At 50.2% G+C, this 143,286-nt stretch overlaps 1 protein-coding gene across 2 annotated transcripts; it reads right to left on the reverse strand.

Moving 5' to 3' along the window:
• Positions 1-56,473: 56,473 nt before the first annotated feature.
• Vwa5b1 (von Willebrand factor A domain containing 5B1) lies at positions 56,474-121,492 on the reverse strand. Of its 2 annotated transcripts, XM_075945787.1 has the most exons (23): positions 121,325-121,492; positions 120,720-121,016; positions 100,681-100,843; positions 98,643-98,786; positions 96,884-97,154; positions 94,207-94,352; positions 93,266-93,397; positions 92,607-92,731; positions 87,964-88,140; positions 82,586-82,696; positions 80,404-80,606; positions 79,853-79,967; positions 79,335-79,520; positions 77,141-77,312; positions 75,416-75,606; positions 70,586-70,787; positions 69,887-70,201; positions 67,153-67,290; positions 63,091-63,225; positions 60,848-60,922; positions 59,778-59,832; positions 58,898-59,015; positions 56,487-57,389 (listed from the first exon to the last, which is right to left on the reverse strand). In XM_075945787.1, exons 3-23 carry the CDS (start codon positions 100,817-100,819, stop codon positions 56,880-56,882), a joined length of 3,660 nt encoding a protein of 1,219 aa, XP_075801902.1. In that variant the 5' UTR covers positions 100,820-100,843; positions 120,720-121,016; positions 121,325-121,492; the 3' UTR covers positions 56,487-56,879. The 2 variants fall into 2 exon arrangements, with proteins under 2 accessions (XP_075801903.1, XP_075801902.1); XM_075945788.1 differs by lacking the exon at positions 121,325-121,492 and having other exon boundaries at positions 56,474-57,389; positions 120,720-121,180.
• Between the last annotated feature and the right edge of the window lie 21,794 nt (positions 121,493-143,286).

Below are 143,286 nucleotides of genomic sequence, written 5' to 3' on the forward strand. Positions count from 1 at the left end.
AGTTTCTGTTGCTTGCTTTGTTGTTCATGAGTGGGTAGAACATGTTTGTTCCTATTAATGTCTCATCCTTTCTTCTGTTGGAAATTAGAGATTTTGAATAATCTGCGGTATAAATTCTGGCCTCGCCTGCTGCTCTAGTTTTTTTTTTTTTTTTTTTGAGATCGCTGTTAGATATTTGCCATGGCCCAGAAGACTCTTAGTGGTCTTAGTGGCCTCCTTCCCAGGTTCCCTCTGCACAGCTAATCAGCTTCTGTTGAGTTTGACTTGCCCGTGGAGCTGTGTCTTCACTGTTCTCCCTAGACACTCTGTTGCACTGAAGGCCTGAACTTCCCTGCATTCTGTTGCAAATGAAGTCAGTTATTTTGAGATAAGATTCCAACTCCGTGTTTCAAAGTTTGTCTCTATGAAATATGAGTCAGAGTTTCGGAGACGGAGCTGGGGACAGTGGCCTGTTATTTTCTTAGTGACACCTCCCCTTTGGGAGTTGGCATTTGACGAGGCAGGTTCTGGCTCTAGCTTCTGGTGCCCTCAGTTTGTTTCTCCTGGTGTGAAAACCCGCATTTTTATGACTGACTTATGGAGAGGAGGACAATTGGGGCCTCAGGATTTCTCAGATGCTATGCTTGGTTTGATCCTCCATCTTACTGGCAGAGGTCAGCCTGCCTCTCAGCTGTACCCCTCAGCATTTGGCCTCTGCATCAGCGAGAGCGGGAGTGGGCAGCAACTCAAAGCCGGGGGTGGGGGGGACCAAGAGAGGTGTTTCAGGCTACGCCTTCCTCGGTGGAGTTGCTGAAAAGCTGAGGTGGGCATAGGAGAGGATGCAGAGCGTGCACATCTGGCCATTCCAGGCTGTGGGAAATGCCTGAGAGGGCAGGATAAAGGGAAGACTAATTTAGTTTGGGTCATGGTTTCAAATCGTCATGGCAGGGAGGGTGTGGGGGATGGCCCATGTCGTGTGATGGTGACCAGGAAGTACAGAGAAAGAATGGGAGTGGATGGGGGGAGAGTAGAGGGAAGGGAAACTGTGGTCCAGATGTATTGTATGAGAGGGGAATAAGAGAAAAAGAAAAAAAGAAAAAGAATGCCTGTTCAAGCTGGCTTCCTACCCCTGTTCCATGTGTGTGTGCACATGCGTGCGTGCATGTGTGTGTGTGCATGTGTGTGTGTGTGTGGTGCTGTAATTAGACGTGTAGGCAGGCCATCATCTCTCCCACCATCGTATTTAATGTTGAATTCTGTGAATCGAACCCAGGCTCCTCTTCTCACACAGTGAGCCCTTACCAGCTGAGCTCTCTTCCCAGCCTCCCATGTCCCCCCTTTTATTCTACTTGATGGACCCCCCCCAACTAGGCGCACGGTGCAGCCCACACTCAGAGCCTCAGTTCACTCTCCCTGGGACCGCTCCCACTGTCTCAACGTGAGGCGTGCTTTAGGAATCTTCTAGATGCTGTTCAGTTCAATCAAGGTGACAGTTCATGATTAACCACCCCAAGGCACCTCGGGCTCTTGTTCTCGCAGAGTTGTGGTAGGTTTCCCTGAATAAACATTTCTTTATTTGCTGAAGTCCTAGGGCCATTTCTGGAGACTTTAAATGGTTGTTTTTAAGTAATTCTCAGCACTTTCCCTTGGGGAAAAGTTCTGTAGCGCTTCTTGTATTGTGAGCCGGAGGGGGAGCAGAAAGCTGGCTGCTCTTCCATCTTTTCCCATTCTTTGATTTCCCCCAGTATTGCTGTTTTTTTTCCTTTTTTCTCCATTTAAGGTTTTTATTTCCCTGGAGTTACTAGTTACCTTTTAAGAAAAAACGGTTTGAGTATATTGATGCGTAACCACTCTAAGTTCTTGCCCCAATAAACAATGTCCTTACCTGCAGCCACGTGGGGCTCACCACTGGGATCTCCTCAGCGTGGCCAGAGGGCATCAGAGGAAGCATGGGACCCAGAATGCTCATGAGACTGGGGCTACCGCAAGAGTTCAAGGGGCGATCGGGATGAGTGTACTGAAGAGGAGGGTCAGGCTCGATGGTTTGTCTGGGTGTGTTGTGTGTGTGCATGTGTGTGTGTATGTGTGCGCATGTGGAGGCGGAAGTCAACTTTGGATATCTTCCTAAGTTACTCTTCACTTTGTTTTTTTTCCTGGATCTCACTGCTTCAGCCAATCTGGGGAGCCAGTGAGCCCCAGGACGGATCTGTCCTAGCCTCTCAGCTGTGGGCTTGTAACTGTGCGTCATTTTGCTTGTCTTTTGTTTTTGTTCTTAGTTTGTTTTAGATATGGGTTATGGGGTAAACTCGGGTACTCATATTTATGTAGTGAATATCTAACTGACTCAGCCATCTCGCCAGGCCCTTAGTGTGTCAATTGCAAGTGCCAGTCTTCTATGTGAAGTTGCCAACTTTAGCTCATGTTTGGGTCCCTAAGCCTTTGAGGAAGGTACCCAACAATTCTTTTTTTTGAAGCATTGAAATTTGGGTCTGTGTTGCTTCTGAGGTGCAAGCGGCGACCTGATTGTGTGTGTCTCCTGTATTATACTGGATTGTACGATGGCTAGCTTATTCATTTTTAAACAAAGATTTCTTTATTTTATGTAAGTTTTGCTTGCACACGTGTATGTGTGTGCACTATGTGTGTGCAGTATCCATGGAAGCTGCATGAAGAGATCGGGCCCCCTGGAACTACAGTTACAGACAGCCGTAAGATGCCACAGAGAAGCCAGGAAGCAAACCTATGTCCTCTGCAAGAGCAGCAAGGTCTCTTACCCACTGCGCCATCTCTCCAGACTCATCATGCTCAATTTTAACTGGTACCTTGTCACACAATGCAAGATCACCCAGGAAGAGGTTTTAATGAGATTGCTTAGATCAGGCTGGCCTGGTAGGGTGGGGGGGGCGGCGGCAAGTGGATTGTTTTGTTTGCTTTGATTGACGTGGGATGATGTAGCCCACTGTGGAAGACCACTACTCACTGGTTGTGGTTACTGGACTGTGTAGGAGTGGAGAAAGCTAGCTGAATGATAAGTATGCATTCATTTCTCTCTGCTCTTGTAGATGCAATGTAGACCATCTCTTCAAACTCCTACCTCCCTGGCTTCTCCGCAGGGTTCACTGTTTGCTGGAATTCTAAGGTAAAATAAACCTTTCCTACCCAAAGTTGCCAAAATGCCCCAAATTGGGGTATTTTGATTACAGCAACACACAGTAGTCCTTTTTAGTGAGCACTCATACCAACGTTGAGGTTGTTATAATTTCTGTTTGGGGGTGAAAAAAAACAGGCTCAGGGGCCAGCTTTGACATGCAGCTAGAGGCGCCACACCCGAGATCCGGCCCTCTCAACACATCTGTGGGGAGCGGTGACGTCATACTTCATCTGTCATACTGAGTAAGAGTTTGTTGAATGACAGACAGTTAGCCGAGTGACTAACAGGGGTGACTGGAGGTGGTGAGGAGTGGTATCGACAGGACTTAAACTGATTCCTGTCAGCTCAGCCTTTGTCGGGGGCAGGAGAGGAGTGTATGCCCGGACCACTCTGGTCAGCGTTTGGAGTCAGACCTGAGGGTCAACTGGACAGTCAGATGCTCTGGTGGGGACAGGAATGCCCAGGGCCTTGGGCAGCATTTAAAAATTAAATTTATATTATTATCACATGTGAGAGGGGTTTCTGCAGGCCACAGCTTTTGTGAGGTCAGAGACAGCTTCGTGGAGCCCACTCCTGTAGTTGGCCTTCACTCTTTACGTGGATTCTGGGCACTGGACTCAGGTCAACAAGCTTGTCCATCAAGCGCTTCACTGGCTGAACTGTCTCCTTTTGGATGCTGGGAGCTGGTCTCAAGGCAGAGGTCTCGGTCTCTCTGGCCTATCTGAGTTCTTCCTGCAGAGAAGCATTTCCTGCAGGGACGCCCAGTTCTTATCACATTCCTTTTCTACCTACTGCCTTGCTGGTATCTGTAAATGGAGGGAGTGGCCTGGTAATCTTCTACATATTTGTTGAATGAACAATAATAGAGTTCATCTTGGCCCTTGGAGAGTGAAAGGCCGGCTAGTATCTCCTCCCACCTAGCTTCCTGTGGTGCTAACGTGTCTTAAAACACCCGCTTGCCACACCCAGAGACACACGCCTGCATCGGTCCTCCCAAGTCGTGGTTAGGAGGCACCGTGTGTTTGCACTCGGGCATCTTCGTGGCCCGACTGAAGGGAATGAGCAGAGAGATTAGTGATACTCTCCAAGGGATGCAGCGACAATATTACACCGTTTAATGTAATTGCACACGAAGAGTTTTCTCTGCCGAGAGTCTGGTGGTGTGGGTGGGACCTAGAAAACAAACTCCCTTCTTCAGGGAGGCCTCACAGAAACCCTCAGCTCCAGACAGAGATCACCAAAAGCAGCCTTTGGTGCCTGCTGTGCACCCAGAGATTTGAGCCCAAACAGCTCACTTTGTCTTTGCCATGGCCATTCTAGGAGGAGAAACTGAGGCCCGTGGAGGTGGATTGTCTGGTTTGCAGAGCTGAACTGGACTGGAAGCTGCTTGTCTGCCTCCTCCTTAGACTTTCTCATTTCTTTCTCTGTCTCCTGCTCCCCCATCTCCACAGAGCCTCTGGCTTGCCCGAGGCACAGTATGCTGTTACAGATGACTTTGAACTCCTGATCCTTCTGCCTGGACCTCTCAAGTGCAGGGTTACAGGTGTGCATCACCACATCCAGGTTCTATGATGCCGAGGGCTGACCCCAGGGTTCTGAGCATCCTAGGCAAAAGCACTTTGCCAACTGAGGCACAGTGCCTGCCCACCATTATTTTTCTCTAGCTTCGACCCAAGAACTCTCCTTCTCAGCTCGGGACTTACTCTTTTATATGGAAGAAACAATTTAATCTAGTACAGATTATATGTCTAGACAGTAGGGGAGGGGGCTGATGTGGCCTCTCAGGTGACTCCATTCCTGCATATATTACTCCTCAGAATCTCTTTGAGGTCCTCAATTTCTAGGGGAGGTGACTCAGCTCAGGATGTCTTCCCAGGAGGTGCCTTCCCACTGTGTGCCCCATGGTCCCTAGGTGGATGGGCAGCACCATAGACAGAGGCCAGATGTGGAAGCCAGATGGGTAAGAAGCCAGGCAGAGACACGCTCTCTATTTCTGCGTGTCGGTGTTGGCTCTGAAAATGAAATGCCTCTTAATTCCCTCCTCAGATCGTCTCTGTTCCCTCTGTGCTGCTGGTCAATGCCAGGAGGTCCTTGGCCACAGGATGATCATTTAACAAATCCAATAAAGCCTTTGATTGCCTGGCTCTGGCTTCCCAGGGCCTGGCTTGCCTGGGAGGCGTGATCTCACCTGTGTGCAGGACTGGGCGGGGCTGGGTGTGCTGCCAGCAGCTGGAGGGTACGGGTGTAAAGCAGAAGCCAGGCAGGCTGGTTGTGGGGACCTGCACATGGGTGAAGAATGGTGTCCGGGTGGCATCCTGAGACCTGGTCCCTGGTCCCAGCTCTGCCACCAGTCTTAGACCTTGGGTGATCTTAGGATAAGCTGGGCGCAGTTCTTCTATAAAGTGTCGGGAATAGGTTAGGTCAATGGATTGTCTACCTACCTGTCTGTCGGTCTTCTAGCTGTCTGACTGTCTCTATCTATCTATCTATCTATCTATCTATCTATCTATCTATCTATCTATCTATCTATCATCTATCTATCTATTACCTAACTTCTTTCACTAATCATCTATTATCTGTCTATCTCCATCCATCTTTTTTAGTAGCAAAGTCCCGTTTCCCCAAGTAGAATTGGCTATAGAAGTCTTACCGTGTATAGCTACTCTACTTCCCTCTTTTAAAAATTCATTCATTCATCCATCCATTCATCCATCCATCCATTCATCCATCCATCCATTCATTCATTCAGAGAGAGCTCTTGTCATATAATCCATGCTGATCTTCAGCTCCTAAACTTGAGTGATTCTCCTGCCCCAGTCTCCTGAGGAGCTTGGATTATAGATGTACCCCCCACATGCCTGGCTCTTCTCTGTGGTTTAAGTTAGTAGGCGTATTTTCTGCCTCAGGGCCTTTGCATGGCTCCTTCCTTTGCCTGGATAGCCTTTCCCTGGAGTGACCTGCGCTCTCATCCCTCAGCAGTGGTTCAGCCCTTTAATGCAAGTTCCTCCTGTGGTGACGCCCCAAGTCTCCCCTGGCCCCATTTTCTAATATCCTGTACCCTGACCCCAGACTCTCGATCCCATTCCTATGCTCTGCCCCAGTCTGTGCTGTCTTCTGCTGTGTGCACTGATGATGTCTCTGTGTCTTTATTCACTGAGGTGTTTCTTGCCTTGCAAGCTTCTGGGCGGGGCTGGGGAGTTTATTCTGCTGTTTGCCCGTCTGTTACGGCAGCAGATGCAGGGAAGGGGTTGCATATCTGCACATCTAATGGGTGACTTCGAACACGAACACATGGATGACTATGCACACTGCACCCCACCCCTGTGTGACTTCTTGGCTTGGCACAGATATGAAGGACTTGTGTACCCAGGGCTGGGCCACCACTCAGGGCTGTCCATCTACGTCTCCAAGTCCCCACTCCGACCATGAAGATATCCCAAAGTCCACTCTGAAAGCTACTTAAACTTGGGTCAGTTCTAGGGTTCTGTGAAATTCTGATGGCCCTGGTTATGTCAAAAAGCAGTGGGTCCGTGGCATTGCTCATCTTCAAGGAAGTGGTCCTTATAGTGGTGTGGAGATTTAGAGATGGTGTCCAGAGCTTTTGCGGAAGAAGATGAGGGGAGGAATTTGGGACTTTTCCAGATAGCTGGGAGCTAATACAGCTAGCCATGCTGGCAGAAGCCAGAGGCAGTCACATGAAGAGACAAGGATGGCTATTTGGGAGCCTTGGTTGTCAAGGGGAGAAGCCTGGGTTTGATTTGGGAGTGGGCAGTGATGTCACAGGGCCTGGCATCTAGGCAGTGAAGCGGAGAAGGTCGGCCTGAGCATGGAGAGCTGGGAGGGTATGGATGAGGCCACGTGGGCCAAGATGGTAGGGACAGAGTGTGGAAGGGGACCCAGGGGAGGCAGGAAGTGAGATGGAGCTGACATTAGTGTGGGGGAGGAGAGACAGAGTCTATACTGCTGCTGACCCAGCATAGGGATGATACTCAGGATTGTTCTAGACTACTGCTGGCTGGGATGAAGGGGGAGAGCTGGGCAATTCAGCTGCTCCTCCCACCCCACCCTCTGCCTGCAAGCAGCCTGGGCTGGTGCAATCCTTGGTGGCCACATCACACAGATTAACGTATTACTTGGCAGTCGTCCAAGGGCCTTGGCAGAGAGTAGGGATGGCTCCGTGTCAATACAATTCCCCCACCCCCATGCAGAGGTATGGCCCAGTATGGAATGCCCTGGGAGTGTCCTGGCCTGCATCTGAACCATGGGTGCTAATACAGGGCACACCTATTCCGGTCTGTATTTCTACAGTATGGCTGCCCCTGGGGTAGCTCTGCAGGTCTCTTCTGACCTCTTTTGTCAGCAAGGGCCAGACATCTCCATCATCCCTGCAGGTCAAAAATATTCTCTCTAGGAAGAATCCATTTGAGAAGAGGGTAAGGATTTAAGGGCTAAGGTGATATTTCAGAGGCTAGGGCTGGGTGCGTACCTAGGATGTATTCAGGAAACTGCCAGAAATGAAGACTATTCTTTGGGCTTTGGGCTAAATGTTCTGGAGTTTAAGGATAGATTTTAAAATTCCAGGCCTATCCCAGGACTCTTGGCTGTTTTAGAATTCTCAAGGATGCTTGGGAAGCCTTGGCTAGATTCTGGCATTCTAGGGGCATTGCTCAGAACTCAGGAAGCCTGCTGGAATCCTGGGATGATTCCCCATCATTTACCTCATGGGCTTGTTGGCTGTGATCTGCTGGTATGCATGGCAATTGGGAGGCAGTTGCTATGGCAACAGTAACTAGGAGGTGTATCAACTACCAGAATTTACTCTGAGCCCGTGACATTTTAGCTGGTGGAGAGTCACAGTTTGCCCCTGCGAGGGTGAAGAACAGGGATTCCTGCCAACTCTGTTTTTGTGCCTCCCTTCCCCCTAACCTTAAATAACCTCCCCCCAGGCCCATAGATCTAGCTGTCCAATTTTCTCCCCTGGGCACATGAATATTCAAAGACAGCCCCAAAGCATATTCCAATCTCATAAACTCCCTTTTGCCGCACTCCATTTAAATGCAGCTGCAGCGTCTGCTTTGCCCCATTTATCTGCCAGGAAAGTGAATTCCAGGAGCGAGAATAAGTGCTTTGCCCAAGTCTCTTCAGCTTCTCTAAGTGGGGTTAGGAATGGGTGAGGCGGGGCTGTTCTCTCCTCTCAAGTCAGGCCTTCAGGCAAGCCTTGCAGAATCCTAAAATGCTGGAAACTTGGTCCAGGGATGGGCAGGGACCTCTGAATAACAGCAGAGCTGGGTCTCAGCCCAGGTTCTGCAGGCTTAGGTGTGACTTTCCCCTATGTGGGCAGTTTTTAAACTGGCAAGGCACAGCCCTGTTGCTGGCTACTTGGTAGAACCCACTTCTGCCTACAAAACCCACAGGTTAGAAAGGCCTGAAGAACCGTGGAGAGTCTCCGGGGAGTTACAGGTGGGGAGGTGAGGCCCACAGGAAAACAGGTGCCTTTCAGCTCTCTCTTCTGCCTACATCCCCTGCTCACTTCCATTGACCTCTCCGACCCTGTGTTATCTATCCACACACATATCCATCTACTGCCTATCCATGCATGCATCCATGGGTCCATCCACCCACGTGAGCTTGCGTCTTCCATAGGTTCCAAGTTTTGAACTCCCACCCCCTCTTTCAAAAGATAGATCAACAGGAGAAAAACACAGACGATGTCCAAGGAATCAGCATTTTTGAAGTCCAGGTTATGTTGTGTTTTCCACAAGGAACAGCATATTTTGGGGGGACTGACAGGCAAAGGAGAAGGGCTTGAGTCTCTGGGGCTGTGGTCTGGGGAAGAGGATGTCTAGTTATTCCTGCATGTGTAGGTGTTTCTAGGTTAGAAGTGTCTAAAGCTGTCACCAAGAGTAGATGGGATCGGTGCATCTTCCTGTTTGTAAATCTGCAACCTACTGGTCTTAGCTAGGGTTTCTGTCGCTGTGAAGAAACACTGTAACCACAGTGACTCTTCTAAAGAAAAACCAGTTAATTTGTGCAGCTTACCTTTTCAGAGGTTTAGTCCATTATTGTCACGGTGGGACATGATGGCCTGCATGCAGACTTGGTGCTGGAGAGGTAACTGAGGGTCCTACATCTTGTCTCACAGGCAACAGGAAGTGGTCTGAGACACTGGGCATGGCTTGAGCATATGAAACCTCAAAGCCCACCTCCACAATGACACACTTCCTTCAACAAGGCCACACCTACTCCAACAGAGCCACACCTCCTAAAAGTGCCCCTCCCTTTGGGGAGCCATTTTGTTTCAAACCACTGCATGACTTTTATTTTCTTTTACTTTAAAATGTAATACTTGTTTTGATCCATGAATGAAACCCAGAACCTCACACATGCTACAGCCTCACCTCCAGCCCCATAAGCCACGTAGGAGATAGAAGGAAGGTAGAGAGCCTTCAGGCACTGGGCAGAAGACTCCTCTTCCTCCTGCTTGTCATCCTCTTCTACCTCCTCTTTCTCTTCCTCTTCCCACATCTCCTTGTGTAGTATGCATGTTTATAACCATGTAACTGCGTATATGGTTCCACATGCACATACATGTGTGCACACAGAGGTCCGAGGCTATGGCGGCAGCCTTTCCCCATCACTCCCCATATACCGAGGTGGGATCTCTCAGTTGAACCCAGAGCTCGTCCACAGTTAGTCTTGCTAGCCAGCTTGCTCCACCAGCCATGCCCCATCTTCACCCTCTGAGTGCGGCCATGGCAGGAAGGGTGTCACACCCACCTGGCGTGTGCACGTTCTGCAGATCTGAATCCTGGTCCTCAAGCTTATTAAGCAGCAAGCACTTTATCCGTGGAGTTGGCTCCCAGCTCCCCGACCAGCTTCTTCATTGCTCTCAGCTCAACGACCTTTTGTATTTTGAAGTGGTATATACTGGTCTGTTTGGGTGGGGCTATGATATAAAGCTAATAACATCGACAAGGGAGAACTGGGTGGGGTACAGTGTGGGGGTGTGTCAGGCTTTAGGGGTGAGGCATGGGCCTCACCTGACTGAACTGTCACTGCAGAGGTGGGTGTGCCCTGTGCTGGCTGTGCCTCTGGAAGCTCAGTGGTGCTAGGTGAGCAGGGGCCTGTTCCAGTAGGAGGACCTGCTCCATCAGGAGGGGCTGCTCCATCAGGAGGGGCTGCTTCATCAGGAGGGGCTTCTCCATCAGGAGGGGCTGCTCCACCAGGAGGACCTGCTCCACCAGGAGGACCTGCTCCACCAGGAGGACCTGCTCCATCAGGAGGACCTGCTCCATCAGGAGGGAGGACCTGCTCCATCAGGAGGACCTGCTCCATCAGGAGGGAGGGGCTGCTCCATCAGGAGGGAGGGGCTGCTCCATCAGGAGGACCTGCTCCATCAGGAGGGAGGACCTGCTCCATCAGGAGGACCTGCTCCATCAGGAGGGAGGGGCTGCTCCATCAGGAGGGAGGGGCTGCTCCACCAGGAGGGGCATTTCCCTAGTTGTTTCCTTGCTGTGTTTGTAGTAGCGGCTACTGGGCCACTGTGATGGCTGGTCACATCTATGGTACTCCAGTGTCGCCTCCTCCCTGCTGCTTCTCCCCTCACCTTGAGTAGGGGACGGTTTGCTTCAGGGCATAATTCCAAGATACCCTTGAAATCTTCTAGTCTCTACCCTTCGGAGAGAGCCCAGGTGCTTGTGAAGACAGGGCAGGGCCTGTTTTTCTCTGAGGAGATTCACTTCCTCAGTAAGTGGGGGCAGCTGGGACCCCATGGGTTTTAAAGTCTTTCTGAGGGCAAATGTCTGTCCCAAGACAGCCTCTTTTCAGTGGAACCAGAGAAGCCCTTGCCCACCCGTCCGACACCCCCTTCTGGACCTCCTGACTTTCATCTTTCATGAGGTTTCTCTTTCCTAAAGGTAGCGTTGTGGCTCCCCACGGGCACATGGTGGGAGCTAGAAGCTTTTTAAGCACTATTTTTTTTCCCCTGCCAATTGATCTTTGTTTTCCAGAGCTGAGATTCTTTCCATCGCAAGGAGAAACATTTCTTCACATCAGTCAGAGTGAAAAACGCATGTCCCGTGTGCGATCCGCAAACCATACTTCCACATGTGCCCGCTCCTGGTGCCTGCTTGCAAAGGCCCCACTTACATGGAGATGGGCGCCTGGAGGGTGGCTCCCTGGGGCTTCAGTCCCTTGGAGCCTCACCCTGTCACTTCTCACAGTTGTAGTGTTCGCTGGAGCCCCCTGGAGGAGGTTAGTTTTACCTATACAACGGCAGGAGAGGAGATGCTCGCTGTGGGCATAGTACTGAGGGTCTGTGTGTACAGTCAGTGTGGAGGTGTTGGTCTGGGCATGCCCATGTGCCATGGAGATCCCAAGCACAGCTGTGAACCATGGACAGTACATATAACCTTCGGGACACTGGGCAGTACACAGTGCTGTAGTATTTTTCCTCTTTTAAGGATGTGGAAACGAGAGCTGGGGAAATAGCTCAGCTGGTAAAGTGCTTGCTTTGCAAACGTGAGGGCCCAAGTTCAATCCCCAGAACCTATGTTAAAAGAAGAAAAAGTAGCATGAAGCATGATGTGTAATTATAATCTCAGCGCTGGGAGGGTGGACACGGGTGGATCTGGGGTTTGCTGGCTAGCCAGCCTAGGCTACTCAGGGAGTTTCCAGCTAATAAAAGACTCTTAATAAACAAGGTGGATGGCATCTGGGGAATGACAGCTGTTGGCCCCAGTTTCTGTGTGCATGTGTATCTTCCCATGAACCTGCGCACATACATGAACATGAACATAAGCATGCATGTGCGTGTACGTAAACACACACAGACACACACACACGAAAAACAGGGCCCAGGGATATGACATAATGCTATAATTTGCAATGTGAATGTCTCCCAAAGGTTCATGGGTTGGTCACATGCCTAAGGGGCTATTTGAAAGTTATGAACTTTTAAGAGGTAGTGGGAAAAAATTGGGCCTTTGGGCACATGTCCTTGAAGGGGTCTCCTCTCTCTTAATTTTCCAGCTACCACAAGTGGAAATTTCCTCCCACAATACACCCCTGCCATGACATATAACTGTCACAGGCCCAAAGCAACCGGTGTAATGTCTTGGCTGAATCTCCTCCAGCTGCCTGATGGGCCTTTTTTCTTGTTGGCTATCTCGGGAATTTTGTCGCAGCAGCGTTGAAAGCTGACAAGTTCCCATAGCTTGTCCAATGTTTTGCCATGAGGAAGTTGGCGCCCTGGGGTTTTGAACTCAGGCAGTGGCTCCATTGTTCACATCCCCAAGCCCTAAGGTATCTGGGAAACAAATGCCTTTCAGTGTCGGCACTTCAAGGGTTAAGTGGATGATTGATCTGCCCACAGGTATGAGACAGGCAGGTGGCCGAGAGAGGAGTAGTGCACTCTTGCCCCAAGCTGTCCCCTCGGGGGCCACCTGGAGTGCTTCAGTTTCCTCTGAGGCTGCACCATCCTATCCAGCATTGACCACTAGGGCCACATGTCCCAGCTGAGTCCCTGAACTACTTGCCTTCTTCCTCTGCCTGGCAGAGACTGTCACGTTGGGACAAAGGCCTCCACCAGGGACTCAGGAACCAACCGGGTGGAGTCAGTCCCTCTTTACCAAGTCCCCACAGTGTGGCTTAGAGCTCTTTGTGTCCAGCTTCCCACTTCTCAGCTGGTCATCTTAGGCAAGTTTCTCTCCTCCCCTTCCCTCCTCCTCCTCCTCCTTCTCCTCCTCCTTCTTCCTCTTTCCCCTTCTTCTCTTCTCTCCCCCTCCCTTCCCCTTCTCTCTCCTTTCTCCTCTTCTATCTTTGCTTAGGTTTATTGTTATTATTATTACTACTACTATATTCTTGAGACAGTGGCTTGGACCTCACCAGCTAGGCAGGCTGACTGGCCAGCAAAAACCCCTGGGCCTTGCCTGTCCCCACCAGCCCACCTCTGGAATTGTGAGTGCATGCCACCACACCCCACATTTTCTTGTGAGTTCTGGGGCTTGGACTCAGGTCCTCAGTCTTACAAAGGAGGTCTTCACTGACAGAACCAGCTCCTCAGTCCTTGGGCAAGTTTCTTATTGTCTCTGTGAGGGGACAATCCTGGAACCTCCCTAAGACTAACCAGAGGCTTCTGGGAAAGAGCTGAGAGAGGGACCTGCCACTTAGACTCTCTCCCCACTGCCCATGCTGGGAGAGTCCTGGCAGGTAAGTTGGATTATTTGTCCATTTCTCTTACAAGGGTTTGGACCAGCTCTTTCTCTTTCACTAGGACCTGGCTCTGTCCTGGCCTGTTGCTGATGTTGCTCAAGGTTGACCGACATCTGAATGAGGGGGTTTTAATTTTCTCCGGGAGGGGGTGCTGTTCTTGCAGGGAGTGGACTCTATCCCATTCCTTGGTCTCAGGGGTGGGCTCAGGCTGACTGCCCTATGCCAGGGATGCAAAGTAGGGCAGGCCTCCCCAGGGGGGTTGCCATGGCAACAAGGAAGTTCTAATCAGCAGAGCACCCAGGGTTGGCTGGGAAGCATGGCGTGATGCCGGCTTAGATGGGGACACAGCCTGGTGAGATGGCTTTGGGAACCTCAATGGCCTCTCTGTAAAACCAGCTTCCTGACCTAGGTAAAGGCCTCATGGGTGAAACTGCTGCTGGAGTGGCAGAGGGGTCATGTGATGTGTCTGTTTTATGTCTATCTTCCCAACACAGGGCAAGGCATGGCCGTGCCCGCAGCCCCAGAAGCTGTGCCTGATGTCCAGTATGTGTTGGCTACTAGCTGCCAAATGTAGAATCAGCCTAAAGGGTGGAGGGGCGTTTGGAGGTCTCCCTCTAACACAACATCCAGTTCCACAGACTGACAGAGCTGTATCAAAGTCCCCTGGACACCACCTCTGATCCATCCCAGGATGGTTAAACCCAAGGTACCACCACCCCTACGTGGCACTGTGAGCTCTGAGAAGGTGGGCAATGGACCATATTATTTAGGTTATGTGCTGGGTTAGATATCTTGGACGGGGCTGAACAGTCCAGGTTCTGTCTGAGAGTTGTAGAGGATAAAATGCACACAGATTTCTAAGCCCCTCCCTGTCTACCTATCACATTAGACTCCCCCAGGGGTGTGGTCAGGCATCTAAGGTTTTAGGAAGGACTTCAGGATCGGCCAGGTGATTGGCCAGGCTTGGAGACTTAAGATTACTGGAAATAGAGGGGTCTTGGTTGGTTTCCCAAGCAGAGCCAGGGTGGGGCACTTCTTGCACTCCTAGGGAGCCTGAGTCTCGAAGATGGCTCCATTCTAATGGCCCTCTTGGTGCTAGGACTTGAGCAGTTTCCTGCCTGTTCTGGCTTCAGCTTTTCCGCGTTGATTCATGGTGTCCCCAGTCCAGCTCCTCCTGAGGGCTGAAGGTCTTAACCCTCACTTACGGTCTCAGCCAAGATTCTGTACTGTAAGTGATGTACAAGGGGTATGCCCTGGACATCAACCCAGGTCAGTTGGGTGCGATGACCTTTAGTCTCAGTCCTCCGGAGGCCAAGGAGGGCAGATCTCTGAGTTTGAGGTCAGCCTAGTCTACAGAGTGAGTTTCCTGGTTCCTTTCTTCCCTCCTTCTCTTTCTTTGTGTATGTGCCATGACATCCATGCAGAGATCAGAGAGCAACTGTGGGAGTTCCCTGCTTGTTCTCTACTTTCACCGTGTGGGGTCCTAGGCTCGAACTCAGGTCCTAAGGCTTGGTGGCAGCTGCCTTTCTGTACCGAGCCATCTGGCCAGCTCTGCCTTTATATCTTTGAGCACCAACCTCCGTCCCTGTAGAAAGGGTCCAAGGCCCGTTTCCTGGAGGAGTGGGTTCATAAGACCATGGAGCAACAGACACAGCTTGAATTCTGGTTCTGCTCAGTCGAGCTGTGTAACTCCAGGCTAGAGATGTAACCTCTCTGAATTTTAGCTCCCTCGTCTGCAAACTGAGGGAGATGGAGCTTAGTGGCCTGGGGGTAACTGTGAAGACCGAGAGTGATGATGGTCACAAACCACAGAGTAGGGGCTTTCCCAAACACCTGCTGTGATGACGGAAGATGGGGTGAGGGCTGTGAAGTGGGCACGCATCTGCAGCCGGGACCTCAGCATTGGCGAGAATGATGAATGGGAACTTTGCCTTCATAACCGGAGCCTCACACAGTCAAAAGAGCTGAGGGGCCCCTGGTGTCTGTTTGCCCAGTTCTTGTCGAGTTGGAGGGAGCTGGAGGCTGGGGAAGTGATGATCTGTGGCAGCCACGGGACACATGGGATGCATTCTTTGCTGAACAGCAGTTTCCATCTTGTTATCTTAATGCTTCCTCACAACAGCTCTGGGGATTGTTGGCTCCCTGTTCGGAGGGGGAGATGAGAGCCCAGAGATGTCAGCTGACTCCAGGTCACTCAGCACAGCAGCTGCTAGGGGGACGCCAGGCAGAGGGTGTCTATTTCTAACGGATGGTGACAAGCCTTCCCAGAACCTGCCCATCTCTGCCTTAACTCCCTCTTACTGCAATCTCGATCTATTGGTCCCGAAGACCTCAGACCATGAGCCAGATACGTAGTTTCAAATCCTGGCCTTGCCACTTCTCAAGTCTGTGTGCTTAACTTTCTGGGGTCTGGGTTCTTTGTGGGTCAAATGGAAGTGATGCTTGAGTCTGTTCTCAGGTGCTGTTTTGGGGAGTTGTACAATCAGTCCATCAGTGTGTGCCCCTACCTGAGCCTCCGTTTTTCCATATGCCAAATGGATGCTGTTGACTGATCACTGATTTGGACTGGATACTTGGTGGTAAGAATTTTGTTTAGTATCTATAGCAACCAATGAGTTTGGACTTTTTAGCTCCATTCTCTAGATGCTGAAACTAAGGCTAAGTGAATTGACGTACTGGAAGTGACCTAGTTACTGGGTCCAGCTCACACTCATCCCTGAGGGTCTGCAATCCACAACTTCCAATCTTCTCACCTCCCCTGCCTTTGCAGGGACCCTGTTAGGGGCATTCCACTAGCCTCGGCCTTTGGAGTGCCCGCCCTCTGCTGAAGAGGTAAACTCACTCTCACGTGTGGGGTTCCAGTCCTTCTCATGCTCAGTCTGTGGCAGGCCCTTTACTGGTCCCAGACCCTGAGTGCTAGGGACTGAGTCTGTTTCCTATGTGAGGCCTCTGCCCAGCCCTGCTCTGCTTCTGGAACCTCCATGTCAGGCGGCAACAACCGTGGGTTACATAACAAGCAGCCGGTTATGTAAGAGTGAAGTAGGCCCTGGGGGGGCTGGGAATAGAGTGGTCCTTAGCTTCCAGCTGAGGCCCAGCAGAGTGCCTGGCTCCCACACCCACGGTGCTCAGCTGTCCACCCAGGCCTGGAACTGGGAGTGCGCCTGGTGAGAATAGGAAGCCCAAGCTGCTTGGTGTCGGGTGGCCTGGTCAGGAGCCTAGAGCTCTAGTTTGGGCCTTGCTCTTCATGACTTTCCTTTCTGGGTCTCTGTTGGGTGGCCTGGAGCGTTCCACTACCCCTCCCCGTTTTAGGGGTACAGCACTTTTATCTTGGAGAAGAGGCTTGAATCCATAGATTCTGGCTCCCTCTCTGGGCGTTGTCTTCTCCGGGCCCACTTACCCAGAAAAGAATTCAATGTTAGCTTCTCTGAAACTGGGGTGCCTGGATTTGGGGGTTCTGGAGGTTGGCAAGAGAGCGGATGGGGCACCTCATCTCCTCACCTCCAGTCACACTTGGATAAGTTCTAGCAACAAAGACTACCAATGGCTGAGCACTTCTCCCAGCCAGGTGCTGCAGGCACTAGCCCAACTCTTCCGAAAACCCTACAAATCTGTATGGTCACTGTCCCTATTTTACAAGTAAGGACTGATGCTCAGAGCAGGAAAGTGGCCAACCCAAACTCACACAGTTCATGGCCTTGGCGCGGTGTGTTTTTGGACTTGTTAGGCTCCGGGACCCATGACAGAATAAGAGCAGACTCTGCCTGGTTCTGTCTAGGGACAGAAGTGGGGATGGCCAGATGGCCTAAGCACACTGTTCTGTGGTCTGAGCTCTGAGGAGTGTCCATCCCCCTCACTAGCCACCCCCGGGTCCTCTCTGGACTCACCCTCCCCTGTGTTCCCTTTGTGCCGCCCACAGTGGCCCGAGAGCATCTGTGGAGTGGGCAGCACAGCCTGTGGGCTGAGTGGGCAGCTGGCAAGAGGGTCCTTAGACACTTGTATTTTAAACCCGTCTCTTCCAACCCCTGCAGTTGGCTCAGGCAGGTGGAGGCTTCTCCTTTGAGCCTCTCTGAGAAAAGGCTGGGCTACCTCTGATGCTGGAGTCCCCCAGCATGCATCCATTTGTGTGGGAGGTTTGGGGGAATGGACTGTTCAGTACTGGACTGGAAGGGGTACCTGGGGTTTCTGGGGGTCCTAACAGTCTAAGCTAAACTCATACAAGCTGTGGGCAGGTCTGGGGCTATAACTCAGGAGGTGGAAACCTGGGTGTAATTAGCATCGGGTGGCAGAGGAGCGTGGGAGGGAGGGCTGGGCAGAGGCAGAGGCAGAGGCAGAGGTGCCCTGGACTGGTGGTGGGAGGCCCTTAGGGAGCAGAGAAGCCATTCTTAGATCAGGGAGAGGAAGTGAGTTAGTGGAAGAATGAGCACTCAAACCCTGAGCTCCTCGTTCCGGGGAGCCATTGCGGACCAGCTTTCTTTCCAGCCTGGCCCCAGGGCAGTGTTGTTCGTGGGGGCTCTACTCTTGGATAGGGGCTTTACCTGTCCTACAGGAAGGATGAGGAGGAGGGAGGAGGAAGCAGCAGAAGAGGAGCAGGGAGGGGAGGAGAGAGAGGAAGAGGGAGGGGAAGCAAAGGGAGGTGGAGATAGGGAGAGGTAGGGCCCTGTGTTCTGTGCCACCACAGGAGACTCCAAGAAGGAACTGGATCAGGTTTCATTGTCAAGGCCACCTAAGGGTGGAGGGGAGAGTGGAGTCTTGGGGTAACAGTGGGAGTGCTCCCTTCTAAACTGGGCACATTCGCCAATTACCCTGCTCAGTCTCCAGCTCTGGGAGATGTATGCCGGAGAAACACCCTGAAATGAAAGACAGGGGAGACTGTCAGGAGAACTTTCGGGCCTTGTTTTCTTTACTTATTACTCTGGGGAAGTCATTAGCTGAAGCACCATTAATAAAAACTCAGAGGTTGATATTGGGGTTCAACCTGAAGACCAGAAAAGCAAAGCAGCCAGCCACTTTACCAAGCCAACTCTTATCTTGACCTCAGTCTGAAAATGGCGATCCTGCCTCCAGGAACCTCACAATGAGACTGAGATTGAGAGCTGTCTCCTCCCGTTTTATAGTCCTCTCTAGTTCTGGGATTAAGGGCATGCACCACTACCACCTGGTTTGTATGGCAAGCTAGTGTGGCTACTGGGATTAAAGGTGTGTGCCATTTCTGTCTGGTCTGTACGGCTGGCCAGTGTGACTGTTTTACTTTTCTGATCCTCAGGCAAGCTTTATTTACTAAAATACAAATGGAATGCCACTACATCATCACTTACAACTCCTCTCACTTCATGCTGGGAACAGGGAGCAAACACACCCTTTCAATGTTATTTTGTTACCTTCACAATGGGCCATTTTCTTAAGGACTTACGTTTAATCATATATAAATGTGCATCTGTGTGTGGGTATGTCCATGTGCGTGCAGATACCCTGGGAGTCCAGCAGTGGTCACCTGATGCCCCGGATCTGGAACCACAGGTGGTTGTGAGCCTCCTGATGTGGGAATGCAACTCGGGTCTTCCGCTAGAGGTGCACACCCTTAGCCTGGCCACTGAGCCGTTTCTCCCAGCCTCACGTTGACCCATTTTTCTGATGAGGATGTGGAGACTCAGGGAGATGAAATGTGATTCAGCTGATAAGCGGCAGAACCTGGGTGTCTTCAGAGCCCTGCACTTAGCCTGGTCCTGGTGCCTCCTCCCAGGGTGCCAGGGCTTCGATGAACCTTAAATAATAGGAAGAGAAGATGACTGAGTCTGTGCACAAGCAAAGTTGTCAGTGTCCTTCCGTGTTCTCCTCCCAGGACCTCCCTGAGGGAGCTCCAGAAACTTCCAAGCACCCCACTTCCACTTGTCCTAGCCTTCACAGACAGAGACAATCACCCTGCTCCCAACTTGAAATTCTTCCATTTCCCCTTCTGCCTTTGGGTCAAGCCCAAGCTTCATATCTTAGACTGAGGGTCTCTCTCTCTCCCTCCCTCCCTCCCTTCCTCTCTCTCTCCCTCCCTCCCTTCCTCTCTCTCTCCATCTTTCCTTCCTTCCTTCCTTTCCTCCCCATGGTTTTTTATTCTAGGAACAGCACTTCCCAAAAAAAAGGAGAGAGGAGAAGAGAGAGGAGAGAGGAGAGAGAGAAAGAAAGAGAGAGTTGGAAGGGGTCCAAAAATGACTTGATAACAGAAAAAGGAGATTTAAAAACAGATGCATGGATGTAATGATATTTAGACTTTTTGCTTGGATAAATATTTAGTTCCATTTTATTACTGAGTAGCATTCCATAGGATATTAGTGTCCTTCTGTGTTCTTCTCCCAGGACCTCCCAGAGGGAGCATCCAGAAATAGGATGGATATACAATTTACTTAACCAACTGCCTATCAGAAAATATTTTACTTTTAGTTTGGTTTCCACCCCCAAAAACCTCCTATATTACTTTTACTTAACCATTCATACTTTTTTTTTTTAACTATATGTAGTGATAAGAGCGGCGGGGCTGCGTCCCCAGCACCCCAGCTGCCTGGCTAGCTTATGCCCGAAACAACAACACACAAACTGTATTCTTTTAAACACTGCTTGGCCCATTTCTATCTAGCCTCTTCTAGGCTAATTCTCACCTATTAATTTAGCCCATTTCTAATCATCTGTGTTGCACCCCAAGGTGCGCTTACTGGGAAGATTCTAGCCTACGTCCATCCTGGGTTGGAGCTGAATCACGTCTGCCTCAGAGAGCAGAGCTATCGCCCTGTCCGCCCAGGAGCCGGTAGCATGGCATCTCTCTGAGGCATCTGCTCCCCAGAGGAGAGCTGTCGAGTCTGAGCTCACTTCCTCTTCCTCCCAGCATTCTGTTCTGCTTACTCCACCCACCTATGTTCTAACCTATGAGGGCCAGCCAAGCAGATTCTTTATTTTTTTAACCAATGACCTTCCTCCATCAACTATAGACATATATTTTTCTTCATTGTTTTCTCTCATCATGCCTTTATTATTAATCACTATTTTGATTTATATTTTATTTCACAGTACTGGAGATTAAACTCAAGGCTGGAAACATGCTAGATCAGGGCTCTACTGTGGGGCCACATACCCTTCCTTACTATTTTAGTTAAAGTGAATTTCTTGTATTCAGTATATAGTTGGATCATTTTTATTAATAAACTACTTTGCAAATCCCTGTCTTTTAGTGAATGCATTTGGACCATTTACATTTAATGTAATTGGTTTGATTGGGCTTACCTGCCATTTTAATTTTTTTCTTTCTGTTTATTCTCTGTATTTAATTACTGTTCTCTCCTTTTTGCTTTCTTGTGGGTTATTTGAGAATTTCCTAGAATTCTCTATTGGTGTCTCTATAGTGTATTTGAGTACATCTCTTTGTATACTTTCCTAGGTATTACTTTTTGTGTGCATAACTTATTGTCTGCTGTGGTTGCCATGTTACCAGTATGAGTGAGATGTAGAAGCTCCTTCCTTTGAAGTCTCTTTCCTTCCTAATTGAAAATTATAATTATCCTCAGTATTTCATTGCATCTATTGAGACAATGTTACACTGTTTGCTTTAGTTACCAACTATAACTGAGAAAACCCATGAGGAAAAGGTATCCATAATGCCTACCTCTATTTCTACTTTTTAGGTTCTTCCTTCATGATATCTCAAGATTGTTTTCTCTCCCTATTAATCTAAGAATGCTCTTCTCATTCTCTTATTTTTCTTTTGCCTGATAATGTCTTTTGTTTAAAAAAACATACTAAATATTGAAGCCAGGGCCTTGTTCATATTAGATAAATACTCTACCAGTGAGCTATACCCCAAGCCTAGTCTGATAATGTCTTGACTTTTCCTTGATTCATGAAGGGTAATTTTACCAGACATAGAATTTAGGGTTGAAAGACTGTCTCCCCTCCCAAACCAGCAATTGAAAATGCTGTACCATGTTCATCTGGGCTCTGTGGTTCCTAAAAAGCCTTGATCATCCACACCACAGCACCCAATGCCACTAGGATAAATAAGAGGTGTTGGAAAGATGAGGAACAAGGTGGGTTTTTTTGCTTTGTTTTTAATTGATTTTGGGGGAGGGGTATTTAGGGTGATGGTACAGGAATGAGGGGAGGATATAGAGGGACGGGGAGGTGAGTGGGATTGGGGGTACATGATGTGAAATTCACAAAGAATCAATAAAGAATTGTGTTATGAAAATCCATGGCAATCTGGACTATCTTTTCCTAGTTATTTCATCTTTTTTTGCTTTCAGTATCTTCCCTCTTTTCCTCTTTTCTCTCTCCCTCATTCTCTCCCTCCATCTTTGCAGTGCTAGGAATCAAACATGGGATTCACTAGAAGGGTACTCTACATTCAGAACTCAGCATCTTCTCCATTGTCTCTCATTTACTGAAGTTGGATTTGTGGTTTGTCTTAATATGGTTTCCTTAAGCTTTTGATATCCTAGCTTTTAAAACTATAGGTTTTATTTTTGACCAAACTTGGGAAATTTTCAATCTTTTGTTTCTGTCACTGTCTTTCTCCGTCGCTGGCTCTGTGCAGGTCTGCTGTAGCTCGACAGACCCACGAAGCTCTCAAAATATTTCTGAATTTGGATGTTTTTTGCCTGCGCGTGTCTGTGCTCCGCATGAATACCTGGTGCTTGTGGAGGCCAGAAGAGGGCATCAGATCTCCCAGGACTGAAGTTACAAACAGTTGCGGGTGCTGGACATTGAACCTGGGTCCTCTGGAAGAACATCTGTCTCTACAGTCCCGATCTTATTTGCTCAGATTGGGCCAACTCCATTGTTGTGTTCGAATTCATTGATTATTTCACTTCTTTGTCCATTTTTCTATAGAGCTTATCGTGTGTGTGTGTGTGTGTGTGTGTGTGTGTGTAGGAAGTTGGGATACATATGGCCAAGATACAATGTGTACATGTGTAAGATTATCAAAGGATAAAGAAAAGATATTTTAAATATTTTCTTATTTTTTTCTGAGACTCTCAGTCCCCCCCCCATCTGTCTCAGGTGTGTTTGACAAAGCTTTGTTAAAGGATGTTTTTAAAAGAATAACATAATTCTTTATTAATTCTTTGGGAATTTCACATCATGCACCCTAATCCCACTCATCTCCCAGCCCCTCCATATTAGCCCCTCACTCCTGTAGCATCCCCCCCATAGGAACCCCCTCCCAAAATAATTAAAAATCCAACTTGCTCCCCCATCTCTCGTATGTCTTTGACCCTGTGTCTCTATGTTCATCACGAGGGATTCCTGCTTGCATTTGCAGTGTTTGGTGCTCGGTGGTGCCTAGCAAACTCATGAGCGGGCAAATTCCATTTGTCAGTAAGCACTCATTGAGGGCCTGCTTTATGCCAGGGACTATTCTGGCAGCTTTGTGTACTCCAGTAGATGAGACGCATTCTCCATCACAGGAGCCTGACTCAGTATTTCGTGTGTTTAGAAGCATGACAGCGAGCCAGGATTCCCACTGTACACACTGAGGGCCTGGTAGGTGGTAGGGGCTGGAGTCTCTGGGTGATGACAGCGATCCAGGAATCCCACTGTACACACACTGGGGGCCTGGTAGGTGGTAGGGTCTGGAGTCTCTGGGTGATGCCAGCGATCCAGGAATCCCACTGTACACACACTGAGGGCCTGGTAGGTGGTAGGGGCTGGAGTCTCTGGGTGATGCCAGCGGCTGGGACTCTGGATGATGGTGTCTTGGGAATAGGGCCGAAGAGAGAACAGTACTTAAGAGAGGTACCAACTACAGTGGAGATCCTAACTGCCAGTCACCAAGTCCTTGTCACAGCCAGGGCATCCATGGTCTGATCCCCTCACCCACAGGTCTTATGTCTAAGGATTCATAGGAAAAATATTTGGAAAAGTTGGTGCCAGTATTGAACGTCATGTGAACTTTGAGCCTTTCATGATTCTCTAGATGATGCAGTTTGACACCTGCTTGCATAGCTTTCCCAGTGCAACAGGCATTATAAGTAACTGAGATAATTTAAAGCACACAGGGAGATGTGCGTGGGTCATAAGCAAATACTGCACCATTTTGTATACCTGCCATCTGCAGATTTGGAGGTCTTTCGGGACTCCAAAACCATCAGCAGATATTCAAGGCTGAATATGTTTTCCACTGACACTGTGTACCCCAAGCATCCTACGATGTAGTTTTATTTCTTAAATATTTTATTTCTAATTGTGTGTGTATGTATGTCTGTGTTTGGCACGTATACACGTGAATGCAGTACCGAAGGAAGCCAGAAGAGGGAGTCAGATTCCCCCGGGGCTGGAAAGTTAATTCCCAGTCACCTCCCATGATGCTGAGCAAGGGAACTTGTATCCTCTACAAGAGCAGCGTGTATTCTGAACTGCTGACCCATGTCTCCAGCCTCCAACACAGGCTTTTTATTGGCTCAGTTTCACAGAAGAGAAAAGATACTGAGGCCCCAGGAACTGAGGAGACTCATGGAGTCTCCCAGAGGAGATGATGAACACATGATTTGACCTTGAGCGCTTGGCTCCACTGCTGGGGGAGGGGAGAGAGGATGGCACGAGGGTCTGCAGGAGCTAGTCCTCTTTGGAGGGCCCTGGAGCTGTCCTGGTGGCCGTCTCGTCTCTAACACCCCGTGGTCCCCGAATGTGGGGCTGTCGTCCCTGCCTTTAGAGAGGCATGCCACGCCAGGCCTCTGGTGCCCTTTCCCCCAGAAGGAGACTGAGCAGCGTGAATTAGAGCTGCCCACACCCAGTATGGATCCTATGAGTTTACACAACCCCCTAAATGAAAATTACATATCACTGCAATTTATAATCAGCAGACGGCCATTTGTAGCTGCAGGGGGGAGGCTCTGAGTGCTCTGGGAAGCTCTCAACAGTGCTGGGCCTGCTGGGCTCGGGAAGGGAGGCAGTCACTCAGCACTGACACTGTCACAGCTACAGGGCAGGAGGGGGACCTGGCTACACGGAGCCTTGATTTCGTCCCGCAAGCGTGCCCATCTGGAGGCCCCTCCAGAACCATACCCCAGGGGTGCTGACTGGCAGAAAGCCACTGTCACAGCTGTCTCCAACATAGCTTCCTCTTCAGTCAGAAGCCAGGCGCCAGGGCTCGGCTCCTCGTTTGCACAGCCACCCTGAGACAGCTACCTTCTCGCCCTCAATTTAGGACGAAAACAGGCTCAGTGAAGTGAAGCGACTCACTCAAGGTCCTCCCGCTGGGAATCAGTAAACACCAGGCTGGAGAGCCACAGTGCTGCCCTGCCTGGACCTGCTTCCTCTCTCCCAGACTCTCAAAAGGAAGCTTCTGAGGAGACACCATTAGCAGACTCCTGCAGAATCCCCGAGAACACCCTCAGGAAACAAAGATGTGAGAAAAGCCCCGAGAACACATAGCCGATGGTGGGCTCACTTTCATGTCCGTACATACATATACCATGTGTTCTGAAGCTTGCATCCTTACCCATATGTGTGCAAGTGAGCGGCCGAAGGCTTTTGTATTATTGTTGCTATTCATCACAGGCACGCGTGTGCTCATGTTAAGTGTCTGTCAAGTTTTTGTTGGGTTCCTCCCGTGTTCTGAGAACAGTCCTGTGTGCTTTGCAAAGGCCAGCTGATTTTATCAGCAGGGTACATTCATCTCCCCACACCAAGGGTAGGGGGATAGAGGCAAAAGGAAGGCATCAGGTTACTCAGCATCTCTTCTTGGGATAACAAAGCTGTCATCTCCAATTATAACCATTCTCCCTTCCTTTTTGGTCCACACGGTTAAAGGGTTAGTTCTACGGCTTTGTCACACCCGGGTTAGCAGTAGGGCAAAGGTGTGGCAAGTCAGAGTCACTGGGTTGGTTGCAGCAGTTGAGGGTTAACCCAGTGCCACCACTGTCATTCAAAGTTCTGTGGAGTCCCGTCACTGGCTCCACCCCAGATCTCAGACGCAGGGTCTCTGATGCTGAGATCCAGGAATCTGACCTTCCACATCTTCTAGGTCCTGAAGCCACGTTGTCTGGGAGAGGGCCAGAAATCCAGCTCTTCCATTCAGTAGCTGTGGGTACTTCCGTCTGTGGTATGCCTCAATTTCCATGCCCCCAAAGTGGGACAATGGCAGTCTTGGGTTAGTCCCTATTAAATGCCTAGAGCAGCCTGGGGCTCCACCACTGTCGTAATGCGGGACAGACATGTGACCCACTCCTACTTAATGACTATAAGCCCTGGGACTTGGTTGGTAAAAAGAGTGTCTCTCTTTCTTGGAACAGGATGTGTGCCCCAGCTGCTGCTGACCAAATGCCACTTGGAGGGGAGGCAGTGAGTTTGCCTGAGTATAAAGCTATAGGAAAGAAGCCACCGGGAGACTTGTTTGTTTCGTTTTGAACCAAGGTTACACACATCCCAAACTGGTCTGGAACTTGCTCTGGGGTTATAGGTGTGCTCCACCACAGCTGGCTTTTATTCGGTGATGGGGGATGGGGCTCATGGCTTGGTGCATGACAGGCAAGCACTCGGCAAACTGAAGCACACACACCCCCAGCTCCACCATAGACCCCTTCGGAGCACTTGAATCCAAGCCTGAAGCCAGCAGACTTGCTCAAACACAGGCAAGGGCATCTCACCCGAGTGGGCTCCTGCAGCCAGGAGTGAGGCGTTCTGCTGACTGCCAGGGACCCCAAGACTGGTCATTGACTCTGGACAGTGTTCCAACTCCTCAATGCCAGACTGGCACCTTTTCCTGCTGTCCTGTCCTGACGAGGTGACGTGGGACCTCGATGCCACCGCCGGTGCTGGTCCTTCTATAGGTGTCTGGAGATGGCCCTGCTCCACTGCCATGGCTGTAAAGTGGTAATGATACGCACCCTGTAGTCTCATCATTGCTTGTGGTCCTGAACCGTGTGGGGACTTTTTGAAGCCTCTGGTCACTGATCAGAACAAGACCCTCAGCTGCCCCCTGGCGATGGGTTGAGATCAGACACTGAGGGCCTCAGGGGCAGCGACTGTCCTCTTTCTTATTAGATTAAGTTGTTTACTAGCATGGGGTAGAGCCACTTTCTGCCTCACTTTCTCCAGCTTGCAATCTCTGGCTAACCAGGTACCCCCTACCTGTCCTTAGGACTTGCCCAGTATCTGCTCTTATTCCTCACCACTCCCCACACCCTCCCTCCTTGCCTGGCCTCGCCATTTCCAAGTCCCTGCTTCCTATAACCCTCATCTGCACCCCATCTGACTCCCTCTCAGGCTCACAGCCCACCCCTATCCCTGTGCCTCTCTCTCCCTAGGTCTCCTGCCTCTGGCAGCAACCTCACACCTGTCTCTGTTTCTCCCTCCCTCTCCTGCAGGTGGCCTATGCCTGTCGGGTACCAGCCGGGTTGCCATAGGAACCAGTGAGCTGCTTAGGAAGCTGCCATAGATCTAATCACAGGCTGTGAGGCTTCAAGGAACAGCTCCCTCTCTGTAAGGAGGAGCACCACCAAGAGCCAATTAGGTGGGGACTGAGGGCGGGGTGGGGGGATGTGTGGAGGCTGGGAGGGGGAAGGAGCCATAGAAGATGCCAACCAAGGAAGAGCCAGGCCTCCTGGTCGCCTGGGGCCAGATGACCCAGCCCACACTGTCAGTGCTTCCTTGTCATCCTCAAGTCCCCTGAGAAGGTATCAGTGACGTCTTCTGGTACCCCTGTCATTCCACTGAGTCACCGATTTTCTCCTTTAGCCACTCATAAGCCAGGCATTCCTATGGGTCATGGTCCCCAGAGACCTGCCAGATGGATGGGGAAGACAGATGCTTATGTGGAAAGCTGCTCTGAGTAGCCCCAGCATCACCGGTTGGAGGCACACAGGCTTGGGGGTGACCTGAGGTAGGCAGGAGACCCTGCTGGCTGGAGAGAACAAGGGACCTGGGATAGTTAAACAGGGGGTCCATGAATTGTCTCTAGGAGAAATAGGAGCTTGTTAGTCAAGTCCCAAGGGCCCTAGACTCCATTCTGCAGGTGGGCATGGCATCTGTCTTTGAGGGTGCATCCCAGGGGATTTGAACAAAACAGGATGAGGCCTAAAGAAGCCACTGTGGGTAGAGACTCTTTATGGCACCCATGTTCCCTGGAGTCAGGAGAGCAAGAGTGGGGGATAGGATATGGGCTTCCACCTGTGAACACTTCCCCCACTGCAAGGACATAGACAGCTTCCTAGGTCAGAAGGGGCTACAGCTTGGGCCCTTCCCAGAGGGCTCTCCCTGAGACCAGGCTTTTAGTTTCTCCCATCCCAACCAGAGAATGTGTTTACATATAATTTGCATACATTTGCATGCGGCATCACAGGCCCCAGCAGAAAAGTGGAAAGCACATTCTTCTCACCAGGGTGCTTTCATTCTGAATCAGAGTCCAGGTGCAAAGAGACCAAGGCCTTCCCTGACCTGGCCCCCTGCTCCTGAATTCCTCCCCTCACCTCAGAGGCCCCTGCTCCCACCCAGCAGTCAGCAAGGAAGCCAGGATCCCTCTGCTCCTGGAACTTCGTGTCTCAGCGTGACTTGGGCAGGTTGCTTTTCCTCTGTGCCTGCACCCATCCTCAGTGAGTCTCGTGTTTATCACAGGAGCAGGATGGAGGGGTGTGTATCATCCGAATCTATTCAGCCTATGAGTACGGCATCCCAGGCCCTAGCATTTCAAGGAGACCGGCTTTTATCAAATGATCACGCGAGCTGAAGTGCAACTGCAACCTGGTCAGTGCCCCAGAGCGCATCTGTGCCACGGGGGAGCTCAGAATGAGCCTAGGAAGGTCATGGGGGACTCCCTGGAGAAAGTGTCATTTGGTTAGATATCATCTAAGTGAAGAGGGGCTAGAAAGGCCCTGGGGTGGGCAAAGCAGGTGGCTGCAGAAGGGAGAGGAAGGCAGCGTGGCTGGATGGACAGGGTGTGAGGGCAGAGCAAATGGGAAGGGCTGCCAAATCCCCAGGGCCTTTCTGGATGGTTGTAGGTTTTCTTTTCTTTTCCTCCCCTTCCTTCTCCCCCACATTTCCGTTCCAGAGATGGGGGGGGTCTTTCTCCATAGCCCAATCAAGCTATGGACTTGTGATCCTCCTGCTTCAGCCTCCCAAGTGCTGGGACTGTAGGCATGGATCACGGTATCTTGTCCTTGGAAGATGCTCTTTAACCCAGACACCTTTGTTCTGGGAGCAGTGGGGCTATGAAGCAATGACGTGATGAAGAGCTTGTGGAGAGTGGGTGATGACCAGGGGCTGAGGGGCTGTGGGGTCACAAGGAGGGAGGAGCAAAGGCTTGACAGGCCACATCATGGAGCCAGAGGGATGGAAAGCGGTGAATCAAGTGGTGACCTACTTAGACAGCTCATGACAGGCCACTAAGAATAGTGTGCGTGCGTGTGTGTGTGTGTGTGTGTGTGTGTGTGAATAAGCCTGGATCTTGAATAGGAAGGTGGGTCTCCAAATGGAGTGGCAGATAATGGGCCAGGGAAGCCCAGATTGGGGCAGAAGAACTGAGATTTAATTATGATTCTGTTGGGTTGGCACAGCCTTAGAGCAGCCTTGCAGCGGCTGGGCAAGAGTTTGGATGACAAGAAAGGGCAGATATGGGTGTTGGGTCCTATTTACTTATTACAACTACCACCATCACCACCACCATCACTACTAACATCATCACCACCACCGCCATCTCTACCACCACCACTACCACCACCTCCACTGCCAACACTATCATCACTGATACCACCACCATGGCCTCTGCCATTATCACCATCATCATCATCAAGTCACCACAAATACCATTACCAACCAACCATTGCCATCATTACTGGGACAGCCCCCACCACCGCTGCTGCCATCACCCTGTTTAACACCGTTACCACCACCTGCCATAGAAACCGCTCTTATTCCATACTCTCTAGAAGCGCCTGGCCTTGCTTGTCTGTAGTTAAGACCTGAGGCTGATTTCCAATTCCAGGGCAGGCAAGATGTTGGTCAATGTCACCATCATTCTTGGGGTGTTTAAATGTCTCCCTCCCCCCAGGCTGTAAGCACCTGGATGACTGTCCTCTCTCGGTGCTCTTACTGCTGACCCCAGGCCTAAGACACTAGCTGGAGTCTTGAGCGAGTGGCCGGGTGTCAGCATTTTGGGTTAAATATACCCTACACTGTATTTGGCTTGGGTTTCCCACGCACCGGGGCCCTTCACAGAGTCTGGCCTGCACACAGTAGGTACTTAATACACACCGCGGTTTACTCCTGTATACAGCCCCGGCACCCACAAGAAGAATCCAGGCTTGCATTCCCGTGCGGGGCTGCCGGCCTGTCTGGAGTAATGGATACGTATTGCTCACTGCCCACGTGTCTCACCTTCCCTGCTGAGCACCGTATTACATGGCTGTTTGGCAGCTTGAGTGCACACATATCCCTTTCAAAATTATTACGTTCACCTTTTGTTGGCAGAACATGCCACACGAAACATCCCAGCCTCTTATTGAGTGTGGGTGTCTGCTTCCTGCTGTTGCCTCAACCACCGTGCTGAGGCCCAGAAGCCTTGTCAGGTTCCAAGTGCCTACTAGGCCAAGGATGGAAGGGACCCAACGGCTGTGAGGGAGTCGTCTGGATTAACTGGCACTGACCCAGGCAGAGAAGTCATCGCTGTCGGCATCGCGGTCTCCACCACAAACACCAGCATCACCACCATAACCACCACGGTCATACCACGGTTATCACTAACTCCGTTACCTCTGCCATCAACACCAGTACCATCATCATCACCGCTGTGACCACCATCACTGTTGGCTAGCAGTTTCACTCCAGAAGAAAACCTTCCATCTTAGAGGAAAGCTCCTTAAGACACAGGATATCCAGCAGGGTGGTGGTGGCGCATGCCTTTAATCCCAACACTTGGGAGGCAGAGGCAGGTGGATCTCTGTGAGTTCGAGGCCAGTCAGGTTTACATGAGCTAGTTCCAGGACAGGCTCCAAAACCACTGAGAGGTGAAACCTTTCACCCTGTAAGGAAGTTCCTTAAGCTCAGGAAGGAAACAACTCAATGACTTCAGGGAGTTCCTGAAACTGACCAGATGCACCAGGTAGTAAGAACTGTGGTTGTGGAGAGACTCTCAGACAAACTGAGCGACGTGAAAAAGACATGCTCCAAACTATTGAGCTGCCTGCAGGCTGTGCAGTGAGCTATAAAGGTTTCCAGTTTCAGGGTCTGTTACCCCTGCCCAGGGTGGGCTTCGATGATGTAGCCCTTGAGTCATTTCTGTCCCTGGGAGTAACCCCTTACCCGTACTTCTCTAAGTAACTCCAGTAAAATTCACCAGTTCACCAAACTTGACTTTTCTGGTGTCCATACTTTGGTGTGCTGTCAGTTCCTTACCTGGGGCAAGTTGGCATTTTGTTCATGTCTCCTCAGGAAGAGCATCACTCAGCCCCACCATTGTCACCACCACCAACTTGGCTGTACTGATATCACTGCTACCTGCCAAGATCACTACCACCACCATTGCTAACTGTCATCATCGTCGTCATCATCATTATTGTCATCATCATCGTTGTACCACCCACCACAGCCGCAGAGTGCTGCCAGCAATTATTAGTGTCGCCGCCGCCATCTTTATCTGTGGTAGGCGTGATGTCGAGTGCCTTCTGTGCACACTTTGATGGAATCTTCAAATGACCACAGAAGCAGATCACTCTCTAGCAGCGTTGACTTTTGCTTTGCTTTCTTCTGTTTGGGGCAGCCTCGCTGCTGCATAGCTCAGACTGGACGTGCTACCCTCCCAAATGCTGAGGTTACGGGATGCTGGGCTTACAGGTGTGTACTGCGGTGCCCAGCCTTTTGTTCTTGTTTTCCGGGAGAACAAACTCATAGAAGTTACAAAGTTTGGGCATCATGGTACTTTTGAGCACTGGCTGAGGTTAGTCTGAAAATGAAACAAAGTAAAAACAAATAAACAAACAACCTTTCCCGTCCCCCAAGAAATACCACCACCGCCAAGTCTCAAGCCTGCAGCCGTCTAGAGAGAGCTTACTAAGAGGTGCAGTGCCTCCTGATACCAGAAACACAGAAATGAGAGTCTCTCTCAGCTATGGGTATCTTGACAGTTCTCTGAGGGAAATCAGGCAATGCAATCAACACAGAACAGCCTAGAGGAATAGTCCTATAAGAGATATAAAGTGAGGTACCCCCAGGGCTGGGAGAAAGACATCATTTGTGGAGAAGGAGGAGACTCTCTACACATCATTTTGGAAAAAAACACTGTTCCAACTTTTGATTATCTAATAACTGTTTTGCCTTCCACTGTCCGAGTCCAGTCAGCTCAAGGGAAGCCAGGCAGCAGTTCTAACTTTGCACACCCTGGCCCAGGTTGTCTTTTGCATGTATTTCCCAGTCCAGCATCTTGGTTTCCTCTGGGAAAGGGAAACAAGATGGTGGGATCCCGTGAGGGGAAAATCAGTTGTGGGCAGAGCTGAGAGTTTCTCTCGGTTCCTGACAAGCTCTCCATTATCAAGAGCGGGAGGAGGCTTTTGTCTCTCTCCTCGCTAGCCGGATGGTGTAGTAGACCGTGGCAGTTGTGGAGGCCTGACTCCATGCTGTCTCTTCTCCCCTGATGCCTCTCAAGGCAACTTCAGGGTAGATGCGTGGACCACAGAAGGAAGAGGCCTAGACTCTTGGCTCACCAGTCCATTGGGAGTGCACATGCCTCGTGGCTGACTAGGTGATCCTCCCCTTAGTGGGTGAGGGTCCCAAGCACACATCTGGGCACCCAGGTCAGAAACACGGGCCAGCAGTTTCAGCCCAGCCTTCTGCCCAGAGCTGGCCTGCTTCCCAAGAGCCCGCGGCAGGCAAGAGGGAGAGCTGCTGGGCTGGAAGCGCAACTCCCACCTTTTGGCGTTCTCTCAAGGGACCACAGCACAGCAGTTAATGTGCCTTTTGAAGGTTTCTCTCCGAGACTGAGGTTCCTCTGCTGTGAGTCATGCCCAGGTTGTCTTCAAGGAGGAGGCGAGATGGCCTAGCTCCAAGCTCTTACGCTTGACTCGTTCCTTTGCTCATTTGACAAATGCTTTCTGACCTCCTCTGGAAGGACCAGGGCCTGTGCTGGGAAGGGACCCTTGGGAGAGGACAAAACAGGCAGATTGTGTCATCACGATAGTGAGGGGCGGTCCCTTGGATGCTGGAAGGGAAAGACAATTATGGACAATTTGGGGCCCTCCTCCATAGAAGCAGGGGCTGCTAGGAGAACATAAAAGTGACTTGGGGGGTCACCATGGCGGTGCTTAGGGACAGCTACCTGGTGCTGGATGGGCTGAGCTTTGCCCTGAGAATGACTTGCCGGTTTGATGACTGGTACCCATGTTCTCTCAGTTATTCCTCTTGGATCACCTCCAAGTCCATACCCCCTTCTAAGTGCTGTCTTTGTGCTTATGGACTCATCCATTTCACCCTTACCCCGAAGAGATAAGAACCACCATTATCTCATGGACCGGGAAACTTAGGCCCAGAAAGACCCAGTGAATTCATCTGATGATATACAGTTGGTGAATAGTGGGGGTGAGGGCTGGAACCTAAGCATGTCGGGAAGGGGGTGAGTTCCCAGTGGACGGAACAGGGGTGCATGGACCCTGCCTGCTGACTAGAAGGAGGCTGAGCATTCACAGAACCAGATGAGGCATACAGCCTAGCACAGGCTCTAGGAACAGCAGGGCTAAGGCAAGCCATAAGCAGGGCATGTAGAATATGTGTTGAGATTTTCCTTGGGTTAGGAATCTTGTAGGGGCAAATTCTGGGTCCATTTTTCCTCCTGTGTATACCCAGCCCTGGGTACTTGGCCTGGCACAGGATAGGGGGTATCCATCTGTCATCACCTGACGACTTCCTCAGTCCCCACTGGGAAACCAGTGGTAATAGCAGCATGGGGTTGGGGTTCTGGCCCCCAGGCCCTTCCGGGAACCACCGCTTCTGGTCTGTCTCAATGTGGCCAGCATTGGAAGACAGTATCCTGGGCTTGTTCATTGCACCCTCTCCTGACTTGAGGCTGTTGGCATCCGTTCCTGGACTGTATCTGGCCACCCCTAAACACAGGATGGATCATAGCTGATCTTGAGTTTTGCATGTTCTATAGACTGCCTAGAAATCTGTTGAAAATCAATCAACCAATCAATTAATCGTTACTTTACCAGTTAGCTAACCGAGAAAAGGGAGGGGGAAGTGGTGGGGGATGATGGGAGGAGGAGAATCAAGAGAAGAGATGGAGGGATACTGGTGGTATGGCTGGGGTGTAGTGTGGGGGCGGGGCAAGGGGATAGAGCAGAGCACCAGACAGAGAGGCTAAGGGGGAGGATGAGGCCCACAGAAGGAATGCGATGGTCCTCAGTCCTGAGAAGTAACAGCGCTGGGTATCTGACAGGAAGACGAGGCAGGCACCACACACCTGCTATCCCAGTACTTGGGAGGATTCAGGCTTGGGTGCAGCCTGGGGTGAGACTCTGTTTTAATAAAAGAGAAGGAAGGACGGAAAGTAGGAAGGAAGGAGGGAGGAAGGAGGGAGGGAGGGAGGAGGGGAGAGAATGGACTGGCTCTATGCCAGCCATTCTTGATGAGTTATAGGAGAATGATATAGCTTGCAGGTGCGGAGGGAGGGGGCAGCAAGCCTTCCTCTCGCTCCTTCAGGGTTCAGGGTTCAGTTGCTCTGAGAACCCCTGAGCTGTTTCTCACAGTCAAGGGGCATGAGGATGGCTACAAGAGGCATTTGCATCTAGATGTAAGTCCTACTTCCGCCATGTCCTGGCAGGGTACCGTTAGGTAAGGGACATACCTCCTAAAGCCTTAGTTTCCCCCAGGCTTAAAGTGGAAGTTACCAATGTGCCTGAAAGCAGCGCCAACAGCAAGTAATCCTGACAGGATAGGGGCATCCATACCTTTTACCCCAGGCATTCCAGGCCAGTGCCTGCTCACACGCTTGTCTTCTGCCTGGATGCCTCTCCCAGCAGTGCCCGCTGCCCAGAGCTCTCAATTTTTACCCGACAGGTTTCTCCTTCAGGAGGGAAGCCTACTCTCTCAGAGGGAGGCCGAACCTGGATCTGCTCCTCTCTGCATGGCTAGAGGGAGGAGAGGAGCTTTGTCATGGCCAGAATGTAGACCAAGCTCCTCGTGCAGCGTGGGACTCAGCATGGAACAAGAACCAAGAGGAAATCATTTAAAACAGTAGATGAAAAAAAGGAATGGATAATGGGAATAAGCCAGTGAGGGGGGATAAAGAGAGAAGGGAGAGGATAGGAGGGAGGAAGAAAAAAATGAAAGAAAAAGAGGGAAAAAAGGAGGGAGGGAGAAATTCAAAGAGTTGAGTGGGGCAAAAGGGTAGAGGGAGGCTAGCCTTGACTCATGCTTTCATGGTGCTCCCTACTTCACAGTACTGCTATCCCTCAAGCCTGCTTCCTCTCCCTTCTCTTCTTTCTCCCCCTTCAACATCACTCTGCCAGGTGGCTCTTAACAAAAAATATTCATTGTTCTCTTGCCTACTCTGCTCTTCTCTGCGTCTTAGGTGCCAAGAACAGTGGAATTATCAAGGGAAAGCATGTCTGACGCCAGGCCTGGCGGGGCTGACTCATTCGAGGATGCTCTTCGCCCTCAGGCTGGGGTGCAGAGCCTGCTGAACGGGCTGAGTGTGCCCAGATGTTCCTGGCTTCTGGCAGAGGTAGCAACCTGACCCAGAAGGCAGCGTAGGTTACACTGGTTTGTAAAATGCAGTGACAGGGGTCAGAGAAGTCTCAGCCAGGGTGGAGGGGACAGAACTCCTGGACGTTGAGGGAAGTGAGAGTTGGTTAGCCAGCAGAACACTGACTCAACTGGGAATTCTGGATCCCCTTGTGGGCAGTTCCTTGGGCAATATCAGGGGATCTGGGATGTGGAGAATGGGCACAGGTGGCAGAGGAAGGAGGGGCAGACATCTCAGATGGAGTGGAGGCTGACCAGGAAAGAGGGACAGAGACAGACACACAGAAACAGATATGCACATAGAAATGGACATACAGGAAGCTACGGACCCACAGAAACAGACAAACCAATGCACACAGACACACAGACACACAGACACACACACACACACACACACACAGAGAGAGAGAGAGAGAGAGAGAGAGAGAGAGAGAGAGAGAGAGACCCTTTGTAGACTGAGAGGCAGAACGCCAAGGTCTAGGAGAGCTATGAGGTCTTGACCAGCCCTAATCTCACATGATGGCCAAAAGAATCAGCTAACAGCTGCCTTTTCACTACTATGTGTCAGGGCCCATGCTGAGTACCTACTGTGTGTCAGGGCTCATGCTGAGTACCTACTGTGTGTCAGGGCCCATGCTGAGTACCTACTGTGTATCAGGGTCCATACTGAGTACCTACTGTGTGTCAGGGCCCATGCTGAGTACCTACTGTGTATCAGGGTCCATACTGAGTACCTACTGTGTGTCAGGGCCCATGCTGAGTACCTACTGTGTGTCAGGGCCCATGCTGAGTACCTACTGTGTGTCAGGCCCATGCTGAGTACCTACTGTGTATCAGGGTCCATACTGAGTACCTACTGTGTGTCAGGGCCCATGCTGAGTACCTACTGTGTGTCAGGGCCCATGCTGAGTACCTACTGTGTATCAGGGTCCATACTGAGTACCTACTGTGTATCAGGGTCCATACTGAGTACCTACTGTATGTCAGGGTCCATACTAAGTACTCTAAGACCTTGACTCATTCCATTCTCACCCCAGCCTTCTGCTGTAGACATTGATACAATGCAGGATGGGAAGGTCCAGGAGATCCTCAAGTCCATGACTGAGGATGAAAGTCAAGATTCGAATGTGGAAGTCAGATTCTCTCTCTCTGTGGCCCATGGGGGCCTTCTGTCCTTCTGTGTAGGCCTTACGAACTTTTGTAAAATATAATAATACTTAAAATGTTAAGTGGGAGCAGTAGAGACGGCTCAGTGTTTAAGGGCACTGGCTGCTCTTCCAGAGGACCCAGGTTTGGGTCCCAGCACCCACTTGGTGACTCACACACATCTGTAATTCCAGTTCTGAGGAGATCCAATGCCCTCTTCTGGCCTGTACAGTTACTAGGCACACATGTGATGCACAGACATACGTAACAAAACTCCCAAACACACAAAATATAAAAAAAACCTAAATGTTGGAAAGTAGAGTTCAAGGAGGAAGAACTGTTTAAATCATGCGTTTTTTTCCCCAGACAAACTTTTGCTTCAGATTTGATTTTTCTATGCTTTTGTGATTCCTGGACATAGATAGAGGCAGGGTCAAACCAGGGCTGAATTGAGCAGTGGGCAGATGGCAAGATGGCTTGGGGTCCTGCCAGTCCACTCTGCAGAGGGTGACATCCTTCATAGGAGGCTAGCTGATGTTCCTAGCTTCTGGCAAAGGGTCATGATCTAAGCCAGAGTTGCTGAGATGCCCTGTTGACTCCATCCCCTGCTTAGAAAAGAGGTATTTCTTGAAGAGCTTTTCATGCCTTCAGCTTGCTTCTATTCTTCTGGAAGCATCGCCGACTCTAACATCCTGCCTGGCACTCAGGTCTCCCCTACCTCAACTTGCTAGGCCCAGCAAAGGTGTGTGCGTGCGCATGTGTCTTTCTGAGTCCCCTCTGTTTTGAGAGCAACTTTGCTCTTTCCATAATGTCAGTTGCTTTGCGTGTTTTAGATTCCAGGTCATATAATTCCGTCCCCTGAGCATAACGAACAGCAATGTCTGATATCACGGTTGTCATGGCAACACCATCCCCAAATTTCCTCCTAGAGGGGCTAGAGAGGCCTGTGGCGAGGGTGGGGGCTGGTTTAGATGGGTCTGGAGTCCACTGGGTTTAGGACATTGGGATTTTATTATCTAGATGCCCTCAAGGAAGCCCCAAGGCCCAGCCCAGAGCTTGAACTGTCACCAGGGACACTCAGTTCTGTCCCTGTGCCCATGCTCCCATATGAAGAGAGGCAGAATCCAGCGTTCATTTTTTTTTTAACTCAAAGATAGAGGCAGAGCTGAATCCTGTGCAGACGGAGCCATCTGACAGGCGAGGGATGGCTGCAGAGAAATTGTGTCAGGCTCCTTTGAAGTTCCAGGCAGGGGACAGCCGAGTGGAGGCTGCAAGTGGTGGCTGACAGGAGCAGTTTGGTTCCCAGCCGACAGCACCGAGAAGAACCTGACAAGGAGCGGGGCCAGAATGGGGGACCAAAGGAGGGAAGGGCCGTGCTCACAGGTAGGGCCAGTCTCGGAACCGTCCCCAGGCACCCCAGAAGAGCCCTGCACTAACGGTCTCACCTGTTGCCATGAAGGACACTCTTCAGCTGCTCTTGGCTGAGAAAACAAAGCCGGGACAGGAAGCGTCCTGAGTCCAGGATCCTAGGGATCCCAGGATCCTGTCTTCATTTCTCCCTCTCCCTTGTTAGAGGGGGCTCTGTGAACCAGTTTCTTCTCTCTCTTTTTCCTTTTGCATTTTCTTTCTCTCTTGCCTCTTCATTCTCTCTTCATGCTTCTTCTTCCCTACCCACATCTCTCTCTTCTTCCTCCTCCACCCCTTTTTCTCCCCGTCTCCTCTTTCCACCCTTCTTGTGGCCTCTGTCTCTCTCCTTTCTCTGGCCCCCATCGATTGATCGGAAGCACAGCAGTTCCCCATGTCACGTGTCTCAAAGCCAATCTTAATTAAAATTAATTCATTAGTTCAAAAGCCCACAGGACTCCTTCTACCTCCCGGTCACCATCTGGTCCTACCTCCATTTGCCCATAATCTCAACATCAACCCAAAGGAAAATTACAGGAAAAGAAAAAAAATCTATTGCTCAAAATACCCATAACTAAGCAGACATGCATTTAGGCCAACACTTCCCACACTGGCTACTATTCTTCAAGTCCTGGACTTGAGAGAGGCAGTTGAACCAGGCTGCGCAAAATACAGACACTGGAGCCTGCCCACCTGGGTTCATGTCTCTGCTCTGTAGTTCATGGAATGTGTGATTCTGGGAAAATCCTTTGTGCTTTTTACCTCAGTTTTCCTCTCTGAAAAATGGGGACAGTGATAATACCCACTTCCTAGGAGAGTTACAGTGCTTGGCCCTTAAGGAAAATTCACTACACGTTATTTATTTCTATAGTTATTCCATGTGAGGGAGATTGGGAACACTGAATACTTCCCACTCATGTCTCAGAAATAATAAACACACAATGGCAGCACATCAGAGCATCTAGAAGTTCTACAGGCAGAAGGCCCCTCTGACTTCAGCTACCTCTATAATCCTGACTGATTTTGGCTACAGCTCCCTTTTTTTTTCTTTCTTTGCCTGCATGAAACACCTGTCTTGAGTCACTCCTGTCATGGAGGTCATAGTTTGAGAAGGGCAGGTTTGAGATGATTCATTTGTTCGAGATACTGATGAGTGAGGTAGGTGGAAAAAGTGGCTCTTAATCACTAGACAGCTCCGGGACTAAATATACGGTGTGCCAGCTTTCCCCTCACTGACCACAGGGCCCCCAGAAATGTCATGGGCAGGCCCTGAGAAGGGAAACGGGAACGGCGTTCCCAAGACTGCACTGTCACAGAATGCGAGAGTGTCCGGAGGATGTCCAGGCCAAGGCTAGTTCATCTTATCACTCTTTTCTCCTTTGTTATCAAATAAACACAACTTTCCCCTCTCCTTTGAGATGTGGACCCGAGCAATCATCAAGAATGTATCTTCTTTTCTGCCCACTAGAGAGGGATGTGAGAAGCTCCCACATCTCCCCCACTGTTGGTTTACTTTCTAAAGCATTTAATTAAATGTTTTTGAGAGAGGGTTTTATGTAGCCCAGGCTGGCCTCCAGTGTACTGTGTAGCTTAGGGTAACTTTGAACTGATTCTCCCATCTCTACCTCTCAAGTACTAGAATTACCTGTGTGTGCCCCCATGCCCAATTTATATGATTCTGGACACCAGATCCAGGACCTCTTGTCCGTGCTCGGCAAGCACTGTACCAACTGATCTATGCCCCCAGTCCTATTTTTATTTTCTTAAGAGCCTCCTATATTCCAGAGTGATGGTTTGCCCCTATAGCTAAGACCTCTCTGTCCATGGTGCTGAAACATCATGGCTCTCTGGGCAGCAGCCTCCAATTCCAGTGCTGACTTGAACAGCTGTAACTCTGGGGTTGGTGGGTCTTGGAGGGGGGCATCCAACTTAATGCTTTGCCTTCCAGACTTCACATCTCACCCCATGGATCTGAATCCTCAGGGTTCAGTGCCTGTCTCTGGATGCTGAAAATCTTTTATGGGTAGAGGTTTAGAAACCGGCTACCTTGACTGGTGTTTGTGCCTCCCAGATCTAAACCACATCTCCCATGGACACTGTTTGCAGGTGATATTTATTTCCTATGAATGGCTAAAGGCACAGATTTATGGGCTATCCCCTTAGTTTTACAGTAACAGCAACTTTTTCTGTGAGACTGGTCCTCCGAGGTCCCCAGGAGCTACGTGAAGCAATTCCTGCTCCACTTCTCTCCTTGGCCTCCAGACCTAGCAATTGGGAGCTGAAATGTTCTAGTTTTTCCTCAAGTGTTCCCTGTTCCCACAGTGCACCACCTCATAACTGCACAGGAAGGTGCTAGGTTGGTATTGACCGTAGACTCTTCTTTCCCAGGGGGCACTGAGGAAAATTCTCTTTTGTGGAGAAAGAGCTGTGCTGAGCTGTCTACCAAGAAGGATGCTATGGAATGGGGGAAGCAGGTTTCAAAAGCCTGGGAGGAATCTCTCATCTCTAATGCTGCAGAGAACAGTGAATTCCACTGTTGGGTCCTGTCTCATCTTGCTATCTGATATCCCAGAGCAAGGTACCTTTGAGGTTACAGGTACAAACTTGGAACCAGACCTGGGTTCAAATCCTGGGTCTGTCTTTTGCTGATCCTGTGTGGTGGGTTAAATGAGAATGGTCCCCATAGTTTGTCCCAGTATTTGAGTGCATTGTCTCTACCTGGTGGAACTGTTTGATGGAAAGGTTAGGAGGTGTGGCCTTTTTGGAAGAGGTGTGCCTCTGGGTGTGGGCTTTGAAGTTTTTAAAGCCCATATCAGGCACAGTCTTTCTCTTCCTGACTGCAACTTTTGGATCTCAGCATTATGCTGTCCATGCATCCACCATGATAGACATGGACCCACCTTCTGAAATTGTAAGCAAACTCCTGGATCAAATGCTTTCTTTTATAAGTTGCCCCAGCTGTGGTGTCTCTCCACAGCAATAGAAAAGTAACTAGGCTTCCCTGTGAGCCTGGAGAAGCTTGTTTCTGCTTCCTGCACCCCACTTGTCTAACGCACACAATAACGCACACAATAAAGACAGCACTGTTCATACCCTAAAAGGCTGATGCATAAGAAAAGAGATGGGGAGACAGGAGTGTCTAAGAAAGGGATAGCATGGCTTCAGGGCATAGAAGCTCAGTATTGGTCATAGCTTATTATGGGGTATTAACTCTGCTTCCCACTGCAGGTATGAACTTAGGTCCCCTAGAGCCTCAGACATCAAACAGGAAGAATGACACAAAGCGTTAACCTATGAACAATCATAGCTGACTATAATCCTATAAGTGAACGTTTACATGATATTCTTGGAGTCCCACAAACTTTCACAGTGTTTGATGAGAAGGAAAACCAAATTTTTAAGCATGAGCTGAAGCCAGGTGTCTGTTGTAGAGGTAAGGCAGGGCTGTGTGACCAGAAAAGAGTATTGCTCACTGCTCTATTTATGGCGCCTTCCCCGGAAACTGCTAAAGGGTAACTCAGTAATGAGGGGAGGAAACAAGGGGCTGGAGAAGGTGTCTGAGACTCTCTCTGGTACTTGAGACAGGGATCCTGGACCAGCATGGGCCTTGGAGTTGGCCTGAAGGAGTAGAAATGCCTCAGATAGGAAGATGGAAGCCCAAAGTGGTCCAAAGACTTTGTAAATCCAGGGTGTGCTTTTCATTGCACCATAGGGCTTGCTAGGCACTTTCTACCAGTCCAGCACTGCCATAAAAAAAAAGACAAGGGACTCAGGGAGCAGAGGAAATAACAATGGGTTTCCACGTTACTCCTTTATACTGTTATGAACTTAGGCCCCCTAGAGCCTCAGTTTCTCCATCATGCAGTGGGACTAAGTTCTGTGAGACAGTTGTGGTGATATCTGCAATGATATACTTCGGTGTGGTGTCCCTTCCCCTGCTAAGCTGTCCAAGTGAGGAAGTAGAGGGGTCACAGGGAGGCGGGCATAGGCAGATGGTGTGCAGAATTGGACTGTATGTCGACATCCATGCAGTGGTGGGAGGCGCTGTCTGTGTGCCAGTGAGCTCCCTGTCTCTGGAGGTGAGCGAGTCCCTGGTGAAGGTGCTTCTCAGAGGATGTGGGCATCAGCAGGAGAAATGGGCCAGCACCTGGATGTCCAACAATGCCCATTCTTTCCCCCTCTCAACGCCCTGGCACCAGCTCGCTGGGGGCCTCTGTTTTCCAAAGCAGCAGGCAGCCTGCCTGGTAATTACTTTTGGACTTATTAAGCCTAATTATCCCCTAATCGCACACAACCAGTAATTACTGTGGCTGTTACCAGGGGCCTACCCATGCAGTGCTGCCGGCAGCACCAGGGTCCAACTCCCAGCTGGGGCCTGAGGTGGAGTTGGGGCTCCATGCCCCAGGGTTGGGGGGGTGTCGGTAGAGATGTTCCATTTCAGATCACCAATCTAGCCCTCTGCAGCTTGGGTACCAGGTTGGTGACAGGATGGCTCACACACTTCAGTCTCGGAGCTATCTCTAACCCCATCCGGTGAGCATCCTTCCTAGCCCTGCTCACACTGGGCACGTGCCCAGGCCACCTGGCCTTTGCCCGGTGCTCTTCCCTCCCACCTGGAGTCTCTTATCATTCCCCCTCCCTCCAACCTCCATTCTTCCTCTCTTTCCTTCAAATTTGCAAAATGGGGCTTTACTTTGATGCCATCTGGGGAATGTTCCAGAGAGAGGGAACACCCAGTGCCGGCCGCGCTAGTGTGGGAACAGGTTTGGCATGGTTGAGGAACAGGGAGGAGGCTGGCGGGGGGGAGAGGGGGCTGGAGCAGGAGAGTGAGGTCAGGCCTGGTGGGTCATTTTAAGGACAATTGCTTTTCCATTGCACTAACCCGCGGAGTGGAGGTCTGGTCCCCGGGCTCCTTGTTTTCATAGCTCCACAGAGAACCAGAGGGAGGTCAAGGTGGGAGCAGGGAGCTCAAGGAAGGCCTGTCTTGACTGAAAGAGCTTCACTAATGCCAGGCAACAGAGAAGGAGTAGAGAAGATTCTGGAAACATATCCAAGGCAGAGATGGCTGGTTTATAAGACAGGCTACAAACCAGGTGAAAGGAGAGGCATCAAGAATGAATCTAAGGTTTTGGTGTCAAGGGTAGAAAGGGGAAGCCACCCATCTACTGAACCCAGAAAGGAAGGTGTTCTTCCTCAAGTCAGAGGAACCAGGTCTGGCTGGAGGTGTACATGGGAGCCTCTTAAGCCATGACATTTAAAGAAGGAAGCCTTTGATGGCTATCCATTGTGCACGACTTGAGAGTAGCCAAGAGCCTTTGGGGCTGGGGCTAAGCCTCCTTATGCGGAGTCTGGGCAGATGTCAATCTAGACCGAGGAGGAGGGAAGAGGGGGATGCTGGCCAATGAGAGTCGCTGATTCTTGTCCCCTCCAGGCCTTCCTTCCACTCTACTCTCCCTTGCACCAATTCATTCCATTTTTGTTTTGTTTTTGAAATAGGATCTCTCTATGTAGTTCTGGCTGTCCTGGAACTCATTATGTAAACCAGGTTGGCCTCAAACTCACAGAGATCTGCCTGCCTCTGCCTGCTAAGTGTTAAGATTAAAGGAGCGCGCTGTTATGCCTGGCTTATTTATATTCTTTTCTTCTTCTTCTTCTTCTTCTTCTTCTTCTTCTTCTTCTTCTTCTTCTTCTTCTTCTTCTTCTTCTTCTTCTTCTTCTTCTTCTTCTTCTTCTTCTTCTTCTTCTTCTTCTTCCTCCTCCTCCTCCTCCTCCTCCTCCTCCTCCTCCTCCTCCTCCTCCTCCTCCTCTTCATCTCTGCCTGCTTTATCTCCCTTGGCCTCATTCTCCATCTCTGCTCATGCCCTAGCCGTAGGTCTCAGGCTTTCAGGGTTCGGATATTCCTGGCAGTCGCAGGCCGGTGCCAGTCTCCAGAGGAGGGGAGGCGTCGCCACCGGCCTCTGGGTTCCCTTGCCTCGCCGCGCCTCCTGCCCGCATAATGCGCTCTAATATTTATTTACATGCCTTTCTGACTATTATTTATTAAGGTATCGCTGCCAACTGTGTGCAGGCTAATTGCTTTTAATGTGCCCCCTTCTGGTTCCCACGGCGACGTCTTCCGGGCTGCGAAGCCAGCATTGCTCCAAGCGGGGAAGCCAAGGACAGAGCATGGGGACTTCGAGGGACCAGAGTGCAGGGGTGCTCAGAATGCAAAGTCTGGGTGCAGAGGGTGTAGCCTATAGGGTGGGAACTAGGGCAGTGCTGGGTGGGAGTCTCGAAGCTAGTGCTCACGTCTGGGGCACGGTTTGCAGTCTTGAGGGAGGGATCTGGGGCAGGGTCTAGATCCCATGGGTAGATTTTGGGGTCAGGGGTGGCATGAGGTGTCAGGTTGCGGTTTAGGAAAGATGGAAAACCTGAGAATCAAGAAGTAAATCAAAGAATCAGATTGGTGTCCTGTGGGTTTGGGGGAATTAGCGAGTCAGGAGGAAGTGTGGGGGAACCAGGGCTGGGGACCTCAGGACATTAGGGGTGACACAGGGAGGTCTTGTGGGTATGAAGTGTCCCTCCTTCACCAGCGCAAAGCTGGAGGGAATAAGGTTCAGATCAGCTGTGCCTGGGTTTCAGCAGGCTCCGGTGTGGGCAGAGAGGGACAGCAAAGCATCCCTCATCCCCGCAGCATCCCGGGGAGCAGGCGGCTGCCTCTCCCCGCTCCACCCGCGTAGGCGGCCTCTGCGTTCGTTTTTCCCCACGTCAGCAACCGCCTCTGGAGCCGGAAGGAACTATTTAATTGGCAGGATTTTGGGTTAAAGACAGCTGTGGATTCTCTGGGTTCTGAAGGGAGTGCAGGCACTGGGGTGGGGACAGGAGGGGGAGAAATATTGAGAAAGAAAACCCTGGCTTGCAGAAACTCTAAATCAGGGGTTCACAACCTTCCTAATGTAGCCACCCTTTAATTCAGTTCTTAATATTGTGGTGACGACCCCACTTCTAGCCCTCATGTGCACGCGCATATCCTCCACAATTTCCAACAGTGTCACCACAGGGTACCTTTGGTTCTTGAACTCAGAGAGAACAGCTGTTTGGGGGAACCTGAGTAGCTTTGGTCCAGGCCCCATCCTTCCTGGGGCCGCAGTGTCTCCAGCTATAATGGTATGGGAACCTGGAGGTTTCTACCCATCATTTCCATTTCTGACAGCTTAAAGCTGCCCACAGTGGAGCAGCTAGGTTCAGAGTTCCCCAAGCCAGGGCCTGTCTGCTGCCTCCTTTGCTTGGGAAAGCAATGGGAGTGAGCACTGGGTTCCAGGGAGCAGTGTGTGATGACCAGGATGAAAAGGAAGATCATCGCTGATTCTCTTGGGTCCTGAACCTCCTGGTCCCAGATGCCTCCCCGTGCGGGAAGAGGATGGAATGGGTTCTGTTTGTCTTCCGGTGACGGTATAGGGAGTAGAACCCAGACCACTTGAGGCTGAGCCTTCTCTCCTAGTGGGCAACTTTCCTTTAATTAAACTTGAGAGAAGGCAAAAAGCCTATTCAAAAGGCCCCCTTCCTAAAAACCCAGCCACCTCAGCCCATTTAGCTGAGCCAAGGAGTGCTCACACATAGGTGGTGTGGAGCAAATGCTTTGGAGGACATGGTCCCCCAAGGATGGACAGACCTGGGTTTGAATCCTTCCCACATAGATTTCTAGCTGGACGACCGTGGATGGAGTATGCGATGTCTTTATATTTTTAAGCCCTTGAAAAACAAAATTGAAGAGGGTATCAGAAAATGGGAAGCTCTCCTGTGCCCTTAGGTAGGTAGAATTAACATAGTAAAAATGGCAATTTTAGCCAGGCAGTGGTGGCACACACCTTTAATTCCAGCACTCAGGAGGCAGAGGCAGGAGAATCTCTGTGAGTTCAAGGCCAGCCTGGTCTACAAGAGCTAGTTACAAGACAGACTCTAAAGCTGCAAAGAAACCTTGTCTCAAAAAACAAAACAAAAACAAAAAACCCAAAAAAGACAATCTTACCAAAAGCAATCTACAGATTCAATGCAATCCCCATCAAAATTCCAGCACTATTTTTCACAAACCTTGAAAGAACAATATTAAATTTCATATGGAAAAAACAAAAAACCAGGATAGCCAAACAATCCTGAACAATAAAGGAACTTCTGGAGGCATCACCATCCCTGACTCCAAGCTCTGTTATACAGTCACAGTAATAAAACCAGCTTGGTATTGGCATAAAAACAGACAGGTGGACCAATGGAATTGAATCAAAGGCCCTGATATTAACCCACACACCTACGAACACCTGATTTTTGACAAAGAAGCTAAAATTATATAATGGAAAAAAGAAAACATCTTCAACAAATGGTTCTGGCATAACTGGATGTCAGCATGGAGAAGAATGCAAATATATCCATATCTATCCCCGTGCACAAAACTCAAGTCCAAATGGATCAAAGACCTCAATATAAATCCAGTCACACTGAACCTCATAGAAGACAAAGTGGGAAGTAGCTTTGAACACATTGGCACAGAAGATCATTTCCTAAAGAAAATACCAGTAACAGACACCGAGAGCAACAATGAACAAATGGAATCTCCTGAAACGGAGAAGCTTCTGTAAAGCAAAGGACACAGTCAACAAAACAAAACATCTGCCTACAGAATGGGAAAAGATCTTCACCAACCCCACATCAGACAGAGGTCTGATCTCCAAAATATATAAAGAACTCAAGAAACTAGACATAAAACTACCAAATAATCCAATTAAAAAACGGGGTACTTAGCTAAACAGAATTCTCATCAGAAAAATCTCAAATGGCTGAAAGACACTTAAGGAATTGCTCAACATGCTTAGCCATCAGAAAAATGCAAATCAAAACAACTCTGAGATACCATCTCACACCTGTCAGAATGACTAAGATCACAAACACTGATGACAGCTTGTGATGGAGAGGATATGGAATAAGGTGAACACTCCTCCTTTGCTGGTGGAGTGCGAGCTTGTACAGTCACTATGGAAACCAGTATGGAGATCTCTCAGAAAATTAGGAATCAGTCTACCTCAAGACCCAGCAATACCACTTTTGGGCATATGTCTAAAGGAGGCACACTCATACCACAAGGACATTTGCTCAATTATGTTCATAGCAGCATTATTCATAATAACCAGAACCTGGAAACAGCCTAGATGCCCCTCAACCGAAGAATGGATAAAGAAAATGTGCTACATTTACACAGGGGAGTACTGCTCAGCAATAGAAAACAATGACATCTTGAAATTTGCAGGCAAAGGGACGGAACTAGAAAAAAATCATCCTGAGTGAGGTAACCCAGACCCAGAAAGACAAATATCATATGTACTCACTCATAAGTGGAAATCAGACATAAGGCAAAGGATAACCATCCTACGGTCTACAACCCCAGAGAAGTTAGAACCCTCTTCCAGAAACAGATGGAAGCAGATGCCGAGCTAACCAACCACTGGGCTGAGCTCCCGGAGTCCAATCGAAGAGAGGGAGGAGTGATAATATGAACAAAGGGATCAAGACCATGATGGGGAAACCCACAGCATCAGCTGACCCAAGCTAGTGGGAGTCCACTGATTTTGGACTGACAGCTGGGGACCCTGCATAGGACTGAACTAGCCCCCCCCCCCCCGAATGCAGGTGACAATGGTGTGGATTGGGTAGTATATGGAGTCACTGGCAGTGGGACCAGGATCTAACTCTAAGGCATGAGCTGACTTTGTGGAACCCATTCTCTATGGAGAGATACCTTGCTCAGCCTAGGCATGGCAGAGGGGTGCTTGGTCTTGCCTCAACGAGGTGATAGGATGGACTTAGTTGCTTTCCCAGGGGAGGCCTTACACACTCTGAGGAGTGAATGGGGAGTGGGGTGGGGGGAAAGTGGGGGTAGCTGAAGGAGAGGAGGGAGGGGAAACTGGGATTGGTATGTAAAAACACAAAACAAGTAAAAAAGAAACACTAGAAAACAGAGACTATATGATGTCTTTGAACTTCAATGTCCTTGTGTATAGCACCAGATGATACTCCTAGAGCCATGAGGAACAAAGGCGATGAGCTTGGGGCCACACCTGTCCTCCTGACGTTTAGCATCCCTCAAATGGTACCTTGGTTATTGGTTTTTACTGAGGAAAGACGAGTGGGTCGGCCTTGCACTTGGCCATCAAACAGGTCTGCCATAGCATTCTGCCACCCTGTTCCTCTCTAATGGTGCTTCCCTGAGCTGCCCCCTAGGCTTTGTCCTGAGCTCCAGGTTGCTTCCTGTGGCTGTGACAAGCATCACAACCGAAAGCAACTGGAGGAGGAAAGGGTTTCTTTGGCTTACAGGCTGTAATCCATTCCCAGGGGAAGTCAGGGCAGGAATTCAAGGCAGAGATCTCAAGTCAATCAAAACTGAAGCAGAGATCATGGGGGCGGGGGGGACTCTGCCGACTGTCTTGCTCCCTTGGTTTGCTTGGTTTGCTTTCTTGTCCTATCCAGGGTCATCGGCCTGGGGCGGTGTTTCCCAAGGTAGTCTGGGTCCTTCCATACAGCTATCATTAATCAAGAAAACTCCCTACAGGTTTGCCTACGGGCCAGTCTGATGGGGGCATTTCCTCTTCTCAAGTGACACATGCTGTGTCAAGTTGACAAAAACAAACAACACAAAAACCCAACAACAACAACAAAACCCAAAACCTCACTAGGATATGTCAGTATATATTTACTTGATTTTATGTTGGTTGTCTGTCTCTCTTTCCTGGAACATCAGCCCCCTGGAGACAGTGGACAGGTGCAATGTTGCTCTCAATTCTGACACTGAAATTCTAACTTCCAGAATGAGACCTGATATGGAGATAACACTCTTATGTTTTCCTTCCATTTTTTGGCGTATGTATGTATGTATGTATGTATGTATGTATGTATGTATGTATGTATATATGTGTGTGTGTCTGTTAGCTTGTGTATGGCTGCATGTATGTGCTCCAGACTGATACCAGGAATCATCCCCAATCATTCTCCCACCTTACTGAGTGAGTTTCTCTCAGTCAAACCAAGTCTGATCACTCTTGTTAATCTTGCCAGCCAACTGGCTCTGGGAACCCTCTTTCCCCATGCTTGGAGGTTGGAGGGCCACCACACATCTACTCAGCACTCATGTGGGTTCTGGGGATCAAAACTCTGGTTCTCCAGTTTGTGGAGCAAGCACTTAGCGACCGAGCCATCTCCTCAGCCCTGAGACAGGGTCTTTAGAGTGACAAGGTAGGACCAGCAAGAGAGCTCAGTGGGCAAAGGTGCTTGCTGTGCAAACCAGACAATCCAGATTTCATCCCTGGAGCCTGTGCGATGGCGTATGCATGTTCCTTTATCATGCACGCACACAAACATGTGCGCACACACATGCTACTGTAAAACAACAACAATACTAGTAAGTTGTAGAAAAGAGGTAATTTAGCTAAAGGGAGGTTGTCCGAGTGGGTCCTGACTTAGTGTCTTTATAAAAATGGAGTAGTGGAGATAGGAACTCCTGGGGGCATGCTGTGTGGAGAATGAATCTGTGATCTTGGACTTGGGGTGCTCCAGAGCTGTGTGACAGTAGTTGCCCGTGTTAAATGCCACTGTGTGGTGCTTCGCTGTGACACCCTAGCATGGCAGTGCAGGCGGGGATTTCATTTTGCTTCTATCTGTATCTCAAACTTTGTCATGGACCCTGTGGTTTAGAAGCCAGTGTGGCTTATAGATGAAGGGAATGGCACTTGGTATGACGACGTAAGAAGTGACAAAAAAGAGTGACACACCCCCCCTAGTCTTTGTGAGAGATCTCATATGTCAGTCAGTGGATTTACCCTCCAGAGGCAGTGGGAGCGGGCGAGGGTGTTTGAGGTTCCCCTGGTGGCACTGTGGAGGCTGCATGTAAAATGTCATTTGCAGGCAGGGAGAATAGGTGGCGTAGGAGTACAAGGGACATGAGCGGAGTGTGAGGTGACAGTGTGGACAGAGGGGGTCTGTCAAGGAAGAGAGAAAGGTGGCGCCTATAAGAGAAGCAAGGTCTCTATTCTTAAAATTCGATCCATCGCTTCCTTTTCTCCCCTGACATTGGTGGTATTGTATATGTCTAGATCCGTATACTCAGTGTGCAAAGCTCATGGGACTTGGGTCATTTCAGTTTGCTTCTTGAGTGAGTGACAGAGAGGCTGTCCCCAAACTGATCGTTGTGGACACAGGAGCGGTGGGAGTTACAGAGTCTCTGCCTTGAAGGAGGCACAGTTCGGTGGAGGAAACAGAGCTCTGTCTGATGGGAGACACAAAAGCCTTGCCCCTGGAAGGTCTCCAGTCTGAGGGGAGTGGGCTAGTACACAGAACTGGACAGGGACATCTGTCCCAAAGGTTTTCCCTGAACTGGGAACTCCCAGGCTCATGGAGGAGACAGGCCCTCCCAGTAAAATATGAGGTTGCTGTTGAGTGGAGACCTGGGAAGCTTGTCTGAAAGAAACAGGCATTGATTGCATGGCGTTTTGGGGAGCAGTGCAAACCTGATAGAGGAGAGAAGGAGGGGTGAGCCAAGCAGGCAAGGACCCCATGGCCACTTTGTCCTTTCCAGGCATAGGTGAGCCAGCCTGGGGTCTGAACACACAGCTGAGTAGGGAGACTGTTGGCAGGATCAGTTTGGGTTGCTGGCCTCCATCCCTGCGCTTGCTCCTCAGTTCCCACATCCAGGCCTTACACAGCCCTGGTCTGGGAAGGCAGTGCACACCCACAGCGCCCTCTGCTGGATATCAAGATGGCAATGCCAACTTGAATGTCACAGGGGCCTGGTTTCCTGCTGTGGAGCCCCAGGTTCAGCCCCAGGTGCTGGGTACACGGGGATGCGTCAGCCCATGGGAAGATGCATATCTGCTCTCTGGAAGGTCTGAGAATCTTTCTGAGACCAGTTTGTCTTAGGAAGGCTGAGAAAGCCATAGTAAACCACCTCCCTACTGTCCTCGGAGCTGAGTTTAACAGTGGGGACTGGCCAACATCCTAGATATCTGGGATAGGAAAGGACCCCTTTTCGCCACAGGTCACTAAGATGACTCAGGGTTCATTGGGCAATAGAGGGTGTGCGGCCCTATCTTCTTACAAGGCCCGAGATCTGGGCCAGCTGGACTTTGGGTGTGGGTGGGCTGGGTGCTCCCACCCAGGAGAGGGTCACAGTGGGGGAGCGAGTGCCACTGGGGATTCCAGCAGAATGATGAAGGTTGACAGAGCGGGACTGGAGTCCACTCAGCAGACCAGGGTGACGGTGAACTGAGAGCCCCGGGGGCAGCTCAGGCTGCGGAGTGACAGGGCCATAGTGCCCTGCGGGGACAGGCTGTCGCAGGAGAGGGGATACAGCAGGCCCAGAATCTGGGGTGTGGTCACTTCCTGTCTTACACTAAGTTCCTGGAGATAGCTCAGGGGTCCCTCTTCTCCATCAGCACATTCTTTCCAATGTGACGGACTAGGAGGTCCCTACTGCCCTCCTGGCCTTTGCAGGAGCGTCCCAAAGGCAGAGGGAGTGTCACAGGGGCCTCTAGGGGGAGCAGGACAGTGACAGGGTTTGTTGGTCACACTGACAGCTAGCTCTCGGCTGGCCAGCAGGGTGTTGGTGCCTGCTTTAGCTCAGCTTGCTGGCATCCCACACTATCTGCAGGGACTGGTAGTGTCTTATAGCGATGTTTTGGGGGCTGATGGGAATTCCTATTTTAGGCAACCATTTCCTCTGTAATCTGCAAAGGGCTCATATTGATCACGTTTCCTTGCAACCATGACCAAAATACCTGACAAGAAGCAATGTTAAGCGGGTGGGGGGAGGCATTCTTTTTGGCTTACAGTTACGGTTGATCATGGCAAGCTCAAGGTTTTTTATCACTCTGGCTCCCAGAATTCCTGGTCAGAATGAGGTTCATGGCCACGGTAGTAACCTGAGCAACATTCTCTTTATCAGGGGTCCTTCACATGTCTCTGTTGGGTGGCTGTTTCCTCTAGGTTGTATGTGGCCGGAGTCCTGAAACCATGGCAGCAGCGATCCCCCCAGGTGGCCCTCATGTGATCTGGTGGGTTAACACTCCCTCAGGAGGGAAGGGTAGGGAGGCGTGGGAGCTCTTCCCAAGGCCCCTCCCTGAGGTTATATAAAAGGGAAACAATTGCCTGGAGAATATTCAGAAGCTTAAATGTTTCGAGCTTTCCGGGTGCAGGTGGCACTCCTCAGTGGCATAGCTTCCCTGCGAATCACCCAGGGGACGTCCCCATTGTCATCCATGCATTTGTAAGTAACCCCAATAAACTCCTTGGTTCATTGAGGTGGACTTCGAATCTTTTCTCCTCCTCTTCCCTTTTCTGGGGTGAATAGACATTTCTGTACATTTCTCGAAAATATACCACAACATCCCATTTCACTTCTTACCTCTCCCAGGCTGTTTCCTGGGATGCCCCATTAAACTATGTATATGCACACAGTTTGTCCATATCTCCAGCTCTGCTTCTGGGGAAAGAACTTCTATTTCCCTACAACCGTCCAAGGTTTTCAGTCCTTTCAGTCCCAGGCAAACTTAAGCCATTTATTGGTCACCTTAAGAGGCACCCTCGCCAAGACATACACAGCTCACTAAGGAAGGTGAACCCATCCCTGTCCTGCTAGCTCGGGCTCTGAGAACAAAAACAGCAGACACAAGTATAATCTTGTCACATGGACAGTTTTTATGAGCCAAAAGCCTGGAGGAGGACAGGAGACACCATGGCAAAGCAGCCATTCCTTTGAAAATAGATACACACACATAATCCGAGGGTAGGCATGGCTAAGTGTGGTTGGAATCAGACAGCTGGTATCTAGGGCCTCTGCAAACATCAGTGTAACTGGCTACACCAGGCAAGCTGGCAATGTATTTTCCAAGAAGCAGGAAGTATCCCAGGCACTGTGGGGTTATTTGGGTGAGCAGAGAAAAATACAGGGCAGCATGTGATAGGCACTTGAGGCTCTGACAGGGACAAGCACCGGCCATGCCACTTGAGCCAAAGCCACCTGAGCAAACAGTTAAAATGATACCACATCACCACATGAACGCACGGAGACAGGCGCTTTGCCTTAGAAGCGGCTGTAAGCCCCGGACGACTGGACCAAGACTCTGGGTGAATTGCAGCGTCAACAGGAGACATCTCACAAAGGTAGTATCAGGTCATCTGGGGAGGCAGCGCTGGTGTGAGGCTAGAGTCACCAGGTCAGGGAAGAAGTGGACACAGGGGTCAGGGCACTCCCCACTAGGGAACTGTAGTACTGACTGGGCAAGGTCACTAAGTCCACAGCCTGGGGACAGATCTTCGTGGATCAGGTTACTCAGCTGCACAATGCCACGCATGGCCCTGTTATCTTGGGTGGCACTGTAGAGAGAGTTACAATGTTACAATGGAGGAGTGTGTCTTTGTTGCCTCTGCTGTCCTTAGTTCCTGCTATAAAAAAAAAAAAGCCTCCTCCCATTGCTGAGGCAATGGACACATACCTTCCCTCTCCTGTCTCGGGGTGCTAAGGATGCAGAGCACACTTCCTCCTGGGGTTACTCTGAGATGTTAGTGAGTCAGAGCGAGACAAGATTTAAAACCTCAAATGACAAGTACTGGGGTGTCATGCTTATTCCAGCCAGGCAGGGGGATGGGATAGCCAGTCTCCGGGGAGGAGGCCACTGTGGTCAGGTACGGCAGATTCTTTTCTATAGGCTCTCCTTTAAGAGTCCCTGCCAAGGTGGGGGCAGTGACCAGCAGAGGAATTTTGGCCCTCAAAGATGTTGGTGTGTGTGTGGTTTCTAGGAGCTTCCTCCAAATCCTGCCTGCAACCCCCCCCCCCCCATCAAACAGAGGCCTGACTGGACACCAAGACCACAAATTCACAAGTGCAGTGTGAGCCAAGTTACTCAGTGGGAGACTGAGCTTCCTTGGGCTCCAGAGTCAGACTCCCCGCCTGAGTAGCCTTAATGACACAGTCTGCCTAGGGCAGGCGGTAGACCCAAAGGACACTGGACGCTCCTTTCTGTGTTTACTGTGGCCAGTTGTCCTCACGCCAGCGAGAATGTCCAAGGGCCCAGAGATCTGCCAGTTAGGGTCAGCGGTGTTCAGACAGTGCAAGGCTGAAGCTACGCTCACACATGGCAAGATCATGGTGCTGGAGAATGGTCAGTCGAGACACACCCAGCCCTGGACCAAGGAGTGCCAGAGGGGTTGTGGGAGCTCTTCCAGTACTCCTTGCCAGACTCCCAAGGGACAGGGATGGCCCCTGGTGTGCCCACAGAGGCACTTCCTATGCATTCCATACAGCAAGCACTCTATAAAAGCGGTTTGGATGTCAGTACCAACCCAGGGAAATGCACCCCACCCCAACCAGCATTTTTTCAGCTGGGTACCTTTGAAAGAGCCGCCTTCTGGGTGACCTCCTTGGAAAGTGGTGGTGCCATTAACCCCTTAGCTTCCTTGCTTGCATATGACTGTTTTCTGAGGTGTCCCCTGTGTGTTTGACAGACAGAAGTTTCTCATAGATGAGTAACAACAAGCTTGGAAGTGGGCGCCTAGTAGAATCCTATCATTCTATAAAAAAAATAAAACAGGGCCTTGGAGGAAGACAGCAACTTGCCAGAAGTCACACAGCGCAGTGGCGGCTGGGTTGGGTCCAACCCACAGACTCCTCGGTTCTTGGCCCATGTTTTTACCACGAAAAGCAGTGTAGAGGTTGGCCGGACAGTCTCAGTGGGCATTTCTTCACACAGCGAGGGCATCAGTGTCCCTTTGACATGACCCGGAAAGCGAAGCTGGCCCAAAAAACTAAATGAAATGAGTTCAAGTTCACGTAGCTCGCAGGGACAACAGTGTGCCCCTCCATCTGTGTACCACTTTAGTTTCTATGCACGTGCTCACTACCTAGGGCTCTGATCTTTCCCTTAAGGTCCAACCCTTTGGCCATCTGCTTGCAAGCCAAGCAGTGGTTACTGAGGCTACAAGTTGTCGAAATACCACCGGAGCAGTTTTTACGAATGCCTCTTGTTTGGACACTCCCTCCCCCAGTCCTTGGGTTACTGGATACCAGGGGATCTGCTCCTTGGTTCTATGGTCCTGGGAGGGTGAGTTCAGGCTGCAGAAAACAGCGGTGGCTTCTGCATCAAACACACTGCTGGGCTCTGGAAGCTGATGCATGGATATAGTCTATCTCTCTAGGCAGCCCATAGAGCTAATTCCATGCTGGATGAGAACTGGACTGCTCCAAGCCACGGCCATTGTCTTCTCCAGGTTCTGAGGTTCTGGGATCAAGCTCACGGGCAGGTGCTGGTTAGGCAGTCCAGTTTGCTCATTGCTAGAGGAAGAGAGAAGTTCTAAAGTGCTCAGACATCATGTTCAAAGTTACTCAGAAGTAGAGCAAATCCAAGCTTACCAAGAGGGAGTCTGGGAACGTTAGCAGGAAGAAGTGCATGAACTCTAAAATGCCAAGAGAAGGGAGGGAAGTCTCTCACTGTCTGAGGGCGCATCGGGATCGAGATCCAACATTCTGACTCTCAGCCTGACCATTTTCCTCTCATGATGACCAGATAGGGGACACTACCTTTGCCATCCTGGAGAAACAAGGGTTGCTGGCCATGGAACTGAAGTAGCGGGGGTTTTGATGGAGCAAGGGAGTTGACAAGTCTCTCCCATATCTCCTTGGGACCTCAGGCAAGACAATCTAAATACCTGTCTCTCTTGGGGACACTGATGCTAAGCCAATGCCCAAGATTTCATTCTGCCCCATCTGAGGTCAGGAGCTGTTTCTCCCCAGAGGGTGAGCTGGAAGCGGAAGCATTCAGTGAAGTAGGGACTAGCCTCTTCAAAAGGGTGGCTCAGACAGAGAGGGACTCTCTGGGAAGCTGCAGCAGTGTAGCCGGGGGCAAAGCAGGACCTGAGGATAGGGAGCAGAGCACCCAGGTCCTGTTGGGCCAGTCTCTTGCCCCTTCACTCAGCGGGTGTTCTGTGGAAGCATCCCTGCCGCTGGCTCCCGATACAGACTAGAATCTTCATGGAGCTGTCCCCCAACCCACAGCCCATAACCCATGGGTTGGTTTAATCAAGATTTGTCTCACTGAAAAGGAAACATTGTAGGATTTCATATCAGGGACCGTTTTTTGGAGACAAATATGACATGTTAAGACCTTAGAAAGAGGGGATTTTATGGGGTCTCCAGATTCTGTCTAGGGTCCTGGGCTAGTGTCCTTCCTTGGTGAGATCTATGAAGGAGGAGGGGAGATACTAGATAGTTTGACACCAGTTCAGGGTTATCACATGGTGTTCCCGGATTGGCAGAGGGTGGCCCATAGCACACGCTTTAAAGTTTCAAGGCCTTTCTATCCCCTTTCGTGTCCAGACACATTGCAGCCAAACCTGTTCTGTTGCTGCTGTCAAGTTTTTTCTCTGCCTGAGAATGTGGTACGGCCACATCTCCACTATCCCAGAATGCAATGCACACAGAGGCGCTCTAGCCCCTCTGTACCAATGGATGGAGTCATTCTATCCAACAGCGGAAGGCATGGAAATAAGTCTGGCTTCTTCACTGACTCCTGTGAGCTTGCCTATTCTAGACTAGTTCTGCAGACTGCAATCTACTATTTTGGCTGGACAGGAACTATGCCTGCATCTTCTTAGACAGGAAGCCAAACTTAGTACCTACCATGCAGTACTCAACTACCAGTAAGAATTTCTTGCAAAGTCTTGAGAGGGATGGTTCTTTGGTTGGCTTCCTAGAGGAAGTTGGAGCCCCTGGACTGTTACCATGGAGACACAAGCCTATCTCACAATGCAATAAACAGAGGAGGTCTTTGGGTGTCTGGAGCAAGCTTATGGTTCTGGTTGTTTATCTTTGATGGATTTTCTTATCTACCTTTTATTGAAGAGGGCTTTGCTCTCTCTAGTGCACACCAACATGGTCTTTCTCCAGGGAAAACTCTCCCCCAACCCTGTGTGTGTGTGTTTCTCTTGCCATACCCCAGTAGTAGCAAGTTCTGGAGCTTGAAGGTCTGAATGGAAGGAATATTGGGGCCATTTAAAAATCTAGTTAAACAGCTTCTCTCACCCTCCTGTTTTGCAGATGGGCAACGAAGGCCCTGATGGGACAGTGACTTATCTAAAGTTAGTAGGTGGTAGGAAGGTTGGAATTGAATTCAGGCCCACCCACCGCCAGTGTGCAAGGCTTTTTCTAGTAACACTATTGGCTACACTTTCAAAAAGTTCCCCTACCAACCGAAATGGCCCGTCCCTCTCCCCCTCCCTACACATAATTGGGGTTGTAACAGAGCATATTGAACTCCAGGTTCTCATCCCAGTGTCTCAGGAGCACAAACAGCTGGCGGGCAGTGGCCTTGAGTGTGCTCGGTGTGCGTCCCTCGGGCACCTTCTGCTGCTCCAGCCACGAGCTGGCCTTAGCAGCGATCAGCTCCCACTCGATGAAGTAGGAAGCCGAGCTGTGTTCCAGCCACGCGAGTGCCACCACGGTGGCCCACAGCTTCCCCGTGTGCTCCAACAGCAGGCCTGGCTCCAGGTCTGAGCTGCCTTCAGCTTCGGCCTCCAGGGGGTTGTCGTCGTCGTAGGGTGAGGACGGAGAGGACAGACTGACGCTGTGCTGTGGACTCTGGCTCTTCGAATCGTGCCGGCGGGTGGCGAGGGACATTCGGAGGGCGATGAAGGGTGAGGTCCACTTGAGTTTCTCCATGGGGATTTGGATGGCATCGCATAAGGCTTGGTTGAGCAGAAAGGCTCCTGAGGCCAGTTGCAGAGACACCTGTGGGCAGAGAAGCGTCTCAGTGGGCTTCAAACCTCTCAGGCCATGGAGCTCCCCACCACATGAAGTCCAGATCCACATAGTCTGCTCGTTCATCTCCTCCTGCCCACTCTGCCTATTTTCGGGATACCCAAGTCAACAGGACATGGCTTCATTTTATCCTTCAGCATTGTGGGTCAATCACTCTCTAAGCTAAACTCACTATCCTGGCTCCAAATCTGCCTCTAACCCTGTGGAGGCTCTGCTTGGCCACTGGGATCGTTGAGGCCTGTCCAGCAGACTCCAGTCTGCTCACCCCTATTCCTGCATGCATGCTGGTCACTCTCTATGTCCTAACAGGCTGCAGCCCACTGCCTGCCTTCTCACACGTTCCCTGCCCCTCTCTCTTTCCTCCTCCACATCTGTCCATCTGTCCTGCACTTAGAGGGCCCTCCCTCCACAAAGCCTAGGAAACACATTCTCTGAAGGCCTGGACCAACTTCCCATTTACTCAGTTTTCTATTAGACTAAGTCCAGCGTGTGATTTATAAAGCCCTGCATCATCTGCCCCCCTCTTTTTTTTCTGCATTTCCACCCCTCAGCTCCATTCTCCAGATGCCAAGCTATCTCCTCTCAAGGCCTTTGGCCATGACTCCTCAAGAGTCAGGTCTTGGCTCAACCATTGCCTTCTCCAGGAGTTCGTTCTGTCAGCACCCCTGCCTCAGGCTCCAGGGCCTTACCTGTATTTCCCACCAAAGCAACCTCCCACTGCTCCCAAGGGGTCGGATTGCCCGGTTCTTAGTCTGCCTTCCACTGGAAGCTTCATCCCAGGAATTACATTTATCTCCCCAGTATCTGCACTGAGCAGGCTCAGTTAACCCCTGCACAGCAACCATACATGTAAGTGCTCAGCTGACCTGGACTTTTAGGGATGCCAAATGACGCCATGCACACACCTGGGTGTGGAGGGAGGGAGACCTGAAGTGATGTACCCAAACTCTGCCTCTCCTTCATGCGCCCCATGAACTCCAAGCTCAGGGACACGCAGAGGTGGTAGTACCCGCTCGCCTTGTTCCTTGACTCAGAGCTGCAGGCTGAAGAGCCAGGCTTTTCTTCCCACCGTGGCACCCTGGGCCACCTACAGAACCACTTTTGGAGATGGGCATGTCCTCAGGAAGTGACTTTTACTCACCTGTGTGCTATTTCAAGGCTTATTTTTATGTACTGAGGGCAGGCAAGTGGATGAGGTTGTAGGACACTGCCAAAGTCCTGCGAATTTTTCAGGCAAGGACAGCCACTTGTAGAAAAGCCTCCCGACACGGGCACTGGCTAATACACACACCCCAAGCGGGAACTCCTGGCTGCTTCCTATGCCTTGGTGTCTGCTTGCATGGGGAGTTCGAGGACGCTCAGGATTTCTTTGGATAGGTGTACTGGGAGGAGAGCCCCTTCCCTTTGAAGAGGGGAAGGCATAAGCAGGGGAGGGGGGGGTTGAGCTGGGTAGGAGGAGTCTGAGGTCTGGAGCTCACCAGGGGTATGTAGTCCAAGCTCTGGCTGCCCGGAGTTGACTCTGAGGTCTTGGCCATTGATTTGCTGAGAAAGCCTTTGGCGGCTCGGGTTAGCAGCCTGGGCTTGTTGAGATTCAATCTGTGTAGACAGAAACAGGTTCTCTGGTCATGCCAGCCCTCTGGTACCTGCCCAGACGCTGCTGAAAGGCAGAGCCAGAAGAACCTAACATATGGTGTTTCTCAATCTCCTCATTGACAGCCAGGGAAATGGAGGCCTGGAGAAAGGGGGCAGGTCCGTCCCTACCTCCTCTGTTAGCAACAGTGGGGCAATGAACGGGTTGGTGTTTTTCATGGCTGTCTATGGGTACCATGTCCATCTGCGTCCAGGAGTGGGAAGACTCCAAAGATAGTTGTGACAGTTAATGCTGTCAACCTGACAGGCTCTACAATCAATGAAGAGACGACTCACTCTCTGGGCTGACTGAAGAGGAAGGACCCACCCTAAATGTGGGCAGCACCATCCCATGTACTGGAGTCCTGGACTAAAGGAAAAGGAGAAAGCGAACTGAGTCCCAGAGTTCATCTCTCTTGGGGGTCCTTCCTGCAGACGTGATTGACCAGCCACCTCACGTTCCCGCCTCCATGGCTTCCCCACGGTGATGGACTACACCCTCCACCAGATAAGCCCAAGATGCACCCTCTGGAATCTGCTTTGTGTGGGTAAAATTTTCACAGCGAAGACACAAGTTACTATTTATTGGCCTTCCAAGGTTTAAAGAGACCTGGCCCATGGTGGTGGCTCTAGGTAATGGGGCTTTGCAGCACCCGTGGGGCGAGGCTGGCTCTGCCTTTGACGGGAAAAGGAAAGAAGCATCGTGTTCCCAGAGGAAATTCCACTTACTTGGATCCAAAGAGAGCCTCAGAGGCCTTCAGGGAGGACAGGTTGTGAGGAGGACCTGGGGAGTCACAGAATGACAGACTTAGTCTTGATGGGGGACCTGTCCACTTAGTCACCTCCCACCTGGGGAAACAGGCTATGAGCGGGGCAGGAGTTTGCTTATGAATAGATGGCACCAGGATGAGAACTGATTGCTGGGCAGCTGCACCCCTGGTGTACGGACAAGGGTGACACAGGTGAGGGGCAGGTGCATGGACAAGGGTGACACAGGTGAGGGGCAGGTGCACGGACAAGGGTGACACAGGTGAAAGGTGACAGACAAGGGTGACACAGGTGAGGGGCAGGTGCATGGACAAGGGTGACACAGGTGAGGGGCAGGTGCACGGACAAGGGTGGCACAGGTGAGGGGCAGGTGCACGGACAAGGGTGACACAGGTGAGGGGCAGGTGCACGGACAAGGGTGACACAGGTGAGGGGCAGGTGCACGGACAAGGGTGACACAGGTGAGGGGCAGGTGCACGGACAAGGGTGACACAGGTGAGGGGCAGGTGCACGGACAAGGGTGACACAGGTGAGGGGCAGGTGCACGGACAAGGGTGACACAGGTAAGGGGCAGGGCATGGACAAAGGTGACATAGGTGAGGGGCAGGTGCATGGACAAGGGTGACATAGACATGGGGCAGGTGAGCCTATAGGATTCCTGCAGGGAGACCCTGGCATCTTCTAGGAGGCGACAGTTTCAGACCAACGGCACCGTTTCTGGGTTGGACACTGAGCTGGCAATCCTGCTAGAGGATGTCATGCTGGGTGCAATGGGACAATGGCCTTCCAACTGGAACTCTAGGCCCAACTCTGTCACAAACTTGCTAGGTGACATCGGGCAAACTGCTTCCCCCAGTCAAGTCTCAGCTTCTTAGTTTTTAAATTGGGGCAGTCCTCTCCATCTCTTGTGGCTGTCCTGAGACATCAGTGACATTCTGGGCACTCTGCTGGTGCTGAGACACCTCCCTGCCCCTGGTACCTCTCCTATTCTGCCAACGCAGTAAGAGGTTCTGTCCCGGCTGCCTGCTTACCTTCTGCAGCTGTGTCCTTCTCATGGGCGGGGGACAGGATCTTATTGAAGGTCGAAGCAGGGCTTTCTTCTAGGGCTGCAACAGAGGATGTCAGGGGGCCTGAACACCCTTCACCCCCCCTTTCTTCCTACCCTGCTGGGCTCCAAGACCTAACACCCCCACTCACTAAGCAGTGGGCTCTTGGTAAGGTCACTTTGTCAGTTTACACTGTAAATCGGGGCTAAGGGGTCTTTCTGTCATTGGAAGGACTCAGTGAGACATGGCTCAGATAATGCTTACTGTATCATCAAGAACTCAGTGAAGCCTCAGACTACAGACCCCACAGAGAATTGGGGGCAAGCCTGGAGCGGGGACTTCAGGATGGGAGTCAGATTCTGGGTGCGGTGGTATCTCCCAGGTCTATGCCCACTGAGATGTTCCTTCTAGGTCCCCAGGAGGCACCAGGAACATAGTCCAGACTCACCAGAAGGCTTTGAGCCTCAGTTTCCCTGTCTGTAAAACAGACATGAGAATCATGGTCCATAATCATCCTTGCTGTGATTTAAATGAGAAGTCTCTCCCACGGGCCCATGGATTTGAACACTAGGCCCCCCAGTTTGTGGGGAAGTTTAGGGAAGATTATGGAGACTTTAGGAGTCAAGCCTAACTGGAGGATGCACGGCACCAGGTCGGGACTTGAGGTTTTGTATTCTCACCCCACTTCCTGTTCTCTTTCTCTTTTGCTGCCTGTGAGTGGACGAAAGCATCACCAGCTGACTTTCTGCCCCCCCTCGCCCCCACTCCCGGCCCCGCATCGTGTTTTCCTCTGCTCTTCTGACTCCACAACGGGCTCCTTCCCTCTGGAACCACCAACCACAGCGAACCCTTTCCTCCCCCAGTTGCTATTCTCGGGGTCTGTTATCACAGTGACAGGGGAGTCACCAATACCATGCTGAACCAAGGTGACGATTGTCAGGATTGTCACTTCTGGGCTCAGACTGAAGGGACAATCTGACAGAAGGGAGGGTCTAAGCTATAGAAAAGAGGTGCATGCACAAACACCTTCAGCAAAGCCTCAGTTTCCCTAGATGAAAAGGGGCTCTCATTGCCATAGCACTCAGTCCAAGGACAAGCTAGAGATGGAGTGGCTGACTGACTGAAGCAACCAGGAGGTGACCACAATGCCACTTAATGTCACAGTTCACCGCCAAACCCTGAATCCAAGCCTTGATTCCTGCACACACTGTCACCCTGAGTGAGTCACCTAACTTCTCGCGGACCCATTTTTCTCCTCTCTTGACGAAGGTGCCTGTGAGGGGTTCATAGTAGCGAGGAGAGAGCTGAGCACAAGGGGACCTCTCAGCAAGGCCGCTCATTGCTTTAGGTAGGGGCAGCGTAAGAGTTGAGGGGCTGGGGATGTGGGGCTTGAACAAAGGATGACCCGGAGGAAGAGGCTTGTGATGTCAATGGAAGCCTCTGCCTGCTGAGGGCTGAGATGTAGAGAAAGAACAGTTAGACAGGAAAGTTCCAGAAACTCAATGGCTGGGCTCATTGATTGTCCTTAATTCTGAAGAACGGCTCTGGGCATCCAGTACTCTAGTCTTTTTTTTTACTATCTCTTCCCTCTGATGAAACATTCTTACAGTGTGGGTGGCTGAGGAGGCTCAGGGCGTGGCCTCTGGTGTCCTCCTCATGTTCAATGGAGGGTTGCAAGGGAAGTGGTTATGATGAGCATAGGCTCTCTATAGAGAGCCAGAAAGCCAGGCATAGACACAGATGTAGAGTAGCCAGCCTGTCAATCAGCTCAAGGTCACTCAAAGGTCATGCCACAGTTCTCTGAGCACCAGGCAATCAGGTGAAGGCTGAAAGGGAGCTGCTAGGAATCCAGAAAACGGCAGATGGTGGGACCCGGGTAGATGGAACGGCCTCTTTGCTCATCACTTGCTCCTGTTCGTTAGGTTTCCCAGAACTTGGTGTCTGGGAGAAGCCACAGGCTGGAGGGCTGGCAGCTGAGGGCGAGAGGGGACGCTGCCCAGGAAGGCCTTGGGGAAAGCTGCCTGCCCTTTCCTGCTTCCCAGCTCTGTACAAAGCTGTGTACTGGAGTTATACCAAACCCCTGTGCCTACGCTAGTCCCCCAGAACCCGGGAGACTTGGCTTTGCCCTCTCCTTGCTTAAGGGTCCAAGACTGCAGACTCAAAGAGGGGCCCCTGAGGCCTTGGACATAGGGGTGCCTGCGCTTCTGGACACACAAAATGGCATTTACCTAGGGTCTGGAATTTGCTGTCTCCTGCAGCCGAGGCATCTTCTCTGAGCATGGTCTGAGACCTTCCAACACCAGAAGACAAGCCTTTCCACTGTCGGGTCAGGTTCCGGAAGCTGACCATTCGGAGCATGGCACCTTTGTGGAGGACAAGGAAGGTTAAGGCATCAGATGGGCATGAACCTGTTGGTTCCTGCCCTTTTCCCAAGGCTGACAGCAGCCAACAAATGGCTCTTTTGTCTTTCAGTTAACCTAAGGTAGGCAAGCGAGGCACAGCAGAAGACTAAGAGCCTTGGGGCCAGAAAGATCTGGGTTTGTACTCCAGCCCCATCCTGCACTAGCTGGATAGGATGTGACTCTGAGCCTCAGTTTCCTCATCTGGAAAATGGGGATAACAATCTCTATCACCAGGTGAATATAACTGCTGACATACTGTGAAATGTCCCATGTCCCAGCACCCTTCTCCTACACAGATCCTTGAAGCCCCAAGCACTGCCGAAGGAAGGCAGAAGGATGAAGCCAACTCCCTAAAGCATATTTAGGAGGCCACATTCTCAGAGGTCATTAGCCTATCTCCTGTTTCTTAAAACTAAGAGCTGTGTTTCTGGGAAGACGGCTCAGTCAGTAAAGCGTGTAAGGACTTGAGTTTGAGTCCCAGAACCCACGTGAAAAAGTTTGGTGTGGTAGAGCACACTTTTGATTCCAGTGTTGGGGAGGCAGAGGCAGGAGGATTCCTAGGACTCACCATCTGTCCGTCCATCCACCTAGCCTATTCACTGAGCTTCCAGCCAATGAGACTATCTCAAACAAACAGCACTTGAGGAACAACACTTGGGGTTGACCCCTGGCCTCTATATGTGGGCACACACATACACACATGCACGCATGCATGCACGAACATACACACACACACCTATATGGTCACACACCTACAAATACACAAATAAACAGAAAACAATAGTCTCATTGGGGAATACATTTGGAAAAGCTGTAGACCACAGTCTGTTCCCCGGCATCTTGATGTGAACCAACACTTTACGGACTCTGAGACCTCCAGCATCAGAGAAAGCCTCAGGCTTTATTTAACCCAGGGTCCTTGAATGCACTTCCTGACTTGATATTTTCTATTTTTTGCACTAGACAGCTATGTACAGGCTAAGAAATAGGGGCTTTGGTTTCTTAGCACACATATGGGGCTTTAGGGTTTGGAATAAGTATCCTGGGTCCTCCATCTCTCAGGCCGACCACAGAGTCAGAGCTGGGTGAGGGGAGAGAGGGGAGCTTCCCTAAAACAGGAGTGAGCATACAGCCTCTGGTCCAGCTTTGATGGACTGAGCTGGAAACAGGGAACTGGAAATGGGGGGTCATTTTGGAAACACACATAAGGAAAAGGGCAGGGGAGAAGAAAAAAGGGGGAGGAGAGCATGTTTGGTTTCTAAATATCTCCCTGGAGGTCTGGTCAAGGGAAAAAAGAACTGTAGGCCTGAAGATGTAGCTCAGGGGTACAGTGCTTGCCCAGTAAGCCAGGCCCTGGGTTCCATCCTCAGTAAGACTAGCAAACAAACAAACATAAAATAACCAAGGACAAGGCCCTGAAAATGCCAAGAAAGTAAAATTCAGAAAAGGAAAACCCCAGAGTTACTAAAACAAAAACAAACAAACCATGAAAAGTGTCCCCTACACCAGCTGTTCTCATCGGGGGGGGTGGTCAAGACCCCTTTGGGGGTCAGATGACCCTTTCATAGGAGTCGCTTATCAGATATCCACATTACGATTCATAATAGTAGCAAAATTACAGCTATGAAGTAGCAGTGTTAATAATTTTATGGTTTGTGGATCACCACATGAGGAACTGTATTAAAGGGTCACAGCATTAGGAGGGTTGAGAATCACTGGTCTACACAGACACACATAGACATCACATACATACACAGAAATGCCACAGATACACACAGACATTATAGATATACACATATTACAGATACAGAAACGACACAGATACACACAGACATCATAAATATACATAGACATCATAGATATACACAGATCACAGACACACAGAAACATCAGACACACACAGACATCACAGATACCTGCAGACATCACAGATACACACAGACATCACAGACACACACAGACATCACAGAAACACGCAGACATCACAGACACACACAGACATCACAGATACATGCAGACATCACAGATACACACAGACATCACAGACACACACAGACATCACAGAAACACGCAGACATCACAGACACACACAGACATCACAGACACATGCAGACATCACAGATACACACAGACATCATAGATACACGCAGACATCACAGATACACATATACATCACAGACATCACAGATATATGCAGACATCAGAGATACACATAGACATCACAGGCACACACAGACATCACAGGCACAAACAGACATATCAGGCACACACAGACATCACAGGCACACACAGACATCACAGGCACAAACAGACATATCAGGCACACACAGACATCACAGGCACACACAGACATCACAGGCACAAACAGACATATCAGGCACACACAGACATCACAGGCACACACAGACATCACAGGCACAAACAGACATATCAGGCACACACAGACATCACAGGCACACACAGACATCACAGGCACAAACAGACATATCAGGCACACACAGACATCACAGACACACACAGACATCACAGACACACATAGACATCACAGACACACAGACATCACAGACACACACAGACATCACAGACACACAGACATCACAGACACACACAGACACCACAGACACACATAGACATCACAGATACACAGACATCACAGACACACATAGACATCACAGATACACAGACATCACAGACACACACAGACATCACAGACACACATAGACATCACAGATACATGCAGACATCACAGATACACATAGACATCACAGGCACACACAGACATCACAGACACACATAGACATCACAGATACATACACACATCACACACACACACACACACACACACACACACACACACACACACACACACACACACGAGGATCAGAGTACAACTTTCTCTCCTTAAACCATGTGCGTTCCAAGGAATCATACTTAGCCTTAGCTCCTTGGGTTTGACAACAGACGCCTTTGCCTGCTGAGTCACCTTGCCAGTCCCTGGTTACAATACATTAAGAGACAGAATGAGGCAAGAACACAGACTGGACCAAGCTACTGGGATTCACAGCCTAGCTCTGCCTGTCCTGCTCAGTAACCTCAGGACATGTAATCTCCTCTGCCTCTGTGTCCCATCTGACAAATGGGGCATTAATGGAATCACTTTGCAGAACCTGTTATGGGGGTTAGATGATAAAAATATGCTTTAGAACATGGGTTGAGTGTACAAACAAAAGACATCAGTTCTAGGGACTGACCTTGGGGCCTCTCACACTAGGCAAGCACTCTGCCGTTGAGTTACAGCTCTGGCTCTCTTTTTTTACTTTTTATTTTGAGACAAAGTCTTGCTAAATTGCCCAGGCTAGCCTTTGAGTGTGTAGCCCAGATAGCCCTTGAATTGCATCCCTGGGCACCAATCTTCTGAGTAACTAGAATGATAGGCTTTTGTTATCAGGCTGGGCCCGATGGATGATGGGAGCTCCCTGCAATGGAATACACTATATTACAGATAAAGCATTTAAGTGTTCTTTCTGGGATAGACTGTTTCACACCCGTATTTTGGAAACAGTGTGTAACCTTATGTGTCGCTTGATTTCTCTCCATGTAGACACCTGCCAAGAGAAATCAGGACAGGAACAGCAGGGAGGCTGCCACTCTGACCCATCTGTACCTAAGTTGCATCATTCCAGACATTTTGGGACTCTCTGTCATTCATTGTCCCTCCTGAGATAAACCAAATACAGTAAAGGCCTTTGCTCCTCTCCCCTTCAGTGGCCCAGCCACCTGCTGGGAGCCTTTCTGCTTTCGCAGGGCCTTCCACCCCTGTCTGTAGGGCTGCCCTTTCCGGCCATCTCAGCCCCTCCTCAAGCCCATGGGCTAACATGCATGCCTTACCGGAGTTGGGGTACTTCACTACCGAGGGCAGGTACCGCCTCTTGTTTATGTCCACGGGCACGAAGGCCGTGTACTTGCTGATTATGTTGCAGGCCTTGCTGGTATGCACAGCGTTCACCTGGTACCGGCGATTGGACCCTAGGGGAGGAAGAGTGAGGTTCGTTGCTTGGGATCAGAAAGTATTGTTTGGAGACACTAGAAGGAGAGTTTGGCCATCAGACTCCATCTTTGGGATCAAATAGATCTTGAATGTACTAATTAAAGATATCCAGACCAAAAAAAAATCATCATTTCACAAAGATAAAGGATATTCTAATGTAAAAAAAATAATTCATTATCTTAGAATAAAAGATAGCCAGTTCCCTTAAGTAGCTTGTGTTATTTAAGAGGTATTCTATGTTGTCTGTATTTTGTATTTGAATCTTGCGGATGACTAATGGGGACCTTGTTACAGGGCTTTGCGGTTCCAGAACAGATGAAACCTATGACCTGGCGGAGAGGATTGAACAGCTGCGGCTGGGGAAAGACTCCACCTACCGGTAAGAGTGCTTGCTAAGAAAGCATGAAGACATGAGTTTATATCCCCAGTGGACAACTGCAAGGCTGGGTGTGGCCATGGCCACCTGTGACACCTGCTGGAGATGCGGGGAGAGGGAGACAGGAGGACCCAGAGGGCTCACTGGTCAGTCAGCTTGGCTCCAAAGCCCCAAGCTTCGGGTTTGGTGAGATACTCTTGTCTCAAGGGAACAAGGTAGAGAGTGGTAGAGGGACACACCCAGCATCCCCCTCGGACCTCGGGATATATCTATCCACCACTACCACTCCCACCTCCACCCGAACACGCACACACAGATGCACAGACACACAGATACACAGACACACACAGACACACAGACACACAGATACACAGACACAAACACACAGACACACACAGATACACACAGACACAAACACACACAGACACACACAGATACACATAGGCACAAACACACACACAGACACACACATAGGTACACAGACACACACACATACACAGACACACACAAACACACAGACACACACAGATACACATAGGCACAAACACACACACAGACACACACATAGGTACACAGAAACACACACATACACAGACACACACAAACACACAGACACACACACAGATCTCTCTCTCTCTCTCTCTCTCTCTCTCTCTCTCTCTCAGATTTAAAACCAGAGAAGGACTCCATGGAGGGTCATACAGCAAGTTAATAGGGACCCAAGGTTAGGATTTAGGATGACCTGCCCTGGAAGATGGGCAAGTAGTGAAGCCTCCTTCTGGGGACTCTCCAGAAGCCAGGGAAATGAGGGCTGGGGAATATTCATGGGAAGAAAAGAGTATCACGCATTACCCTGAAATACAAATGAAATATAAGTCACATAGTATGCAAATGAAGCATAAACTTAGAACAAAGGAATTGTGTAACTCTTCTTGGCCCTTGTCTCTGTTCTCCAAGCAAGTTTCGTCCAGATCTCAATAGTCATATTCTGGGGAAAGGCTGCCCCAGTTCCTGAACTAAATTAGCTCCTGAACCATCCTCTTGTACATGGCTTAGATTCATGTGTTTCTGAACAGCGCTTAATTAATTTTCTGTGTAATTGTTTTGATTAATGCTGGCCTCTGTTAGCCAGTGCCAGGTGCTCCTGGGAAAAGATGGGTTTGCTCTGTTCTATGCCAACCAACCTTCAGAAGCATCTACAGGACCAAGCACCTAGCCTGGTCCCCAGCCGGGTCCCCAGCTGATGGTCAGGAAGTCAATGGAGCTGATGAGAGAGTGCGGGATCTTGGCTAGGTCTAAGGGCCTTATAGGAAAGGCTCTGCCTCAGAGGAGTTCCTATCACTGTTGGGTCTCCAGAACCAGGCACGGGACGCTGAGTGTGAGGGAGCATGGGGGTGAAGGGTTGTAGGGACAGAGGTAGAAGAGAAGCAGGCAGGAAGAGAGGAGGATGGAGGAGGCCAGGGTTGAGGAAGGGGGTACCTCAGGTTGAGGATAGAGTCCCAAACGCCATTAAATATGTGGGGGAAAGGTGTGGTGGAGTGTAGGCTCCTGAAGACAGCTAATGGCAGGCAGAGAGCCTTGGCCACTGCAAGGGTGTTGGGAGGTGGTAAGTGATAGAGCAGGGGAGGAAGAATAATAGTGGAGCCTTGAGCAGAACGGGGTGAGGGCAGGGTATCGGGTGTGGGGTTTCCATGAGAGAATGGGTGGATCTAGGAGGCAAGCAGAGCGCTGTGCCCCCGTGGGCAGGCTTCGAGGCTGTGGGAGGGGTTTTTATGAAGGACAGGGATGAACTCTTTTTTGGGAGGTGTGGGTTTGGCATTAGGACGTGCCGTAAAGAGCAGTGGGCATATACATACACAGCACGGTGGGCAGGACACTAGATTAGAGGAAGTTCCATGTAGTATGGGCAAGGCTTTGGTAAGAGATGGGGTGGACATTCAGGCATGGGAGGGGACACTGGGTGGAGTTGCTCGGTTAGATGGTTAACCTAGGGAAATGGCTGAGTTACTGGGACCCCTCGAGCAAAGGCTTTGAGGGCTTTGGGGTGTAGGCAGATCTCTAAAGACTGAGGAGGGGGATCTTGGGCAGTTGATGGGATCCTAGCTGCAGGCCTTGGGCTGTGGGTGGGGTACCGTGCTTCTAAAGGGCTGGCTTCTGGTAGGGCATATATGGCCCCCTCCTCAATCCTGGGTGCTCACCGAGCTCGATCTCGTCCTCGCGCTCTGCCAGCTGCTCGAAGTCACGGATGATGGCGCGCGCTGCCAGGTGGTGGAAGGTCTCGCTCCACATGTCGGTATCCTGCTCGTCCTCCCTCTGCAGGGCTGGCGGTTCCAGCTCAAAGCTCACCTCCCACTGCAGACGCTTGTTGTTGCATAGGCCTTTGACTAAGGCCTTCCCCTGTACAGGGCCTGGGGTGGCAGGCCTGCAGGGACTGACTTGCTCCTCTGACTCAGCCATGGGCTCCCAGTCTGAGGACATCTCCATTTCAAAGGTGGAGGGGTGATGCAGTGGCTCTGTGGGTGGAGGGACAAGAGGGCTGAACCTGAGGCCAGAGACAGGGAGCCACCCCTGTGGCAGTCACTTCTAGAAAACACAAAGCTAGTCTCCCATCCCTTAAGACAGCTGAGGAGAGCTTTCTAGCGGACTAGTGCAGCACAGGTGGCCTGGGTTTGTCCCAGAGAGGGACAGACAGAGCCACCTTTCAGGAAGCTTGTCCCCGAGGGGCTGGATAGACGGGGTGGTACAGTCAGGTTGAGAGGAGAAGGTGGGACTAGAAAGCAAGAGTTTTCTCTCAGAGCAAGAGTTTCACAAAGACACAGGCAGCCACTGGTCCCCTGACTCTGACACCTGAAATTGGGCCTTTTTGTCCCCTCAAGTCTCAGACCTTGGGCACTTACCCAGATCCTCCGAGCTTCGGCTGTCAGGGGCAGACTTAGGGCTGGAACCAGGGTCCAGCTCCTTCATAGGGTTCCAGGCCCGGGGCTTCTGGCCAGAGAGCAGCAAGGGCTGGCAGCCTGGAGGCAGTAGGGAGGGCCTGCGGGCCCCTGGGCCGTGCAGTCTGGGGCCCTGGCTCAGGTCATGGCCACTGCTGAGTAAGGGCTAAGAAGGCAAGAGGAGTGGAGGGGAGGAGGGGTGATACAAATAGAGGAGGGGGAGTGGGAGGAGGGAGGCAAGAGGAGTAGGAAGGGCACAGACGGAAAGAAAGATGCAAAGATGCAGAGGTGCAAGAGACAGAATGGCAAGGAAGGGAATGGGGATGGAGATGAGAGGATGAAAAGGGGATGAGAAGGAGGAGAAAGAGAAGAAGATGGTGAGGAGGAGGAAGGGAGAATGAGGAGGAAGGGGAGGAGAAAAAGAGAAAGTGAGAGGAGGAGGGAGGGTTAGAAGAGGAAGAAGAGAAGGGAGGAAGACGAGAAGGAGTAAGGATGGAAGGAGGAAGAGGAAGGAGGAAAGAAGAGAAATGAAGGAAGAGGTGAAGCCCATGGTGGCTGGAGGCTTGAGCCCCCCCCCCCATTCCCTCTCTCTGTCCCCTCCCTCTTTCTCTGCCCCACAGCTCTTCCCAGGGCTGTCACCGCAGGACCCAGGGACTCATGGTTTAGTCTCCACCACCCATGAGAAACAGAAACCAGAAAATTCCCAGGAACAGGTCAACTTTGAGGCACAGAGAACCCTGCGCCATGGAGAATTCCAAACCCACTTTTCCTTTTGGCATAAAGCTTCAAACCTTTTTTGTGTGTAGTTAAAATTACCAGCCCTTCCCTTATGTCTCCCCATATGCTGTGCTTAAGAGGTCTTTCCCACCCCCCTTCAAAATCTTCTAAAAGTTTTGTTATTTTTGTTTGTGTGTGTTTAAATCTTTGATTCATATGCAATTTATTTTCCCATAAGGCGAGAGAAGCCAGCTTTTACTTTGATTTTCCAAATGCTGCAGATCTCAGCACTGTTTACGGAACACAGTGGGCTCTCCATGGCTTATCAATTCGCTACACTCGTCTTACAAAGCTTGCATGTGTGTTTGGCGTTGTTTACGGGCTTTTTGGTCTGTTTTGATTTTCATCTATCTGTTCTTGGGCTTGGTATAAACAAGTATCTGAAAGCCAAGGGGTAGATGGGAAATACCCTTGCAACACGTATGGTGAGTTCTTTTTCTTTTTTTTTTAAAGGAAGTGCTCTTGGTATTTCTTGGGTTTCCTGAGAATTCAGGATCCTCTAAGCTAGGTCCCACCCAACCACTGACTTCTGTAAATGCATGTGTTTGTTAAAAAAATGCATTTTCATTTCCTTACCATGTGTGTTTGTGTGTAAAGCCATGTCATTGAGCATGCGTGGCCAGAGGACACACACGACACTTCTCCACCATATGGGACTCAGGGATCATGACAGGACAGCATGTCAGGCTGACGTGACCCCAGGAACAGTACCCCAGCCAGCTGATGTTATCCTTGGACCAGGGCTACCCTGATTTGCATGGCAGAGACTGACTATATGCCTGGATGGTATCCATGGTGACTCATGCTAAGATCCTAGGATCATTCACCAGCCAATATGAACGGCCCTCCTCCTCATGACACAAACTATCTGCCCAGAAGCTACACACAAGGAGACTTCTTTCAAACACAGGAAGACACTCCATCCCCTTGCCTCGTGTATCACTGCCCTAAGGGGCAAGTGGCACTGTACTTACTGCCCAGCCCATTTGCCCTTTTCCGGTGTACTCAATAAACAATTATCCTTACCCGGGTCTTTAAAAGAAAAAAAATTCGCATGTAATTGGAGGGAAAAGACAAAATTAGAATAGTGAGGGCGTTCATCCACAGCGGTGTGAATCAAATACACCAATAAGTGAAGCGGGCACGTCCAAAGCCATGGCAGTTAAAAAAAGCCACCTTTGTTCATATTGGAGATTCACAAATACCTAAATGTTTGGTGGCAATGTATCAGCATCTCTTATGGATGGCGGGGGTACACACTGGGACAATGGGCTGCCTATCACCAACTGAAATCCACGGGCTACCTGAGACAGCGATTTTTACTTTTACAAATTCAACCCTGTGGGAACCATGGGAGTGCCAAGGTCTCTGGTCAAGCCTTGTGTATTTATTGGTTGCAGTGTTGATAATCTGAGTAGGGGCAGCAATGCTTTTAACCCTAGAACTTAGGAGGCAAGGGAAGCAGGCCTCTGTGAGTTTGAAGCCACCTTGGTCTACACAGTGAGTTCCAGGCCAGCCAGTGGCACCCTGACTTAAAAAAACAAACAAACAAACTTTCTGGAAACTACATCTCCATCAGTATGGAAGAGTGAGTTATAGTATACCTATGTAATGGAGGACCTCACAATACTGAATAGAAGGATTTCCTCATACTCCTGTGAGGAGGTAGTTGAGAAAAATTACCTTAAATGTTACATTATGACAGATCTGTATCTCAGTGATGACAAAGAGTAAAGTTGGTGATTATCAGCCTCAGAGAATTGTTCAACAGAAAGAGTGATTTTACTGTATACAAACATGAATCTGAAAGCCATTAAGAGAGCGAGTGAGATGTCTCGGTTGGTAAAGCCACTTGCCGCCAACCCTGACACCCGGAGTTTGACTCCTAGGAATTCTCCTCTAACCTCCACATGGGTGCAGATGCATGCACGCCCACTCGCCCACCCAAACGTATATACAGCGGAAACAAATGTGATAAAAATGTATTTTAAAAAAGCACGGAGGCACTATGTTGGGGGGCAGTTTGCATAAGCAGCTATTAAAATATGCCTGCGTTCTGCATATACGTGTATGCGCATGGTATTTCTAGAAAGACGTACTCGGAATCAAGTGCGTGTTGGTGTCGGGAGGGAGACTTTATTTGTACTTTATACCAAGCGGAACTGTTTGAAAGGTTTCATTCCGAATTCGGTGTAGTTCGGGTGACTATTGTGAGGGGAGAATTTTAAGCTAAAACGAATTTCCAGTTTCTTAGACCACATCCATGACCTGGCCGGAGAACAAGATGAGAAGACAAAACCCCTTAGCAGGCGTCGTGTAATTTGGGGGGATATCAGTAAACTTTGGGGGTCTCTTCACACTATTAAGTATCTATTCTTGTTGACATGTGCCTCCCACAAAAGGGCTGTCTTCCTGTCTCTATGGTTCGAAGCAGGGAAAGAAAGGAGAGTGGCCACTTTTAGGGTACCTCTGTGGGGGGCAGGTGCCCAGCTATGACTCCCTGACCCCTCCACTGAGATATTCTCTCCTGACCTTACCATCACCCATACTGGGTCAGAGAGAAATGGACTCTGCTACAGTTTCCATGGTAACAGAAGCATCTACCAGCTAGCTTTTCCCCCAGCCAGAGACTCTGGGGAATCTACATACACAGTGGAGTGCCGGGGAGGGGCATGATCTCCCCAGAATGTCAGACAGGAGAGGAGAAAGAGATGGAGCTAGCTAGGAGGAAGAAAGGAGTTAGCTTGCCTGGAACACTCAGTGAATAGAGCTGCCATTGAGAAACACAGGTTGCAGCCAGGCATTGGGCTGGGACTGGACCCTACATCCCCTAAAGCCTGGAAGCCTCCTCCGTCTGGGGTCTGCTTCCACTCTGTATCCGCTAGCGGATGGTGGCTCACCATCTACACTCGCCCCATCTTGTGGATTAGACAGTGGGGCTCAGAGGGGTTCAGAAATGTATGAGAGGAATGTCTAACTCCAAGACTATCGTGTACCATGTACATCGAGGGTCCTTGGAGAAGCCCAGAGAGTCCCCAGGGGCCAGGTGGTATGTGGCCTGTGCATATGTGGAGATTGGGAGAGAACGTGGCGGGGAAGTGGGAGGTGCACTGGAGATGGTGGGAAGCTGCTTGGGCCCTAAAAAAAATGCTTAAGTCATTATGTGGTTTGGCATAGTGGTCTCAACTAGATGGATTTATCCCCCTGGCTCCAGAGATATTCTATCATGTCCAGGACCAGCCCCTATGGCAGAGCCTTGACAGCAATGATGCTGAGGTTGTTGAGGGTTGACCTAACAGGACACTAGTGACCTTTCCTGTGGTGGCTCTGATTCCTATTTTTTTTAAATATTTATTTATTATGCATACAATATTCTGTCTGTGTGTATGTCTGCAGGCCAGAAGAGGGCACCAGACCTCATTACAAATGGTTGTGAGCCACCATGTGGTTGCCGGGAATTGAACTCAGGACCTTTGAAAGAGCAGGCAATGCTCTTAACCACTGAGCCATCTCTCCAGCCCCGACTCCTATTTTCTTTGCCTTGAATGACTGCCCAGTCATGGAAGGACCAGCAGTGTGAAGGAGGAAAGCAAGAACCCTGAGGGCCAGGATACCCTGGTCAAATCCATTGTGTGGTTCTGGGCAAGTCGGCTTACTTCTCTGACCTTCAGTTGCCACATCTGTACCAAGTGAGGGTAGATGGTCTCCAAACTCCCTCCTCTCCCAGGTACCATAAAACTTAATGACAAGAATCTATACAGTGTCCTGTGCCTATGGGGAAGTGCTGTGTACAGGGCTCGGGCAAGCTCACCAAGCCAGAGATGACCAGTCTGAGGTCATCAATGTATATGAAAACTAACATCAACAGGAAACTTGGCCTTAGCATGATCTGGATTCTGCATTCTACCCGATACTCTGTGTTCTTGTGTTGATAAACGCTCCATCTTTGTTGTTTTGTGTGAGCCATAGCCAAACCAAACTCCTCTCAGCCCCTCCCACCTAGCCCTGCTTAGGTACCTGCAGATCAATCTGCCACCGCTGGCTCCCTGAGCTGCTCTGATTGGTAAGGTCCTGCACCTTGGCTTTTCTCAGTGGGTGTCTCCTGGCAATCCCAGTGGGGTCGCTGGCTGTGGTGGGCCTTGGGCTGATCTTCTGGCTAGAGATCTGGTTGGTGCTGTATGCCCTCCGTCGTCGGGAGACATCCAGACCTGGACAAGGGTAGTAAGAGGGGGTGTTATCAGGGTGGAGGGTAGTGGGGGGAAAGAAAGTGCCACCTTCCTGTTTGAAATGTCTCAAGTTCCCGTTTTCTTACAGCAATATGTGCCCGTGTCTCACTTAGCATCCAAAGCCTTGCCAGGTCTGGTCCTGGTCTAACTTCTCATAACTGTCCCTTCTATCCTCTTCATCATGTATGTGTGTGCTCTCCTGTGTGCGTGCACGCACATGCATGCTTGTGGAGGCCAGAGATGAATGTGAGGTTTCTTTCTCTATTGCTATCTACCTTGTTTCTTTTTAAATTTGTGTGTGTATGTCTGTACAGTGTTCATGCATTTGTGTGTGTGTGTGTGTGTGGTGTATGTGGTGTGATATAGTGTGTGTGGGTGGGTAGTTGGGCACATTGTGTGTAGGTAGGACCCAAAGTTGATGTCAGGAATCTCCCCCAGTTGTTTTCCACTCAACTCATTTCAGATGGATTCTGCGGAGCCAGCCTCTGGCCCTCTTGCTGGTGTGGTAAGGACTTGATTCACCGAGCTATTTCCCCAGCCTCAATCTTAGGATTTTTACTTTTATTTGCATTTATTTCATGTTGGATTTATTCAGCGCTATGGAATGTGTCATGCATCTGCTCGTCACCTTTGTGCAGGGGCCATGCAATCTCCCCCACATCGTCCTAATTTTAGTCCATGTACTGCCAAGGAGAGCAGGACGTCCCACTGACTGGAGCTTGCTGATAAGCTAGATTGACCAGCATGCCCCTGGATCCTCCTGCATCCTCTCAACAGTGGGCTTTACGTTAGCGATCCAGAATCGCTTTCTCGTGCTTGCTCAACAAACACTTTACCCAGCGAGCCATCTCCCCGGTCCCTCCTGTCCCCTTTAGGGATGCCGAGTGGTCAGAGGACACTGGAAGAGATGAGTAGCCAATGGCCAGTGCTTTCTATGTGCTACGCCTCCATGGCTTTGCTTGAGTGCTTCTGCTCCCAGGCACTTCCTCTCCTTTTCCATGACTAAGAACCCACCCTCAGTGGCCTGTGATCTTAGGCAGATTCGCTCTTCTCTCCCTGGGGTTACAGTTGTTCCTCTGCTTTATCAGAGTTAAGGTCAATTGTGTCTTTGTGTCTAAAAGGGGGGATCTTGAGGGCAGGTGCCAGGTGAGAGCCATCCTACTGCCTCCCTCTCCACAAATAATCAGTAAATGCTTTTTGAAAATGGCATCAAACTCTACAAAGGCACATAGGTCTAGGTTGACCCCCTCTTTAGTATCCAAGAACTTAGCCAGTTGCTGAGATTCTGTAGTCTTTGTCTCCCAGTCTGTTCCATGGGTATCAGAATGTCCACCCCCATAGCTCTAACTGGTTTGTACACTGTGGGTATCATTGTATCCACACACACAGCTGCCACTGGTCCCAGAGATGGTTTTTATCAAATGTTTAACATGTAGTAACTGGTCAATATGAGGTAGCAATCATTACCATTTCCAAGGAAAAGGGAACATAGCTGTGCAGAAAGCAGAGGACCAACCGTGATGGGAGGGGGAGTCTCCATTGCATGAATGGGCATCTTGGGTCTGCCCTGGGTTGAAGATTTTGGCACAGTTCCCACTGCCCGGACCAAGTCCCTCATCCTGAGAGTGATAGAAAACAGAGCTGCTGGACTCCTGAGCTTGCAGCGTGCCGTACTTTCGCCTTTTGTCCTGGAGAGGAAAGACGGGTGAGAGGAAAGTTAGGTTCAGCAAGGACCTCCGTGGGTAGCAAAGGGTGTGAGGGGGGCTCAGGTGGGTGTCCACCTCTGGGAACATAGCAGAATAAGGAAGGAGTGCCTGCTGGTTTGTTTGGAGAACTGAGGTGAATTTCCGGTCAAGAGATGGTGAACATGGAGCTGGATATTGTTGCTCACAGCTGTGATCCCAGCACTCAGAAACTGTGGTACAAGGCTAGCCTGAGCTACATAGCAAGTTCCAGGCCAGCCTGGGCTACAAAGTACAAGTCTGTCCCAACAACACAACATTAAAACAAAAACGAGAGAGAGAGAGAAAATAGAATTTCTTCTTATATTATGGTAATATTTAATCATTGACTTGGTACACTGAAAAAATTAAAAATGTAATTCTAAATTTCATTCTTGTTTCCTAACAGATAAAACATGTGTCCTTTCATTTTACTCTTCATGAAACACACAGTCACACACACACAGAGTTCACACTTTGGGAGGTCATGTTTTATTTTACAAAAACCAGACCATAAACATTTATTAGTATCTTGAACTTTGTACTTGAAGCATTCTTTCTGCCTATCATTGTCTCTAACATCTGGTTGTATAATATTCTGCTGCCTTTCATTGCGAAGCACTTGCTTCATGACTGTTTGTCTTTACTACCGTATGCCCTGTGGTCAGCAACCTAGGAGTGACATTTCTGGATTGGAAGAGTTGTGTATTTCTGATTTCACGAGTTATTTCTTGATGGCCTTCCAGGAGGGTAATGGCCAGTCTCATTTACGTCCACAGCAGATGAAGGTGATGTTTATCTGACATCTGCCGGTAGCAGGAGACAACATGGCCAGTCTCATGGGAGAAGAACACAGAACTTGAAAAAAATGGTGTGTGTGTGTATATGTATGTATGTGTGCATGTTCATATGTCTTTTCACATCCATGAGACTGTATATACATGGCTCTATGTGTGGAATCCAGAGGAGACAACCTTGGGTGTCATCCTCAACAACGCTCATCACTGTCTACCTCCTTGGGACAGGGTCTTTCCGCGTTGTGAGTTTGTCATTAGGCTCAAGGTCTGGCCAACAAGCCCTAGGGATGGATCCTCCTGCCTCCACCTCCCAGCTCTGGGATTACAAGCAGGTGCTACAATGCTTTTCAAGTATGTGTGTTCCAGGGTGAAATTCCATTCCTCACATTTGAGAGGCAGACACTTGACTTTGCCTGGACTATTTCTCCAGTCCAAGAGGAGGAACTGATGACTTGGTTGGGTTCCTCTATAGGAATGTGTATTGATAATCTAGTGTCTTGCAGGAATCCAAGTATAATTAAAATGAAATAAAACATGGACTATGCAAAAGAAATGTGGGGACAAAAAAAAAAAACGTGGCCAGTATTTTGTTTAGAATATTCTCTGTGTAGTTGAATAGTCCACCTTCTATAACACATTCATATGAGCCATTAAAAAATTCTGGACATTTCGTATAGCATTCCAATTTTCTATAAGCACATTCAATACACGGCCTGTGTCGCAGTACAGAAACATTTCAATACCATGAATGGAGGCTTTCTAGTCCAGTCAGGTAAACCCTAGGCAACTGGACATGTTCCCCTCTGCTCCTTTGGCCTTAGCTAGGAATTCAGCCATAGCTGCTCTCCTTCATGGCGTCCCTCTTTCTTACAAGCAAGTGAACATGTATGTCCCTGTGGTCATGGGTGCACATGTGCACACATACATGTGAAGGCCAGAAGACAAGTGCATGTCACTGTACTTGGCATTTCTACACAGGAGACTGAACTCAGGTCCTCTTGCTAGCATGGCAAGCCCTCTATTGACTGAACCATGGCCCCGGATCTTATCTTTTAATATACTAAGTTCGTTTTCTACTTAGCCACCTCAGGCATTGAGTTTGTAACTCCTTAAAATCCAGCCACAATGAGCATTGGGAGAGGGGCCAGGAGGCAGCCCCTCAGCCGATCTCCCACACGTCTGAGGTACTTACGGGACTGGAATTGGAAATGTACAAGGAGGCGTCGCACACGATGCCATAGCCCATCAGCCGTTCCCCAGAGAAGAGGGAGCTGGTGCTAACAGGTGAGATCAGGACCTCTGTGGTCTCAGGGAAGACCCACTCCACGGTCACGTCACTCAGCACTGGCGCCATGGCCTTCTTCAAGGATTTGATCATCTGTTGCGGAGCGTCAGAATGGAGTGGACGATGTGTGTGGAGGACATAAAGAGATGAGGAGACAAAAAGATGGTGAGAATGTGCTCTTGTGGGGAGGAAGGCACAGCAGGCTTGGGGCAGCTGATCCAGGGGTGGACACACCTCTGAACTCCTTAGACTCTTGGAATGGATCTTGGCCATCAGCTCTGAGTTTAACATTTTATAAAGGAGAAAACCAGAGGATCAAAGGATGGCTCTGATGAACTCAATGGCCCAGCATAGAGCTCAGCTTTGGGCCTGTCTGGGCTGCTGAAGCTGCAGTACTGGGAGATGCTAGAGGTCCTTCTGTGTACCTTTGGTTGCAGCCGCTCCCCCAGTGCCAGGAACTCCGCACTGCCCTTGGATACAGACGCTAGTCCTTTCACCAGTCTATAGCAGACACTGGGTCCAATCCCAAAACTATAGCACCTGGAGGACAGGGACAGGAAGGTAGCTCTGGGTCACTGTCCCCAGCAGACTAAGAGACAGAGCATAGTCCAGCAGAGGCAGCTTAAAGATGACTCTGTCTTCAGGTAAAAAGCCTGGGGAGGAAGAGGAGTTATCATGGACACACACACACACACACACACACACACTACAACCAACTCTCAGTCAGCACTGACATAGTCTCTAGTTGCTAAGCTGTGGCAACTCATGAGAGAGAGAGAGAGAGAGAGAGAGAGAGAGAGAGAGAGAAGGCACACATGGAAAGCATCTCCTCTCAGCATCCTGGAAACAAAGCATTCTGGGAAGTGTAGGTGCTATCCTCTCCCTCTGGTACAGTGAAAATTTGTTCTCATTTGGGTTTCCCCAAACTCAGGCAGCCTGGGGGTAATCAGACCCTAGACCCGCAGGTTGGGCTGACCTGGTAGAAAAGGCATGATTCCGCACCAGCTCCAGAACCTTCCCTGTGTTGCTCACAGCCCCATCAGTAATCAGGAAGAGTAGCCTTGGGTGGCCCCGGTGTACTGGCTGCCGCAGGATCCACTTGAGAGGGGAGAGGATGTTGGTGCCGCCCATGTCAGCCCGTATTCTTTGGATGCAGTCACATGCCTTGGCCAAGTTCGCCTGCAGGGAAGGACCATGGCAGGGCAGACAGGTCCTAGGTTCACCACATGCCTCCTAGGTGAGGATGAACTCTCTTCTCTAGCTCTTAGTTCAGCCATATACCCCTGTCCTCCCATTTGGAAAATTATCCCCCGTCAATGTCTTGAAATGCCACCATTTGCAGAATAATGACAATATTTTCCTCTCTGCATTCTTCTATAGGGACATAAGCACCCCCAGAAAAAAATGTGGACTTTTTGAGCTCTTAACGGCTCAGTACAAGTAATATCCCTGCCTGGTAAGGGAAGCAGGGGGCACGGAGGAGAGAGCACAGTACTGAGCATCCTCAAACATGAACACTGAATACGACTCTGGCACCGACTCCCATGACACTTTGAGAAGACAATTGCTTCCCAGCTTGGGCTCCAGATCCCCTCCCTCCTGGACCAACCTGTGGGGACTGGCTCACCATGTATTATGGACATCAGATAGATGGCATTGCAGTAGGGGTTGATTCCCTCTAGATTCAATCTCCTGTCCCTGGCTAAGGAAGATTCTCTTCCTATATCCATGTTTGAATGGACTTAGAAGGAATGGTCAATACTGAAGTTGGGGGTGTGGTTCATTGGTAGTATCCAGGCAAGCCCTGGGTTCCACTCCCAACCCCATGTGAGCAAGCTGTGGTGGAGCATGGCTGTAATCTGCTCCAGAGGTGGAGGCAGGAGGACCAGAACATCAAGATCACCCTGTAATCTGCTCCAGAGGTGGAGGCAGGAGGACCAGAACATCAAGATCACCCTCAACTGCGTGTGAGTTAAGAGTCTCCCTAGATGATGCAAAACCTTCTCTTAAAAAATAATAGTAATGGTCAATATTGTCAATATCAAGTCTTATGATGAAGACATAGCTTTGAATTCATCCCAGGAGACAGGCAAAGATGCATAGGAAATCCATAAGCAAAAATGACTAAGTAGAAAAACATGGAGGCCACGGAAAGGCCAGCTTCCAGGCTTTGTAAACAAATCAATCCCATTCTGTCTGTGCCATGGGCAGGCAGTCATTAAAATGATGTCACAGATGGGATTTATTTGGCATGAAAATATGTTCCTGATAGACTGGGAAAGTAGGTCGTGTCCCAGTGTGGAAGACCTAGTCCCTAACTTGAAAATGTGTGGAAACGCACAGAAACGCACAGAAGGTGACCTGGAAATATCACTTTTTCTTGTCATTTTTGTTTTTGTCTGACTGATGGTATCAAGGGAAATTCAAACATTTTTTTTCCTTTTGATTATCTAGATCTAAAAATTAGCAATCAAAGGCATTGTTATTCTTGCTTGTTTGAGACAGGGTGTCACATAGCCCAAGCTAACCTGAAACTCATCACGTAACTGAGGCTGACCTTGAACTCCTGATCCCCTGCTTCCACCTTCCCAGCGCTGGGATTGCAGATATGTGCCACCATCCCTGGCTCAACATGTATTTCTCTTTTATTTTAAAAATCCATCCTTCACTTTCAGTAGTAAGTAGCCAGTGCTGTTCTTCTCCTTCCTCCTTCCTCACTCTGTCTGCCCTTCCCCCATCTTCTCAGCTCTGGATAGACTGGCCCAGTTTTGCTGCTGGGGCCAGAGTCCTTTTGTTCCAAACAGCAGCTCTCGCCTTGTAAGGACCCCACAACCACTTTTAAAGCCACTTGGCCATTTAATTGTTCTTCTGTCTCTTGCCATTCATTTCTGTAGCTCAGCCTTGGATGAACCCATGATCCTCAAGAGGATAGGGGCTGTGGTGGGCATGACAGATGTGTCCCTATCCTCTGTCCCCGCTCTCCATGTCCATGATCTCACAGACTTTACTGTAAGGGGCAGAAGACTTTTGAAGACATCAGCAAGCCTCATGCAGGCAGCTTCTGAGGCTGTCCCCAGTGTGACCCCTTTGCTGTTCCCTTCCCCTTCCTGCTCACCACTGCCCATCACCCACCCAGGTCCAGATTTACCTCTCCTTACCTCATTATAGATCTGACTGGAAGCAAAGACGGTCTTAAATGTGGATCCAAACCCAATGACATTGAAGAGACAAGCCGGCATGAGGCTCTTAAGAGCCACCAACATGGCCTCCTGCCAGGCAAGAAAAGGGATTCTCAGAGTTCAGCAGGGGCTACTGCTACACCACACATCAATGCTGCCATTTCCAGCATGGAGCCACCTCCACAGGGACCTGTCACCCTACCTGCACCCAGCACTCCTTCTCTATGTATCATAAAATCTGCCGCTCCTGGCCAGAGGCTGACCCATCAAAGCCGCCAGCATGTGACCCCCAATCCATGCACAGGCCTGACTCATCATGAGCACTCTGCAATGGCCTCGGAGTCCCCATCACCTCTTGCTGACATTCAGAGGTGGGAAGAGCAGGGTCTGCCCATTCCCCTCTGCCAAAGCCAACGTGACATTGAGGGAAGATCCCATTGTTGACGCTCATTCAAGACCCCTGCCTCAGCACCATCCTATCACTGGTGACACATCCCCAAGGAAGTCTCTTTAACTCATATTTATTAGATACAAATGGTGTACTCCCAGTGTGTTGCCTTGTGATCAGCCTCAGCAACAGGCTCATTGTTATCCCCATTCTTCAGAGAGGGCAAATGATTGGCTGAGCATCCAGCTAGTAAACAGTGCAGCAAGGATTCAAGCATGTCTCTTGACCTCCAGAGTCTGAACATTAGCGTCCCTATCTTCTGTAAATGTGCACCACCAGGAGACCTTGGTAAAAGTGCTAACTATAATAGTGTGGGGATGGAGAGAGTGTGAGCATTTTCTCTGTAAATATGAGGGCCCAAGTTCGAATCCCCAGCACCCAAATAATAAATTGATCATGGCTGTGGATTCATGTAACCCTAGCAATGGTGGGTGGAGGCAGGCGGATCATGAGAACTGGCTGATCAGCCAACCTAGTTGGAAAGGTGAGTTTCAGGTTCAGGGAGAGATCCCTTATTAAAGGCACAAGGTAGAGAATGATAGAGGAAAGATACCCAATATTCTGCTCTGGTTTCTACATGCATGAGCATGGATGCATGAACTTGCATTCTCATATACATGCAACACACACGTGCGCACGCACACACACACACATGAAAGGAAAGAAGGACGGAAGGAAGGAAGGGAGAAAAGAAAGAGAAAATATGAGGAAATCAATGAGGCTGGATATGGTGGTGCATGTCCCAAATCTCAGCACTGGGGATTTGAAGGTAGGGGAATTACTAGCTCATGGGCAGCCTGGGCTATGTAGGAACTTCCAGACCAGTCTGGGCTACATGTGTATCTCAACTGTATACCAAAATCTAGAAAGGAAGCAAGCAAGGAAGGAAATCAGCCGAAGTGACGGTGGGAAGGAAGACTGGCAAGAGTGATGATCAATGACCAATACCCCGCTGCTATGGCGGGAGGCCGCAGCGTTAGACAACCTCAGTTAACAACCACATTCCGACACTATCACACAGAGTATAGAGCAGTGGGCCAGGGAGGCAGCTTCAAGTGGAAACCCCACCTTCCCGTTAATCACTCGACTTTGGGTCTGCCTGAGCCTCAGCATGGCACAGAGGAAGACATACATGGAGCTGTTACCAACCCAGTGAGGTCTGTGTTAGTACCAATGCCTCTAGTTTGTAGGGAAGTGGGTGGAGGCTCAGGAAAGCTGAGGCCTTGTTCTGGGTCATAAAACCTGGGCCTCTAGCTGGGCGGTGGTGGCACACGCCTTTAATCCCAGCACTCGAGGCAGAGGCAGGCGGATCTCTGTGAGTTCGAGGCCAGTCTGGTCTACAAGAGCTAGTTCCAGGACAGGAACCAAAAGCTATGGAGAAACCCTGTCCCAAAAAATCCAAACAAACAACAAACAAACAAACAAAAAACAAAAAACAAACCTGGGCCTCTGGCTTTGATGTTCACAAACCCAGCACCGGGTCTGGTGAGATGGCATCGGCTGCCCATCCCTAGAACCCACATGGTGGAAGGAGAGACATGAACCTCACAAGTTGTTCTCTGGCACCCCACACACACCCCAGAATGTCCACAAAATAAATCAAATCAAGAGAAAAAAAATCCCTAATACAGCTCTGAAGACTTCATTTGTGTTGGCTGTGCCTCAGCCCAGAGGCGGAAATGAAAGGTCTTCCCCTTTACCTCCATATTTATGCTCCCCATTCCCTGGAATCTCAGCATAGTTTCAGAGAAACAGACCATAATACTCTAGAACATAGAAGCAAACATTGCCAGTTGATTCCGGCAATTGCCACATCATCCAACCGGCTAAGCGCCACAGCCCTGCAGCCCTCTTCTGTCCCCTTCTGCAAACACTCACATTAAAGGCTGCCATTAATGTCCCCGCTGCCTCTCTGCACAGCCTGTGTCAATACATTTTGTGTCTCTACGAAAGAAGTCAATATCTGCTTTTTTTCACTGGCCACTAATGCATATTCCTGCTGGCAGGAGGCTCTGCTGATCCATACAGATCGCCTCGGCTCACACCTATTAGAATATTTTTTTTAAAGCCCTGCTTTTGGCAGCAAGTGGCGGCTGAAGAATGAGGCCAGCTGCCGGAAATTAAATTGCCTGAACTTTCCCCTTTGGCGTGGGTTGTTTGGATTTCTACTCTTTCCCCTCCTCCCTCAGCCTTGCATTCCCTAAAAGTTCTACCCGATGGACCATGATGAATGACTCAAACATCCCCACCCCACCCCCCACCAGCCTTATCCTTGGCAAGGCTTTCCCCGAGTAATTTCTGTGCCTTTCTCTGAAAGGGTCATGCTTAGCTGAGTGGACTGCACGGGCGCAGAGCCATTTGTGAAGGGATGACCTTGAGCCCAGAGAATGGAACTAGAAAAAAAAAGCAAAGGGGGAGACTCCACGGGGAAAGGGGACTGAAGGACGGACTAGAGAATGTCCCTGTCAGAGATTTCTGAAGTGGTAAGGGTGGAGAGGGCTGCAGCTAATGAAGTGGGTTCCTGCTCATAAACAATTTCATTTTAAAGAGAACAGCTTCCCGGAGTGGTTGCATGAGGAGAACGCAGAGACACAGTCCAGGCTTAGCAGGGGTGGGGGTGGGGTGGCGGGGAAGGGTCAGTCAGGATCAATTACTGATGTCTCGGTAGGCTGCGGAGCGGGAAGCAGAGGGCCACACGACATACAATTGCCCTCCCTGGATCAATCCTTTCTTCTCACCTCACAGAAAAGATGAATGAGGTCTACAGTTGAGAATCAGTTTGTCTAAAGCCACATAGCCATTGTGACAGAATCAATTCTGGACCCCGGGATTGCTCCTTCAACCATGCCACACAGAAGAAGTGACATAAACAAGAGAGCTTTGTAAAAACCAGATGCCATGGCTCGCTTCTCCTAAGCAGCACAAGAAAAATGGGCGCAGACCTGGAAGGCTCAGCCCCTCCACCAGTCCTGTGATACTTGGTAAAGTGTTTAACCCCTTAAGGATCCAGTTTCCTTACCTCAGATATGAGAGACAGGGTATGCTCTGCTTTCCAAAGACTGTTTTCAGTTTCTAATGCTGGGGCTCTTTTACATGATCAAGGGGGGTCTCAGTGTGGGTGTGGAACAGGCTGTAGAGAGCCACACTAGTTACAAGTATACTTCAGCACTCCAGAAAGCTCGGACAGCTCCCCGCCTGCCTCCACCTCTGGTGGCAGGCAGGGGTAGAAGAAGGACCTCCCCAATCTCACATCCCTGTGTCCGGATGCCTCCAGAAGGCTCTTGGCTCTCATCTATGATCCTTCTGACCTTATTCAAGATGTGGAGGAACTAAGGGGAGTAAGGGATTGCTGGCCTTGTGGATTCCACCTAAGTTCTCTCCTCATTGAGTCTGTTGCTCTGGAAACAAGAGCTTGCTCCCGCCCCCTGGGTGAGGTAAAGAGGAAGGGTGGACTCTCTGGTGACAGGAGAGCCCACTTTCTCCTGGTTTTCCTTCTCTCATTCTCCTGAGCTACAATCCATCCCTCAGTCCAATAAACAGAATGAGGGTGTTTTACGTAGAAGTACAGAGCTAGGCCATACGGGGACAGATGAGGACGCGACAGTTCTTTTCCCTTAATGAGTTCATAACTCCAGATGGGGAGACAGACACCTGCAGAAGTCACAATAAAAGGGAACATTGGATAATTCCATAACAAGCTTAATGATTTCCTGGCAGGGAAGAGGGGATTTGTGGTGGTTAAGGGAGGCTCTTCTTCTGTTTTTTTTTTTTTTTTCTGGAGCTTCCAAAACAGGGAGACAAAAATCAAACTCCCAGGCCTTCTGACTGGCTATTAAGCCACACCACACTTGACTGTGAGCTCTATGAGGTACTGACTATGTTAGCATCTTGGGATTTTTTTCTCTCTTCCTAAGATGGCTTTGTCCACCACCAGTCATTTGGGAGAAAGAATAAATGTTTTTATTTGTGTATGTGTGTGTGTGTGTGTACATGCGCTCTCATATACGTGCACACATGCACACACACATGTGTGTGTGCATATACCAGTGGAGACCAGATGACAACTTGGGGTGCTGTTCTCAAGGTCAGTCACTTGCTAGGCTGACTGGCCAGTGAGCCGCACGGGTCCACCCGTCTCTGTCTCCCAGTGCTGAGATTACAAGTGCGCACCACCGCACCTGAAGACTTTTTTTAGACATGAATCTGAGACTCTAATTCTAGTCCTTTCAACTTGATTGGGGGAGGGGGGAAATGGGAGGCAGTGGCGGGGAAGAGACAGAAATTTTTAATAAATAAATTAATTAATTAAAAAAAATTCTAGTCCTTTCAGGCACTTTACTGAGTTGGCTACCTACCCAGAGCAAATCCAATCTTTTCTCTTGGGTTCTACTTATAGGGGCCACGTCTAGTGACTCTGTGATGTCGGGTGGGGTAGGGGGCAGTTAGGCAGTCACTGGTTTGATCACAGATTATGGGTAGCTGAGCACAACTCTCAAGAACCGTTTCTTCATGTGGAGACTGTGACAAGAGGCTCAATTTCTTAAAAACCTAGACACACTTTGAGGGGCTAGCCTGTTATCCCACACATTCCAGGCTCCCAGCACATGCCCCCCACCCGTGCCCCTTCCCACTCAGAACCTAGTAGAGTGCTTTACCCAGCCCAGGCTTGCAGCACAAGTCTGCAGAAAGTGAAGGACCTCATGCCTTGCAAATGGATAGCTTCTCTGGTTCTGTTTCCATCACTTCAAGGGTTTATTTTGGGAACAAATTGAGTTTAGGTGTCTCTGCTTAAACTGATTTTGAACAAGTGGCTTCTTAGAACAGAAAGTCTCGGGAAGCCAGGCGGAAGGGAGCGCAGCCAATGGACTTGAGCCCTGGCTCCCGGGAACAGGGTCCCCACACACGGTACCTTGACGCACTGGATGCTGGTCTTGCTCATGCTGCTGCTCCTGTCGATGAGAAAGATGAACTCCCCGTGGGTCTTTCTCAGGTTGGGCTGCACAGACTGGAGGTCAGGGCAAAAGTTGAGCATGATGACCGAATGGTGGGGAATGTCTTTGTGGAGACGCTTCCGGATGACTTCTGTCTGGAGGAGAAGGGAACACTCTCAGATTTGGTGGAGTGTAGCTCTTTCCTTCTAACTAAAACATTTCCTCCTGTGGCAGGGAGGCTCCTTAAGACCCAGGAGGGAAATTAAACTTACAAGCTCAAGAAATCAACACAAGTCACATGTCTCACGGGGTTCCTGAAACCTACAGGATTCACAAGGCACCTTCCCAGGACTCTAGATTTACAAGGCTTGGGAAGTCAACACAAGTCATAGGTCTCACAGGGTTCCTGAAACCTACAGGATTCACAAGGTACCCGCCCAGGGTTCTAGAAGAAGCATTCACTGCTGGAAAGAGGAGACTCTTCAATATGCCCAAGTTGTTCAGGGAGCTCCAGGGATGCAGCTGTCTTGAGTCTTTGCTCACTCTCAGTTGGGCTGTTTATTGAGGCCTTTGAGTCAACCATGCTCCTGTAAGTAACCCCATACTCTTTGGTTCACTAATTTACATTGGAAGTGGGATCATTTCTTTAGTTCATTGTTGGTGGCCCACCTGGGGTGCACAGACACTCGTCCACATCACTCTGGAAAAAGTCATGCAACACTTGGGCAGTTGAGGAATCCTGGGGACTCATACCAGCGCCCCATCACTCGCCAAACATCACCTAGATCCAACTAATACTCTGTGCCGAAAGCTTCCAGGCTGGCTGTCCCTGGATCCTGTGCCTACTAGAGGATGGCATGCAGCAGCAGTAAACACAGGCTTTGCATGTTTGCAAGTTTGAACCCCAACTCTGATGCCATGCAACCATGTGGCATCAGGTAAGTCCTTCCTCTGGGCCTTTCTTCACATGTACAGCGGGGTGCAAACACTGACCTCTTATGGTGGTCCTGAGGATGAGTTACATTAGCACATAGAGGGGGAACCCCCCTAACTGAGTAATGACCTTTGGTGTTCACAGTGGATGCAAGCCCCTCTCTGGCTCACCTTGGTCACCATTCTGCTTACTGGATCCCTGCTGCCATCAGATGGACTCTTCTCTATCACATTATCCATGTTTGCAAAGCCTTCCCCACCCTTCCACGTGGATATATTTGCTTTTATGAAATGAGCACGCATGCCTGCCTTGTGGAGTGGTCGTGTGGATGGATGCCACACTTGTGACGATGGCCGCCGGGCAGAGTCAATGTCATTATCATTGCTGCGGCTGCCCTTGCCCATCCTGGGGGATTGAAGCACTTCTCACACTGAGTGCAGCATTTGCTCTGCTTGCTGTCTCCCCTCTAGCTACTGTGCTTCATCCTGGTCTCTTGTATCTCCAGGGAGTCCTGTGGTGTTCAGTTAAGCGATGAACAGTGACAGTCAGGAAGGACAGTGGCTCCAAGGCGTTCTATTTGATTTTACCTGTGTGCGTGCGTGCGCGCGCATGCGTGTGTGCGTGTGTGTGTGTGTGTGTGTGTGTGTGTATGCACGTGGAGGTCAGAGGTCAACTTTGAGTGTCTTTCTCAATTGCCCTCCACCTTAGTTTTTGAAACACGACCTCTCACTGAACTTCAATATCACCCATTCGGGTAGACTGACTTGTCCGAAAACCACAGGGATCCCCTGCCTCTGTCTTTGCTTCCCCAGTGCTGGGATCACAGGCCTGTGAGCCTGGCTTTTATGTGGGCGCTGTGATGGGACTCAGGCTTCATGCTTGCATGGCGGGCACATTACTGCCAACCTTTCGCTAGTTCGCTTTCTGGTTTTGCTTATTTGATTTTACATTGATGTGTTGTTATGCATTTTGCTGTTGTGTGAGCGTGTGCATGAGGATGTCAGACGAGAGCTTGTAGAAATCCGTTTTCTCCTTCCACCATGTTGGTTCTGGGGATTAAACTTAGCTGTCAAGCAGGTGCCTTTATCTTCTGGCCTTGTATTTTCCTTCGGGCTCCGGGCCTGCTGCAGGCTCCACACAGCTGCAGAACCCTTTTCCTGACTCTCTAGCCAGCTCATTCTGAACTGGATCTGTTTCCTCCATCCCCACTCTTTCCACCGCAGGCTGTCTGCATCCACACATCTCTGTGTGTGTGTTTCTCATTCTCCTCTCTCTCTCTTCCATCTTAACAGTGGGCATAAGCACTCATCCTGTGCTCACACCAGAGATGTAGCAGTTGTCCCCAGTGTTCCTCTCTTCCAGACCCCTCCCAGCCCATTCTTCAATAAAGACCCTCACTCCTTACCTAAGAGACCCCTGAACGTGTCCTGTTTGCTGTCTCTGTGGCACTGCCCAAGTTTGGGGCAGGCTTTTCTCTTACCTCCACAGACACCACTTGCTGACTCCCTGTGGTCTCTGTACACACAGCGGCTGGCAGCAGCTTCCCAGTACTCTAAGGCATGGAGTCTATGCTGTACTTTATGAAGTCCCACATGTCTGCCCACTACTGGGCTCTGTTTCAGCTGCATCCTGCTATTCTGCCTGCAATCCCAGGGGCTGCGCTCTCTGCCCACTCCTCTCCCCGTGGGCCTCTGCCAAACAGATCTTGTTCTCAAATGGGTATTTGCTTGACACCTGGCTAAAGACCGCCTGCCATCATGTTATCGTGTCCTGCTTCTCCCATGGTCTCAGCCCCCTCCCAGTCAGTCTTGCTCACTTGCTGGTCTTCCTCTTCTAGGCTATAAGTCCCTTGAGGTAAGGAATGCAACATTTCCAAAGCTGTTTCTCTAGGACTGAGAACGCCTGGCATCAGTTGGGAGTTCAGTGTTTGCTGAATGAATAAAAGAGACACTGGCTCTTTCTCTCTCTCCAGCCCCGCCCCCCTGTGTGCCTTGACTGCTACTGGCCTCTCTGAGCATCTTTTGGTTAGTTTGTTTCAGTCTCTGTCTCTCTTAGGACCTCCATCTCCTCCATTCAGCACGTCCTGCCCTTTTCATTGCTACATCAGCCATTGGCAGTTCATCACCCATCCTTCCTGGGTGATGCTTGCCTTCCGGATGCCCCTGACCTGACTTCTTTCCCACTTGTGAATCCCACTCTCCCTCACACCCAGAACCCCCTTTGCCAAAAGGCCACTGCCTGGCTTGGCTGTTTTTTTGGATGGACAGAGCCCAAAACAGGAACAGCAACCTCTGCCAGCCACAAGGAGCTCCTTTTCTAGCAACCTGATTCTGCCTTTCAGAGGGACAAATGGGTGCCTGGCTCCGGATTCCCTAATGGCTCCTCAAGCTGCCATTATCCAATTACAATAAACTCATCACTTCTGAGCAGCTGCCTCTTGATCGCCGTCATTCTCAGAACTCCGTGAGGATGCAGGCTATTTGCATAACGAACCCAAGGTAGCATATTAATTCTCGTTAGCCACAGTGGTCCCAGAGCTAATTGATTTGAGGCCTGGCAGCCAGGGCAGCCACCTTCAGGCTTGGGAGCGGGGAGGGGTGTCACCCTTTCCACGCCATCATTTGTTCTGGGAGACAGCATCATTTGTTCTTGGAGCTTGGTGGCACCTTTGGCATGCCACACTTTCTGTCATCTTTGAGACCTCGCTCAGCTTCCCTTTCTAGCATATTCATCTGCAAGGCAGTGCCCCGGCCTCCCTCTGTAAGCAGAGTGATGATACTAAGCCTCCTGAATCTCCCCCATCAGGGGTTTCCACTGGAGTCTCCCATTGTGGGGTTGGTGCAAGCAGTTAGGTGATCCACATCTTCCTGTCCTTTTCCCTTCCCACTGCCCTGTACCAGCAAGGGCAGCGAGAAGGTGAGGAACAGTTAAGTGCAGTAACACTGCACCCCACTCTAAGAGAGTTGCCGGTCCTCTAGCCCCGATACCCCCAGATCTAACTCTAGAGGTAACACTGGGCCCTGGGCCTCAGACTGCTTATCAGCAAATGCATCCATGGAAAGAGATGTGCCTTCACACTTGACATCCAGGATACGCGCTGTGTGGGGCACCATGTGTGGAAGGGAGATCACTGGGCTCAACGTGGGGCTGCGGGTTCACCCTCTGCCCTGCCCTCCTGCAGTCAGTGCCTCTTTACCCTTCACTGTCGGGACTGGAGAATGACAGAGGAAAAGGACATTTTTTTTCCTGGCCCCTCTTTCATCCATTTTGTAGCAGATAGTAAGGACTCCAGATGACGGAAGAACAAGGAACCTATTTAGCATTCTGAGGGCTGGAGGTGAAGAGGGGGCTATAGGGCCGCAGTGGCCTGGAGAAATAAGGCCAAGATGGCATCTGTACTTAGCTACAAGCCTTGCCAGGCTTAGGAGTGCTGGGGAGGGTACTAGGAGAAGCTGAGCCATCAGGGAGATTGGATGGGGTGATCGTTGCATCAGGAAGTCCACGCCCACCTTCCCTGAGGTATCTGGGACCCCAGAAGGAAACACTTCTCACTTCTTGTCCAAATATGGCCACCAGCCTTAGGGTGTGACCTCAGGGGAGTCATGCCCTCCCCTCCAGGCGCAGAGGCCCCAAGGGTTCACCGAGACAGGTCTCCAGGGTACCCCAGCTCTGCCACCAGTGGCTCACCTTCCGCTCGGCACTATTGTCCTTCTTCATCCCCCGGATGAAATCCGCTTTCCCCTTCAAGTGCTGCTCAAACTCCTCCAGGGTCATGTCCCCTTTCTCCACCAGGATGTGTGGCATGTGGGGTTCTGCACAGACGAGATCAACACTCAGCCTTTGCCTGGGTGTGAGGGGCACAGCGGGGGCTGTCGACTAGGGGTGATTTCTTCATGGGGGGATGGGAGTAGGTACTCAACTGGAGTAGAGGGTGACATCCCTGGGTGTGTGAGGCAGTAGGGGCCAGGGGAAGACTCCTTAGTAGAGGAAGCCTAGTACCACTTTCTTTCCGTGGGCCTCAGTTTACCCTTACGTCAAATGGACTGATGCTGAGCCAAATGCCTGTGGCATCTTTTCAGGGCCAGACATTTTGTGAGCTTTTAAGGGGGCAGAGAATGGCTCTAAGAGTTTACAAAGTGTCAGAGCAACTTCTGCTCAGCAAGCATAGGGGTTCAAGCCCCGCCCCCCCAGGCAGGTGATCCCTGGGGCTGAAAATTTGCTGAATAGAGACAGACTTCCCTGGGAGCAAGTCTTTGGTCTCTTCTCCCATCTCCCATCCATCCCAATTCTTGCCCTGACTAGGTGTTTTCCATGAAGGCAGCAGAGCCCCTCCTGGGGTACCATACCACTTGGGTGGAGGAGGATCTCCACTGGCCGGTCAAAGGTGTGTTTGTTGGCCAAGGTGATGATGATGCTCTTGGCTGAGTGTGCAGAGGGGGCGGCGTCTGCTCGGATTTCATGAGTGGGACTCTCCACCCCTGAGTGGCACAGAAAGACAGGACAGGGGAGGGACAAGAGAGAAAGGAGCTTAGAGGGAGATTGAGACCTAGGCTAGAGATGATTGGCAGGCTGGCCCTAACATGGACACACACCTTGGTGTGTGAGCATGGATACCCTCCTCAGCTTCCCCACAGTGTAGATTGTGCCCAGTGGTCCTTCCTTCCTGACCACAAGATATAACTTGCTCTTGGGGTATGGGGTGTACCCACAAATGTTGCTAAGCAACCAGAAAGAGCTCGATGCTCCATGGGTGGGGCACTTTTGTGGGTGCTTTTTGAGAGCTCCTTGCATTGCAATCAACACTCACTGATAAGAAACCATGCCCTGTGCCCTTTAAAACCACAAGATGGTTGGGAGGGAACTATCTAACCCCAGTTCTCAGCCCTGGTTACTTGTTGGAATTATTCAGAGAATTTTATAATGTTCCACTACCAGAATTCACCCCAGAATCTCTAGAGTGAAGCAAGGATACAGGGGGGAGTTGAATACTCGCCAGGAGGGAACCAGAGCTCAGCATTATAGCCATGGCCTTCTGGAGAAGGTTGAGCTACCTACCACTCTCTGAAAGATATTTCCCCAGGGAAGTTGTAGGGTCTGGCTGGGTTAATGTGAAAGCTGTCCTGGGGAGAAGTTTATCTTGGGACATCCAGCTCTGAGTTGTTCAGTTTTGACTTCTGTCTGGGTTAGGTGGTCTTTGTGACCTCTTGCCCTCCCCAATCTCTCTGGAGGCTTTGGGTCAGAAGCCCCATCTCCTTTGTTTCTCTGGACCTGGGTAGTGCCCTCTCACCTGCAAGCAGACATGGCCCACGGATCTCCAGTTGAAAGTTGAATTCATATTCCATTGGGTTGGTCACCTCAGTATCCAGGAGGGTAGCCAGACACAGCCCATTCCAGGAGTCCACAGTCTGGATGCCATAGCAGTGTGGGTCTTTGCTAGAAAGGTGTATGAAGGAGGAGGGAGGAGAGAGGAGGAAAATGAAGTGAGGAGAGGAAGAGGAAGAGGAGGAAGAGGAGGAGGGGGAGGAGGATGAAGCCCAGACAGAGGAAGGCAGCATAAGAAGACTGTGAGTCTCAAATACCTCCTCCCATCCCAGGACCTCTGTCATCACATTCAGCCTGACTCCAGGGAGGGGCTGGATACAGAGAGATGCCATAACTATTACTGGGGAGTACCTGGGATGGGCCAAGATCCAGATATGGGTTCCCAGTGCCTCAACCCTCATCATTCACATCACAAACCCAGGAAGAGGACATCAGAGCCCAACACTTCCTACACGAGGGTCTGAGGCCCAGCAAACAGAGCAACTCACCCATGGACTTGGTTAGGATTTGGCAGAGCTGGCAATCCCGGCCCAGATTTGCCTGGTTCTGGTATGAGATGACTTGCTGCGTCACATGGCTTTGTGCCCGTGATCTATCATGCATCTCAGTGATGCCCTCACTTTCACTCAGTCTGTTCTGAGCTTGGGCCACATGCTGTCACTCAAAGTTCCTGCTGGTGGCTGGATACCACACCGGGCTATCCACTGCCAGGCACTCATTTCCTCCCTGTGCTCACAAATACCACCCCACCACTAACAGCCTTGCTGGGTCTCCTTTTGACCTTATAAAGAGTGTTTCTTTGGGTCCCCAGGTAAAGGGCAGATGCTAATCATAGTCAAACGGTTTTCCTGGCTTGTAGTCTAATTCCCATTTTCCTGAAAGAGAACGGGAGCACCCCCCCCCATTTCCCAATGGCCTGGCAAACACTGCACCAGCTGACTTTGGGCAGCCGTGAGGTTCATGGGGAGCTGATACAGATGTCTCAAGGGCATAACTGTCAACTCTGCCAGCTGGAATGAGGGGCTAGCTCACCAGGGGTCTCTGCTCTACTAAAGTCCAGAATGCCCCAGTCAGATTCTGCCTTTCAAACCCACACTGTAGCCCCATGGCCAGGACTTGCAAAGTGACACGTGGGGTTGATGGTCCCCGCCCAGGTCAGCTTTGCCACCTGTTCCTGGCATTTCAAGATCTATGTGATCTGTTTCACCACCCTGTGAGCTCAACGCCTCCTCTTACACTCTGCTGTAGCCATTTTCAGCCCAACAATAGCCAATCAAACCTACTGCAGCCTCAGGATCTCTGTATACTCCCTGCCCCTCTAGAATGTATTTCCATAGCTTCCTGAGCAATAGAGCATTCGTATAGCCAGTGTAAGGGTCTGGGCTCCATCCCCAACAGCTCAGGAAGAGGGGGCGGGTGGAGAGGGGAAGTGGCAGGAAGGGAGAGGAAGAAGTGGAAGAAGGAGGAGGAGAGGACAGAGGAAGAGAAAAGGAGGAGGAAGGAGGAGGAAGGAGAAGAGGAGGAGGAAGATCATAGCTGTTGTTTAATCCTGGTTTGCTCTATAAGACAGCAGCTACACCATCCTCTCCTCTTTGCATCCCCGACCCCCCCCCCCCCCCGACACACAGTTAACACTTGTTTTCATAGACAGTGATCTCAGCAGGTACCTCCCAGGCCGTGGCACCCCCTCCCTTCCCACACTGTAGAAGGACCTCCTTTCTCCCAGCTGGAAGCCCTCACTAATGCTCTTTGCTGCACTAGGGAGATGCAGAGTCCGCTGGGCTCTTCTAGCCTTACAGCCTGTTACCTGTGTCAGCTCCTCCCTAGGCCCCGCCCTGTCCTCACTGTCAGGGTCTTTATGAAGCCTGGCCTGGCCTCTGGATACCCTTTCTTCATCTCCATAGCCCAAAGAGCTTCTCTCAAACCACAGTTTTTATACAATTAGTTATGCATTCAAGCCACAGGCATAAAGAATCACACAGCTGTTGCATGATAGTAATGATCTCTTCTCTTCAAATTGTTGCTTGGGGACAGGGTCTCACTATGTAGTTCTGGCTGTCCTGGAATTCACAGGGTAGACCAGGCTGGCCTTGAACTCACAAAGATTCATCTGCCTGCCTCTGCCTCCTGCATGCTGGGATTAAAGGGGGCATGGCACCATGATTGGCTTCCCTCTGAGTTTGTTTCCTTCCTTCCTTCTTTCTTTCTTTGTTTTTGTTTTTCAAGAACTCTGTGTAGTCCTGGATATCCTGGAACTCACTCTGTAGATCAAGCTGGACTCGAACTCAGAGATCCACCCAACTCTGTCTCCCAAATGCTAGGATTAAAGGTGTGTGCCACCACTGCCCAAACCCTCCAAGTTTCTAAACAGCATGAATCATATTTTATCCCTTCTTTATCCCTAACACTTAGTCCTAGGGCTTACCATATAGTAAATACTCATAAAAATCCCTCTTAAGTGCATTGAAAAATAACCCCTAGAAATTCTAAAGCCTTGCACTTCTGCCAGTGCCAGAATGAACATTTCCAGTAGATTGTTCTGGAACCCTGAAAGTAAGAGGACCCAAATGCCTCCCCTGCCCCCCCCCCGTCTCCTTCTTGCTGCCCGCGATCAGGTCCAGGTCTGGGCAGGGCCTCCTTACCCTTGAGCCTGATGTCTGGAGGAGCCGGAGCTGCGAGAGCAGAACTGAGGCACAGTCGGGGCACAGATAGCCGGCAGGATGACCCTCACAGCCCCGTTGGGCAGCGTGGGAAGTTCCGAGGAGGTGCTGATGAAGATGGTGACATTCTCCATGGGAGCAATGGTCCCCAGGTTGACCACGAACAGAATCCGCTCCAGATCCTCGTCCAAGGCCACCTTTCCCGGTGTGCAGGAATGAGGGGTGATGGGAACCCCATCGTGTGGAATGTTCCCTAAGTGCCAGGTTGGCGTCAGGTGCTGTGCAGACCTTGTCCCTAGCCCCCTCTTAAGTTTGCTATGAAGTAGTTCCCTTTTTGCTTATGGGGAAACTGAGGCCCACCATCAAGGGTCGGCTTGCCCAAGCTGCTCAGCCAATTATTAGCTCATTGGCTGGATTCTGTACCCTCAGGGTCTGAGTGGAGGCTGTGGCTTTCCATTAGGAGACTCAGAACCACGAAGAGAACCCACCAGAGGATCACGTGCCCACCCCACAAACCCCACCCAGGCACCAGCTGACGCACGCCTGCTTCTTCTCATGTATTTGCTTTCATCTGAAAGGCTGAAAGTCCCACTGGCTAGTCTCACCCATCCATCACCTCCTCCCCCACCGTGAGAGCCTCCCTAGTCCCTAGTCAAGTCTCTTTCCTCTCTTCTAACAACATCAGCACCTTCACAAGCACAGGCACTTCTGATGTCCCATCATGGCTATTCCTGGGAACGTCCTAGCAATTTCTCCAGGTCACAAAAGATCAACACACACACACACACACACACACACACACACACACACACACACACCAGAAGGTGCCATCCATGAGTGCTGATTTTAAAAATCTGTCTACATCTGGATGCTCATGTTGACATCTTCAGTTTCTTCTGACAGTCAATGGTCCGATTTGCTTACATTGTGTGGTACTTGGTATGGGCCAAGTCACTAACACACTGTGTGACCTTGAACCTGCCACCGCCTCTTTCTGAGCCTCAGCTTCCTCACTAGCAGGAATCACTAGCTATGCTGCCAGAACTTACGGTAGCATAAGTTCTTGGAAAGCACTGATTTAGCACTAAGTGGCTCTGATTACTTATTTTAACAGATGTGTGTGCTTGTGCATGTGTGCATGCATGCATGTGGCCGAGTGTGCGTGCACATCTGTACACAGGTGAACACACCTGTGAGTTCATCAAGGCCAGAGGGCATGCTGGGTGCCTTCTTCCATTTTGCTTTCCACTGTTCGCTTGAGGCAGGGTCTCTCACTGAACCTGGAGTTTAAGGATTTTTGGCTAAGCTGATTCATCAGCAAGCGCAGGGATACTCCCGCCTGTGTCTCTGACCCCTGTCCCCATTCAGTGCTGGGGGTCCTAAGGACAGACAGTCACACCCAGCTTTTTATTTGGATACTGGAGATCCAAACTCAGGTTTTCACACCTGTGTGGCAAGCTCTCTTACTGTTGAGTCATCTCCCCAGTCCTCAGACAAGATTTGTTTTTTTATCTAAGCTCACATCACTCATGAAAACTAGGCTAGGAGCCAGCCCGTGGTGTGACTCATTCCACACGGTCTCTGTGCAGGAAAGATCTGGGACCTGCCCTCTTTGGATCCTCATTGCACCTTGAATATGGAAATAAAGACAGTCCCATGCTGCCTTGCCATGCGCCTGAGGCTTTGGCTCTGGCGGCCTCCACCCAGGTCAGCCTCACCATGCTCCGCGGGGACTTCTTACCTGTGACAGTGGCAGACTGGATATCCAAGTGGCTTCTGTCCAGCTTGGCTTTGTCTTTGATTTGTATGGTGACAACACGATCAGCAATGACTGCCTCAAAACCAACCACTGTGGTATGCTCGTCCATCGGATACACGAACAGACCTGGTGGAGTGAGGGTCAGCGTCACAGGGTGCTCAGCCCCATCCTACATGTCCAGCTCCCAGAGGGAGTCAGCCTGGAATCTGCCAGGGTTGTACTTGGATCTGTGGACCATACTCACTGGCCCTCGAGGGGACATAGCCGACCGGGGATGGAACCAGGCTTGTGAGGGCAGCAGGAGGCAGCGTGAAGAAGTGAACATGTCCAACACTTGCCAGCTTTTACCCTTGGATGTCTGAGCTTCAGGGGCCAGATAGTCTGGTTTCCAAGCAAAATAAAAGCCTGGGCTGTCGTGTAGGCTGTGCCTAGGCCTAGGCGTACATGACTGGGTGGTGAATTTGGTCCACGATCACTGGCTTGCCGCTGGCCATCAGTAGGTGGGGCTGTGGAAGAGCTAGAGAAGGGTTCAGACCCAGGCCTTTCATGTTTCCTAACCCTGCTACATTGGACAGGACACTCATCTCTAAGTCTAGTGTCCCCACCTACAGCAAGCCTCAAGGTGCCTGCATTAAGGCATGCACCACACAGTAGGTGTCACACATTCTTATGTCCTTACTTCTCCTGACGTTCTAGGGATTGAACCCAGGGCCTTTCACAAGCTAAGCAAGTGATCGATCACCGAGTGTCAGTCCCAACCTCTTGTTACTTCTTATTTTGGGGCAGGGTCTCACTGAGTTATCCAGGCTAGCTTTGAACTTGCTGCATAGCCCAGCTAGACCATAACATTTCAATCGTTTTGCCCCAGCCTCTGGAGTAGTTGGGTTACTAGTTAGCATCCACATGCCTGGCTATTGTTTTAGAGCTGACTTTGGCGTGAGGAATATGCAAGTTGTCGGGAGGTTGTTGGTGTTTGGATTTGAATCCCTGTGGGGGCAGAGCCTGGGAGCCTGCATTTCTGGTCAGCTTTAAGTGATGCTGAGCTTGAAGACCTCAATTTCTTTCCATGGAGACAGCACAGTGCTGAGACCGTGGTGAGGACTCCACAAACCCTGATTTCCTGTCCTTCAGAGCCTCAGTTTCCTTATCTATAAAATGGGACACTTGTCCCTCCTGCAAGAGGAAAGCTGGTCAATCTCACAGCTGTTCATCAGTGTCTCGAGGGTCCCTAGGTAAGCCCGTTTTCAGTCTCCAGCTCTAGGCTCCCTCGAACCGAGGAGCAAGGCCATTTGTCCAGCCCACATCCCAGAGAAGAAAGTTCCCATGTAGGTTCCTTTCAGGTAGTGCTGGTCCCCAGAGCAGCACTGGGGCGGTGACAGAGTTTGGACACAGGACCTGGGAGAATGGGTTAGCCATTAGGAGATTCCATCACCCCGAATAAGAAGGCGGTCCAGGTCGAATGCGGTGACACCTGCCTGCCATACCAGCACTTAGCAGCTGAGGCAGGAGGATTGCTAAGGGTATGTGGTCAGCCAGGAGGACATAGTGAGTACCAGTTTAGCCAGAGTTATACAGCAATACTCTGTCTAAAAAACAAAACAAAAACAACAAAAAACCCAACCAACTAACCAAATAAACAAGCAAACACAAAAGGGGTTAGGGGAGAGAATCCTGCCCGCAGTTAACCCCTGGACAACATCTGTCAGTCCCTTGCTTGGGGGAAGGAGAGGTGTGTGACAGCCAGCCCCTGTCCTCCACCCAGACTACTGCCCAGTGATAGCTCCTATCCACACGTCCACCCATGCGGCTTCTTGTCAGGTACTGCTACTTCAGCAATTCCTCCTTACAGAACCCAAATCTTAGCTCTTCCTGCTCTCTGTTCTCCTTCACTTCAAACCCGTGGGGCCGTCCTAGAAATCCCATTTTGCAGAGGAAGGAGCCCAGTACCAGACAGCTAGTGAGTGACAGGACAAGGGCTCAATGTGGAGGAGGTGGTTCCAGGAAATCCATGCGGGGTTACCTTGGAAGGGTTGAGCCTCCAGGTTGCCGTAGGTGAGGGAGGCCGTGAGCCCCAGGGCATAGCCGCTGACATAGGAGGTGACATCAGACACAGTGAGAGGCAGGTTTGCCCCCGTGACGCGGTTCAGCAAGCCAGGCATTCTGTTGGCTCCTCAGCTCAGGGCCTGGAGGAGACAGGGCAGTTGGGTACCGAGGAGAGGCCCATAACCCTCCAAGCCTAATCTCATTTGAGTGCCCTAAAAACTGCAGCCTCATGGTCTTTGCTTACCTTGGGGACTTCAGGGTTAATGAGCATCCCGAGAGCAGGGGACTTGGTCACTGACGTCTCACGGCACAAGTAGAAAAGCTAAAATCCCGATGGCACCCAGAGTTAGGGCCAGCACGGAAGTGACCAACCAAACAGTTTGGACTTACTTACTCCCCCTCCTCCTGGTTTGTGCGTGGGTGGGGATGAAGGGCTCACGTCTCACCCCATCCCTATGTCTCCTGATCTCTGAGGATCACATTTTCGCTGCAAAATGAAGGTATCGACTGCAGCAGTTCTCCAAGTCCCCTTCCCTGGCTGCAGAAAACCAACTCGCTGCAGTCAACACGTGGGTTGTTAAGGGTTAAAAGTCAGCTGGGTGGTGGTGGCGCACGCCTTTAATCCCAGCACTCGGGAGGCAGAGGCAGGCAGATCTCTGTGAGTTTGAGGCCAGCCTGGTCTACAAGAGCTAGTTCCAGGACAGGCTCCAAAGCCACAGAGAAACCCTGTCTCAAAACCCAAAAAGGGGGGGGGGGGTTAAAAGTCACCAAAGACCCCCAAATCAGGACAGTTGCCATCCTTCCAGATGGGTCTTTCTTGCCTTTCCCCATACCCGACCCATGGCTAGGGCTGGGACTTCTCTCAGGGAAAGCCCTTGACTCTATCCACGGCCTTCCTTCTCCGACACCAGCACACAGGTCCCAAGGTACCACCTCCACCTGGACTTTATCTCTTCCCGGCATAGAATATACTCTTTCTGGCTGAAGCCAGTGGCCAGCAGGCCCATTCCAGCACACAAAGTGAGCATGTCCCCATCATCCCTGCCACTCTCTTTTACCTACCAATGGCCACCAAAGCCCTTTGAATGCAAACTGGTCCAGGGCCCATTCTTCACCTAAGCCCCACCCCTTAGCAATGCAGTTCAAACACTAGGGGCTCAGCAGCTTCCTCTTCTTGCCTCTTTGTTGCCATGCTGCCTGCAAGTCTGACCCCACTCCTGCTTTTGATGGAGGAGCTTCCTCCTCCTCGTCCTCCTCGTCCTCCTCGTCCTCCTCGTCCTCCTCGTCCTCCTCGTCCTCTTCCTCCTCCTCCTCCTCCTCCTCCTCCTCCTCCTCCTCCTCCTCCTCCTCCTCCTCCTCCTCCTCCTCCTCCTCCTCCTCCTCCAGAATGGTCGAGGTCAGACTATCTCTGCCCAGCATCCTTCATCCCTCTCTCCCACCCCATCTTCTCTCTGCTGTCATATTTCTACCAGCTCATCTGAGCATCTTTAGTCCTGCGAGGTTATTTTGTAACTGTTCTCTGTAGAAGATGTGGGTAGGACCTAATTGGTTCTCCTTTGACCTCTCGGTGCCAACTGAGTGGAAAGAATAACAAATTGCTTCATCCTTTTGCCATCTAGATCTTGCCGGAGCTGAATCTTCAGGACTGTGAATGGAGACCTAATGAGTCTCTGAGGACCTCCCACAAAGGCAAATGCTTCTGAATGGTGGGGAGCGAAGGTGTAAGTGGGGGGTCTTTCTGGGTTTCCTCTTTCTGTCTGAGCCAGGCAAAGCTCCTGGACTGGTGACCTTTTTCCATCTGATGGCACTATTTGCTAAGTGCTGAGTACTCTGCCTCTTCTCAGGGAAGGTTGTGCTTCCAGTTTCTGTCCTATTGATGTCTCCAGTGAGATTCTCAGGTGTCTCCCCCTGCCCACCCCCCCCTCCACGGCCTGGCCAGCGTCATCTTTTTAATTATCTTCTCCCTTGTGACTGGAGCCCAGACAGCTCTGCTGGCCTTATCTCCTGACAGGCTGGCTGATAACGGAAGGCGGAAGAGAGCTGGGAGCACACCGCTGGCTCCAGTGCTCTGTCGTCTGTCTTGCTGGCCAGAGCAGAGGCCGGCCTCTTGCAGGAAGCAAGCAACGATGACAGACTTCATTTCCTGAGTGAGCCGCATCCCACGCTATCTGTGGTCCTCTCTCTTCCTTCTCCCACAGTTTCTCTACTGTCCAGAATGTTGATGGGGGAAACCAGATGTACTGCGGACTTGGACTCGAGCCTTGGTACATTCTGGGGTAGAGTGTGGCATGGGCATCTTGTCCAGCCCACTCTTCCCATCCTATGCCTCACACCCAGAAAGTGGGTATGGATGGGAGGTTCTGCAACCTAGGCCAGACTGGCTCTAAAAAGACCCTCTTGATGCTGACCCACAGTAAGGCCAATGATTGACAAATGGGACCCGTGAGATTTAAAAGCTTCTGTATGGCAAAGGAAATAGTTACATGAAGGGTTGGTCAACAGGATGGGAGAAATTCTCCATCCATCTGATAAAGAGGGTTAGCGTATAGACTGCGCACGGAACTCAAAACTAAACAACAAGAAATAAAACAACCCAATTAATAAATGACTTAAGGGAATGAGCAGTTCTCAAAAGGTGAAATGCAGATGACCAAAGCATTTAAAAAATATTCAACTTCACTAGCTACCAGAGGAATGCAAGTCAAAAACTGTGCTGAGAGCCCATGCCACCCATCAGAATGGCAGTCACCTAGAAAATGAGGTCTGTAACATGGTGGGATATCTTTGATTCCTCAGGAAGAATGAAGTCACCATTTGCAGGGAAATCCATGCAACCAGGGATAATCACATTACAGAAAACAAGTCAGCCGCAGAAAGACAGATTCCAGGTTGTCTTTCCCTTGTGGATCCCAGATTTCATGTTGATACACATAATAACATATATGTTTGCATGTATGCTCATGCATGTATCGTGAAAGTGGAAGCAAAATTATTAGTGGAGGACAATGGGGATCAGGAGGAGGAAGACAGGTGAGAAAAAGGAGGAACAGATGTATGTCGGGTGCTCAACAGTATATACGCGTACAAAAGCTTGAAAACCTGGGAGAGGTAGACTTTCAACCCCAAGGGCCCTTATTCACACACGTTTGCCAGCATTGATAAGTCTCTACTGTGTTTCAGATCCTCTATAGCCTCTGAGGAGACGAAGATAAGACACGGCTTTATCTCAGAGAGTTTATAATCTTGTAACAGATGAAACTGGGGAGTCAAGAAGACACCGCAAATGACAGCGAGAATTTATTAGGCGACGACAATGAGCCAAACACATATATTGTCTCATTTACTCTCTGCAGAACTGATAAGGTGTTAATCTTGTGCTGACAGGACCCTGAGGCCTGGCGAGAGACGTGTTTGGTCCTAGACGAGTTTGGTGGCGGTGTGTCTGATGGTCTTTTGGTAGGTCCCTGAGGTTGTTGGAGAGCAATTGTGTTGGGTGTCCTTTCTCCTGGCTCCATTCCCAGCCTGGGCCTCCAGTGAGCAGCAGGCTCTAGGGAATCCTGAGAGACAGTGGCAAACCCACCCATCTCCAGAGCTATGCGTGTGAGACCCTGGTCTGTCCTGAGGATGGGATCTAGTACTGGCTGAAGGTTCAGTACATCAGGGTCGATAGTCGATTATCTTGGTTAGGTTAATTTTAGGTGGGGGAAGACCCACCCTAAAAGTGGGCGGTAACATTTTTCAAGCTTGAGTCCTAAACCAAATGAAAAGGAGAAAGCCTGCTTCACGCGAGAACTCCTGGTTTCTGTGAGTTCAAGGCCAGCCTGACTTACACAGAAACTTCCAGGCCAGCTAGAGCTCGGGAGATCCTGTTACAAAACACACAAAACTTTTAAGAGAGGCTGAGGAAGGCAGGCAGGAAGGTTTAGAGAAGGGGTGTTTTGAGTGATCATTTGTTTGCGGTTTCATGTTCCCTGAGGAGCAGATGGAATGATGGGAAGGGCATGGGGTGCGAGACCAGTTTCCTCTGGATCTCATACTGAATGATGTACCTGTATGAATTCCCTGTGGCTTTCTAGGGCATCAAAGGTGGCCTCTGGTGGCTTAGAAATGCCGAAGCTCAAATGATGGCCTTCTGCCTGTTCGGGACGCTATTTGTATTTATGCCTGGCTCAATAAATATTTATAGAGTAAAAATGAATGAGTGACTATCAGCTGCTGCAAGGACGTCAAAGGACACTCGGTGCTGGCTTTCTGTGGTGGGGACAAGGCAGGGTGTGGCTATAGATGGTAGCGCAAGGGACAGACGGCGAGACTGCACGCCTAGAATCTGACCCATTCATGAGCTTCCACCCCACGGTTCCCTATTCTCAGAGAAGCAGTCACAACCACCCTTTGAAGGTAAGGACACAGTCATGTGACTGCCAGAGTAAAAAACCCCTGATGTGCTCCATGGATCTTAAGGCCCTGCAGACTGGATTTCCTTGTTAACCCCCCCCCCCCCCCCCCATGGTTTCGTCTCTCCAGCTCTTCTGTCTGAGGTCTTTCGCACGGATGTCCTCACACCTAGAAATAGCCTTCTCCTGGATGTCTGCATGGCTCGCTCCCCTTTCGGGCCTTTGCTAAGGCAGGCACATACTGACGTTTCATTTAACCTGGCAACCCCTTCCCTCAGCCCTTTCCTCCAGGACTCGCTTGACTTCCTCTTTGTGCTTTCTGTAGCAGTCTCGCACGCACATCAGAAATAGCTGTTTATTCTGGCTGTCGTTCAGCATCTGCTTCCCCTCCACAGGGCAGGGACAGAGCCTGGCTTTCTCATGGCCAAATCCCAAGCCCCTTGAACCAGCCTTGCACTGATAAGGCAATGAGGAAGTATTCATTATTAACGCATCCTCAATCCCAATAGCAAGCCAGCTGTTGGCTCTCCTGAGGGAGAGGAGTGGCTACCGGATTCCTCAGCGACTCCTCTGAGAAACCCTGTAGGCTGAAGTCGTTAAGTTCCATTCCTGTGTGTGACACTGAGTCCCTAAACCTTCCTTTCCTCCCGCAACAAGGCCTAATTCTCTTGTAACAATCCACAGTTTCATAGAGAGGACGCTTAACTATTCTAGGTGCCTGGACCAGCTCCTGACCATAGTCCATCTCCCTGAGTCTCCCATGCCTGGACCAGCTCCTGGCCACAGCCCATCTCCCATAGGGCCACTATAGCCACCAATCCTCATGTGCCATTCAACTCCTGGGACTCTGCATCCTGAGTTAGGATGAACCTAACCTGTACTGTCTGCTGATTTCCTGGGTTGGTACCTCAGTGGCAGGGTCAGACGGATGCCTTGCTTGGTCCCCCTTATTGTTATGAGAACACCACTCTTGTGTCCTGGAAAAATCTCTCTGAGGGAGCCCCAGTGCTTGTTGGCTTGTTGGCCTCTTTCTGTTGCTTTCTGTGCCCATAGTCCCAATCACACATTCCCTGGCCCCTGCCTCAGGGCCTCCCTTTCCAGCCCTGCTACCATCCTGGCTCCATTAGCTTCTCTGGGGACAATGCATCTGCTCCTGCATTTTTCTCTTGACCCAGCATCCTTTGCTCTTTTCTTGCTTTGTCTCTATCTCCACTGAAGCTTCAGCTTCAGACCTCACTGGCGACTGCTCTGTGGTATTACCCACAGCTTCCCAGACTCCCCTGCTGAGTCTCTTCCTTGCTACACACACCTGTTCCAATGTGTATTCTGTTTATCTTGTCTAACATGTCCCCGCACTCTTCTAGAGTATGAGCCTACGAGGGTGGGATTGTGTTTTAGCTTGTTTGCTGTTGTATCTGTTACCGAGAGAACAGCGTCGCCCACAGCAGATGCTCCGCGAACGGATGAATCCCACTCCGAGTGCCATGAACCTGTAATTTGGCAACGTGCATGAGAGGCAGCTACTCTTCCTACCTTTTGTTAAAATCTCTTGCGTTTTATTTACTGTGCGTGTGCATGACACAGCATGCCTGTGGAAGTCAGGGAACGGCTGCAGGGAGTCGGTTCTCTCCTCCCACCATGAGGGCGCCAGGAATCAGACTCGGGTGGTCTGCTTTGCCCGGAGGCATCTTTTACTCTCCGGGTCACCTTACTGGCCCCTTCCTATCTCTCTTTTATAGACAAAACACCAAGGTTCAGGGAGGTGAGAGGACTTGTTCAAGATCCCACCGCTGGGAAGTGGTGAGGCTTGGAGACGAGCCCTAGCAGCGGGACTGTGGAGTCCACACACTTCACCTTGGGGACACGCTGCTTTCTTCACTAAGCTTTCTTCTAAGCCTTGGGGGGTCTCCCTGAGTGTTCTCTTGTCTCCACATCTCTCGAGTTCTGTTGCTTCATTGCTGTCCTCTGGACCACCCAGTAACATCCTACGTGCTCCTTCAGCCCAGTCTGTTTTCTTTATCGCCATATACACACATGCACACATGCCTCCGTTTCTCCTTAATTGATTTCCATTGCCTTTGTCCAGTGGGGCAAAGCCAAATTCCTTGCATCTTCTTCAAGGCTTTCCCCGTGGGCCCTCATCTCTGACCAGTGTCACCTCCAGCCAAGTCCTGTATATCAACCTTCCTCCTACACTCTGATTTCACCGAGGCTCAAACACGCTGGTTTTTTGTCATCCTGGAACTTTTTTCTGAGATAATGGCTGCCACCTTCTCTGTTTTTCAAAGTCCCATTCATCATGCAAGGCCTAGTCTCCTGTCCCCTCCTCTGTTTGTGTCTCTCCGTGTGTGTGTGTGTGTGTGTGTGTGTGTGTGTGTGTATCTGTATGGAGTGTATTGTGTATACATGTATAGTGTGTGTATGCATGTAATATGTATATATGTATAGAGTGTATTATGTTGTGATGTATGTATGTGTGTCTATAAGTGTGTGTGTGTGTGTATCTGTATGGAATGTGTGTGTGTAGTGTGTGAGTGCACATATGTATCTGTATGGAGTATATGTATGTTTGAGGGAGAGTGTGTGTGTATCTGGAGTGTGAGTGTATGTATGTGTGCATAGCTGTATTGAATATATATATATATATATGTGTGTGTGTATGTATGTATGTATGGAGTGTCTGTCTGTCTGTCTGTCTGTCTGTCTGTCTGGAGTATATGTGTGCAGGGTCACATTCATGTGTGTGGAGGCCAGAGTTAACCTCAGGTATTATTTCTGAGGAAACCTTCTACCTTATTTTTTTCAAGACAAGGTGTCTTACTGTTACCTGGAACTTAATGATTTGACTAGGTTGGCTGGCCAGTGAGTCCCTGGGACCTGCCTGTCTGCATCCCCTCAGCCCTGAGATTTTGGATGTACACCACCATGCTTGTGCATTTTCCTCATGGGTTCTAGGAACCCAAACCAGGTCTTCCTGATTACATGGCAAGCGCTCTACTGGCTGAGCCATCTCTCCAGCCCCATGAAGTCTTTCTTGACACTCTTGATGTCTCTCCATGGCTTCCACATCCCATGGCACCTTGTCTGTCACATTCCATATCCCAAGGCATGGCAACCATCCATCTGTTGTGGACAGGCTGACAAGTTCTCTGTGAGCACTGGCTGTGACCTCTTTGCCTCTGTCTTAATGTCCTCTGTCAGGCTTGGTTCAGAGAAAGCTCTCTCATGAGGGTGCCTTCATAGGCCCTCTCTGCTGACCGACACTATTAGGGTTTGTACCTCTGCACCACTTCACGAGTTCAGACTCACAGCTCTCCAGAGACCAGCCTCGATGGGCACTAGCCCCTCCCACTTTCGCAACCTTGTCCCTGTCCTGAGCTGCTTCTCAGCTTGTACTGCGGATGGGAGACAGAATAGGGATAGAAAGGAGCAGGCAGAAGAATTCTGGAATCGGCAACTCCAACTCTCACAGGTAGGATGGGGAGCATCTATGTCAGGGCTCCTGGGGCCTGGGGCTCTCTACACTCCTTTGCTAGGGGACTTTGACATTGTAAAAAGAGATTTAGAAAGGACTGGGCTACAGCACATTGGTAGAGCGCTTGTCCAGCATGTATACAGGGCCCTTTGATTCCTAGCACTGCCCCAAAAGAAAAACAAATGAACAAACGAAAAACCAAACAACCAACCAAACAACAACAACAAAAAAAGAAGCACAGAGCTAGGACCTCGACCGGTGTGGCTAGGCCTGTGTTCAGAGGAATGCTGGAGACTTACTAGGCATTAGAGCATATAGAACAGCTATCAAAGCAATAGGCCCCGCTGTTCTGGTGCTGTGTGCCTTGAATGCCCGAGTTAGTGCTCCAGGACTTAGCTTTCTGCACACCCGCAGAGTAGAGAGGTTCCCATGGATTTCTGCCGATCAGATTTCTGATCAGGGTCTCAGTCAGGAAATAAAATCTGTTTAACTGAGAACAACTCAACATTACTGTCTCAGACATGGCTGTTTGGCTCTGTCCTGGCATTTGGAAGTCTCACACCCCCAACCTGGCCAGATCCCCCCATACCAGATCATGTTCAGCAGGGCTTGTATTAGACAGAGTACAAACTCATAGCTTTAACCTGGGCTCAATCCCACCATCTTACCTCAGTTTTTGGGGTCCCATTCCTTCTGGTACCTCTAGAAAGTCCTTTCACTTCTTGAGGGAACTCAAGACCCAACCACAGTCTGGCAACTCAATCCTTCCATCAAAGTGGTCCACAGTGAGTAAGTTCCCAGAGTCTAAGTCAATTGTACTAAGCTTCTAGAATTCTAGGGTTCCCACATTCTGGTTCCCATTCCAGAATCACCCATCCATGGGCCAGATCCCCACCTCTATTGCGTTCATCTCATCCTGGAGCTCATCACGAACCTTCCTCCCCCCCCCCCACTGTTACTCTGAGCTCTGTCTTCTGGTGTTGCTGCTTTAACAGGGGCCTGGAGGGAATCTTAGCCTCTTTCAAGGCCCAGCTCAGAGACCCCCATTTCCATGGAGCCCTCCAAGTCCTTCCTGCAGAGAAAGCCAGCAGTTCTCATGCCTTGTATTTCCTTTGGGTGTGCTGTATTTCATCAGCAGATGCATGGGGCATGCCTACCGAAGGCTAGAGTCTGTGCCAGGCCCAGCCAATGGCCAGGGACAAGACAGACATAGTCCCTGTTCTCATATTTTGTGTCCTCTTCTGCAGTTACCCAACCAGGACCCATTCCGGTAGAACTGGAGGCAGAGACTCTGTCTATAGGCACAAGCAGGGCTTTTCTGGATAGGATCCCAGCAGTACAAGAAAGGATTGTAAGTATTGACCAACAGAATTACATAAAACAGTCAGCAGAGACAGCCTACACAAAGGGAAAGCATATTTGCCGCCTCCACACCAGACAGGAGAATTAATATCTAGGATATATAAAGAACTGAAGAAATAAACACTGGAAACTAAATGAGCCAATCAGCACACAGCCTAATGAACCGAACAGACAGCTCTCATGAGAAGAAACACAAACGGCCAATAAACAGTCTTCAACATATTCAACACTCCTAGTTACCAGGGCACTGCAAATTAAAGCTGTTTTGAGACGGTCTCACCCTAGTCAGAATGGCTGTCATCAAAAGGACAAGCGGTAGCCAACGCTGGAGAAGTGCGGAAAGAAAAACCCTTCATGGTTCCTGGGAATATACACCTGCATAGCCACAGTGGAAATCAATACAGGACATCCTCAAAAGAAAAAAAGAAAAAGAAAAAGCAGAATTCTGTACTGTACAATCTAGTCAAGGCATTCCCGGGCATTTCCCTGAAGGACTCCAGGTTAAAACATCACAGAGACACTTGCACACCCGTGTTGATCATTGTACTATTTACACTAGCTGGGAAATGACGCAAGTCTGGATGTCTATGGACAGATGAATGGGTAAAGAAAAGGGGGCACATAGTCACAGTAGATGTGGCCATAAAGAAAAGTGAAATCATGACATCTGTAGGAAAATGGGCAGAGTAAAAAATCATGAATGTTTAGTGAAATAAGCCAGACTCAGAAAGACTACCACACGCCCCATCTTCTCACAGATGCAGAACCTAGGTTTAAAGTTATGTATGGATGTAGGTGTGTGTGTTTGTACGCATGCATGGAGGTCATGAAAGCAGAAAGGGGCTGATGAGAGGCAGGAAGAGATCTTAACGGAGGTAGGAAATACAGTGTAATAGAATATCCATGGGATATGAAAGCACCGAGAAGCTGGATGTGGGGCGAGTACACCGGAGGCAAGGGGAGAGGGTCAGGATGAGGACAAAGTATACCAGCACATCTGCATGAAGATGCCTAGATGCAGCCCGGTACTTTGTATGTGAACCGACCAAATTAACTAAATAGTAAAATGATGTCTGTCGTCCCCCTCAGTGTGGGACCCATAGTTGATACTGGTAGGATGTGCTGTCGCATGCCCGTAATCCCACTTCTTTGGAGACTAAGGAGGAAAGAGCATAGTTTGAGGTCAGCCTGAGCCACATACTAAGACCCACAGCAAACAGACACAATGAGTGGATGCCATGTACTGGCTTTGTGGGTAAGTGAATAGGATAGACTATATTATCAGGGAGTGAGACTAAGGTCCTGGCTGTGGGCTCATCTATAATAGTAGAGAACTTTTTCTCCTTAAGCCCAAAGCTCATAGCACCCCATCTCAGAGGCATCTGTAGTCTTTCCTGGAAAAATGATTAAACAGAAAATGCCCAGCCTCTCTATCCTCGGTGTTCGGAGAGTGTCCTCTTGCCTGGGAGAATGGAGTTTGGCCAGTGCTGATGTCCAAGACAGTCACCTCCAAGAAGGCAGAGGCCCAGGCTGTCCACACTTCCTGAACTTTCTGGCTAAGAGGGAGTGACCGGCTGGAGAAGGGAGAACCGAGCAGGTGGCACTTATAAACTCAGAAGAAATAGGATCTCCATCAACATCCTTAGCTGCTTGGAGGTGTGGCTTAAGTGCCTGCAAATGTTGCTGACTGGCAGGTGGCCTGCTCCCTGGGGCCCCAGGGAAATTGCAGAGCTGAAGTCTTCTCAAACAAGGCCACGTGTTGCCAGGAAAATTGGATTCTGTTTCCACAAATTCAGTTTAAACCACCTTTCTGCGGTACCTTTAAAGGTGAGCCTCCCCCCCTCCCAGCTGCCAGCATCCCTGGAGCCCCGTGGAGAGGCACTAAATGGATTCTTAACATGGCTTCCAGTCCGTGCCTACCTGCTTGCAGAGGAGTGCATAGGATGACGGATGGAGAAAGGGCTACTCTGAAACTGCCCTTGAGAGGGGGCTTTTGGCACAGGTTTAGTGTCTGTCTTTGCCTAAGGTTTCTAAAAGTGAGACCTAGGGGTAGGAACCAGAGATGTCATTGTCTTTGTTTTATTCCCAGCATACAGAAAAATGTCCAAAACAGTTAAAAAAAATGAAACAATAATACACCGACACAATGCCAGGTATAACCCCGAATGCTTTCTAGGAGGAGGTGGGGGTAATCCTCAGGCCCGGCCAGGAAAGCGGGCATGGCTATTAGCCTACCACTCCCATTTTGCAGGCAAGAGAATTGAGACCTGGAAAGGCTCCAACCCCTGCTAAAGGTGACACAGCCTCGGATGGAGGGGCTCCGGCTTGGGCAGTCACTTTCTGAACCCTATCCCCCTTCAATGCCTGTTTACAGAACTAGTGAATGAGGGACCCGGGTAGAATGAGCCCCACCGAGCTGTGCCCAGGCCAGACATCTGCTAGGAAAGAAAATGCCAGGCTTTTTTCCTTAGTGGGCAGTCCAGGGACTGAGGGACTTTGGAGACACAGGATAGGTCAGACCAGAAGCCATGCCCTGCGTTGCATCTCCACCACCCTGCCCCTTTAAGGAAACTGCTTGTCCATGGTCAGACTGGAGGTAGGTTTCTGGAGGATCCTCAATCGCTCTCGTTGAATTTCTGTAAGACAGATTATCCCTTTACAGGGTAGGGGACCAATATCAGAGAGGTTAAGTAAGCCTCCCGGTCACACAGTCACATGGCGATAGAGGCGGGATTTGAACCTAAGTTCGGGAACCTATAGTTTGGACCACGGCCCTCTGCTGCTCGCTGCCTTCAATCAGTGCACCTGCAGCCAGCTTGCTCTTGTTCATATTTCCCTGGATTCTGGGTGTGCCCTCGGGATTCCTTGCCACCCTGGTTCCCGTCCTTGGGGTGGGGTGAAAGTTTTTAACCAGCAGTTCAGCCTCTTTACTCTCCTGCCATCAGCACTAAGCACGTGACCTATGGGCCAGTGACGGAATGAAAGGGAAAGAGCCATCTCAACGTAGCTCTCTCCAGGCACTGGCACCAAGCAGCAGGAGAACCAACCTGGAACATGGTTTGTTGTGCCCCTGGGCTTATGTGAACCCTCAGAAAATTAATAAGTCACAGGTGGGAGTCACTGCCTTTGGGATGCTGAGCACCCCCAGTGTCAACTGGGCTTACAGAAGTAGGATTTGTGGACTCAAAGGCCTAACTCCAAACAGACGGCAATGGAGTCAAGTGTTGCGTTAATCAGCATGCCTGGATTATCACCCCGTTTCTCGGGACTCTCTAGGTGTGAGCATCCCTTTGTTTTGATTTAGAGATGATTAGAGTAAATAGAAGTTAAGAAACCCACCTGGGTCAGGGAGCTTGTAGTAGATGATGATGTGGGACCAGAACCCTGACAAAGCCATGTCCCCGTGTTTCCTACAATGTCGTAGCAACACCCAGAGATAGGGGATCCCTTAGCCACCAGAAAATCCTCTTTTTGAGAGGCCTGGATACCAACCAGAGGTGTTAGCAATGGAGACTAAGCCAATCAGAGTGAGAGAGGAGGTAGCTGCCATCCTCCTCAGTCGGCCTGGGAGCCACATGCTCTTGCCTTAGATCCCTGACAGAATTCAGCTTGAAGCCAGGCGCTGGTGTGTACCACCCAGTGACATGGCACATTACTTCATATGGCTAAGCCTCTGTTTCCTGACCTGTGAGAAGGGCACAGAACTTAAGCCTGCTACCCAGTGCCATCAGGAGGAAGTACAACAGGCCTGACACACAGCGACCAGCTCCCCGTCCCCCCAGCTTTTTTATTTTTATTTATTTTTGGTGTTCACTATATAGTACAGGCTGGCCTCGAAGTCACAATCAGCCCTCCTGCCTATCAATCTGAGTGCTGAGACAGGAGGTGGGAACCTCCATAGTGAGAGTTTCGGCTAACTTTGGAAGGCATGATGGTGGACTCTTCCTATGTTGGGGTCATAGGAGGACGTGGCCAAGGTAGCCAAGCTCAGACCTCGAAAAGGGCTTGTGCATGGGCCACCTCGGAAAAGTCTTCGGTGGCTTGAAAGAGTAAAAATGATGTAATTAAAAGTTGTCCAGGGAGCTTTTAGCCTGTGACCAATTAACATTTTCAAATGCGGCCGTGAGTCATAAAAGCACTCGTTCATACCTTGTGCAATTTGTAATCAAGGCACCGCCACATCCATAAATGTTAGAGCACGAAGAGCAAGGGGAGAGGGAAAACAAGAGACAAAAGCCAGCGGCCCCGTGACTCCCTCTTCAGGATCAGGGAACCTGGGCTTAGATGGGAAGCGAAGGAGGGTTGAGTCTTCTACTAAAGCTAGCCTGCTGCCCTGCTAAGGGGTGGGAGTTTGACTCTTACCACAGAGAGTCTCATCTGCTGATTAGAGCTGAGAGCCAAGGACCGGGGTTGAGCTAAGACCCTGGACGTGGCTATTCTAGGTTAATCTCTCCACTCTGCCCTATGTCCTGTGAGTGTTCTGACAGGCGCCCATGTTCTTTTGGTTAAACCTAGAGTGATCTCGATGCTGCTGAGCAGATCTGGGCTCTCCTCATCATAGAGACAGGGCAGGCTGTGTGCCCCTGCCCCCTTTAAAACCTGAAGTATGTTATGCATAAGTAAATCCCTTTGCTTCTGGACCGGAGACTTTGAAAACCAGTGTGTGCTTAGCGATGTCCTGTTTCCTGCCTGCCATAGCAATCTTGGAAAAACGGGTGTAGGAACGGTGGCATTCCTTGATGACATGTGACCCGCTTTGGGCATGTGGCATGAACATGTGCTTATTGTTACTGCGACACAATGGAACCTGGCTAGTGAAGCCATGATTGCTCCGGTCTGTAAGCTAAGATGATGGTCAGGGGCAGAGACTGGGGCGTGGCAGAAAAAGGACACTGACTAGGGGTCGCACTATGGAATAAATTCCATGAAGACAGTTTTCGTTTTCCCAACAGTGTTCAGGAGAGTGGCTAGCACCCAGCGGATGCTCATTAAATGTTGAACAAATGAACAGAGGGGTGAGGTGTGGTGGTGGACAGCGTGGAAGCAACAACCCAACAACAGTTGAAAGTTCCCAGTTCCAGCAACAGCTCCGCATTCCCTCCTCGTTCACTCACTTACTCAACTCACAAGTTTTAAAACACAGACTCCTATCCTGTCCCCCAATAACTGGATCAGAGATAGACCCTAGATTCCACTTAAAACAGGGACCAGGTTTCATGGGAAATGGTGAGGAAAGTTTTCAGCTGGGATTTTATTTTGGAAAAAAGCAAGATTAAAAACTTGAAAACAGAATTCTACATTGATTATAAGATTATAAGTGTATATTAAAATTTTCAATGAAGCTGGGTGGTGGTGGTGCTGCACACTTTTAATCCCAGCACTCGGTAGGCAGAGGCAGGCAGATATCTGAGTATGAAGCCAGCCTGGTCTACAGAGCAAGTTCCAGAATAGCCAGGGCTACACAGAAAAACCCTGTCTCAAAAAACCAACCAAACAAACAAAACCAAACAAAACAAAAAATACTAAAACAAACAAATAAACAACAAAAACTGTAAATGAACAAAGAGCAAATTAAGTATTGAGTTGGGTAGGTACAAGTTTTCTAGAGAATTCTCTGCTTAGCTCACTGTGAAGTTTCATACTTCACTGCTGTCAATTTTCTCTTTTCCTGCCATTCATTGGCCTGGTGGCCAGGTTCTCCTTTGTCTACGGCATTGCTTGGGTCAAAATGGTGTGGGAAGTCCTGCTGTCTATGTGCTGCCCTTATTGGTTAATGAATAAAGCTGTTTCGGTCAGTGGCTTAGCAGAATCCAACAAGGTAGGAGTTCCAAGCAGAGAGAGGAGGAAAGAAGGCAGAGTCAGTGAGAAGCCATGTAGCGGCAGCAGGAAACAGACGCCAGATGCCAGGTGGAACCTTACCGGTAGGACACAACCACATAGTGATACACAGATGAACAGAAATGTGTTAATTCAAAGATGTAAGAGCTAGCCAATAGGAAGCCAGTGCTAATAGTCTAAAAAGTGATTTAATTAACATAGTTTCTGTGTGATTATTTCGGGTCTGGATGGCTGGGAAATGAACAAGCAGCCTCTGCTTACAACAAAAGACCCAACATTCCTTCTAAATCTCCTCATTCAATCTCATGGCTTCCCTGAGATTTCGGTTCCATGGTGTAATTCTTTGACTTTCTGTGGCCATCTCTTCTCTGAGACACCGATGGACACAGGCGCCAACCAATGGGCAAGGGTTGACATGGGCCTGAGTAAGGGCAGGTGTTTATGCTGACCATTTGCACAAGGACTCAGTTCATTAGTATCCTTCTGGGACACGGACTTTGTGTACGTGTGCAGGATGTGTATCCAGGGTGTGTGTATGGGGTGTGTGTACGGGGTGTGTGCAGGGTGTGTATCCAGGGTGTGTGTACGGGGTGTGTGCAGGGTGTGTATGCAGGGCGTGTGGGGCGTACAGGGTGTGTGTATGGGGTGTGTGCAGGGTGTGTACAGGGTGTGTGCAGGGTGTGTGTACGGGATGTGTGCAGGGTGTGTATGCAGGGCGTGTGGGGCATACAGGGTGTGTGTACGGGGTGTGTGCAAGGTGTGTATGCAGGGCGTGTGGGGCATACAGGGTGTGTATGGGGTGTGTGCAGGGTGTGTAGAGGGTATGTTCAGGGTGTGTGCAGGGTGTGTGTGTGGGTGTGTAGGGTGTGTGTTAGTTTTATGTCAGCTTGGCACAAGCTAGACTCATTTGGGAAGAAGGACTCTCAATTGGGAAAATGTCTCCATAGATTGGCCTGTAGACAAATCTATTGGGCATTTTCTTATTAATGATTGATGTGGGCAGGCATAGGCCACCGTGTGTGGTTCCATTCCTGGTCTGACTGCTATAAGAAAGCAGAATGAGCAAGCCGTGAGGAACAAGGCAGTAAACCGTATTCCTCCAGGGGCACTGCGTCAGCTCCTGCTTCCAGGTTCCAGCCTTGGATCCCTGTCCTGACTTCCTTCGGTGACAAGGTGTGGCCTGAGAGCTAGAAGCTGAAATAGACTCTTTCTTCCCCAAGTTGCTTTTGCTAATGGTGCTTTATCACTGGAATAGAAACCATAAGAGAGAGAGAGAGAGAGAGAGAGAGAGAGAGAGAGAGAGAGAGAGAGAATGTGTGTGTGCATATGTGTGAGTGAGTATATATATATATATATATATATATATATATATATATATATATATATATATATGTGTGTGTGTGTGTGTGTGTGTGTGTGTGAGTATGAGTGCCTGTGTGCATGTGTGTGTGTGTGTGTGTGTGTGTGTGTGTGTGTGTGTGTGTAGGTCAGAGGTCAATCTTTGGTGTCATCCTTAGGAATGCCATCTACCTCCTTTTGAGCCAGGGTCTTTCCCAGGCTTGGAGCTCACCGATTAGAGAAGACTGGCTAGCTAGCGAGCCCTAGCGATCCACCATCTCAGCTCCTCCAAAGCTGGGATTACAATCACTTTCCGTGACACTTGGCATTTTAAAGTGGGTTCTGGGAATCTAATTCAGGTTTATGAGCTTCCCTCCAAGACCCTGATGGGGACAACTTTTAAGCTTAGACTCCAGCAAGTGTGTGGTCTCAGATAGTAGATTAGGCAGAGGTCTGCAAGGTGCCTGAACTAAGAAGTGGGGATACAATATAAACCTGATAGACCGCCCCTTTCCTGGAGCTATGCTTGGCGCCATTGTAGGCTGTTCTCCAGCTCCCTGCTCTAGCCCGGTTTCTGTCATAGTCTCCTGAGAAGAGACTCTGAGCAGTCTCCAGGCAGGAGTCTGAGTCCTAGTGCAGATGCAGGAAGAGGAAGACTTCACAGCCCGTCACTTAGCAATGGGCTTCAGAATGGATACAGGACCAAGATCCTCCCGATTTCTCCAGGTCCCATGGCAGATTCAAGAGCCCTGATCCCATAGACTCTTTCACAGGCTCTTATAATTTATGCTTGTTCATTAGTCCTGACTCTGTGCCCTGGACTAGTCTCATTCCTTGACTCTGAGCCATACCACCCATGTCCGGGTTTCTCTAAAGCTACCTACCATGCTGGGCTCTTTTAAGCCCCACCTCCTCTTCCATGAAGTCCAAGTAGATTCCTCCTCTGAGGTATATGTAAGAGCTGCCATTCATGGAGTGATCTGAATATCTCTAGAAGTAGCACGAAGACCCTTAGTGTCTCTTCTCACACATACCCGGCCTGCAGCACCTACTGAGGAAATGCTAGGCCACTTGCCCCAACTCCAGCCTCTCTCTAATAAAATGGCATTGCCGTTGCATCAGGGTAAGGGTCTGGCACAGTCACACTAGCCACTGGCCTCCTCTCCAACTGCTCCCTCTCCCGCTTCTGCGAGTTCATTCTCAGGGCCGGGAGACAGTGAGGCCAGTAGCTGGAAGTGAATGTCCCTAAAGCTCTTATCCCAGGCTGTCCCCCTTGCCAGCTCTCTGCTCTCTCTCACAGTGGCTCAGTCTCTCCTAGCTACAGTGAGCAAGTGGACGATCCACGGATGTCTACAATGGCTTCTAAACCCCAGACTATCTCTGCCCTTCATCCCTGGCTTCTTGACTGGCTCCTAGAGCGCAAATTCAAGGGCTCTTCTTGTGGGTACTGGTTGACATAAGCTTAGGAAATAGATTACCACCCTCTCCAACTTGAGCTCTCATTTCCTCGAGAACAGAAACCCAACACCCAGCCAAGTACCTGGCATCAGGTGGCATCCAATGACTCAGTGACTTTCATTCCTGTCCCTTTCCCTACCCGCCCTGCCTGATCATGCAAACTGACTCAACACTCTGGGGACCAAACCGTTCTGTTCCTTCTCCACCCGTCTACACAGCCCGCCATAGAAAAGACACTTACTTTCCTGCCTCTCTTTTTCTACATGGCCTCATGCCTCTGTGGCTTCCTCCAATCCCCTGCACTAACACCCTTGACCCCCAATCTTAGTCCTTGTCCCTCATTGAACACTCTGGACCCCAATCCCCTTGCTATAAAGAATCCAGGTATATAGAGGGTTACAGGGGTCAGCTCTACGGCTAGGTAAGTGCCCGAGGCGAAGGAGAGAAACTGGGTGGAGTTAACAAGACTGAAAGACCTGTGTACTCCCGCACACCTTAGGCTGGAGCCATGTACGGTTGGTTCACTGAACTCTGCTGATCCGTTTCTACTCTACCTCCCTGCTGCTAGAAAGTCACCTGACATGGCTTTGCTCTCCCCAGTTTGGCTCAAGAAAGGGAGCCTATGAGACCAAGAGAGTCTATAGGGCTTGGCCATTGGGCTCTGGAGCTAAGTCTTTGGAGGCCCTGTGAGAAACCACGGCACACAGCCAAACCTGAACCAAGAAAAAGGCCAAGGCCATGGTCTTTGTCCAGGACCCCAGGTGCCCCTTCTTCAGACTCTTTTCCCCAGGATGTTTATACAGATGACTTCCCTAGGACTACGGTTGACATCACCTGTCTGGCCCTGAGAAAACAGCCAGTCAGAGGAGGTACTCTCTGGAAGGAGAACAGTTATAAGAGACAGACAGCCAAAGCTGACTAGGTGAGCTGGGAAGGGTATCTCGGTAGACACCCAAATCCCCTCCAACCACGGCACATTGTTACCACCCAGGTACATCTCCCCATGACCTGGATAACTTGACCCACAGCCTGATGACCAATGGCTAGGGACCATCCTGAGAGCAACATCTGGTCCACATTTGGGAACAGTGGTTATGACAGGAGGCTACAGGTCCCTGAACTTCCCAGCTCCTAAAGCTATGGTGGAGGGATACTTCTAGCCCAAGTCACCCCCATGCCAGGCATCTTGGCCTGTCTCAAGCCTGAAAAACAGGGGCCCCACAGGTTACCCAGAGGCACACAGTTCCCATACTGTGTTGAGTCACGGATTATGACCTGAGTTGGGTTAGAAATGGTCCAAGCACTGCCCCTGGAGATGAATGAGCACCCCAAAGCTGAAGCACATTGCATTCATATGTCAGACCTCAGGGGTCCTGCTCAGTCACCCATGGTCAGGCTTAACCCACAGTCTTAACAATCTTAATTCATACCCCCCCCCACACACAGCACACACACTCTTAATTCCCTTCGCATCACTGGTTAAAAAGCACACTGCACGTATATTCCTGAAATGTAAACATGTTTGTATACATGTACCATGGTCCACTTCATCTACTCACGTGACTTGCTTCATACACATCATCTCCCTCCAGAAATGTGCCTCTATATGCCTCCCCAGTACATATCCCACATATATCATGGACCACTGGGCTCAGTCCCCAGTCTGATCCCAGTTAACTGCAGGAGTTCTGTGCTCTTGAGTGCCCCTCCTCCCAGTGAGATGCAGGCCACCCTGTGCACTTTGGCCTCTGCCCAGTTCCCATGACTTGCTTGGTTTAGATAGGTGGACACAGAAAACAGGCTTAAGTCCCAGCAGAGGAAGTGAAGGAGAAGGGTATACTGTCTGATGAGAGAGAGAGAGAGAGAGAGGGAGAGAGAGAGAGAGGTGCCTGTTGCTCTTCAGAGTGGAGGAGGGGCTAGAGGCTTCAGGCCCCCCAATTCCCAAACCTCCTGTGCCACTAGCTGAGACAGGAGCATCAGAATAAAACACCAGGACTTCCTAGGACCTCCAGAGCTGCGGCAGGAGATATGAGTGCACTTTCAGCAGGGGCTTGGCACATTAACAGAAATCACCGTTCAGAGTGCCAAATACCCTGACCCCCCACCTCTCCCTACCCGAGGATGCCCCCTCTCTGTTCAGAGCCTTCTTACCTCCAGGATCCCAGGATGTGAGGGCTCAGAGAAGAAAGCACACTCAGCCAGCGGCTGTAGAGACAGTCGCACGCCAGGCACCCAGAGGGCAGCAGGCACGAGCCTGGAGCTTGGCAGCGAGGGTGGGCAGCCCGCGGAGCACTGACTGCCCTGGAGCCCTAGAGGACAGACTAGAAATGATGGGGACAGGGAGATGGTGGAAAGAGGTGGCAGGGATGGGAGGCTGAGACAGACAGATAAAGAGAGACAGAGACTTAGGGAGGAGACGCTGAGAGAATTACACACAGAAAACAGACACTAAGGAAGAAAAGGGAGAAGGAGGAGAAGAGACAGAGGGAGGGAGGGGAGAGAGAGAGAGAGAGAGAGAGAGAGAGAGAGAGAGAGAGAGAGAGAGAGAGAGAGAGAGAGAGGCATGGGAGCAACATGTGGTTACATCCTCACTTATGATGCTGGAACCTCCTGAGCCCCTCCCCACAGAGTGAGCACACAGTGCTCAGTCACTTCCATACAAACTCCCCGTGCCTCTACACTCATGCGCACCCTCTGCACTTGGGATGAGGTCCCTTATCCTTGCACTGCAGGGCACTGGTTGCACCGACCCTTACCTTGTCCCAGAAGCAACATGTGTGAGGGCAAACACTTCTCCCCACAGCCGCAGCAGCTGCTTCCCTGTGCCCAAAGCTATTGGAGAGGGCTCCCAAGCTGGGCGCTGGTACCCGAGCCCAGTGCCTGGCTGCCCTGGCAGCTGGCTTGATCAATGCCAACATTGCGATGGCTGTTTAGGTGGCCTGCAGGAAGCAGAGCCATTTGTTTTGTCAGAGCGTAACCATGACAATCACCCCAGGCTCACACGACTGTGCAGCCTTCCCCCACCCTGCGCCCTCCCTTCCCCCTTCTCCTAAGCACAAGAGGAAGCAGGAGGCCACTTAGCAGGCTTGGCTAACCCCTGCAGGGACTGCTAGCAAATGTCTGGCTCCCAGGGATGGCAGGCTTTTGGGCAGCCCCTCCCAGGGGGAACAAATTGCCGCACCTTGAGGTAATTCAATGCTGGACAGAGCTCCCAGGGTCCTGACTCTGGAGCTAGCCTCCCCCAGATCCCAGTGTTGTTCCTCTGCAAGTTCATCTGTGAGACAACTGTTCCAAGCTGTCACTCCAGTTCCCCCCCCCCCCAAGAGGCCATGATGCAGGCAAGCAGATGGCCCTGGCTACTGTGGTCCCAGGCAGTAAGCAGATCTGCCAGTGTCTTTTGTGGGTTCCAAGCCATCACTGGTTACCCAGGGCCAGGCCAAACATGGGAGAAATTTCTAGGCAGCTCCAGGAAGTGGGGGCTCTGGTTAGAAATTTGGGTGACTCAGAGAGCCAGGGGTTTTATTAAGATCGGGCCAGGCAGATCTAGAATTCTCATTGTCAGACAAGTAGAAATACTAAATCTATACTTCAGGCCCAAAGGTAAAGGTCCCAAAGACGAGGGTGGGTGCTACTAATAACACAAGATAGCCAGGGATGCAAGGTGGAACGAATAATGACTGTGTGTCTCAATTCACTTATTCCATAAGGAAAATTCCAAGAAGAAGGGGTACCCCCTGCCCAGTGTTATTGAGAAACTGTACAGAGTGGAGAAACTTACCCAAGGAGCACCCACAAGCAACGGCAGAGCAGGGCTGCACACGTTCACCCGTCAGTCTCTCTGCTGGAAACATTGCATTCCGTCCTCTTGGCCTTCAGTAGATACCACTATGTGTCAGGCCCCGTATGCCAAGCTGGGGAGCCCTGAGTTCCTAGCAACACTGGAGGTAGCTGCTTCCCTCCCCTCGTGAATGAATACAGAGAGGCAAGGCTCTTAGTTGAAGGCGTAGAAAAGGTTGAGAGCCGGGATTCACACTTAGGTCTGTCTGTCTCCATTTCTCTACCCTACCTTCCCCATCAGACATGTTCCCGGATTTGACTTAGAGGAGGCGGATTCTGCAGGTATACGAGGGGTGGTGAGTATCATGCACCATGGGTGCTCTGGTGTAAGGAATAGATATTCCACAGTTTTCTTCCTGTGGTCATAGGTGATCTGGTTTTACCCAGAAGTCCTTGAGCCAGTGATTCCACAATTAGACAGCCACATTAGAATTCTGAGAGGGCTTTCATTAGACGTGCCGCTTGGAGCCTCAGGTCTCGTCCAGCTTCATAAGTGTGGGTCAGCTGAGGGTGACCCCCCCAGCAGAACACTGGAGAGCAGTTTGGGGAGGATTCGGAGAACTGATGGGGAGATGCAATGGGTGGGGGCTGGTTTGGGGGCAGGTGAGGAGAGCCTGGTGTGGGACACAACCTGCTCAGAATTGATTGTGTCACCCAGGTTCTCCTTCAAAGTCTCTGGGGTGGGGGCCTGACCTCCATAGAGAAGGAAGCTGCTGTCATGGGGGAGGACAATGGTCTGGAGGATGGAAAGCGTCCCCTAACCTCTGAGGACAGGCCGAGGCACCAGACAAAGTTCACTGCTGGCTTCTTATACTCTCCCACCGCAAACTAGTCTGGGCTGGTGTTTGATAATAAACAGCACAGAGATTCCCAGGAACCTGGGAGAGGTGATGACAACACTGGCTACCCAGCATGCTTCTCTGCCACTCGGCAGCTCCCTGTAGCCAGCCTGTTGAACCCTCTTCTTTATCGAGGGTAGAGCAAGCATGAGAAGGTGAGAGGAGAAATCTGCCCCAGTTCCCAGCCAAGAGAACCTACAACAAACAAGGTAGAAGTCAAGAACCAGCACCAGAGGTTGACCTGAGTCTCCCACATGTGTGCTGGGGTGGCGTGCCTTCACTCACAGCCACGGATGGACACATGCCAAGATCGAGGAGAAAAAGAAATACCTGCCTGATAGGCAGGAGAGACAGTTCAACCCACAACACCCATTCAGAGGAACTAAAGAAAGACAGAGTACGCAGAACACCAAGGGGCCTTGTCGCTGTACTATAGAAGTTCGGAGAAGACAGGTGGCAAGGCGATGTCATACACACCAGGTTAAGTGTGGCCTGGTTCTACACTGCTTCAGTTCAGCTGCTGATACTGACATCTCCAGCTGTGTGCCTTAGGGAAGCAGCCTACCTTCTCTGTTCTTCAATCTCCCCGCTGTTAATATTTGCAAAGCACTTAAGATAGCAGGACGCGTCGTATGCACCATCTGAATGTTTGTTAAACACCAAATGTTCCTTCCACAAATGCTCATGTTTTAAAGGTGTGAACACTGAGGTGCCGAGTGGGGAGGTAACTTCCCCTGGTCGCCCAGTTGGACAGGGAGGATATGGGGAATCCACGCTCCCTTCCTCCAGTCTCCTTTCCCAACAAACTGAGGTCATAGCCTGGCAGGGCAGCAAGCGCGGAAGGTGGGTGGGGGTAAGTACAGAGGAGAAGTGGGGATCCCCCCAAGAGAATTCCTTCTGCCTGGGAATGCACACCTCTTTTCCCACCCACCCTCTCCTTTCAGGACTGGAAGCCGTGCGCTTGTCTCTGCCCACACAGGAAAGGGAGTCTGGGGAATGTGTGATCAACAGAGACTCCGTGCGAGAAACTACTCCTGTGGAGGCACCTTGGTGGGCCAGGGCAAGTCTGGCAGAGGATTCAGGGCAGTTCTGGTAGGGCAACTGGGACCACAACATGTGTGTGTGTGTGTGTGTGTGTGTGTGTGTGTGTGTGTGTGTGCGTGCGTGTGCGGTGTGTGGGTGTGTGTAGTCCAGGGTAATGGGAAAGGGTTCTTCCTAGATACTCCGAGCATGGAGCTGACGGCACAGTGTCCCTCAGAAGCCCTGCTTTGCTGTGGTTACTGAGGGGGTCCACTGAGTGTGAATGCGGGGTCTGCAGAGGCCAAGACTGTTTCGCAGGTAGTTGAACAGATAAAGGTCACTGACACGCTGCCTTCTACAGAGCCTGCCTCCTATATTGCTTAGTTACATCTTTCCCCTTGTCCAGCCTCCTAACCGCTCCCTGCTTGGTCTCTCCACCTCCAGTCTAATGGGTTCCAATCTAGTCTCCAAGCTGTAGCTAGGTCTAATGGTGGCTGCCCCCTGTTGTCACCCTTTCTCAAGCAGCCCTGGGCCCTTCAATTCTGTGGACTTCTCACAAAGCTTCACTTAAATAAAATTCAAGGCCTTTTGATAGCTGTTTAATCCTCTCTCTCAGATCTGGCCCCTGTCCGGTCCTTTGGGTGGGCCCTTTACTCCACCCATATAAAATGACGAGAATTCTGGACGCGAGTTGTTTTATGCTCCTGGGATTTTACCCATGGTGCTCCCTCTGCCTTGGCAACACCCTTCTCTTCTCTGTATAGCTATCCTCCATGTGTCTTGCACAATGGAAGTACCACATCTTTGAGGAAGCTTGACTAGAACCATAGTATCCCATTGCTAGCATAGGGTAGCTGAGGTTTTGGTGAAAGGGACCCAGGCAGCCCCAGGGCACATAGCTTGGGTCATGACGGCTCATATGCTGGCTGTAATGTTGGTGTGGTACCGCAAAGCCACAGGTGAGGCACAGGACACGGCAAGAAGGCAACGGCATAGGATCAGGACTCTCGGTGGTTGGGATGCCTGAGTTCACACACTCCCTAAGCTCCTATCTCCTCATGGCTGTCACTGGCACCTTTTGACTTTGACTGAAGACTTGGCATGGGTGGAGGAAAAGCTGGTCAGTCAGTGAGTACTGACCAGCCTGGTCATCAACAAAGCATCTAGAGACTTAAGAAAAAAAACAGGCCGGGCAGTGGTGGCGCACGCCTTTAATCCCAGCACTCGGGAGGCAGAGGCAGGCGGATCTCTGTGAGTTCGAGACCAGCCTGGTATACAGAGCTAGTTCCAGGACAGGCTCCAAAGCCACAGAGAAACCCTGTCTCGAAAAACCAAAAAAAAAAAAAAGAAAAAAGAAAAAAAACAGCTCTGGTTTAGGGGACACTTCTTACTCAGAGTCACTCAGACCTCACTTAAATAATGGCGCCTGATACTGATCAAACCTCTGTCTCTCAAGGCTGAGTGCAAGTTCTGGTCCCATCGCGTGTGGACTATATATATCTGGCAAATAGCCTCTCCTCACTGATGTGTGTCTGGCCATGTGGATGCTTTCTCAAATCCTGCCTTCATCACCCCCATTTCCTTCACAATAGTTTCTACAGCCTGTCACCTCCTGTGTTCTCTCAGGAACCTCCAATCTCTGCACACTAACCAAAGTGAACCTTGCTCAGTACCCTGCCATACCTTACAAATACCAATGAGACCTGCATGTGGCTTCCTGGGGCTCAGGAGGACACAATGCCCTTGGCCTCAACCAACAGGGGCCCATAGGTCTTACACCGCCGACGTCTCCAGTCCCTTTCCCTGTCTAGCCACCTACTCTACAACCTGGAAAACAATGGATTCCCCTGTGGTCCCTGGGCTTTGTCCTCAAATAGAGATGTTGCTTGTGCCTAAATGTTCCTTCTGGCTGATCTTCAGTTAGCACTTCTACTTCTTCAAGTGTCAGCTCAACCATCTATTTCCCATGGGGCCTCAAGCTCACATCTTCCATTGCAGATCTCCGGATCTCTTGGTATCCATCCTTTATTGATTCTATAGCATTAATTGTGACTACAAGTTAACATTTTATTATGAGATCATTTGATTGATGTCTTTCTCCCCTGCCCCAGTGCAAGCTCACTGGAGGCCAACACCTTACCTCTTGGACTGCTAGGTATCTATCATGCTTAGCTTAGATCCTGGCAGAGAGTGAGCACATGGCAGAACAACTGAGTTAATGAAACCAAGTGAACCCGTGATGAAAGAGACCTTTCTTAAAAATCAAGATAGGCACTCATTTAGAATTATTACTGTACTACTTTATAGATGAGGAAAGAGGAGGTCAGAAAAGTTAACCATTTCCTGGTTAGTGGCAGAACCAAGGCTGGAATCCAGGCACAGCTCCTTGTACATTAAAGGGCTCATTCCATGCCTACTGAGCAGAACCGGGTTTACTGCTAATTCCAGTGCCCACTGTCAGTCCCTCACTCTCTCTGCAGGAGGCAGGCTGCCTGGGGTTGCAGACAGTGGCTGACAGGGGTCAGGGCTGGCAGGAGACAGCTGTGTGTCTGTCAGGTGCTCGTTCTTTATTCATGATCTGTTGCCATGAGCAGTGCCTGGGTACAAACAAGCGGTGACAACTCTAGACTTCAAAGCTGTCCTGGAAGCAGCAGCACAGCTGGCTTTGTGCGGGGTGGGAGCTGGCAGCTCACTGAGGATGGAGGGATGAGGCAGAGGTGGCTGCCCCAGAACAGGTGGCTGCTGGGAGCAATAGGACGGAGGAGAGAGGCTGCTCGGGAAGCAGAAAGGGCCAATCTCTGAAGCTGTCAATCTCATGCCACGCTCCTCCAGCTTTGTAAAAATAGACACGCCGCAAAAGGGGCAAGGAGGAAAAGAGAGAGGGAGAGACTTTCAGATGTGGTGCAGGAGCACCTCCCATTCCTCGTGTCTTGTTTCTTCCCGAAGGGGAAGGATAGTACATTTCTAGTCTCCAGGTCATCCGGGACACACTGTGCCCGTGCTGATGACCTCCAGTGTACCCAGGACAGTGCCAGGCATTTTGATCCACACTGACTCAGGTCATCTTCAAAACCTATCTGGGAAATGCTTGTCCAAATTCAATAAACACAATGTTTCCTTCGGGGCTCCAGCAGCCCACAAGATAACACTGTTCCTTCCATCATGAGTCCCGTACCATAAAGAGGTGGATAGATACTCTAAAGGAAATCATTTGAGTAAAATGCTATGGTCACCGGGCCAAGGGATGGCCTGTTGGGTTAGGAAATCGGTGGCAGCAGGGGTGGTGGTGGTGAGGGGTAGGGAGGCTGTTCAAGAGGGAGTGGCCTGCACAATTAAATGGGAAGGCCCGGGGTCTCACTTAGTTCAAGAACAGGGCAAAGAAGAAATATTCAGAACCAGGGGCCGCAGGTGCAGAGGGTGAGAAGGGCTCTCAGAGCCCAGCAGGGACAGGAGCTAGAGCAAAATAAGTGGGGTCCACAGAGGGCGGTGATGAGCAAGAAGTAGCGAGGAAGTATAGGGCTCCCTGGGAGACATGAGATGTATTCTTTGGGGAAAATGTAGTCGCTGAAAAGGTCTAACAAGGGGAGAAGCATGCTTTGGTTCCATCTTATGAAATTCTCCTGGCTGCTGTTCAGCGCAGGTTAAAGTATGGTGGGGAGGTCCACAGGGAAGACACTGGTAAAGAGAGAGGATGGTGGCAATGCGGTACTGGGGAGGTGGCTGATTGGATGAGGGGAGGGGAGGGAGAGAGAGAAGACCCAGTGATGCTTCCTAGGCTAAGGGCTCTGCACTAAGGGGGTGAGATAGATGAGGAAAGACTGTGTGGTGACAGTAGTGGGCAGCAGTGGGAACCAGAGATCTGTTCTGGGCATCATGAGTTTATGGAAAAGCATGTATCAAGGTTTGGTTTTTGGACCTACCACCCAGCTCCCAAAGAAATACACTAAGACTTATTCTTACTTATGAATGCCTGGCCTTAGTTTGACTTGGTTCTAGCTGGCATTTCTGACTTAAATTATCCTGTTTCTCTTTAATTATGTTTTGCCTCTGGGTTTTTAACCTTTCTTTATTCTATTTATCTTTCTTTACTTCTTCCTCCGTGGCTGGCTGGGTGGCTCGGTGGCTGGCCCCTGGTGTCCTCCTCTCCTCTTTTTCTTGCTCCTTGGTCCTCCCGCAAGCCTAGGTTTCTCCTCCTATTTATTCTCTCTCACTGGCAGCGCCACCTATTTCTCTCTCCTGCCTAGCTATTGGCCATTCAGCTCTTTATTAGACCAATCAGGTGTTTTAGACAGGCAAAGTAACAGAGCTTTAAAGAGTTAAACAAATGCAATGTAAAAGATTGCAACAATCTTTGTATCGTTAGGCCGATATTCCACAGCATACATAAATGTAACACACCTTCAACTAATATTCCACAACAGAGCCTAAAATTGGCCATGAGTTTGGAGCGCAACAGATAACAATTAGATGTAGAGGGTTGGAGCACCAATTGCAAGCCCTGAGGGCTGGGAGCTTGGCCTGTTCTGCCCATTGCCCAACACCTGCAATCCAGCCCATAACACGTGTGTGCTCGGTCCCTGTACAACACCAATGGAGGGAGACGAAGGCATAAGCATGTTCCTTTTCTTCAGGGATGCCTTAGTATATGAGGTCACTTGGAAGCAAAACAGAGTCATATGATCAGTTTAGAGTCAGGGTGAGATCGAGATACCACTGACCTTGACCTCACAGGCCCTAGGTAGCACGGCACAACTCCTAGGCTAGAGATGCTTCTGAGGGAAAATGTAGAGAGCCTGAGAAATATTATTTTTCCAGCCCTTTAAAGCATCTATAAATCAGGCATGGTGTTACTTGCCTGAAACCCAAGCACCTGAGAAGCAGAGGCAGAAGAATTATGAGTTCAAGGCCACCCTGGATTACATAGCAAGACCCTGTGACATGCTGTTGACAGACCTCCTCTGATGAACTGGGGGACCATTTTTATTTTCCTGGAGCATGCTGTACCCGACTGCTATATTGCCTTCCCTTGGTTTGGTGTTGGTCTTAGCTCTCCATCTCCCTGCCTGACCCTTGCTTACCATTCTCCAAACCCCCAGCTTTGTGAGGGTGGGGGCTGTGTCCATTTTATGTTCCTGGCTTCAGAGGCTGGCCAGCACTACACAATACTTACCAGACAGCAGATGCCCATGAACAGACAGTAGAGACTTGCTGGGTTTAAGAAATTAATGAATTCTCAGCTATTTATTGAAGAGAATTCTCTCAGGATGCTTCCTAGGTAATGCTTCTCGGAAGTGTCCTGAGTGATTGAATGGTTCTACATTTATGGCTTGAAAATTTACAGAATGGGGACTCTGGGATCTGGAGTCACTCTCTGGGTCTCTCAGGCCTTCACTTCTGTCCATGGCCTGGAAGTGGTCCTCACTGTCCAGCGTGCCCTGTATCGTCCATGGAGGCAGGTCCAGCCTCTGCTTGGGAGGGGTGATTTCATGGAAGAAGCCTTGGGGCCAAGGCCTGGGTTCAGGGGAGGTTGTAGAGTGTCTGCCCTGAGTACAGACACATGGGCCAGGCCTGCATTGTGTTAATAAAGGCCTTGAACTAACAGGTATGTATTATGATAATCGTTGCATGTGTATGTATGCATGTGACGTGTGTGTGTATATGGATGTTTGTATGTCTGCATGGGGCACATGTACACGTGTACATCTGGAGGCCAGAGGTTGACATAAGGTGTCTTTCTCCATTTGTTAAGGCAGAGTTTCTTGTTGAACATGGAATACATTGATTCCAGGGATTTCAGTTCACTAGCCCAGGGTTCCTGCCTCTTCCTTCTGAGCTCCTACCGGTGACTCGTCAACATTACCATGACCCCTTGGTCTCGTGGCAATCAAATGGTTCCTACTTAGTAAACACATCTGTATCCCTTCCATTCTTGCATTCTTAAAGGGGGATCTAGGCTCAGCCTACACTTCTGGAGTTGGCTTAGGCAGAGACCAGGGTCTCCAGAAAGCCCCAGAATTCCCTTCTGGGGACTAGGCATGAGCACAGTTGGCACTCAGCAGCATATGCCCTGCGGACTGGAAGCCGGGCATCCGTTGGCTGCAGGGCTGTTTCTGGCCTGTGCTGAATCTTCTTAAGCACGGCAAAGACAGGGTGGTGCCTAGAAGTGAGAGGTGTCTGTTCGCCCAGATGTTGTCCTGGAGCATTCTGCCAGCAACTCTTGCTTGTTCGAGGTTCCACATCACTGATGGGGACTTGGGGGAACCACATGTGCCCGTCAGTATAGTTATTCGGGAAATGGTGATCACACCAGAAGCACTTCTGCCTGAAGCTGTGGCTCACAGGGGTCCTTTGTAGTCGGTAGGTGAGCAACTTCAGTGGCGTCTTCACGGTTGATTTGGAGAGACTGGCTCCGTGGCTGAAAGCACGGGAAGTTGTTTGAGCTCTCTGGCCCTCACCCTCTTGCTCTGGAAAGTGGTTGTTAAGAAGACTCAACCCCCTCCCCCCCACATGTCTGCCCAAGACTTGAAAGACTTAATTGGATAAAGCCTCCTCTGCTAGGCCACGTGAGCCACGTTCATCAGTACCCAGGGTAGCAATGTTTGGTTCCAGCAGTTTCAAAGCCCAGGCAGGCCGCTCTCAGGATGTTGCTGACTCAAGGGGGGGACTCCCCAGACGATAGATGACGTCACAGTCCATCTTCACAGTGCCCTTTACACAGGAGCAGCACCCAGGCAGTGAAGACACTGCCTGGAAGGTGGACCCATGCCTTCTGTGCTCCAGGGCGCTCACCCGAGTAACAGATCCAGGCCTCACAGAAGCACCACAAGAGTCTTGGCTTTGATCTCTCCTGTGTCAGTGAGGACCCTGGACACAGGCAGGTGGAAGGGAACATCCACCTGTCGCTATGACCCAACCTCATCTGTGTAGAGGAGGTGAGCCTTTCTTGACCTACTCTAGGGTGTGGCTCCCTCTCCCCCACTGAGGAACCCCAGGGCCCTGAACGAATGTCTCTGTGAACAGGTCTATGGGTTGGGCCAATGCATACAAAAGTGGCTCCCTGAGTTCTCCCAGGCAATCAGTGGCAATGATGTTTTCTCAGAAGTCTGAAGGAGCATTCAGCCCCCCCTAAAGGCTCTCATCATCCTCAACTCAAACCCTGGGCCAGTTTCCAGAGAGCAGAGAAATCTGGTTGGCTATTCCCGGGAGCCATTCTGGGCCTCTGAGGAGCCGGCTGTTGCCATGGTGTCTGCGTTAGCTCCTCTCTGACTGGGTCCAGCCGGCATGGCTCAGGTAAGCACCAGCAGGTCGTGCCTGGCTGCTGTCAATGTTGCCAGGGGATGCCAGCCCCCAAGAGGCTCTGGGGCTGCTGATGGTGGGGTAGGCGTAGGGTCCGTAGTGGCATCTTTGTTCTCGAGGCTGATCTCTCATTTTGAAAGAGTCCCTGCCTGTGTCCTGCACAGTGTTGAACACAGCATCTGGCTTCAGGGCAACCCCGATGGCTCCATCCGTTCACCTACCTGGTGCTTAGTGTCCAGCACCGTGGCTATGATGAGGGAGTAAGAAACATCCCAGGGCCTGCCATCGTGGAGCTTCCACTTCAGTGGAAGAGGGAACTTCTAATTAATTATGCTAATTAATGCTAATTGATGCTAATTAACGCAGAGAGTTACCTGGTGCTGGCTGGCCACAGAAGTTGCTCTAACTGAGACATCTATGCAAGTTGAGGCCCCCAATGAGTGTGTGTTGACCAGAGGAGAAGGAGAAGCTTCCTAGCACTGAGGAAAGCATACGCAAAGGCCCTGTGGTGGGATGCATGGATGGGCAGTGTGGTTGGAGCAGAGAGAACAAGAAACAACATGGAACAGACTGAGGAATCTGACTTTACTCTCAAGGGTCATCAGAGAGCTTTTAAGCAGAGAGATGTGGTCCGATCTCTTTGAAAATGATCAGGTGGCTGCCAAGGGAAGAGCTGGAGGCATAGAAGGTAGGAGGCATAGAAAGCGACCCTCAATAAATACTTGGAGGCATAGGAAGCGACCCTCAATAAATACTTGACCCCTGCATTTCAAATCCACCCCCACATCCCTTCCTACTGCCTCGGCTTCACCCAGGCCTCTGCATCGTGTTCACACAGCCCTAACCAGCCCCCAGCTGGACTTGTGGCATCCGATCTTGCCCTGATTATCATCTGCTGTGCCTGAAGTGGCAGAGTTCCCGTCAAAAGCCTGGCTTTGATCGAATACCACGGAGGACAGGCTGTGACCACCCGCTTACAGCACAGTGTGCAGACTGAGTAGTCACAGTCCCCGCTCCGTCCCCTTCCCTCCAGCTTCCGGAACACACAGTGACTTAACTCCCCAAGGCTGCTTTCTATCTCAAGCCTGTGCCTCATCCTGTAAGGTCCACCTGAGAGCAAGGTCTCTTCCGCATGTTTCCTGTTCCCTCTTTAGGGCAAAGGGCAGATGGACCAGACTACCTCCCCAGACCAGAGTCTTGATTTAATTCTGATGCCATAGTTAATATTGACTGTCAACTTGCCGGGATCTTGAATCACCTAGAAGACAAGGCTCTGGGCATGCCTCTGAGGGAGTTGCCTAAATTTGCCTAATTAGGTGAATGGACCCACCATAAATGTGGACAGCACCATCCCACAGGCTGTGGTCCTGACTAAGTAAAAAGGAGAGAGAAAGTTGAGCACAAGTGTCCGACTCTCTCTGCTTCTTGACTGCAGTTTTCTATGCTCCTACTGTCATGCCTTTCCTGCCCTGATGGTCTGTGCACCCTTGAACTGTGGTGGACTGAGCACCCTTGAACTGTGATGGTCTGTGCACCCTTGAACTGTGGTGGCCTGTGCACCCTTCAACTGTGGTGGACTGTGCACCCTTGAACTGTGATGGACTGTGCACCCTTGAACTGTGATGGTCTGTGCACCCTTGAACTGTGGTGGACTGTGCACCCTTGAACTGTGAGGGACTAGGCACCCTTGAACTGTGATGGCCTGTGCACCCTTGAACTGTGGTGGACTGAGCACCCTTGAACTGTGGTGGCCTGTGCACCCTTGAACTGTGAGGGACTGTGTACCCTTGAACTGTGATAGACTAGGCACCCTTGAACTGTGATGGCCTGGGCACCCTTGAACTGTGGTGGACTGAGCACCCTTGAACTGTGGTGGCCTGTGCACCCTTGAACTGTGGTGGCCTGTGCACCCTTCAACTGTGGTGGCCTGTGCACCCTTCAACTGTGGTGGACTGTGCACCCTTGAACTGTGGTGGACTGTGCACCCTTGAACTGTGATGGTCTGTGCACCCTTGAACTGTGGTGGACTGTGCACCCTTGAACTGTGATGGACTGTGCACCCTTGAACTGTGATCCAGAACAAACACTTCCTTCCTGAAGTCGCTCTTGTCAGGTATTCTGTAACGTCAACTAGAGGAGTAGCTGGTCCACTTGGTGTATCTAGTTGAGGTTTTCTGAGTGGGCACGTGGGGAGACACAGAACCAATAGAACAAACATACATTAAAAGAGGATTGATGAAGTTGAATTACACAGCACAGTGAGAGTCATCCAACAATGGCTGCCTCGTACCCGAGAGCCTGAGAACCTGATGGTTGCTCAGTCTGTGACGTTGGATACCTTGGCATCCAAATATGGTGCTAGAGACCTGGAATGCTGTGGTCTTCCATCCATGTGGAAAGCTTGGAGGCTGGTTCTGAAATCAATGAAGGGATCAACAATGACAGCAACAGGGTAGATGCACTCCCCAACTAGAGTGAAGGCCAAGGGAGCAAAAGGAGAAGCTTGTCTGTTTGTCTGGGTGGGACTTGAAGGTGCTGTCCACATTCACGGTGGGTTTTCCCAAATCAGTTAAAGCGATCTAGACAATTGAGGAATGTAGGCAATTCCTCATTGAGACCATGCCCAGATGATTCTACTGTAACAGCTGGTTAAAAAAAAATCATATACAGGGCACAAAGTCATGTCCATTTTATAGATGAAAAAGTGAGGCTCAAGTTGACCCAGCAGGAATGCAGCTGAGTTGGGGTTTCTACCATGCTTTTTACAATATGGCCACTGTGTCTTCCCAAGGTGGGTGGGATGGGGGTTCCATTTGGTCTCCTGGGGTTCCGTGGGATCCTGAAGGGAGGGCATTAAGAAACAATGCAAGGGAATAAAGGCAAGTGTCTTGCTCTTTCTCTGCCCCAGATAGCGATATTATTAGTCGGTGTTTGTGTGTTATAAGGTGTTGGTATTATGAATGAAAGTGAATTTTGATTGCACATGGGTACCTGTCAGACTATGCAAATTGCTTAGCTGGCAGTATCCAAAAAATATTCTAAGACCCTAGAAGGTATCATATCTATATTCTTGTTGTGTGGGAAAAACAAAGGCTCAAACCCCCATTTAAAATGAACCAGATGGAGCTGGGCTAGTTCGCAATCCCTACCTCTATAATAATCATCTTACATATGTCCAAACAATGACTTGATCTGGGTCTTAAGGTTATTAGGAGCCCACTCATGTCAAAGGTCCTTATAGCTTTTCCCAGAGCCCACATTCCACTGTACCCTAAGACCAGCATCTCATGTGCAGTTTTCACTTGTGTTCTCCATACTCTGACCATCCATCCATCCACCTATACATCTATTCACCTAACCATCCATCCATCCACCCATCCATCCATCCATCCATCCATCCATCCATCCATCCACCCTCACACCCACCCACCCACCCATCAATGTCCACATCCATCCCTCCATTCACCCACCTACACATCCATCTATTCAGACATTCATCCATCTACCTACCCATTCATCCACCCACCCATCCACCCATCCACCCATTCATCCATCCATCCACCCATCCACCCGTCCATCCACCCATCCACCCACCCATCCACCCACCCATCCACCCACCCATCCACCCATCCACCCATCCATCCATCCATCCGCCCATCCACCCATCCATCCACTCATCCACTCATCCATCCATCCACCCATCCATCCACCCATCCACCCATCTATCCACCCATCCACCCATCCATCCACCCATCCACCCATCTATCCACCCATCCACCCATCCATCCATCCATCCATCCATCCATCCATCCATCCATCCATCCATCATCCTTCCCATTCACTCAACCATCTATTCGGACATCCATCCACCTAGTATTTATGAATACTCACTGTGTGCCACGCCCTACTATAGAGTAATGAAACGCAGTACAAAGGGTAGGCACCTTACAGAGCCTGAAGACCGGTGCCACTCTCTACAAATCCCACCCCCAAACCAACCAACCAGTCAACCAATCAAGCAAACTAAACACACGGAAACCTCTTGGTGCCTTGGCAGGAAGCTGCTATGGAATCCGACTTCCAGGAGGCCCCATTAACTTGTCACAGGCTGTCAGTCTAAGGCATGGCCCCCAGTGACCTCACTCTTTAACTGTCGGTAAGGGCTGGGGCTGATGCTGCCGAGTGATGGGAAGAAGAGTGAGCTCAGCTGTCGCGAGCCCCTCAAGAGCATCAACGATTAGGAAAAAACTGGCAGAGTCTGGGCAGATTGTCAGGGCTGGATTTCCCCGGGGCCAAGACCGACCACTACAGCTCCTGCTCAGGAGGCATCTCCCAGCACTTTGCTCTTTCTAGTGCGGTGGCGGGGGGCAGGGGGATGGGGGGTGCTGAAAGACACAATGTTACCTACCTGCAGAAGTTACTGGAACAGCTGGTATTTGTTCTGTTTACTTATACATGATGGCCCCATTCCCCACAATGATCCAGGAATGTAGCCAATGCATACCCATTTTATGGATCGAAATACTGAGGCTGGTGGCATGAACTCTCACACCTGAACAATGGCAGTGCCTGCATCTTGAAGCATCATAGTTTCACAGTCAGGCTGCCTGGCTTGGGAGTCAACACTATCAAGCATCTAAATTTCCAATCCTTTGGCTTCTGAGGTGTTAAGATGGGCTCAGAGAGAGGGAAAGGGAGGCCTCCAAGTACAAATCACAGGGTCCAGAGCTTGGGATCTGGATTCCCCTGGCCTTTTGTAAGAATGTCCCTGGGTTTTCAGATGGGTCACTAACACTCCTGCCTCCTCAATACTTGGGGGCACTAGTAGGGTGTCAACCCCAACCAGCTGCCACCTGGAACTCTGCAGCTGAAAGAACTGTACGTGGGGCTTGCTCATGACACCGATGCCCCAGAAACAAAAGTAGCACTTCAGAGCTTCCCCCAGAAGGCAACGGTAGGGGGTGAGCTCTTTCCCTGCAGGAACTATGCCCCGTGATGAACTGAGTCTCCCTTCTGAACACCAGTTACCACTTCCCAGCTACAGCAGATTCTTAACAGACGCTGGCAGAGAGAAGGGGAGGGAGAGGGAGCGGGTAAGGAGCATGGAAGGGCAGGAAGCAGGCAGCATAGAAGACTGGAAGAATGGCTTTGTTCATTGGTCAGGAGACATGAGGGCAAAGTTCACAGAAACACAAGGGACCAGGGGGCTCATGTCTGTTTGTGGGCTGTATGTGGATTCCACCAACGTAACTTTGCCTTTTCTTTGTAATTTTGTTTATTGCAGGCTGATCTGTCCCCAGGATGAGTTCTGGGTCAAGGCAGGTGGTCCTGAGTGTCCCTAGGAGAACAGGTTACATCAGCAGCAGCTCCACGGGTCCCAGCTGCCGTGTAGCAGATCTGACGCTCATACCTTCTACGTGGCTCTTTTCTATCCTCTAAGTCCCTTTGCCCTTTGCTGATGGCAGAGACTCTGTCTGGCAGACAGGCATCGCTGGGTGTTGCCATGGTGATGGCTATGATGTCATACAGGAGTAAATCAAATTTCAGATCTGAGCGTTGAGCAGCTCTTTTGAGAAATGCCAAGAGTTGATGCAGGAGCTGCCTGGTGCTAGCCTCCGCCTTACGCCTTGCTTCCTCATCTGGATGAGGCTCATTCGTTCACTTCATTCATTCATTCGTTCATTCATTCACTCTCGTCCCAACACCTACAGTGTGTTGCACACAGTAAACAGATGTGTGATCTCAGAGTGGCTGTGTAGATATTTAGCCTTATAGGAGAGACAAGAATAAACGATTGTGCAACCACTGTGATTACCACTGTGATCTGGGCTCTGACAGAGCCTTCTAGGAGTGTGTTAGCTTGACAGGGCTGGCACCCCAAAGTGTCACAGACTGGAGAGGGTTAACAAAAATCTATGTTCTTATGTTTCTAGAGGCTGGAAGTCTGAGATCAAGGGCTACAGGGCTGGCATCTTCTCTCTGCTTGGCTTATAGATGGCCTCTTTCATGTCGTTTGGTGCTCCCCTGCTTGCTCACTTTTCCTCTCCCCCCCACCCCCATATGCGTGTGCGCATGCATGTGTGCGCATGTGTATGTGTGTGTGCGCATGCGTGTGCATGTGCGTGTGTGTGTGTGTGTGTGTGTATGCGTGTGCTCGTGTGCGTGCCCTAATCACCTTCACTTTTATATTCACCGGACTTCCTGGATTTGAACTCTCCCTAGTGACCTCATTTAAGTGAAATAGTTAGGACCGTTTCCTCCCAATAGAGTTCATTCTAGATCTGGAGAATTCTTGGGCAGCATAGTCTAGCCCACAACAAGAAAGAGGGATTCAGGGCTGTGGATGAGAAAGGGGTAGGGCAAGTCCTCCCTGAAGGTATGGCATCCTGGTAGAGTCTGGAAGGACTCAAAGAGCTTTCCAGGGAGGAAGGGGTGGGGTTAGAGACAGACATGAATGAAGAGAAACAGAAGTGCAGGTGCTGAGAGCAGGCAGCCTCCTGCTGAGCTCGGGTCATCACGAGAGGACCGGCATTGCTGGAGTGAGGTGTGCACACTCTAAGACTGTGCAGAACTCTGAAGGCAGACCCCAATCTGGACTGTCCCCAAACAGTTTAGATAGGAGATCAACTGGATCAAAACTGTCCTTTGAAACATAGCTAGTCTGGTACTCCTGGGAAGGCTGCTCTTTTCCCAATGGGCTGCCACAGTCGGAAGGTTAGGTATTTTTGCCTTAGGTTCTCCCCTCTTCCTGACCCCTGCTATGGCTTCCTTACATAGAGCACATTTTCCAGACTTGCTATATTGCTGCAGTATCAGCAGACACGATAAAAGAGGAGCCTTCAGAAGCACTGTGGGCTGGGGAGAAGGTTCTGTGGTTGGTTTTGCTGGGTGAGCAAGAGGACTGGCGTTCAGATACCCAGAACCCACACAAATGATGGATGGGCAAAGGGGTTTGCCTGTCATTCCAGCCTCAAAAGGTAGAGACAGGATACCCATGAACAAGCTGGCCAGTGAGACCAGCAGAGCCGGTGAGCTCTGAGTTTGACTGAGAGGGCCTTCCTTGAAGAATAAGATGAAAGAATCATTCAGGAAAACTGAGATCAAGCTTGGGCCTCCACCTGCGCATGCACACCCCCCGCTCCTGTCCACACACCCAAAGAGGGCAAAAGCATTTGCTGCAGAGTCTGGTTGACATTTAAGGAGATCAGAACTCTTCCCGCAGCCTGAAGTTTTAACCCAGACAAATCACAAACCCATTAGCAAGAAAAACAAACGTTCATTTGAGGCAACTCATCTGGATTGGGCAGAAGCGTTGCTTGTTACATAGTGTCATCCTAACCATAGCTGACTCATACAGTGAGCAGGAGCTGCTTTGCTCAGATTAAACCTGGTCTTATTAATTTGGCTTGATCTGGTTTATTGCATTGGTGGAGGGACTTAATATTGGGGTACAGAAACCTTTCAGATGGCAGTAACTTGACAGGACTGTTCAGGTGGAAGCTCCACATCAGTCTCCTCTCTCTCTCTCTCTCTCTCTCTCTCTCTCTCTCTCTCTCTCTCTCTCTCCCACACCCTGTCCCATCTCAGAAAGCCCACTGTTTGGTGGTTCCTCCCCCAGAGATGCTCAAGACCACACCTGCAGGGTATTTCAACTGCCCCCAGAGACTGGCTATGCATTTCTCCATCTCTTCTTCCCACCCTCTCTAGGGGCTGGAGAATTTCCTGGGAGCATTTTAACAGCAAACCTGGACTTTTAACTTTTAATTTGGTTTCATTTGGATTGCTGCATCGGCAGGGAGACTTAATATCTGGGTACAGAAACCTTTCAGGTACCTGTCTTAGTTTGTTTCTATTGCTGTAAAGAGACACCACAATCGTGACAGCTCTTACAAAGAAAACATTTAATTTGGGTGGCTCCCTTACAGTTCAGAGTTTCAGCCCATTATCATCACGGCAGGGAGCATAGTGGCATGCAGGTAGATATGGTTCTGGCTACATTTTGGCTTGTAGGAAGCAGGGAGTCTACTGAGACACTGGGCAGTATCCTGAGCATAGGAAACCTCAAAGCCCGCCCACACTTCCTCCAACAAGGCCACACCTACTCCGACAAAGCCACACCTCCTAATAGTACCATTCCCTGTGAGATTATGGGGCTGATTACATTCCAACTAATACATTTACTGAACTGTACCTGGAGTTTAAAGGAAAGTCCCAGGAAGGCAGCCGCTGGGTGAGCGTTATTCATCCACAGGCCTGAATGCTTCCAGTCTGTTCTAAGGTCTGGTTGGTTTGTTCCACGTTTTCCTCTGACCTGGAAGCTTCCTCATCCCCCACAGTAAATCCCCTTCCTTCTGTTCTTTCCTTATGTCACACGCTCCAATTTATATGATTAGCATATACGTGCTGTACAAAGTGAGAGGTTCCACTGTGACATCTCCTTGCAGGAAAGCCACACACGTTGGTCATACCCACCCCACCCACGCCATCCTTTATGTCCCCTCAGTCTTTCTGTTCATCCCCTTCTTCTATCCAAAGCATCTGACTTCTACATCCTTGCCATATATAAGACCCAGAGTTCACACAGGAAAGAAAACGTATGACGTTTATCTTTCTGAGTCTGGCTTATTTGTTTAACATGATGATCATCAGTTCTGTCCATAATCTTCCTACGGCTGACTCGGGTTCCTTTGAATACACATCCAGGAACCATACCTGGACCATGTGGTAGTCCCAGTTTTACTGGCTTTCATTTTTGTACTGATTTCTGCAGTGACTGGAAGGATCCACATTCCTGTCATCAGTGGATCAGGATCCCTCCCCCTCCTGCTGGCCCTGGCACCGCCACCAGCATCTGTTGTCTGCTTCCTGGATGCTGGCCCATCTGACTGGGCTCAGGTGGAATCTCACTATGGTTTTGATTGGCATTTCCCTTATGGCTAAGGTTGTGGCTTTAAAAAATTTTGTTTTTTGCCTGTAGGTACTGGCCCCAGTATCTGTTTTGTTGTTGTTGCTGCTTAAGGAACCTGCGTGGACTCTGTTCTGCCACAATGAAGGCTTCTTTTCTTTCTTTTTTTCTTTTTCCCTTTTATTGAAAATGGATTTTTTTCTCACATAATATATCTTGATTATGGGTTTCCCTCCCTCTTCTCCTCCCAGCTCCTCCCCACCTCCCCTCCCATCCTGATCTATCCCATTTCTGTCTCCTTAGAAAATGAGCAGGCTTCTAGGGGATAATAATAATAATAAAATAAGCTAAAACAAAAACCCGATACATCTGCCCGGTGGTGGTGGCGCACGCCTTTAATCCCAGCACTCGGGAGGCAGAGGCAGGCAGATCTCTGTGAGTTCGAGGCCAGCCTGGTCTACAAGAGCTAGTTCCAGGACAGGAACCAAAAGCTACGGAGAAACCCTGTCTCAAAAATCCAAAAAAAAAAAAAAAGGAACAAAAACCAATCCATCAGAATTGGACAAAAAAACCCATAAGCAAGCAAGCAAACAAACAAAAAACTCAAACAACAACAAAAACATGAGGAAAAGAGCCCAGGAGCCCCACTCATTTGTACACTTGGGAATCCCCTAAAAAACGTTAAACTGGAAGTCATAATAGATACGTAAAAAGGTAAAAAGAGACAGAAAATACATATTTTTAAAAAAGATTTATTTATTATGGGTACAGTATTCTAAGTATTCTGTCTACATGTATGCCTACAGGCCAGAAGAGGGCACCAGACCTCATGACAGATGGTTGTGAGCCACCATGTGGTTGCTGGGAATTGAGCTCAGGACCTTTGGAAGAGCAGGTAATGCTCTTAACCTCTGAGCCATCTCTCCAGCCCAAAATACATATTTTATAAATAAGATAAAATAGTCCTTAAAGGGTGGATGGTATTTTTAGGTAGACAGAGGGGAAAGTGCACCCTGGGTTAAAGGTCCCAAGAGCAAGAACGCAGGTGGAAAGGAGTGAGTACTTTGTCAGAGTCTACTGCAAGGCAGTGCACGCATGGGCTGGATTGTGGCCTCAGATTCCCACATCAAAGTGCTAACAGTACCTCAGCATGTGACCTTGTCTAGACAGTGTCCTTCCAGACGTCATTAGTAGAGCCGAGGTCCTTCCGGGGTTGGCGAGCCCCTAGGCCAGCATGACAGGTGTCCTTATGGAAGGGAGACATTAGGGTGCTCCAATGGGGAGATGATTGGGGGGTGGTGCTTCGCTGGGGCTGCCCTGGCGAGCCCAGGCAGGGACGCTGAGTTTGTACTGAGGTGGCCCCAAAGGAGAAGGGTAGCTGTGTGCTTGGGGACAGATCAGTCACAAGTCACAAAAGAAGCCAGGGATGACTGCCTGGCTCCAGAGGAACACGTTCCCCATGGGGACCTGGGGCCAGATTAAAGCACTCCTTGGGAGACGTGGCGGTACACACCTGTAACCCTCTCACTTGGGAGGCTGAGGCAGGAAGATCACAGAATTTAAGGCCTGGTGGGGCTAGATAGCAGAACCCCATCTCAAAGGGAAAAAAGAAAGAAGAAAAGGAAAAAGAGAAAAATGTGACCAGGGTAAGAGGCTTCCGTGTGCTTAGAACAACGCCCACGCGAAGCCAAGGCATAAACTGAGCACTTCTAAGTACTAACGCTGGCACTCCTGGCTTCCCTCCCTCCCTGAGGAGGCTGCAGGAGGGAACGTAGGCCACAAACTGCAAGGAGCTGAGCCCTGCTGTGCAGGACTGTGCCAGGCACTCGGGTTTCATTTCAGACCCTCTGCACCCTTGGAAGAAACTGAGGGTCAGAGAGCTTAGTGTGCTTGGCCAAGGCCCCCCAGATGGGAGCTCACACAGCCAACACTGGGACCCAGTGACCTAACCTCTGTCCCCTCCACCTATGGGGTGTGTGCGGTGACGGGACAAGTGACCCAGGGTTGGGCCAGGAGTCCAGCATGGGCGCGAGCCCAAGATGAGGAGGCTGGAGAACAAGTCTGCCCCCAGAATTCTTAGCACTTGAGCTAACAACCCCCTTATTGTTCAAGCTACATTTAGACGGACCTTCTGTTATTTGTGAGTGATCACAACTTAGTGGAACCACAGTTTAAAATGAGCCAGGCCTTTGGGCGTGAGCTCTACCTCAAGGGTCGTAAGTCAGAGGAGCCCCTAAACAGTACCCCAATACCCCCAGGTGTATTTGGAACCAGTGAGTCCGAGAAGAAAGCAGATGGAGGCCTGACCGTCGCCTCCACTAAGACAAAGCTGCCGGTGGACAGAGTGGCTTCCCTGTGCAGAGAAGTGGGCTGCCTTCTGTTGGGCTCAGAATAGGCAGGCTCGCCCACCGTGTGTGGGCCGTGCTGGGCCATGACAGGGACTGGAGGAGCCAAACAGAACTGGGTTCTCCGTGGGCAGCTCACTCCCCAGAGAGACTGGCGATGAAGGGCTCCGGAGGCCCACTTCCTCATCACAGGCTTCCCCCATGATGGGAGATGGGTGTTCTGTAGGGGGGTCATGGAAAGGGTGCGGAGAATTTGAGAGCAGAGTGGTCATGGTTATGGTCATGGTCAGAGGTGGGGGTCAGGGGGAGGTTTGTCGGGGGCAGAGGGGAAATGCTAGAAAGGTGAAAAGAAGGAGAATCAAGGAAGAATAAGGGAAGGGAGAGAGACAATGGGGAAGGGAGGAAGGAGAGTAGTTGAGAAAGCCAGATGCTGATTAGAGAGTATGAACCCATTTCTGCTTACTAATGGAGAAACG

Source organism: Microtus pennsylvanicus, chromosome 13 (assembly GCF_037038515.1).
Source record: "Microtus pennsylvanicus isolate mMicPen1 chromosome 13, mMicPen1.hap1, whole genome shotgun sequence".
Taxonomy (NCBI): Eukaryota; Metazoa; Chordata; class Mammalia; order Rodentia; family Cricetidae; genus Microtus; species Microtus pennsylvanicus.

Bases quoted from the DNA above. Each gene is read 5' to 3' on its own strand.
- Vwa5b1 (XM_075945788.1), bottom strand. From the start codon at position 100,819: ATGCCTGGCTTGCTGAACCGCGTCACGGGGGCAAACCTGCCTCTCACT. The intron at 94,353-96,883 runs GTAAGGAGGCCC...ACACCTTTCTAG, and splicing joins TCCAGACATCAGGCTCAAGG to CAAAGACCCACACTGCTATG. The intron at 79,521-79,852 runs GTACACAGAAGG...GCTCCGCAACAG, and splicing joins GGGAGCGGCTGCAACCAAAG to ATGATCAAATCCTTGAAGAA.